Below are 144,179 nucleotides of genomic sequence, written 5' to 3'. Positions count from 1 at the left end.
GATCTGACATCAAATCTCTTTCTCACAACCTCTACATCATCCTGCAGCACTCTGGCTGGCCTCTGCTGGAACGTCTATTGCCAGGGTACATGCTATCTCACAAGGTGGCCCAGTTTCATAGCAGATATCTCTCCACTACAAGGTGTCTTTTTAAGTTGAACTGAATATGCCTTCTTGAAACTTTGTGCAAAAGAGCACTGATTCCATCTCCTCCCCCACTCCCAACCCCGTGACTCTGGTGTCCCACAGAACCAAGCATCTCCCTCTTCCCCAAGGCAGCCCTTGAGGGATTAAACTGATCACCCTGACGCTTGTCTTCTCCAGGATAAAAACAATCTCTCATCTCTGCCCTTGCCCCTCATTTAGAAAGTCCTCCAGACCCTTCCTATCTCTATCACCTTCTTCAGGACATGCTCAGGTTTAACAGTGAGACTCCCAGAGAACTGAACCCAGATATCTAAGTGTATCCAAAGACATCTCCTCCTTCATTGTAGGCTTGCTACTTCTGTTAATACACTCTAAGAGCCCAGTATCTATCTTGGTAGCCAGGTCACACAATGACTTCCAATGTGCTTGCTCTCAGAAAACTAAGACCTCTTTAAGTATTTTTCAAAGTGGCTTCTCTAGCCAGTGTGTAATTCAGCTCTACTGTTAACAATTAGTTGGTTCATAGCTGAATGCAACCAGGCAGAATCCATCGGAAAAAAACCACCAAGGAAACTTCTGTGTTCTGTCCCATTCAAAACTCTTTCTTTGAATGTAGCTAATTATTATCCATTGGTCCAATAGGAATAGACATCCTGTTAACCAACAAAACAATCACCATCACTTATAAGCCCTTAGGTCTCTATTTCATAAAACATTTTCCTGTCAACAACAGAAACTAGTATTTTGAGCACCTATTATTAAATAAGTACCAGGCAAACTGATGGTCATAAACCCTTAAGATAATCCTGCAAGGTGGCGTTATTATTTCCTTTTCTTAAATGAAGAAACTGAGGCACAGGGGAGTTTAGTGACCACTCTAAGGTTTCACAACTACCTCAACACTTTCTCTCCTATAAGGACCAGGTCTGAGATTCAAATCCTGGTCTGGATCCAAAGCTCATACTTTTTCCACCACAGCACAAGGGTTTTTGAGTCACTGGTGCACCAGTGCATTCTGGGCTGCTGAGCTTCTACCTAATTTCTGTTGCCTGAAATAAAAACACACGATGTGAGAGCTATGAGCTTCAGTTTTCTTTGGGGACTTACTAAGGACTATAGCCCAAAAGACAGCCTCTCATGTGGCCCTGAGGGACTGCTCCAAAGAGGAAAGGGGGGTGGTCAGAACAGATGTAATTTTGGAGAAAGGGTATGTGCAATCAAGCACACATCTTGGTAGAAGGCTATTGCTAGTCATAAGAAACTTATTTCAGATGATAAGGTTTTTAGTGCTTTTCTAAGTTTGGGAAGACACAAGAAATTGGGTTCATAAAACTTTTGCTTGAGCTTACCTCAAGAAACAAGAGAAAAATCAAATAAATAATCTAATTTTACACTAAACCAACTAGAAAAAGAAGAGATGAAGAACACCAGGGTTGGTATAAGGAAAGAAATCATAAAAATTAGGGCAGAAATAAATGAAAAAGAAACAAAGGAGAATATAGAAAAAATGAACAAAACTAAATGCTGGTTCTTTGAGAAGATAAATAAAATAGACAAACCATTCGCCAGACTCATCAAGAAAAAAAGAGAGAGAATCAAATCAACAAAATTAGAAATGAAAATGGAGAAATCACAACAGACAACACAGAAATACAAAGGATCATAAGAGATTACTATCAGCAACTATATGACAATAAAATGGACAACTTGGAAGAAATGGAGGAATTCTTAGAGAAGTATAACCTTCCAAAACTGAACCAGGAAGAAATAGAAAATCTTATCAGATCCATCACAAGCACGGAAATTGAAATTGTAATAAAAAATCTTCCAACAAACAAAAGCCCAGGACCAGATGGCTTCACAGGTGAATCCTACCAAAAATTTAGAGAAAAGCTAACATCTATCCTACTCAAACTCTTCCAAAAAATTGCAGAGGAAGGTAAGCTGCCAAACTCATTCTATGAGGACACCATCACCCTAATACCAAAACCAGACAAAGATGCCACAAAAAAAGAAAACTACAGGCCAATAGCACTGATGAACTTGAATGTAAAAATCCTCAACAAAATTCTAACAAACAAAATCCAACAACATATTAAAAAGATCATACATCATAACCAAGTGGGCTTTATCCCAGGGATACAAGGATTCTTCAATACTCACAAATCAATCAATGTGATACACCACATTAACAAATTGAAAGATAAAAAAACTATATGATTATTTCAATAGGTGCAGAAAAAGCCTTTGACAGAATTCAACATCCATTTATGATAAAAATCCTCCAGAAAGCAAGCATAGAAGGAACATACCTCAACATAATAAAAGCCATATATGATAAACTCACACCAAACATTATCCTCGATGGTGAAAAATTGAAAGCATTTCCCCTAAAGTCAGGAACAAGACAAGGGTGTTCACTCTCACCACTATTATTCAACATAGTTTTGTAAGTTTTAGCCACAGCAATCAGAGCAGAAAAAGAAATAAAAGGAATCCAGATTGGAAAAGAAGAAGTAAAACTCTCACTGTTTGCAAATGACATGATCCTCTACATAGAAAACCCTAAAGACACCACCAGAAAATTACTAGGGCTTATCAATGAATATAGTTGTAGGATATAAAATTAACACACAGAAATCCCTTGTATTCCTATACACTAGCAGTGAGAAAACAGAAAGATAAATTAAGGAAACAATTCCATTCACCATTGCAATGAAAAGAATAAAATACTTAGGAATAAATCTACCTAAAGAAACAAAAAACCTATACATAGAAAACTATAAAACACTGATGAAAGAAATCAAAGATGACACAAATAGATGGAGAAATATATCATGTTCATGGATTGGAAGAATCAATATAGTGAAAATGAGTGTGCTACCCAAAGCAATCTATAGATTCAATGCAATCCTTATCAAGCTACCAATGGTATTTTTTCACAGAACTAGATCAAATAGTTTCATAATTTTTATGGAAATACAAAAAACCTCAAATAACCAAAGCGATCTTGAGAAAGAAGAATGGAACTGGAGGAATCAACCTGCCTGACTTCAGACTATACTACAAAGCTACAGTCATCAAGTCAGTATGGTACTGGCACAAAGACAGAAATATAGATCAATGGAACAAAATAGAAAGCCTAGAGATAAATTCACACACCTATGGATACCTTATCTTTGACAAAGGAGGCAAGAATATACAATAGAGAAAAGACAATCTCTTTAATAAGTGGTGCTGAGAAAACTGGTCAACCACTTATAAAAGAATGAAACTAGAACACTTTCTAACACCATACACAAAGACAAACTCAAAATGGATTAAAGACCTAAACCTAAGACCAGAAACGGTAAAACCCCTAGAGGAAAACATAGGGAAAATACTCTCTGACATAAATCACAGCAGGATCCTTCTATGATCCACCTCCCAGATCAATGGAAATAAAAGCAAAAATAAACAAATGGGACCTAATTAAACTTAAAAGCTTTTGCACAACGAAGGAAACTATAAGCAAGGTGAAAAGACAGCCTTCAGAATGGGAGAAAATAATAGCAATCGAAGCAACTGACAAAGAATTTAGTCTCAAAAAATATAAAAGCAGCTCATGCAGCTCAATACCAGAAAAATAAATGACCCAATCAAAAAATGGGCTAAACAGACATTTCTCCAAAGAAGATACACAGATGGCTAACAAACACATGAAAAGATGCTCAACATCACTCATTATCAGAGAAATGCAAATCAAAACCACAATAAGGTACCATCTCACACTGGTCAGATTGGCTGCTATTAAAAAGTCTACAAACAATAAATGCTGGAGAGGGTGCGGAGAGAAGGGAACCCTCTTACACTGTTGGTTGGAATGCAAACTAGTACAGCCACTATGGAGAACAGTGTGGAGATTCCTTAAAAAAAACTGGAAATAGAACTGCCATATGACCCAGAAATCCCACTGTTGGACATACACACCAAGGAAACCAGAATTGAAAGAGACACGTGTACCCCAATGTTCATCACAGCACTGTTTACAATAGCTAGGACATGGAAGCTACCTAGATGTCCATCAGCAGACAAATGGATAAGAAAGCAGTGGTACATATACACAATGGAATATTACTCAGCTATTAAAAAGAACACATTTGAATCAGTTCTAATGAGGTGGATGAAACTAGAGCCTAATATACAGAGTGAAGTAAGTCAGAAAGAAAAACACCAATACAGTATGCTGCTGCTGCTGCTGCTAAGTCATGTCAGTCATGTCTGACTCTGTGCGACCCCATAGACGGCAGCCTACCAGGCTCCCCCATCCCTGGGATTCTCCAGGCAAGAACACTGGAGTGGGTTGCCATTTCCTTCTCCACCAATACAGTATATTAACACATATATATGGAATTTAGAAAGATGGTAATGATGACCCTATATGTGAGAAAGCAAAAGAGACAGATATACAGAACTGACTTTTGGACTCTGTGAGAGAAGGCAAGGGTGAGATGATTTGAGAGAATAGCATTTAAACATGTATATTTTCAAAGGTGAAATAGATCACCAGTCCAGGTTTGATGCACAAGACAAGGTGCTCAGGGCTGGTGCACTGGGATGACCCTGAGGGATGGGATGGGGGATGGAGGTGGGAGGGGGTTTCAGGATGGGGGATACATGTATACCTGTGGCTGATTCATGTCAATTTGTGACAAAAACCACTACAATATTGTAAAATAATTAGCCTCCAATTAAAATAAATAAATAAATTTTTAAAATAAAAAAAAAAAAAAACTTTTGCTAGAAAGTATCTATCTGAAGGTCTGTCTGCCAGTTTTCCCAGAGCACAGAGCACCTCATTCCTGACCTCCTCCCTGAACTCCTTTCAGGGGGTGTTGAACATTAGCAAGTGCAGTGGCCACTGAATGGCGAGTAACATTCATTGATTATCAAAAACATTCTAGAATCCTAAGGAGAGAGAGACCAAGGGACTTGTCCAAGGTCCCAAACACTGGCCATCCTTCTGAATCTTTAGCAGCTAGTATCTCCTCCCCTGATCCTGGATCCAGGCACAGAGGACCCCTTGTCCTGCCTTATAAATCCACACTCTTGTTTCTGGCTGAGGCTCCCAGAGCTCAGAGGACCTCTGCAGGTCAGAAGGTTAGAGTGGGCCAAGTCATATCCCCTGCAGAGAAAACCAATCAATCTCATGTCGACCCACCTGTTCTCCACAAGAGCAGCTGATCAGCCACGGCTGATAAGAAGGAGGTATTTTAAAGGTCAAATGAAGGCTGGATGTCTGTCTGCCTTCTTTCATGACAAATGTGTCTGAGACATGAGCACGGTGAGATGGTGATATTTTAAGATGAGTAGCTTATTGGGAACACTGAATTCACCCAGCCCGTGGCAGTCCCATTTTATCAAGTGCACTGTCCAGGGATTTCAAAAGGCAGAGCAATGGAATGAAAGCAGTGGAGTCCCAGAGGGCAGGGGAAACCCAGGACACAAAATCCTGGCATCAGCTACTGGTCTTTGGACCTTGTTGCTTGGGCCCTTTGAATCTCAATTTGCTCATCTTTTTTTTCTTCATCATTTCCCTTTTTTTATTGAAGTCTAGTTGATTTACAATGTTGTGTTAGTTTCAGGTATACAGCAAACTGATTCATTTATTCACGGGATCGCAAAGAGTCAGACACGACTGAGCGATTGAACTGAACTGATGTATATATTTTTATTTTCCTATATATATTCACATATATTGTTCTTCAGATTATTTTCCCTTATAGATTATTATAAAGTATTGAGTATAGTTCCCTGTGCTGTACTAGGTCCTTGTTGGCTCACTGTTTTATATAGAATGGTTTGTTCATGTTAATCACAAACTCCCAATTTATCTTTCCCCACTTCCCCTCACCCTACTCATCTTTAAAATGAGGTCACTGTTTAAGCTATCATCGTAATAATACTGTGACAAGAACACAGAACTGCCCCCCTGGATTTCTAATCCCATGCTGTAAAGTGCTAGAGTTGCAAGAACCCTTAGAAAGCAACTAGCAGAGCGGGTTATTAGTGGACCCTACTCTCAAAAGGACTCTTGTGTGGAACTCCAAAACACAAAACTGATCAAATCCCAACTTCTGCTCTGGTTGTCACAGAACTGGAGGGCACAGAACAATCACCAGCACCTCTTTGAAACCTGAGTGCACCAAGGAACAGTCCAAAGACCATCCATTCAGGAGCCCATTTTACGAACAAGGAAACTGAAGCCCAGAGGAGTAAAGAAACTCAAAGTGAGTTTAGGGCAGAATCCAGACTAGAGTTCAGGACTCTCAGGTTCTAGTTGAGGGCATTTCCTACTACTACACAGTAGAACGCTCAGTCTTTGCCTCTGTGTAACTAAGCATGCCTGACGTAAAATATACAGTGCCCTAGAAAGTAGCATCTCTTACCTTGGTTTCTACCAAAGCCAGTCTTCACACCTGTTAATAGCATCAGCTAACATTTACTGAGCACTTACTCTCTATCAGGCACGATGCTAAGCATTTTCCTATGCATCATGATCTCATTTAATACTCCCAATGAGCCTGTAAGACAGCTATTATTTTATTCCCATTTTAGACATGAGGAAACTGGCAGTTGGTTGAGTAACTTACTCAAAGCCATACAGCCAGCAAGGAGGTGAGCCAGAGTCAAACCCTCAGGGCCTATACCTAGGGGCAAATACACAGTCACTGGGGTCCTCAGCAAGCCTGAGGAGTTGAGGAAGACCTTTAAGCTGGAGTGTACTGATGAGACTGCTTCTGAAATAGAACCCCACTGCCTTGGCATTTATAGATAGCCTTGGCCTTCCCACCTCAGTGCAATTCTTTTTGAAGAAAGGGACCCTCAGCCACCTGTTATTTTTTTCTGTTTCTTTCCTTTCAGATCGAAAGGCCCCTGCTCTAAAATGGAGAATCAGCTCCTTGGCTTCTTTTCTCCCCAGGCTCCTCACCTTGTGTCTGAGATGGGTGAGTCAGCGAAAGGGTCGACCTTTACCCAGAAAGGAATTGGACAGCTTTTTGCGTGGCCACCAGGTGAGGGTCTCAGCAAACCTGTGTCCTCTGCTGATCTGACACAGACTAGTGACCTGACAGGTCTCCCACGATCACTAAGGCCACCAGCAAGTTCCGTCAGGACTCCTCAGAGCCAAAGCCCACAGTGGTTACTGCAGCTTCCCTCTCTTCCCCCATTTCACCTGTGGCTCAAGTCTGCAGTTCTGCAAGGTGGATGAGACAGCTGCACCCTTGGTGTGCACACAACATCTCTGGAGTCTCATTAGGTCATCATCAAGCCCAACCCCAGCCTCGGCTTTGAAAGAAATTACTTTCCACCGACCAAATTCTGCAACTTTCGTTTGTCCCTGATCTTTTCTGCCTTGACCCCAAAAATGCCAGCTCTGCACAAGGCTGCTGAGACAAAGGCTATATATAAATGCCAGGCATTGGCGTTCCTATTTCAGAAGCAGTCGATACACTCCTGCTTAAAGGTCTCCCTGAACTCCTTAAGATTGCTGGGGATCTGAGTGACTGGGTCTCACTAGAAAGGACCAAAAAGGAAATGAGAGTTAGATACCCTCTTCCCTGAAACACAAGTTAGCACAAATAACTGGGATGGCAGAGCCCACTGCCAACTCAGTCAGTACTTCCCCAACCCCAAAGGAACCCAGGTGTCAGCTGAGTCATTCTACAACCACATAACAAAATACAGTCCCGAGAAGGATAGTACAGGGTGATACTAAATGGCAGGGGAAAATGTTCATGACTGTCAAATGGAAAACCCTCTTCCAAGAAAATAGCACATTTTATTTTTATGCTTTCAAAGCATATATATTTGTTCATGTATAGATAGAATATATACTTAAAAATTAAAATTTTATTGTATGAACTGTTTTCTATCAAGGTCTTTTATTTTTTAAAGTAGAATAAACATCTTTCTGAACATATGTGTGCATGAACAGCATTAGAGTACTAGTGATTTTGTTCTTTCTTATGTCCATACTTTTGGCAAACAGCTATTGATTTTGCACATTCACATTCGACTTCTTTGGGGAAACACCCATCCTGCCCACCCTATTGTGGCAGAACAATCATAGTATTCTCATTCCTGCCTCCATCACTGCCACTCACCCCAGAGACTGGCACGTGACTCAGGCTACCAAGCAAAGTTGTCTATCCCTCTACACAGAGTGGATGGTTCCAGGAGTGCCCTGGCCCAGTCTGAGCCTCTAAGACTTACTATCTGAATGTTGTCAGAGAGAGAGCCTTGCTCTTCCGCTGGAATTTCGAGCTTAAAATATCATAATAAGCTGAGAATTGTTGGGAAACTTATTATGCTACTTCCATTACATACAGGAAATCGTGCCTTAGAATGAAGGCAAGACAGTGTGGAAAACAGAGCCAAAAAAAAAAAAAAAATGGAGAAAAAGCCCAAATGATTGAGATTCTGGATCCAGTCACACCTGAAGCTGAAGTGATTCTGAAATTTTCATGTGATCCAACAGATCTCCCCTTTAAACTCATTGAATTGGATTTCTACAACAGACCTAACACATGTGTTTTCTAAACAACAACTTCAGGTACGTGTGTGTTACTCTTTGTGAACAATGGAAAACAACCTCACTCATTCTTGAAGCTATCAGTGTGTTCCTCAAAGCTCATTTCTCTCACTTTATAGCACCAATTTTCTACTCCATATTCCCACATATTATTAATCGGTTCATTTTTCATATGTCAATTCAATTTAAAAATAGAGAACTAAATACACGTTTCTCCAAAGAAGACATCCACATGTCCAACAAGTACATGAAAAGTTGTTCAACATCACTAATCATCAGAGAAATACAAATTAAAACCATAATGAGATACCACCTCAGACCTGTTACAGTGGCTATCATCAAGAAGATAAAAGATAAGTTTGGGCAAGGATGTGGAAAAAAGCGAACTCTCCTGAGTTGTTACAGGGAATATAAATTGGTGCAGCACTATGGAAAGCAATATGGAGGTGCCTCAAAATATTAAAAATAAATCTACCATGTGATCTAGCAATTCCACTTCTGGATACATACCCAAAGGAAATGACAACAGAATATTAAGAGATCTTAAGCTTTCCCACATCTACTGCAGCATTATTACAACAGCCAAGACATGGAAACAAGCTATGCGTCTGTCAAAGGATCCATGAGTAAAGAAGATGTGGGGTGTGCATATGTCAATATGTGGCTTTTTACGGCTTATTATGATATGTTTAGCTTGAAGTTTCAGAGGAAGGGCAAGGCTGTCTCTCTCTGACAACATTCAGATATTAAGTCTTAGAGGCTCAGACTGGGCTAGGGCTCTCCTGGAACCATACACATATTTATATGCATACACACACCCACACACACTGGGATATTATTCAGTCAGAAGAAAGACAGATGTCTGCCATTTGCAACAACATGGATGAGCCTTGCAGACATTATGTTCATTGAGGTAAGTCAGAGAGAAAGATAAATACTGTATGATACCATATATATGTGAAATTTTTAAAAGCCAAACTCATAAAAACAGAGAGTGAAATGGTGAATACCATTGGCTGGAGGGTGGGGGAATTGGGGAGACGTTGTTTAAGGGTATAAACTTGCAAATAGTCATAAAAAAGTCCTAGAGATTTAATGCACAGTATAGGGAACATAGACAGCAATACTATATTATAATCAAACTTACTAAAGACTAGATCCTAATTATTCCAACCACCAAAAGCAAATGATCATTATGTGATGTGATAAAGGTACAAATTATCGCTGCAATGGAAATCATATTACAACATATAAATGTCCTAAGTCAAAGTCTTGTACACCTTACATTTTCACAATTTTATATGTCTAATGTGTTTCAATTTTTAAATAAAAGAAGCTCCCCAAATAAAAGGTGAACTTCCTTGAAAAAAGGAGTTATGTCTGCCTAACCCCATGATGCCTAGTACCCCAAACATTGTTCAGAGTAGGAACTCAGAAAACCCTGCCTTGCTACTCTCCATCAGCAGCTGTTCAGTTCAGTCACTCAGTCATGTCCGACTCTGCATCCCCATGAATTGCAGCATGCCAGGCCTCGCTGTCCATCACCAACTCCGGGAGTTCACTCAGACCCACGTCCATCGAGTCAGTGATGCCATCCAGCCATCTCATCCTCTGTCGTCCCCTTCTCCTGCCCCCAATCCCTCCCAGCATCAGAGTCTTTTCCAATGAGTCAAATCTTCACATGAGGTAGCCAAAGTACTGGAGTTTCAGCTTTAGCATCAGTCCTTCCAAAGAAATCCCAGGGCTGATCTCCTTTAGAATGGACTGGTTGGATCTCCTTGCAGTCCAAGGGACTCTCAAGAGTCTTCAACACCACAGTTCAAAAGCATCAATTCTTCAGCACTCAGCTTTCTTCACAGTCCAACTCTCACATCCATACCTGACTACTGGAAAAACCATAGCCTTGACTAGACGGACCTTTGTTGGCAAAGTAATGTCTCTGCTTTTGAATATGCTATCTAGGTTGGTCATAACTTTCCTTCCAAGGAGTGCCTTTTAATTTCATAGCTGCAATCACCATCTGCAGTGATTTTGGAGCCCAAAAAAATAAAGTCTGACACTGTTTCCACTGTTTCCCTATCTATTTCCCATGAACTGATGGGACCAGAAGCCATGATCTTAGTTTTCTGAATGTTGAGCTGTAGACATGCATTAAGTTTAGATTTCAACTTGGGGGATAAACTGCCTTACAGCCTTCTCATTCTCATTATGTTCATAAGAAGAGCCCTGCATGGGACTTAAGTCCATGGTCATATATTAATATAGAAGAATCAAACCCAGAATCACTGAATGTTAGAATGCAAAGAAACTTGAGCCATTAGAGGTTTTCAAACCACCTCTACAAAGGCCTAGGACTGCGTGTGGATGTAAATGGGCAGGAGTTTCAAAATCTGATGAGAGAGCCAAGTAGTTATGTTGAATGTGCTAACCCCACACCCCTGTTTCTACTAGAAAAACCCCCATTTAATCTATTTAAAAACTGAGAGTGCAAAAACACTCTTGTGCTTTAAAAAAAATTAGACTGCAGATCCAATCAATGCTCTTATTCTACACAAGGGCAAGGGAGGAGAAGAGCTTGCCCAGGATCCCTCGGGGGTCACTGACAGAACTGGGTTAGAGCTTGGTCTCCCAATATCCAGGTCAGTATGTGCTCCACACTACTGTCTGCTTCTCCAGATGCCTTTGAGTTTCCCATCACCCAAGGCTTTTGAGAGCCCAAGACAGTGACTCTCCAAGGTCCATGACCCTCATACACCAAAATCACACATATGTGCACACACACCCAGTCGCTCAGTCATGTCCAACTCTTTGAACGCCATGGACTTCTGCCCACCAGGCTCCTCCTTCTGTGGAATTTTCCAGGCAAGAATACAGGAGTGGGTTGTCATTTCCCACTTCAGGCGATCCTTCCAACCCAGGGATCAAACCCATGTCCCCTGCATTGGCAGGTGGATTCTTTACCACTGTGCCACCTAGGAAGTCCCCCAAATCATTTGAGAGTTTATTAAAAACCCTAAAGGCTGGGTCCCACCCCTGACCTACTTAGATGTACAGTCAGGTGTGGGGTTCCAGGATGGGGTTTCTAACAACCATGCACTAAGTTCAGGTAGCACAAGTCTAGAGTCCATCCAGAAATGGAGGCTCCTGCCAATCTTCTCTGGAAATCCTACCCATCCCTACCAGTTCCCTGCCTGGCTAACCCCAGCCTCCTGGGGAGTGGTAATTGAATGTCACATGTTGAGAATAATCCTAGAAAATCCTTTGTCATCATGCTCAAGTCCCAACAGCTCAGAGTAATTAGATCTAGACAGGGGAGAGGCACAAAGGAATAGTATATTAATGCAATTTGAAGTTTCTGAGGCTCATGCAATGAGGGAGACCAGGATCAGCAAAGGAAAGCACAGCCATAAATCCCAAGTGAAGGGCAGCATGGGGGCCCACAGTAAACTGGAATATTCCAAGTTCATTTCAGCCTCTGTCACCCTTGCTGTCTGTCCCCAGTCTGGTGTCCCATCAAACAAGGACATGCATACATGGTGGCAAACATGGTCCTTTGCAATGTTAAGCAGTGATGGGTTTAAGAGCTCCGCTCTCCTCAACTGGCTACGTTTCAGCAACTTGGTTTCTAATAAAAACTAAGAGCACTTCTTCCTTCTCCAGATCTATTAAATCAGAAACCCCAGAGTGGAACCCTCAGTTCAGTTCAGTCTCTCAGTCGTGACTGACTCCTTGTGACCCCACGGACTGCAGCATGCCAGGCTTCCCTGTCCATCACCAGCTCCTGGAGCTTACTCAAATTTGTGTCCATTGAGTCAGTGCTGCCATCCAACTATTTCATTCTCTGTCGTCCCCTTCTCCTCCTGCCTTCAATCTTTCCCAGCATCAGGGTCTTTTCCCGTGAATCAGTTTTTTGCATCAGGTGGCCAAAGTATTGGAGTTTCAGCTTCAACACCAGTTCTTCCAATGAATAATCAGGACTGATTTCCTTTAGGATAGACTGGTTGGATCTCCTTGCAGTCCAAGGGACTCTTAAGAGTCTTCTCTAACACCACAGTTCAAAAGCATCAGTTCTTTGGTGCTCATCTTTCTTTACAATCCAACTCTCACATCCATACATGACTACTGGAAAAACCATAGCTTCGACTAGATGAACCCTAAGATCTATATTTTTATAAAGATCCCCACTGATTTTTATGTAGCCAGCCCAACTCCAAACTACTGGGAACCCCCATACAGGTCCACATTTGAAAGCTGCTGGATACTATATAAAAAAAAAAAAAATTAGGGTAGAAAATGCATTAAAAAACAGAGCCTGAAAGGATGAAAGAATTAGAAAGTCACCATCTTTTAACTACTAATGAGAAGATGATCTAGACAAGATCATCAGTGTATGAAACCCACTAGCCATCTATGAGGTCTATGGGGTCGCACAGAGTCGGACACGACTGAAGTGACATAGCAGCAGCAGGTGAAAAGTTGTCATGGTGGGAACCAGGCTGACGTCATGGAGCTTAGGACAACGTGACATTACATGCCTGGAATGTGGTAGAAAAGAAGGAACCCATTCACCATACCTGCCTATAAGGTCATCTAACCTAAAATATTGAGTCTGAATATAATCACATTCTAGACCTAATACCACTTAATAGGAAATACTGGGGCTAAAAGAACAACTTAAATAACAATACGAAGAAGCAATCAACTAAGTTCTTAATACATGATCATCAACAAAAGAACCCAATTTCAAACAGGCTAAGGTGATATCAACAATCAACTATTCGAGGGCAGCTTTGAAACAATCTGTGAAATTTAAATGTGACTGGTTATAGGTGATATTAAGGGGTTATTATAATTACTACTAACCATAATATTTTAAGTCATTATCAGTTAAGCTAGTTAGGAAGAATTTACAGCTAAAATGACATGATTCTGGCATTTACTTTATTTATTTAATGGCATTTACTTTAAAATGCTCCAGCTTTTCAAAAAAGTAGAGGGGTAGTCAGAACAAGATTAGCAAAATGTCAATAACTGCTAAAACTGGGTGTTAAGTTTGTTTATCATTCCTTATTACATGTACTTTTAAACATCTCCAATTAAAAATATATATATATATTCATTCTAGGCACAGTTACTCATCCCTAGTAGGAAAAGGTAAGTGGGTGGATAAGAATGAAAAAATAAACAAGCAAATAAAAATATAATTTACTAAAGCATGAGGGGCTGCTCACTATTGCCCCATATAAATAATGAAAAAACTCTTTAGACACTCATTCATTTTTGCTTCAAACCTTATTTCAGGCCTGATATTTAGATTCTGTAAGGTTAAAAATAACTTGGAGTCAGGGCAGGGGCAGAGAAGGGGTGAAGTTAGCATCTAGTACAGCAACCAAATTCCAAAATTCAGGCAAAATATAAAGTACAGAATAATACTTAAGAAAAGTTAACTACGGTTTCCATCATGATCTAGTGGATAAGAGTCTGTGTGCCAATGCAGGGGACACAGGTTTGATCCATGGTCCAGGAAGATCCCACATGCCCCGGAGCAACTAAGCCTGTGCACCACAACTATTGAAGTCCATGAGCCCTAGAGTCCTTTGTTGCTCGGCAACAAAAGAAGCTGTGACAATGAGAAGCCCCATAGACTACAACCAGAGAGTAGCCCCTGCACAACCTGAGGAAGCCCACACACAGCAACGAAGACCAGCACAGTCAAAATAAATAAATCTTAAAAAAAAAGTTAACTAGATTGACCTTACTCTAGGAACTTAGTATTATCTTATTAAATCTCAAAGCACCTTTAAAGGCAGCTACCATCACCCCAATTTATAAAGAAATTGAGTCTCAGTAAAGTCAGGTAACTCACCTGAAGTCATGCAGGATATGGGGTTGTGGCGGGGGGAAGTTGGGCCATCACAGGGCAAAGGGAGAAAATGTGCTTGGGAAGATGGGATCAGTTCTTACTCGTTCCTCACAAAAACAAGTTTAATGATGGAGAAGTCAATGTTCATGCTCTGAACAACGAGGCAGCCTGAAGGCCCAGGGGGCAAATAGAGGGTTTTATTAGTACTACCAGTTTTCTTTTGTCTCTGGAAGAGGAAGAAAGCCTGCCACATTTAGGAAAGTCGCAACTTCTGCAGAGGCTCAACCCCTGAGACCCTCCTCTGGGATTTGCCTGCCCTTCAAAGTCAGTTCCCACCAGAAGAATCAGTCTTTGGGGATTGAGACCTTGGAGTCAAAGAGACATGGGGCTTGACCTTAGCCCCACCACTTAGCAGCTGGTGACCCAGGAGGGCGTACGGTTCTTTCTAGGCCCATGAGTGAAGTGGGATGACAATTGTCCCTCACTCACAGGGTGATAACAAGGTTTTCACATCACGTGTTTGATGAACGAGTATCAGTTGCTGTTGGGATGATGAAATTTCACATTCCACTGACATTTTTCCTTCTTCCAGACCCCTTGAGCTCACTGGCCAGTGAACTACAACCATAAGACACCAACGCCTGGCACACAGCAGGCAGTCAATAAACATTCATGTCTCTCCCACAGGCTTATAACATTATTGACTTGTGAACATGCTCCTCAACCAGCACACAAGTACAGAAGGTCAGACTGGTCTTTCAGTTCTGTATCCCCCATTGCGTGCAGCAGAGCTTTAGGGATTCAACAAATGCTTCCTGAAAGACCTAAATGAACAGCAAAGGGTTGGCTGTGTCTATGGGACAGAGTAACCAGGGCCCCGGGCACTTCTATAGCACAACCTCCAGTCGAGTCCATTCCTACAAGACATACTGCAAAATCTAACCAGTCCAGTGAGGGTGATTCAAGCCCCAGGTGACCAGAAGCAATTTCTCCCGACTCTGCAACACCCACCTCCTCTCTCCGCTCTGCCAGGCCAGGGGGTGGACACATCCCTTCCGGTGATTTGTGATGCCTCTGCTGGGATGGAGGGAACGCAGCAGCGGTGACAGTGCCTAGCGGGGACGCATGCAGCAGGCTGTCCTGCTGGAGAGATGCAGGCTGGCCACAGAGCCGAGCACAGGCTCCCCCAGGCAGGGCGTGCTGCCGCGCTGACCACAGCAATTCATCATGCTTAAAAACCTGCCCACAGGAGGGGCCCTGCACAGAGGCTGGGGAGCCGAAGCCGCAGGTTCTCAGGGAAATTCAGAGCTGGGATCATTTTTTTGGTTTTTTGTTTTTCTCTTTTTCACCAAGCCTAAAAGAGTGGTGAGAAACATCCAATCTGCAGGATCCTGGGAGGAGCACTCATTGCGGACTAAACAATCAAAACAATGTATGAAAACTCGACCTCGCCCACAAGACAAACTCCCTTTTTCCTGCAAAATATTTCCTCCTGTCCTTCTGCTTTAGACACCGTTTTCTGTGCCAGAAAGAGAGCTCAGTTTTGAGACCCAGGTGGTCTAGCCCAGCAACTGTGTGACCTTGAGCAAATCACTTCTGCCCTCTTGACCTCAGCTTCCTCGTCTCTCAGAAGAAAGGGACAAGCCAGATCAGAGTTCACAAAGTTAAATGATTAAGTGGAAGCACTTTACATCTACATCTGTATCCATATCTATACCTGTGTCTATATTGTTGTTTAGTTGCTTAGTCCTGTCCAAACCTTTGTGACCTCATGGACTATGGCCCACCAAGGCCCTCTGTCCATGGAATTCTCCAGGCAAGAATACTGGAGTGGGCTGTCATTTCCTTCTCCAGGGGATCTTCCTGACCCAGGGATCGAACATGCATCTACTACATTGGCAGGCAGAGTCTTTACTGCTGGGCCACCAGAGAAGCCTATACACACACACACACACACACACACACACAAATATATTTATTCAATGCGTAGGCAGATGGTAATGGTACTAAGCTGTTTACACTGCCACTTGACTAAAACCCTGGAAAGGTATAACAAAATAACACAGCAAAACAAAACTATCACAAGCACATTAATTAGAGAGTTACCGAGGACTATTTCACTTCTGTGGCATTCTCCTTCACTTTCTTTCAGTGGTATCTACAGTTATCTCCCATGGCTCCATCTGCGTGGTGCCCTATCAGAGTTGGCAACAAGGTGCATTCGTGGCAAGTAGCACTGTAGCCCTGCGAGAGATTCCTTCTCCCAAAAAGTGAGTGGAGAGAGGTGAGAAGGAAGGGTGGGGATAGGAGGGAGATTCGTGGGGGGATGGAAAGGGAGAAAAAGGAATCTCCTCCTTTCAATCATTTCTCAGTATCCCTACAAGTCAGAAAAGTGAAACTCAAGGGGGTTACATCATTTAGCCTTAAGTATCTCTGTGCAGAGCAGAGACAGGATTTAAACCCAGGCCTGACTAATTGAGAAGACCCTGCTCTCTTCTTTCTCCCCCTTTCCCCCAAAATGGGGTCAGTGAGAGCCTGGTTCCGACTGAGCCAAACAAAAAAGCACCCACCACACACACATGTGGGATTCAGAGGAGAGAAAAGAAAATACATTCAGCAACTAAGCATTTCAGAGGTAGATGTCTCCCTAATGTACCTTACTCTCTCCAGTACCGTTGGTTTCTAGCACTTGCCTGCATTCTTCCCTTTGCCTAGAAATTCCCCGCCTCTGACTAGGCTCTAAGGACCAGTTAAAGACTTCCTCCTCCAGGAAGTCTTGCTGATTCATCCCTCTCTGCCAGCCCTTGAAGTTTTCGCTTTACACAGTTGACAGCCCACATTACTGGTAATAAAAATATGAATATAAGGCACAGCAGTAGTTTTTATTGAATTCTAACTCTATGTCAAGCTCTGTTCTCAGTGAGTAATAGATGTAAAGTTTAATCCTTACAACAACGCTGTGAGGTGAGTATTTTCAACCTCTTCCTCCAGCAGTAAAGTTAGGTAATTTGTCACAGGGCACAGGTTCAGAAGCCATATGGACCACGTGGACAGGATTCAGACCCAGGCAAGTCCAGCCGTGGGTCATCCCTCACCATCCCCTTGCACTGCCTCATGGTCCCAAGCTTCTTTACAAACAGCCTCCTCATTTTTCACCTCATGTCAGGCTCATAGCAAACTTCAATTATAAAAGGAGAGTAATCTTAAAAGAAAGCAAAAAACCTGTTCAGTTAAGAAACTTGCCAAAGGAACATACTGGGTTCATGATCATTCTGAGAATCCAGATCCAATCTGAGACCCCCACTCCCATGACTGGACTTGTAATTAAGTCTTGCAACCAACACTGAAATGCCTCCCAGAGGTGGCATGGCTGGGACCAAAGATCCAGAGTTATGAGACACTGCTGGGGACCAGGGTTGCGTGACCATGAAATCATGGACAATATTCAAGATCCTGGGAAGAGGAGGCCACAGGTCCTGAGCAGCAAATGCTGACAATTCTGTGCCCTCTGGTAGAAGGTGTGAGGCTGCTGTGCTTAACCCAAGGCTGCATACTGCATGTATCCAATGGAGGATGGAGATTCAGTATGTGTGAGTTTCTCTTTTTCAGGAACTCTATTATCTGTGAAAGTCAGTAGTGTCATCCCCTTCTTAGAGAAAATGAAACTAATTTCAGAGAGAGGAAGGTCTGGACCAAGACAGCAGAATAAATCAGCACAAAGAATGAAACCCAGGGTTTTTCTCCCTTTATTCTCTCTCGACCAGATATGACCCCAGCAGCACCCAGCAGGCCCAGACAGGGGACCATCACTCACTGGAGAGGTGGCAGGGAAACCCCAGCTATCTGGCTTGTTCCTGGGCATGTCTCCAGCCTCTGTAGACAACCACGCCACGTGCAAGAAGGGTAGGGTGCTACCATCTGCACAGAGCCTTACTGAGAGGTCTGGGGTGTCTTGGTCGAGCTGTTAGCTGGTTCCAGCAAGTGAGCACCTTTAGCCTAATCTAATACAGGCCTTTAGCCCCAGCATGGCCTAAAGAAATCACCCTGAACTCCTCTCATCTGCTCTGTAACAAACAGCTTCCTTGGTCAGGGAAATATTTTTTAAAAATCCTGGCAGCAGGAAAAGAATGGAATAAATCCTGTAGGGTTTATGGGTTTGAAAGGAAAACAATCCTGTTTTGGTCTGTCTCCATATAAAACAAGACAGCAAAAGAGACACTGATGTATAGAACAGTCTTATGGACTCTGTGGGAGAGGGAGAGGGTGGGAAGATTTGGGAGAATGGCAATGAAACATGTAAAATATCATGTAGGAAACGAGTTGCCAGTCCAGGTTCGATGCACGATGCTGGATGCTTGGGGCTGGTGCACTAGGATGGCCCAGAGGGATGGTATGGGGAGGGAGGAGGGAGGAGGGTTCGGGATGGGGAACACATGTATACCTGTGGCGGATTCATTTTGATATTTGGCAAAACTAATACAATTATGTAAAGTTTAAAAATAAAATAAAATTGAAAAAAATTGAAAAAAAAAAAAAAAAACAAGATTTCTTAATGTTCAATCTCCTGGGGTCTCCTTGCTGTGGAAGCCAGGGATGGTAACCCAACTGCAAGGGTCTGCGTTGAGATGTCCATGGGCGATAAGGAAGTCACTAAGGAAAGCAGAGGAGAAAGACAATTCTTAAGTCAGTTAAAGCCCACTAACAATTAATGTCCTTTGTCAATGGAATGGGTGGGCTCCACAGGACAAGGAGTCAAAGGGAGGCTGAATTAATCTGTTGGGGACCCTGTAGCAGATCCTTTTGGATAGAATTAAGTAGAGGCCTTCAAGGCCCTTCCAAATCTTGGGTTCCATTCCCATGATTCTTGGAGGGCATCTGTTCAAATAGCATAGATTTCAGAATCAGGACAATGCAGTTCAGTACTTGCTCTGCTATTTAGAGGCTGTATGAACTTGGGGCAAGTGTTCCTGACCTGTGAATCATGGCTGACTTTCCTCTACCTCTTTGGATTATCAGTGGGGTTGACAATGGCAGGGGGAGGGGGGCTGTACCCTGCGAGTACACAGGTCCTCAGAAAATATTAATTCCCTCCCTCCCTCTAAGGGAGCACAAGGAATTCCAAGATCCCCTGATCCTAAGACTCATAGCATTTCTTAAAGTCTGATTACAAATAAAATAGGACAAGCAAAACATTGATATGGAAATCTTCTTTCCTCTCTCTCAAGAGCACTAAGGCGATCTCAACCTTTGAGATGATGCCCGTGTTGATTTTTATTTCCAAGCTTGCAATTTGGCACCCTTCTCTAAGCTTTTTTTTCCCCCTTTTCCTTCAAGTGACAGGCTGAGCAGTTACTTTAGCCAAAAAAAAAAAAAAAACCAGGCTGAAGTCTGCACCCTTCCTTCCAGAAGATAAATTATGTTGGTTTTTGCAGTGAGTGAATTGGGGCAGGAGAGAGATTTCACTAGAATAAAATGTTCTGGCTGAAGAGGTGACTTGAAGTGGATCTGCTTTGTTTGCAGAGGTTTCCAGGCCCCTTGATGTCCTAGGGTTGCCACTCACTTCCAGGCCATCCAGTGTGGCCTGGGGGCAGGGCAGGTGGTAGGGGGAGGTGGCAGTGCCAGAAGACTTTGGAGCACAGATGGCCCTGGGTGAAAGGGTCCCAGCCATTGCTAAGCTTGCCTTTCTCCTCTCCCTTCTCTTGGGGACAAAGCTATAAGTGGAGATAGGAAGGAATAAACCATCCTGTTTCTTTTCAGAAGGAAAACAGCTTTTAGTAGGATTGTCCGAGATATCACACCCGAGGAGAGAGAAGGCTTCCTTTCACTGACTCAGCATTTTCCAATCAGTGCAACACCCGCTTCGTGCGGTACAGGAGATGATTTGGGGTAAGACGCAGACACGACGTTAAATCACATTGAGTCACTTCGTGAAAAAGTTATTTCCTTTCCAACTCTCCTTAAAACCTTCTCATTATGAAGAAGAAAGTCTCCGTTTGGTACCAGTGTGTCTTTCTAACACTCTACTGCCACTTCTTAATCATCCTTTTCAACAAAAAAAAGCAGGCCCTGGCTGAGGTCCCTTAGGCAACAATATCTGCAAGAATGTAATTACTTTTTCTATTTTTGTTATATTTACTTTCACATCGCCTACTTCTTAAAGCAAGTGGTAAAGGCTTCCCATTTATCGTAGTATATAAAGATCCTTTTAAAATAAATATACGTATGCTTTTTAAAGGGAACTGATTTTTTTTAAATATTAAGTAAACAATATAGCTGGTTCCCCGATATGACAGCAATCATAAAGCTAGGATACAAAACACTAAAACTGAAGAAATACTGGATTAGTGGGAAAGAAATACGCTACATGCAACTTTTTTCCTCCTTTCTTAAATTAAATAATATATCTTGTTGCCTTGTTTTTTCCAGTTGAAATGAAAACTGAGGCTCTTTAACTTCCTTTTTCCTTTGTTTTCCCAAGGCTTGCCTAGCAACAGAAGAATCTGCAGCTGAAAAGAAATATGACTGCATCATCTTCCTTTCCCTTAGATTCTAGGTGAATGCTTTCAGCAATATAAATGCTCACTATACTCATTTACTTATTCATCTATTTGATTAACATTTGCAGATGCCCACTCCTTTGAGTCCTTCTCCTGATACAGCAAAGAAGAAAGCCAGGTCCCTGCCTTCCTCAGGCTTCGAGGCTTATTGGGGAGATTGACTCTAACTACACAGGCAGTCATGATGCAATGTCACGAGGACTGGAGTGGGCGAAGCACATGATGCTTGGAGCACCAAGAGAGGCTCAGAGGGAGCTTGCTGGGCAAGGGTAGCTGTACAGTTGACCTTGAATTGCATGGGTCCACTAACATGCAGATTTTTTAATAGGAAATACTACCTGTCTGTCTGTGCTCAGTCATGTCTAACTCTTTCAAGACCCCACAGACTGACCACCAGTCTTCTATGTCCAGGAATTCTCTAGGCAAGAATACTAGAGTGGGTTGCCATTTCCTTCTCCTGGGGATCTTCTAGACCCAGAGATCAAACCCATGTCTCCTGCATTGCAGGCAGATTCTTTACCACTGAGAAGCCCAGGGAGCAAAGTAGAGGGGGAATATTCCCATATCCTGTTAATTCATTCAATAAAGAAATACTGATAGAGATTTTATTATGTGACTTCCAGGCACATTGGAAGATAGTGGATTTAGACTTTGTTCTCCAAGGACTACAACCCTACACAATCCAGGATTGGTTGAATCCACCAATATGGAAAAATATGGAACAGAGGAAACTGGTAGATGATGAGACTTTCCTGGTGACTCAGATGGTAAAGCATCTGCCTACAATGCAGGAGACCCAGGTTCAATCCCTGGGTTGGGAAGATCCTCTGGAGAAGGAAATGGCAACCCACTCCAGTACTCTTGCCTGGATAATCCCACGGACGGAGGAGTGTTGTAGGCTACAGTCCATGGGGTCGCAAAGAGTCGGACACGACTGAGCGACTTCACTTCACTTCACTTCATATAATTTACACAGATTTTCAAACTGTGCAGAGGGTCAGCTCCCCTAACCTTCATGTTCAAGGATTAAATGTATATTGTTACTGTTACGCCTATAAGTTCTAGAGTAATCAGACACAGCTCCCAGTACCATCTCTCTCTTGCTAAGAGACAGTGGGCAAGTGACTTCAACCTCAGTCCCAGTCTATTAAGTAGGGATAATCATGTTATCTTCTCTTAATACTATGGAGAGGATTAAATGAGACAATGACTATAAAATCCTTTAGCATGCACCCAGCACATAGTAAATGCTCAATAAAGGCCAAATAATTTCTTACAGCATCTTTCATCCAAATACTATCTCTTACATACACACATACAAACACACAATTTCATGCAAATATCCCTGCCTGAGCAAATTCTATGTGAAAAGGCAAAGAGAAGTTAAGAATATTCTCAATGACTTCCCTGGCAGTGGCGTCGGTTTGACCCCTGGTTGGGGAACTAAGACCCTGCACGCTACATGGCATAGTCAGAAAAAAAAAAAAGAAAGTGTTCTTAGAGCACTCAGCAGATCTAGGACAATACTAAGGAAAAATACTTTCTTGCTTCAGATCTGATAGTATTTCCTTAAGCACAATTTGGTCTGGAGTCCTGGGTTTGTAGTAGAGTTGATTACCAAGGTCAAGATGAAGAAATTCAAAAGAAAGAGGAAAGAGAGTGCTCCTCAGTTACCAGTAAGAGAGGAGGGGGAAAAAAGCACCTGAAATCATGCTAAATAACCAGATAATAAATGTTAGAAGCAGAAAAATAAGATCAAATACTCCCTCCTTAGCTTAGAAAGACTTCCAGATTCCATTAGAAAGCATGAGGAACTGGAATGGGTATTTATGAATGCACAATGTCTGTGACGAAAGCTAGAACTATTGAGGAAAATCAAAATATCTCTTTTTTATAATGCTTTCATGCTTATGAAGCAGATTCACATGCTTCCAGTCCTCACAATGGTCCTAAGAGGCAGGTAGTATCATTAGCTCCATTCATAATAAATGGAGACCTGAAGCGGGGAGAATGGACTTGGTGTGCCCAAGGTCACCTGGGGGCTAAGTAAAAGTGCAGGGGCCTACACCAGGCCTCCTGAGTCTAGGGGTTTGTGAACTTTTTCTACAAAGGGCCAGACACTAAACACTTCAGGCATGTGGGCTGTGCCATCTTTGTCACAAATGCTCAACTCTGCCCTTGTGGCATGAAAGCAGCCATCAGTTCAGTTCAGTTCAGTCGCTTAGTCGTGTCCAACTCTTTGCGATCCCATGAACCGCAGCACGCCAGGCCTCCCTGTCCATCACCAACTCCCAGAGTTCACTCAGACTCACGTCCATTGAGTCGGTGATGCCATCCAGCCATCTCATCCTCTGTCATCCCCTTCGCCTCCTGCCCCCAATCCCTCCCAGCATCAGGATCTTTTCCAATGAGTCAACTATTCACATGAGGTGGCCAAAGTACTGGAGTTTCAGCTTCAGCATCAGTCCTTCCAATGAACACCCAGGACTGATCTCCTTTAGGATGGACTGGTTGGATCTAAGCAGCCATAGACCTACATAAATAAATGGAAGTAGCTGTATTTACAAAAGAACTTATATTTGAATTTCATATAATTTTCACGTGTCACAAAATATTATTCTTTCAATTGTTTTCAACCTTGGTAAAAAATGTAAGAGCTGTTCCCAGCCGGCAGGCCACACAAAACCAGGCAGTGGAGCAGATCTGACCTACAGAAGGCACCTTGCCAGCTCCTACCTAGGAGACCTCAGAGATGAATGAGACATAACCTCTGCCCTCCAGACCTGAGAGAAGAGGATGCACAATCAATTCTCCTCCTACAGAATTCATTTCAGTTAAATTTTGGTCACTGCGTATGACTTCCACAACACTTGCCTCAGCTGCAGAAAATTTCTATTATTTAATCCTTTTTGTCCATCAACTCATTTTCCTTACTTCCATAGCTTCTTTTTTAATATTATAACATTTTTATAAACAGAAAACCCATATTACTGGCCAAAATCAGAAGATGAACTGAAATAAAAACCATGTAATTAAATGAGTGCTATTAAATTCTAGCTACCTACAACCACTCTGGGCCTGAGGCCTGCTCTGTCCCCTGCCGTTATTTCAAAATGAGAAACTGGTGAGTGGCAAAAAAGTGTGAAGTCATAGCAGCACCAACAGGAGACCTTCTTGGTATAATCAGAAATACTGAAGTGCAAACAATTGCCTTACCACATACTTCATTTCCACATCTTTGTCCATGTAAAACCATATTCCCAGACACCAGACCCACGAAGCCCAAAGTCTGGAAACTGCTCTAACACAAGCCAAGTGCCCTAGGTTCGTACAAGCAAGAGAGAACCACGCAGACGGAGTGCAGGAGAAGCTATAGAGAGGAAGTGGTCTTTTTCAGCAGGACTTTGAATGATGTCTAACATTTCATTAGCCATCAAATTCAGAAAGAACATTTTAGACCGACTGAAAAAAAAAGAGTACAGAAAGATGGAACAAAAGAGATATGACTTCTAAGCTATGAAGGGCCTGGAATAGCATGCCGCAGGCTGTGGATACCAGCCTTCTTGTTTTCTCAGTGTTCCCAAAATCAATGGATGATCGAGGCCATATGTTTAGGGTCTTCTCTGAGAGGGAGATAAGGAGATTGGACCAGGGTTTCTAGAGAAGACCCATAGGATCAGAGAGAAAATGAGGACTGATGGCTCCTGACTTTTGTGCCACTGAAGACCCATTTCTCATTTACCTTTGTGCATTCCTGGCTTCAGAATGTTTCAATGACTTAAGTCCTGAATGATTTAAGTGTCAGTGATTGTCCTTCTGTCTGCTTAACCAATGACATACATTCTTGTTAGTTACCATGACAGATCAGTATTGACCATACTGAGTTGCTCTAGTTCCAGCCAAAGTGAAGGGAAGTAATTGGGGTGGTCTCATTTGGGTGACTCTGTCTGGCTTCAAATTAAGTGCCCTCAGTGCTCAACCCTGCTGCCCTGTACTGAGACCACACCTACCGATGGAGGGCTAGTTCTCCAAGGCCACCAAATGTATTATACGGCACAGAACTGGCCCAGGCCTAGAACAGCACTGATGGTAATTTTTAAAGAGAAAGAAAGAAGAGGGTATCATATGCTCAATTGCTTGCTCTCACTTCCATTTGGAAACCCACACATAAATATGGGAACTGTTCTCCTTTACAGACTGCAATGTAATCACAGAGAAGCAAATGCGGTTTGCGGGAGCTGCCTCCCACCTGCAGTGCTCCCAGAGTGTTCGATAACTCAATAACCTCTCAATTGGTTGGTGGAATAACACTGTAAGGTGGTGTGGCTGCAATGCAGCTGCAGAAAACACCCAGCGGGGCCTCTTCCGGGAGGCCCATGGAAGCAGCAGGACTGGCCCTCAGCAGAATCATCAGAGAGACCCAGCCCATCTTTTGCCCCCTCAGTTATCATCACTATGCAGTGCACACAAGGCTTTGAGGCTTGCAGACAGTTCACCTTATCTCACTGCATGCGCACATTCCCTGGGGCGAGAAGGGGGACAAGAGAGCTGAGACCCTGTGTCTTACATCACAGGACTCCAAACTTCCACTCCCTAAAATGACCTCTCCTGACCCAGCCCACCTACCTGACATTCACAGCTTCCTTTCCAGCATGGAAGATGGTCTCCAAAAAATAAAAAATGGTTCAAATTCATTGTGGCCTTCCCACGCTCTAGCAGATACTTTCTGTGTGTGAGCTCCCACATTTTCAAGTCTGTGTTAATTTCTAACTCAACTTGGCCCAGCTTGCCTTAGCCCTCATTAAGCTGCTCTTGAACATTTGTGCAGTTTGGCCTTCACTTTGCTCTTATGCTTTATTCCTCACTGCTCTCCTCCATACCCTCTGTGGAGACCCACAGGCCATCTCCCAAGGGAGTTCTGCCCCTACTCCTGGCCCCAGGTAAGCTGACTATCTAGCACGCCCTCCTCTCATTGGTCTACCATTCACCTGTCTCCAAAGTCTGAATTCCACCTCCTCTAGGAGCTCAGACAGTAAAGAATCTGACTGCATTGAGGGAGACCCAGGTTTGATCCCTGGATTGGGACGATTTCCCTGGAGAAGGAAACGGCAACCCACTCCAGTATTCCTACCTGGAGAATTCCACGGACAGAGAAGCCTGGCAGGCTACAGTCCACAGGGTTGCAAAGAGTTGGACACGACTATCAGTGGCTATCACTTTCACTTTCCAGAAGCCAACAAATCCCTCTGGAGTGTGCTCACAGCTCTGGTGCTGCTCTGTTCATGGACCTCGTCCTCCCTCCCCGTGTTACTGGAGTCTATTTCCCAACTGATGAATCCTTTTGGGGAGGGACTGTGCCATTTTAGATCCAGCACCTCTCCCAGGAGAAATGTTGTGTGACTGAAGAACTCACTCCTCAAATTAGAGGGTGAACACAGGTTTGGGAGGCAGATACCACCTTGACTATAGTAGTGTGTCATCTTTAGATTACACGTGACCATGAATGACGAACTCTCCAAACCTTAGCTGTTAGAGGCCCAGAATACACTCCTCAGGGGTTGTTGGAGGATTAATTGACATAAGGCACACCAAACTCTTAGCATATTCCTGGAGCAAGAAAAGCATTTAATAGGTGATACCCATTGATATTGAGGTCTTCCCTGGTGGCTCAGTGGTAAAGAACCCACCTACCAATGCAGGAGACAGGAGTTCGATAGCTGGTTCAGGAAGATCCCCTGGAGAAGGAAATGGCAACCTACCCCAGTATTCTCACCTGGGAAATCCCATGGACAAAGGAGGCTGGCGGGCTATGGTCCATGGAATTAGAAAGAGTCAGACACAACTTAGCAATTGAACATGCATGAATGAACCCACAGACACAGACCTAGAACCTCAACTTTCTGCCAGATTCTGAAATAGGCACTGGAGATTCTGCAGTTGTTCAAATAGTGTCTGCTTCATATCTGAATTATTTTATGTAAGTCTTCTCTACCCAATTAATGGTGCTACCATTTATTTAGCATTTACTATAGTAATAAAATAATACATGGGTTATGCTCAACAGTTTATATTAGTTACCTCCTATAATCTTCACAAGGTTACTCTATAAATTGGACACATTTACTACACTGGGAAACAAGGCTAGAAAGATTTAACTAACTTGCCTAAGGTCACACAGCTAATAAGGGACCACACATAATCACACATTATCTGACTCCAAAGACTGATCTCATAACCTCAACATCAAGCTCTCTCCTCGTCTCTAAGAACTTGCTGTTGACTTTTTCCCATTCTTACAGTGACCTCTGTTACACAGGGGTTAACACTTTAGGTTACCATCAACTTAAATGTGTATCTATAAAACCCTTAGGGGTAGGACAGGTACCAGTAAATAGGTTTCAGAAAGATAAAAGGAGTGGGGGGGGGGTGAGGGGTAGGCAGGAGAACTGGTTTTCAGGTCAACTCTTCTTCACCAACTACCTGACATTCAGTGTGTGGACCAAATGAGTGACTAGAAAGAGGAAGCCCAAGGAAGCACTGGACTGGAGACCCTGAGTGGTTAAAAGAAACCTAACAACTCAAGGGATGGGGAAAGTGGGCAAAACAAAAAAAATGAAGCAGAGGAGAACCAGAGCAGAGCCTCACGTATGTGAGAACAGCTGCTTTTAACCTTTCTTGCCCAATCACCCTCTTGTTTGACAAGAGGCAAACCTCCTGACCTCGGGTCTGTCATTACTAAAACAGGGTATTGAGAGTCCACCCTGCCAGGCTTGGTGGATCATAGGGAGACCCCACTAGGATTCCTCAAAGTGCTTTGAAAAAAGTTAAAGAAGGTATATTTTGAGGGTGATTTTTAAAAATTTCTTTCTTGGAGGGCTATAACTGTGATGTGATGTGATATGATGAAAAATGCACCATCTAAATGGTTTAGGTGGTACATTTTGATAGTTCTGTTGGTAGAGTCTGACTGCAATGCAGGAGACCCCAGTTCAATTCCTGGGTTGGGAAGATCCACCTAGAAAAGGAATAGGCTACCCACTCCAGTATTCTTGGGCTTCTCTTGTAGCTCAGTGGGTAAATAATCCACCTGCAATGTGGGAGACCTGGGTTCAATCCCTGGGTTGGGAAGATCCCCTGGAGAAGGGAAAGGCTACCCACTCCAGTATTCTGGCCTGGAGAATTCCATGGACTGTATAGTCCATGGGGTCGCAAAGAGTCAGACACAACTGAGCAACTTTCACTTTCAAAAGGTTTAGGAAGCAGTGTTTTGCATCCTGTTTTGCTTCTTGGGGCTGTTTTACTACTTTGAGTAAACTCCTTCACTTCCTGGAGTCTATTTGTTCCTACTTATAAATCAAGGATATGAACTTTGATGTCTGGGTTGGCCTGAGTCATAAACATGAAGGTGTACACATTAGCCCATTGTACGGATGGGTCATCATATGAGTCTGGGGCTTCTACAACTGTGTTCTGTTCATTTGTTAAATGCATTATATAAATAATAAATAATAATATAAATAATAAATCCTCATTTATAGCCCTCCTAATAGAAGACAGCATGATTCACTTTAAAGTGATCCAAGTTTGGGAGTCAGACTTAGAGTCTCAACTCTATCCCTTACTAGCTGGGTGGGCTGAGTTACTGTGACCTTTTTCCTGTACATTTAAAACAGAAATTAAAACACTACTTCATTCCTCTCCTTTAAAATGGAGATATCGTGTAGATAAAACATTTACTAAGCACCTACTGTATGTAATCATTTCTTATCAAGGAGCTTATATAAAAGAAAAATTATATAAGAGAGTCTTTGAGTCAATTTTTTCCACACTTGTTAAATCTCAAGAGGGCTTCCCTGGTGCCTTAGACAGTAAAGAATCTGCCTATAATGCAGGAGACCCGGGTTCGATCCCTGAGTTGGGAAGATGCCCTGGAGAAGGAAATGGCAACCCACTCCAGTATTCTTGCCTGGAGAATCCCATGGACAGAGGAACCTGGCAGGCTACAGTTCATGGGACTGAAAAGAGTTGGACATGACTTAGCAACTAAATTATTAAATCTCAAATCTCTCAGGACAGAGAATGAGTCTGGGAGCAACCTTGCTCTCAACCAAAGGATTGCCTGGAAACTGGAAATCTCCTCTTGCCCTGTTCTAAATGGCCAAAGGACAAGAATGGATTTTCTGATCCCAGAGTACATGTTTTGTTGATGCACTAATAACCCAAGCACTGGAAATTCAGGTCAGGGATTTGGGGGGAAACTGAAGAAACTGCCAACAGCCTTTTGGGAACCCAATGTTAGACATGAAGCTTTTAAAACAAAAAAGGACCCCTTGCTTCTGAAAATTAGAAGAAAACTGACTTTAATGAGCGGCAGCAACCAGGATCCCAGGAGAGTAGAGAAAGGATATTGTGTTTTTATCTTGCACTGTTGGCTTTGGAAAGTGGCTGGAGGCCTCAAAGGCTCAGATCTCCAATCTCAAAGTCAGCTGTCAGCTAACTGCTCAAAGGCAAACACTGCAGGGACTCTGAGAGCCCTGCCGGGACCTCTGAGATGTTACCAAGAGGAAGGATGGACACAGCCCCCAGGAAGCGCAGATCACACTCAGGCTAGGGATCATGGTGGAAGGGGAAGAGTGGTGGTAATAGCAATTATAATAATAATCCTGCACTTTCTCTGTGCCAGGATATGTTTCTTTTTTGTGTGCATGACTACACACTCTCCCAATGAGGTGGATATTGTTACCATCACCATTTTACAGATCAGGAAACCAAGGTTCAGAGACATTAAGTAACTTTGCCAAGGTCACACATTAGCAAGTAGCAAAGCCAGGATTTAGACGCCGAAGCCCACATTCTTAGTCATTGTGACCACCATCTATGTGGGTATCAACTGAGTAAGATTTACCTTTTGAGTACAAGTTTTTCTCCCTAGAGCATTCCACGACCAACCACAATGAAGATCTCTTGAACCTAGAAGCTTAACCCCTCCTAAGATGCTGGAATGTCCTCTGCACTCATCGTCACCCCAAATCTGCTTTCATGCCTTCAATTACACATATTAACTACCTTATAAGGCAGATCCACCACCTTTCAAGAGCTTTGGTTACAGGAAATCCTACAATGAGCTGAAACATGTTCCTCTGAAATGTCTACCCATTGGGCTTATTTCTGCCTTTTAGGGTCGTGAGAACAAGTTCAATCCTTCTTCCACCTAACGGTCCTCTAGGTACTGAAGAAACAATTCTGGACCCTTGGAATACACCTTACAGGAGTGGTCACCTCCTGCCACTCTTATAAAAAAGAAAAAAATTAAGCATTTATTTACTTGTTCACACTCTCAGTAAACATTCCCCAAATACCCAGCATAGATCAAACACTCTGCTATCTATGTGCTGAGGGGACAAGGGAGCTTAAATTCTCAGAAAGAAGATAAAACTATACACAAATCATTATATACAAGGTAGAAAATGATGAAAGCATAGGAATACCTGGAGGGGTGCCACACAGGTTCTGACAAGAGATCTTTTCCAGCTAGGTCGTGTGTGAAGACAGCCTAGAAGAGACACCATCAGAGCCTGGTCTGGAAGAATAAGAAGTATTACTGACCATCTGCTGTTCCAAAGACCTGGGTGGTCAGAGGGTCCTGTTGCAGTAAGGAAATGAGAGTACTGGTCTTGGAATGGATCTGCTGTCCTGTAGCGCTCTCTCTCTCTCTGAACCTTATTTTCCTCTTCTGTAAATTGGAAGTAGTAACACTTAACCCTGACTACCCCCACATTGCCATAAGGATCAGGTGTCATGGTTTTGAAATAAGATGATAACAAGGGGAAAGTGCCCTGGGTATGCAAGGAACTGATAAATCCTATTTTCCTGTTTGAGGATCCCTCTGACTCTTCTACAGTTTGGTGAGAGCTGGAGGAATCAGAAGTTATGTGCTTTGATGAGAATGCCACTGAAGGGTTTCTATGCCACTGAAGGGAGCAAAAGAAGAAGGAAGAAAACTGAAAGGATGGAGTTTGCCTAAGCATGAGTACGACAACCAAATCACAGCCTCACTTCCTCGGCACCATCTCATTACAGAATAATCCTATAAGGCGTGATCAAAAAAAGGATCAGCAACTCAAACACATTATCAGCCACCTAAGCCTTTAGAGGAGAAGGCCTACTGAGAGATTAAGACACTTAGGACCTGTCTGAGAGGTTTCCCTGCAGTTAGAGTTCCACTAATTGACATCCAAGCATCAGCAGCCATTCCATCTGATTCATCATTACCACCACATGAGAAAGAAGTGCCCGCCCTCACACAGAGTCATGGTCTGAAAGCAGAGAGCAGAGGCAGGTACATGGTGAGATTTTCTTCAAGGCACATAAGACATGCTTCTGCCTCTAGTCAGGCTACAAGGATGCACTCTTGGGTTAGGTACAAGTTGCATGTCCACACGGCCAGTCAACCATCAACAGGCATTTATGGAGAACTACATGAATCAGGGCTCTTTCCAGTGTAAAGGGAAGAGAAATGCAGCTGAAACTGGCTTAAGAACAAAATTAATGGATTGGTCCATTTAACTAAAGGGGACAGAGGAGATCACGGTTTGAGGCTAGCTCAATGCAGGTGCTCAAATAGTATTATTGGGAATCTGGCTTCTCTCCAACTCTCCATTCTGATTTCCTCAGTATTGGCTTCATCTTTTTTTTCCCTTTTAATGGGAGTCGGCGGGTGGGAAGCGGAGTGGGCTCTCCAATTTACATCCTCAAGGCATTAAGTCTAACTCATTATGATTGGATAGATTTGAGTCATATGTTTATTCCTGAGCAAGTTACTGTCCAGGGACTGGAGTAGATTGATTATACAGTCCTGTATCAGGCTCTCCCACTCTTGGATCTTGGGATAACTCCACCCAAACCACCTGGAGTGACAGTGGGTGAAGTGACAGGGTATTCCTCAAGCAAAATTCAGGTACTGATACCAGAAAAGTGAATAGATACTGGCAGGGCAAAAACAACAGACACTTATTCTCAAAACTCCTCCTGGCACAAATCCACACAACACAGCCACATTTTTGTCATCAAGGAAACTATTATCTAGTTGAGAGGAAGTTGCCACATATAAAATTAATAGAAAACCTAATTGATTATAATAAATAACCTGAAGTGTACAATACAGAGCATCAGTCTAAAAAGTGATGGTGGGAGTTTAAAGTGCAGGCTTGGAACCAAACCCCAGTACCACCAGTTACCTGCTATAACTGAACACTTGATCTCTCTGTGCCTTAAACATTATCCCTCTGTAACATGGGGGCAATAATAGAGTATCCTCCACAATGTTATTGTGATAACTTAATGAGAGAGTTTATCAGGAGAATGAGCAGAGTGCATGTTATATAGTAAAGAAATCTTGTAGGATTTCATTCATTCATTTAATGCTTACAATGTGCCAACAGGCATTGGCAATATAGGAGAGAAGAAGAAAGTTCCTATTATTGTGGTGCTTACATTCTAACATGAAAAGGTAAATATGTAAATGAGCAAAAAAAATTTAGATGAGGCTCCAATCCCAAAGAAAGGCAATGCCAAAGAATGCTCAAACTACTGCACAATTGCACTCATCTCACATGCTAGTAAAGTAATGCTCAAAATTCTCCAAGCCAGGCTTCAGCAATATGTGAACAGTGAATTTCCTGATGTTCAAGCTTGTTTTAGAAAAGGCAGAGGAACCAGAGATCAAATTGCCAACATCTGCTGGATCATGGAAAAAGCAAGAGAGTTCCAGAAAAACATCTATTTCTGCTTTATTGACTATGCCAAAGCCTTTGACTGTGTGGATCACAATAAACTGTGGAAAATTCTGAAAGAGATGGGAATACCAGACCATCTGACCTGCCTCTTGAGAAATCTGTATGCAGGTCAGGAAGCAACAGTTAGAACTGGATATGGAACAACAGACTGGTTCCAAATAGGAAAAGGAGTATGCCAAGGCTGTATATTGTCACCCTCCTTATTGAACTTCTATGCAGAGTACATCATGAGAAATGCTGGGCTGGAAGAAGCACAAGCTGGAATCAAGATTGCCAGGAGAAATATCAATCACCACAGATATGCAGATGACACCACCCTTATGGCAGAAAGTGAAGAGGAACTAAAAAGCCTCTTGATGAAGGTGAAAGAGGAGAGTGAAAAAGTTGGCTTAAAGCTCAACATTCAGAAAATGAAGATCATGGCACCTGGTCCCAACACTTCATGGGAAATAGATGGGGAAACAGTGGAAACAGTTTCCCTTTAAATAAATAAATAAATATTTCTCTTTAAATAAAGTCAGACTTTATTTTGGGGGCTCCAAAATCACTGCAGATGGTGACTGCAGCCATGAAATTAAAAGACGCTTACTCCTTGGAAAGTTATGACCAACCTAAATAGCATAGTCAAAAGCAGAGACATTACTTTGCCAACAAAGGTCCATCTAGTCAAGGCTATGGTTTTTCCTGTGGTCATGTATGGATGTGAAAATTGGACTGTGAAGAAGACTGAGCGCCGAAGAATTGATTCTTTTGAACTATGGTGTTGGAGAAGACTCTTGAGAGTCCCTTGGACTGCAAGGAGATCCAACCAGTCCATTCTAAAGGAGATCAGCCCTGGGATTTCTTTGGAAGGAATGATGCTGAAGCTGAAACTCCAGTACTTTGGTCACCTCATGTGAAAAGTTGACTCATTGGAAAAGACTCTGCTGCTGGGAGGGATTGGGGGCAGGAGGAGAAGGGGACGACAGAGGATGAGATGGCTGGATGGCATCACTGACTCGATGGATGTGAGTCTGAGTGAACTCCGGTAGTTGGTGATGGACAGGGAGGCCTAGCGTGCTGCCGATTCATGGGGTCGCAAAGAGTCGGACACGACTGAGCGACTGAACTGAACTGAACTGAAGTATTAGGAAGAAAAAAAAGAGTGATGATGATGGGGGAGAGGGACTTCAGAAAGGATGGTCATGGAAGGCTTTATTGAGAAGGTAACATTTTAACTAAGATATGAATGAGGAAAAAACAAAGCATAGGAAGATCTGAGTTCAAAGACAAGTGGAAAAACATCCGTAGCTTGCTGAGATAAGGGGAGAGAGGCAGGAAATGTGGTCAGTGAGGGAGGTCGGGCTGACCATGATAAGTCCATGGTGAGGAATTGTATTTCATTCTAAGAGCAAATGGAGTTCAATGTGAAGATTTAATATTTTAAAGATTACTCCACTGCTGTGTAAAGAATGAACTATGAGTTGGATGTAAAAGTAGAAATAAGAGCTAGCAAAGAAAAACTGCTTGAGGGAAGAGAAGAAGTAGAAAAGTAACAAAGGCTAATCCCTGAGGAAAGCATCAGGTGAGATAGACAGAAAGATGGAACCAAAAGTTAGCGCATTAAAGAAGCCAGGCACATAACACAGAGTGGTTGTGGGACACTGTCAGCGGCTCCCTATTGCCTCCTGGCTATGAAGAAGTAATTTGTATCTGACAAACCCTCATACTGAGAACAACTATAAAAACTGGATCAAAAATAAAATCAGGAGTTGGAAGGCAATGGGAAACAAGGCAACTGTGTCTTGAAGGGCCAGAGGAAAGGAAACATATTGAAGTGGGTCCTAAATTAGTGCTTCCTCCACTCATTGTATTTTCTGATACTCACTGCAGGACAAAAAAGGCAAAACAGAAAACAGGGGCCTAGCAGTTCCACTGGGCTGAAGGGACAAACAAAAAAAAATAGTTACAGGCAGCCAGAAATTACGGAAGAGCCAATATCCTAGAGAAAAAGGAACCACAGAAAAGTGAGCTGCATATTTTGCAAGCAGTTTCTGTCACTGTTCAGTCACTGAGTCATGTCCAATTCTGTGCGACCCCACGGACTGCAGCACACCAGGCTTCCCTGTCCTTTACCATCTCCCGGAATTTGCTCAAACTCATGTCCATTGGGTCCGTGATGCCATCCAACTATCTCAGCCTCTGTCACCCTCTTCTCCTGACATCAGTCTTTCCCTGCATCAGGGTCTTTTCCAATGACTTGCCTCTTTCAGCCTCATTCCTTCCAATGAGTATATAGGGTTGATTTCCTTTAGGATTGGGTTTCTCCATACATTTGCCAAATTCTCAGATGCACATGTATGTGGTGAGAGTCTGAGGAACCAAGCAAATCTAGCTGATAACCTCCTCTAGGAGGTGAAGCTCATTTTCCAGTCCTTGAGTAAGAGCTGGACTTAATGACAGAGTTGCTTCCAAAGAACAGAAGATGAGAATGGACAAATAGTGGCTCTGCAGTGCAGGAACCTGCCAGACACTACCTTACCCAAATGATCAAGGTTAACATCTACAGTGATAAATCATGGTGATATCATGTACCTGATGATATCAAATGACAAGAAGGGCACTTCACCACTCTGATATTCTTCCAAAAACTCATTACTTCAGTCTAATCATGAGAATAAACTAAAATCATTCAAACTCAAACTGAGTGACATTCTCCAAAATACCTGACCAGGACTCTTCAAACTGCTAAGGTCATGAAAAACAAAGACTGAGAATCTGTCACAATTCTGAGGAGATTAAGGTGATGTGATGACTAAATATGATGTGGTATCCTGGACCCTGAGACAGTAAACAGACTATCAGGGGGAAAAAATGAATTGAAAAAATCCAAATAAATCCTACAGTTTTGTTATTAGTAATGTACCAATATTTATTCCTTAGTCCTGACAAATGTACCGTGATATGTAAAGTATTAACATATTAGGGAAAACTGAGTGAAGGGCATATGGGAATTTTCCATAAATCTAAACATAAAACAAAAAGAATGATAGTGATGGGAGATACCATAGGGAAGATGGTCAGGGAAAGCTTCGTTACAAAATAAAAATAAAAGACTGGTTTTGAAGAAGCACCTGCAAAGAGGTTTAAAAAAAAGTGAAGCAGTGCTTTTAGCAGTCCCATAGATTTGGGGAAACAAAAGTTGGAATTTAGGACCCATCAAAGGGAAGATACAGCTGGTTTTCAGCTGAGACCCTGTAGGCTATACCCAAGGATAAAGGGAATCAGAACAGATGCCCCTCACAAAGCCTGAAACACAGCTTCAGATCACCTCGACCCACAGCTGGATCAAGGTGAGCTGTCCAAAGTCTGTCAGCCACAAGGAAATTCAATCCTTTCTAGAAGATAACATGATTCAAAGCCACTATAATTTTTCATAGACAATTTAAGGTGTTCACTTCAAAAATACCAGGCATGGCAGTATACAGGCACAAATGACCTAAATCCAATTTTTAAATACCAGGCAACAGAAACAAAGTAATAGATAACCCAGATTTTAGAATTATCAGACAGGAACTGTAAAATAATTATGATTAATATCTTCCAGAAAATAGGTGAAAAGATGGAGAATTTCTTCAGAGAAGTGGAATCTATTTTTAAAAAAGAAAAAGAAGTGGAAATGCCAACCTGAATATTAAAACAATTGAAATTAATTTAATAAATAAGTGAAAAACAAGGTTAAACACAGCAATGAGAAGATTAATCAAGAGAGTAGAAAACATCCAGACTGATGTGGAAAGAGGGATATAAAAATGCAGAAATAAGCATGAGCAACATAAGGCATATAATGAAAAAATCTAACATGTGAAACTGGGATTCTAGATGGACAAGAGAAAGTAAAGAAGCAATAATTAAAGAAATACTGAGTATTGATGAAATACATCAAGACACAAATTTAAAAGACTTTGAGCTTCAAGCAGTATACTCAAAAAGAAAATCTAAAGAGATGGAGGAGGAATGGGAAGCCTCCTACACTCTTGGTGGGAATGTAAATTGGTACAGCCACTATGGAGAACAGTAAGGGTATTCTTTAAAAAACTAAAAATAAAGTTTCCATATGATTCCACAGTTCCAATCCAGAGCATATATCCAGAGAAAACTGTAATTCGAAAAGATCCATGCACCGCAGTGTTCATTGCAGCACTGTTCACAATAGCCAAGACATGGAAGCAACCCAGATGTCCATTGACAGATGAATGGATAAAGAAGATGTGGTGCATGTATACAATGGAATATAACTCAGCCATTAAAAAGGAATGAAATAATGCTATTTATAGCAACATGGATAGCCCTAGAGATTACCACACTAAGTGAAGTCAGAAAAAGACAAATCCATGTGATATCATTTATAGGTGGGCTGTAAAATAATGACATATATAAACTTATTTATGAATCAGAAATAGACTCATGGACACAGAAAACAAACTTATGGTTATCAAGGGGGTAAGAAGAGAAAGGAATAAATTAGGAGTTTGGCATTAACAGATACAAACTGCTATATATAAAACAGATAACAAGGTCCTATAGTATAGCTCAGGGAACTATATTCACTATCTCATAATAAACTGTAATGGAAAAGAATATATATAATATGTCTAAATCACTTTGCTGTACACCAAAAACTAACCCAATATTGTAAATCAACTACACTTCAATTTAAAAAAGAAAGAAAGAAACCAATTGTAGGGAGCCACTGCTATGTACGGCAGAAAGAATGAAATGATATCATTGAACAATACACTTCCAAATACCTTAAAGATTTAATATTTTAAACTAGAAAATATTTCGAACTGAATAATATTGAAAATATAACAATTTGTGGGATGTATCTAAAGTAAAAATCAGGAAAGAATACAAAGTTATATATATATATATGTATATTAAATACATTGCATACATACATTATTAGAAAATAAGAAAAGTTAAAACCCAATTATATAAGCATCCATTTCAAAAAGCCAGAAAAACAAGGAAATTAACCCCCTACCAAAAAAATGAATAAGTTGAGAGGGGAAAAAAAATAACAGAAAACAAATTTATAATATAGAAAAAATTAAAGCTGGCTATTTGAAGGGGCTAATAAAATTGCTAATACCCTAGAAAAAGTAATCAAGAAAAAAGAGAGAAAGTACAAACTACCAGTATAACAAACAAAAGACATCACTACAGACTCAACAGACTAAAAAGATAAGAAGATGACAGAATTTTATGCAATTAAATGTGAAATTTTACCTAAAATGGACAAATGCCCAGGGAAAAACACAACTTATTAAAACATGATATGAAGCTTTTGTCCTCTCTCATCCAACCTTCTCTGCTTGTATTTTAGGTCTCTGAGTGAAGGCATTGGGAGCCATGACTTGAGAGGCAGGAGTTTTGAGGTCTAGATTCAACTTTGTGGTGGAACATTAAGCCAGTCACACCACTTTCCTGCCCCCGGGGTGACCAGGCTATAAAGTGGAAGGAAAGCTCTCTCAGTATTTTATGCATCTGCCTCCTGTGAGACCTGTATGCAGGTCAAGAAGCAATAGTTAGAACCGGACATGGAACAATGGACTGGTTCCAAAGTTAGGAAAGGAGTATGTCAAGGCTGTATGTTGTCACCTTGCTTATTTAACTTGTATGAAGAATACATCTTGCAAAATGCTGGGCTGGATGAAGCACAAACTGGAATCAAGATTGCCGGGAGAAATATCAATAACCTCAGATATGCAGATGTCACCACCCTTATGGCAAAAAGTAAAGAGGAGCTAAAGAGCCTCTTATGAAGGTGAAAGAGGAGAGTGAAAAAGCTGACTTAAAACTTAAAACATTCAAAAAACTAAAATCATGGCATCTGGTCCCATCAATTCATCACCAATAGACAGGAAAACAATGGAAAGTAACAAGACTTTATTTTCTTGGGCTCCAAAATCACTGTCAATGGTGACTGAAGCCATGAAATTAAAAGATACTTGCTCCTTGGAAGAAAGGCTATGACTAACTTAGACAGCATATTAAAAAGAAGAGACATTAATTTGCTGACAAAGGTCTATATAGTCAAAGCTATAGTTTTTCCATTAGTCATGTATGGATGTGAGAGTTGGACTACAAAGAAGGCTGAGCACCAAAGAACTGATGCTTTTGAACTGTGGTGTTGGAGAAGACTCTTGGGAGTCCCTTGGACTGCAAGGAGATCAGACCAGTCAATCCTAAAGGAAATCAACCCTGAATATTCATTGGAAGAACTGATGGCTGAAGCTGAAGCTCCAATACTTTGGCCACCTGATGTGAAGATCCAACTCATTAGAAAAGACCCTGATACTGGGAAAAATTACAGGCTGGAGGAGAAAGGAACAACAGCATGAGATGGTTGGATGGCATCACTGACTCAATGGACATGAGTTTAAGCAAGCTCTGGGAGGTGGTGAAGGACAGGGAAGCCTGCCATGGGGTCACAAAGAGTTGGACACAACTGAGCAACAACAACCATTGAGACTTCCTAAATAGCTCTGAGTTCCCTTTTTTAAAGCCCAAAGAACATAGGACTTTCCTGGTGGTCCAGTTGCTAAGATTCCACACTCCCAATGCAGGGGGTCCAGGTTTGATCCCTGGTCAGGGAACTAGATCCTATCTGCTGCAGCTAAGACCTGGCACAGCCAAATAAATAAAAGATCTTTTAAACCACAAAGAACAGACTATTGCTTTGTGACTAAAAATGTTTAAAAGTAGCAAGTGCATTCTCTAAGTTGGGTTAGGAAAGGCTGGCAGCAAGCTGGCAGCTCCTTGGAGGAAAGTCTCTTCCTTAGTCCCATTTTAAGACCCAAATTCATCATAACACTTCAGCACAATTAGGCAAGCTGCTTAGTTGCTCCAAATATCCATCTCTCTTTACAAAGTATCACCAGAGCCTGTCAAAGCAGCACTGAAGTCTCCAGCACTCTCCTCTGTGAATGTCATTCTGGACAGAGGATTGCCATTGTGTTAATTACATTAGCTGGCTCAGGACAACATAATCTCACCTGAATAACACTGTTCCTTCCTCTTCTTTTCCTCCCTCTTCTTTTCCTCCCTTCGGGTTCTCTGCCTGAACATTTTTGTTCTTCTTTCATTCACTCACTCATTTATCCTTGCACGAAATAGTTACTGAGCATTTCCTATATGCCAGGCACTGTGCCAAGTGCTAGGTATACATCAGTAACAAGCCTGGTAAAGCTCTTCCCTTGTAGATTTCCTTAACCTTTATCTTAGTTGGAATTAAAAAGAAAAAAAAAAAAAAACAGTGGAAAGATCCTTTAGCCAAAATTAGGGTACCTGTATTCTTATCCCAACTCTGTTAATTTTCCTCTTCAATATATAAAAGAGTGGAATAGGAACAGTCTCTAAGAATCTTACATGGATTTTTTTTTGCAGTAGCTCCTAACTAGTCTGAAGCTTTCATTTTGCCTCTCTCCTCCCTGCACATTTATTCTAAACACAGCAGCCAAACTAACCTTGTTAAAATGTTGTCAGATATTGTTACTGCTTTGCTCAAAACCTTCCAGTGGGTCTCACTGAAAATACAACTCAAAGTCCTTACTATGCCTTGGAGGTAGAATACAATCTAGTCCCTAACTACTTTCTAAACTCTTTTCAGGCACCCTCTCCTTCACTCACTCCACCCAGGCACACTGGCCTCCTTGCTGTTTCTTGCACACTCTAAGCATACTCCCCCCTCAGGGCCTTTGAATTTGCCTTTCTGATGCCTGGAAAGCTCTTTCTCCCCTCCCTGAAGTTCACAGGGCTCATTTCCTCACTTTCTTCAGTCATTTTTTCAAAGATCTCCTTTTCAGAAGGCAGTCCCTGATCTGCCATGCCACAGTTGCAGTCCTCCAACGCTGCTGCTAGTCGCTCAAGTTGTGTTCAACTTTCTGCAGCCACATGCACTGTAGCCCGTCAGGTTCCTCTGTCCATGGAATTTCCCAGGCAAGAATATTGGAATGGGTTGCCATTTCCTTCTCCGGAGGATCTTGGCAATCCAGGGATCAAATCGACGTCTCCTACTTTGCAGGCAGATTCTTTACTAGTGTTACCTGGGAAACGTGATCTGACTACCCTATGTAAAAGACCATCTCAGAGTTGGTCTCTGACCCTTTACCCTGCTTTTTCCTTTTTAATCCTTATTATTGCCTAATACATCATAATTTACTTATTTATCTTCTGTCTCCATCTGCTAGAAGATATTCTCCAATGGAAGAGGGATATTTACCTGTTTTATTCTGTGCTGTATACCCAGTGTCTAGAGCAGTGCCTGACATGAAGTAAATGTTCAATAAGTGTTTGTTGAGTTAATGAAAGAATGTGTCTCCTCTAGTAATAAAATAAGGTCTCAGTGCATGTCATAATTTAGTCATATTTGGAGGAGTTCAAATCTGGCTACTGGGGCCTATAAGGGACCAATAAAGTACTGGACTTAGGCTACAAAGGATGTTCACCAATAGCAAAAGACCATCAACTGAAGCCAATCCATCCCACTCCATTAAGAGTTCTGTTTCAGAGTATGGTGGTCACCCTAGATTAGACTTGAATGCCATTGCTTCTATGCAGCTTCTTATTGGGAGAGGAGTGGGCATGACTATCTTTGTTTGACTTAGGCCAGAGAGGTTTGGTCATTTATCCAATGTCATCCAGGCTTTTTAAAGCTGAGAGAAAATAAGAACAAAAATCCCTGACCATGGAGGTCATGGTTTTTATTTGCAAAAGTGACATACACAAGACAGGAAGATCTGGGTATACTGTTTAAGGCATAAGAAATATGTGAGGTATGAAGTAAAAATGAGAAACTTTTACCATTGTAAATCTGAAGTGACCATATGTCCCAGAGGTACAAAGTACTAGTTATCTTATGTATTATTACATCCCCAATGCTTGGCACATATTCAGGTTATGTGTGCTAGTTAAATAAAAGTAGAAGCCTCACATTAAACAGAAGCCTACTAGAAAACAGGCAATAATTACTCTCATCTCCTGCAGAGGCCACAGTCTTAGAGCCATTCACACCCATAAACAGCAACACCACACACACACACACACACACACACACACACACAGCATCTCCTAAAAGAAAAGAAAAACTAACTGTACACACAGCATCCCTACCTGCCTGCAGCTTCCTAGCCAGGTCAGGAGCAAAAACAAAGTTGCCAGCTCACAGTTTACTTCAGTACCTCCACGGGCACAGCAATGACACAGATGGATACAAACATATACGTCTATGTGGACAGAAACCTATTCACAAACCCAAGTGTACAAATACACATATACATTTCACATTCACTTCAGAATTAGGCAGGTGGGATAGGCCAGTTTATATCCACAGAAATATGTGTGCTTGTCTTTTCCAAGCAAACTCAAGGTGGGCACATAAAGAAGTATAGAAACACATTCACAAAGATAATATTTATTTCAAGGTATGACTGTAAGAAGTAAATGAGATTATGTGAAGTGCACAACAGTGCCTGGTGCACTGAAGGCATACTAACCAAGGTTACTGATAGATAGATAGATAGGAGTAGATAGATAACAGACTGACAATATAAATTTGTATCAGACTCATGTGAATATTCACCTTCAAAGCAAAATTTCCTACTCAGTCACTAGTCAGAATTTCATGGGAGTTCTAAACAACTCATCACTGTTCTGGTGTGAGGGAGCCAATAGAAAAGGAAGTAATGAAGGGTGTGCTGTAACAGCGTGGAAAGTAGGGGGCGAATCCCTGCTGATAGGAGACTGGTGGACAAAGTTTTCCAGACTTCTTTGCTCAGAGAAAGCCTGAGCTTGGAGAGAAATAAGCTGTTAAGAACTATTCTAGGGAGAATTTTTGAGGCTATTTTGGAGGCTATTCAGCCTCCAAAAACTCAAAAGAAGGAATTCCTAAAGCTACTAGGTAAGAAGGAGGGGTTACCTCCTTTCAGTAGGCTGGGAGAGAGAGAGACCCCAGTGTCCCAGCCAGTTCAAATCAGCCAGAAAATCCTGCAGAGGCTATTAATCCACTAAAGTCCGATAGCTTGGAGAAAATCTGATTAACTCCACCTCCCCAGCTGGGCTCTAGAGTGAAATGTATAGCTGGTTTCTGAGATTCAAATAAGCTGGGGAAACAGAAGCAGGAGGAAGAAGGAAAAAACAGAGAATGGGAGCAGTAAGTACTGGATACCTGTATGTACAACTTGGCACTACTATTATTTTGTAGCAAGCCGCAGCTCTCTGAGGCTCTGTTCCCCAAGCTTATGAATGTAAATAAAACTGTCTCCTGCCCAGTAGAAAGAGGACATATCTTGCAGTGAGGCCAGGACTGCTCCCTCTCGGCTGTGTAAACCGCTCAAGGAATTTGTCCTGTCTTTTCCTGCTGCAGTGGTCCTGAGGAGAGAGGGAGTGGGGAATCTTCCTTTATGGATCAGACTTCTTTCTGAAACCTCTCCTCCCTTCTCCTTTTTTTTCTTTTCTTTTTTTTTTTTTTTTTTTGGTGGAGCCAAACCACACTACTTCAGAGCTCTAAAGAAACTCAGAGATCAAGTTCAATTCTTCCCTTTCAAGATGATAAACTGAGCCCAAAGTCACGTCTGAACTGGGACCCGTGGTGTTTGCTTCACTAACGTACAACTACAGTCTTTAAAAATAAAGGCAATATTTTGAAAGACCTCGAGAGATTAACTCCATAACCTCCCCCACTCCACCACCAGCCTGCAATGGAGAGGGGAGACACGAATCTCATTCAGCACTCTAAGCGTTAAACTCAATCCAGAGTCTAACACGCAATTGGCCAAACACTGGGAAAAGATCTGGTTTTCGCAGCCACGGGCCAATGAGCGCTTCGAGTGGGAGGGTTTGAAGATACTAAGGAGTTTTTCCCCCCTTTTTTTCTCTCCACCCCCTCCCGTCAGCCATCTCCCGCCACCCCCCTACCACCAATCCCCCACGCCGCCAGTTTGTTAAATTAATGCAGTAAGAAAGTCTGAAGACCTGAAGGAGTCCTGGCCTGAGGAAGATGGGCGAGCTCAGAAAGCCGAGATGCATCTGAAGCCTTGCGCTCCTGAGCCCCGCGGGGTCGCCATGGACCCCGGCAGCCCCTGAAACTTGCCCTGAGCTCTCTCACGTCTGCAGCCCCAAGCAATGGGACACCTCTTCTGCAGCGATCATAACTTATTCGGCGGGGACCAGAGAACAGGGATCGCAAGGCGACAGCAGACGGGTACGCAGGCAGGGTAACGAGATTCCGGGACTCGGTGGTGATGCACCAGCCTGGCACATTCTCCGGGATTTAACTGAAGGCTTCCCCTAGCCCCTAACCCCCTCAGGCCAGCCCAGGGGCATAAAGCCCTGATCTCCCTACCCAGGATGCTCGCCCAATCTAACGGTCCGAGGCCAGCGCTCTGATCTCCATAGATTTTTTTTTTTTTTTCCTTTCACGGGGCTGGCCGTTTAAACAGAAAAACAGGGGTAAAAAAGAAAATATACCCACCCCCAAACGTGCCTCCCAAGCGCCGCAGGGAGCCAACAGACACGCTGGAGTTTAACAAACAGCAATACTCTTCGCGCTCCTGAAAAGCAGGGCTGGACGCTCTCCGTGGTGCTGAAACGCTTAGAGGCTGCCTCTGTCCGTGGTACCTAGAGCCCCGTTGCTCCGATTTCCCCTGGGGCTCTCCCTCCGCGCCCCTGTTCCCCACCTCCCCTTAGGATTTGGATTATTTTCTTCAGCAGCGCTCGCAGGTTTTGTAAGTGCCAATTTGAAACATTTTTGCCCCCATAACTCGTGGACTACAAAGCACAAGGACCTGAAAAATGTACAGCTTCAATACTCTTCGACTCTACCTTTGGGAGACCATTGTATTCTTCAGGTATGCAATTTTTTACTGACCACATCGCTCTGATGGAAATGGGGGAAAGGAGCATGGAGGCTGACTCTGTCCGTGATCCCCTCATTCGGGGGGGAGGAGGGTGCTGTATACCGCGGCAATCGGGTCCTTCCATCCCCCGCTCCGTCCCTCCACCCCCCCTCCAACCGCCCGCAGGGTGTCTGGCTTGTGCGTGGAGGTCTGAGACAGTGGCCGCCCTGGCAGCTGTTTCTTGCGATTTGTTTGTCCTTCTGCCTTTTACACTCCCTGCCCCATCACTCTCCCCCAAACCCCCTGCATATTGACTCTCACTCGGCTGAGGACTTTAAGGGGAAGCTTTAGGAGTTACTCAGTTTAATTAGGACTGCATTCTCTCTAACCGCAGTGCCGAAAATCTCAGCTCTCCCGTCTGGGAGCCAAGTGACAACTAGCGGTGACGGGGAAGGTTGCACTCGAACCCACTGGACATAGAACATATTATTTTCTCTCCTTTTTTGTTGTTGTTTTCTTTTTCTGCGGTGTGGGGGTGGGGGGTTGTTGCTGAGGCTCAGTGATTGGAAACAATAGCGTTATGACCTCAGGTTGTAAAGCTCTGAACGTGGGTGCAGAGGGGAATCTACTCAGGAACAGACTCCGGAACACATTTCTCTTTTGAAACTTTGACTCCCTCCTATCTCCCATTCATCTTTCCAAACTCTGCTTGCTAGCTGCAGATCCTGAACTGAGGGACAAGTCTCATTTGTTTTGTTTTTTTAATTTCTGTCTATCTCCAACTCAGAAATGAGTTCCCCCAGCCACCATCTCCTAGGTTAAAATTTTCTGCCCATAGGCTTAGCATTCTTAAATTAGCACAAGTGAAAAGTGAAAAATCACCTCTTCAGGAAGCATTGAAATGTACAGTCTTTTCGTAAGTGGGTGAATCATGCCATCTTCAGAGATGGTTATGATAAATTCCATTTACATGAATTGAAAAAAATTAGTCTTCTCCCATGACCTGCAGGGATCATTAATCTTCTTCATTTTAGACGTCTGCCTCTCATGTTTTACCATCACATTGGATTAACAGTCACTTGAAAAATCCACTCTAGGTTATTTTTAAAAATAAGTAAACCAACACATATTAGTCTCTCCCATCATAAATCTACAGCAAATATTTCTTGTTGGATTTTTTTTCATTTTTACATTATAGTGAACTCTGCATATGAATTGTTGGTTTGATTAATCCAGTGGTTGGTTTATTAAATTAATGACACCTCTCTCCAGATTGTAAGGGTCTACACGTGATCCTCTCTTCATATATTTCTCTTGGGATGAAGAAAAGACCTCTCTCCTTCTCTGAGATACCCAACGCTAAAGCTTCTAATCTCCAGTTCAAATAATTATTTGATAGGCCATAGTCCTGCCCATAGCTCAGAATACAAATACTCAAGGAATCAAATTTAAAAAGTGCAACAATCCAGGGCCTTGTGAAATGTAGCTACTTTATGGGCTAAAGGGCAGGAAGTATGCTCTGAACAATACCAAATTCTTTCTCTTCTACATACATAGTAGAAGTGGAAAATGCTGTGGAGGTGGGATACTTGGTAACATTTGTATGCAAATTGATTCTGTTTGGCTTTCTGAGACAGAATTGAACCAGAGAGATTAAAGTGCAAATTAATAGGACCAAGCACATCCTTCCTTCCAACTCCTTTTTTTCTTGCTGAACAGTATGTAATGCTTGATTTTTCTTCTCTCAGACATTGTCTTTCACAATAGGGAGACAGTCTGAAAGGTTGGCACTGTAATCATTTAGATAAGGTTAGGAATCCACTGTGTTAATTTTTTAAATTATGGGTGGTGGCTTATCAGGACACATAACTCCACATCTCCATCCCCTACCTGCGACAAGGCAGACAGGAGCTACAATGAATATGGGATATAATGCCATGTGTTTATAAGGAAAGAAGAGTCATGACTATGGAGAGCTGGGAAGGGAACGGTGCTGTTGCACTTTCAAAATACAGAAATGGCTACATTATTTGGGGAATAAAGGTTGTTTTAGAACATGAAACATAAAATAGGAAATATAAGAATTGAACTAGGGAAATACCCTCAGCAATTTTTCAGAGAGATGAGAAAAATAAAAAGGTCACAAGGAGAGAAAGTACTGTCTATGTCTAATTGGCATTTTCATTACTCTCTCATTTTTTAAAGTTTAGGTGAAAATACAGAAGCATTAAAACCTGGGGGCTCAAGAGAATGTATGTAGAGGTAATTGGAGACTGGTTCCCTAGCAGATTCCATGTGAATAACACCTTCTCCCCCAGGGGACAGGTACCATGTTGCAATGAGCCAATCCAATCATCTCAGGCACCCAGGTAGTCCTTAGATTAAATGAAGGCCAGCTGCTCACCTTGCTGGGGAAATCTGGGGGCTAGGAAAGGAAAGGCTCTTGATGACAGAAGTGCTGCTGCATCCACACACAACCAGCAAAATGACAACAATGACAGCAAAACAAACAAAACAACATGCAAAGTGAGTTTGCATGCCAACAAAGAGAAGGAATTGAAGCCTTAGAAAAAACTGAGGGGGAAGAATAAGAGGATACAGGGGGACAAACAGCATTGCAGTCCTTACAACTGTGTCCCTGTAAGTAAAATGAAGTGAGTTGGCTGAAGTTCTTGTCCTGATATTTTAAAAAACCTGCGGTTCTAAAATTCTATGAGTGATATTCAAGTATTCAATAAACTAAATGCTGTCTCTTTGTTTTTAGTTTGGGATGGGGCTTTATATCCAGACTGGTCAAAAGCAATAAGCAAAGATATGTTTTTGTTTTTGTTTTTAATGGGAGCATATTCCTTTCCAACCTCTTTTTAAGTAGAAGGAAACTTGATTTGATTCCCAGAGCCCTTACACTGGCTTATGGCTGGGAAAGGGCCCAGGGTGAGCCCCATATTTTCTCATCTTCTGAGTAACTCAATAGATCCATGGTATATAATCATGTTTCTCGATCTTGGCACTACTGACATTTTGAACATTTTGGAAAATTCTGTGATATGAGGGCTGAACTATGCATTTTAAGATGTTTAACAGTATCTTTGGCATCAATAACCCTCTCTCCCTTAGTCATGACAATCAAAAATGTCTCCAGAAGTCTGGGATGGGAGGAGGGCACAAAATTGCCCACAGTTGGGAACCACTGGTAAAGAATGATCAAATATTTAACCTAAGACTCTGATGAACCAATTGTAATGAGGAGGAAAGTCTTTTCTTTAAGAAAATGCCCCCCTGGAACACAAAAGGCACAAGAGTGAAGCAAACAAAGACCTAGCTTGTGCTTGAGACCAGAATAAAGGCAGAGGAGATAAACCACATCTAACCCATGGGTGGTTTTCCCAAAAGATGATCAGCTTTCCTTTATTATCACTTCTGTCTGCCAACCCATAGGTGTTTCCTTGCACAGAGTTTTGTACTGAATATGGTACTCTCTGGCTAAGAAAGGTCATGGAAACCTTGAAGGAAAGCTGTCTCTACCTCACTGAGGTCCAAAGGAGCATGGTAAACAGATTGCTTCATATCTCAGTCCTGAAAAACCACCCAGCTGAAAGGTAAATGAGCTTTCTTCTGAGGTAGCTCTTCTGGCTTCCCGTTCTCCAAGCTTGCCAAGAGGAGCAAATGACAACCTGGATCTTTCCCTCCTGGTAGCATAGTTGTATTCCTTCTCAAATCTTACCTGCTGCATTTTGGGCACTGCGGAAAGTGTCTAGGAGCTTCTGGAGCAGGCCAAGGACTTTTTCCCCAGGAAAGATGCCCCTTGGGCAACTTTGCCTTAGGGCCAATCAAAATGTCAGTCTACCCTCTTTGGGGGCTCAGGAAGCTTGAGAAAGAGAAAATCTCATGTTTTTCATTCCTGAGGGACATTTTGGACAAGAACGTCAACCTGGTAAATGGAGTCATGAATCAGCACATAACTTCTGCATACTTACAAAACTGGGAATGACCTATCAGGGGAAATGGAGGGAATTTATTTTTGAGACCACCTTATGAAAGAGGCTGCGACCATGCGGTGCCGTGGAAAGCCGATTTGAGAGCCTTACTTGGAGAGTTTGGCTTTTCTCTTATCCTGCAGCATGGCTCTGATGAATCCCTTTCCTTCATAGGGACTCAGTTCTCTTACCAATCCACTCAATTAACTCCGACACCTCTAATATCCCTCCCAACTCACATAAGGTCTTCATAAAAGACAGAGGCCCATTCCCACAAAGGCTCAAGCTGAATTTACCTCAGTGACGATACTGCCTTCTTTCCTACACCAGGCATTTATTTGTGTTAACGTGCCCAGTCCAAAACTAGGCACTCTGCAGGGGAGACAGAGCTAATAGATGCCACAGTCCCTGTCCTTGCAGAAAGGGGAGACACTGGTCCTTTTAAAGCTCCATTAAATACCTTTTTCCTTCGTCAGAGGGCCCGCAGAGCTCCCCTTCAGACAGTCTGTGCACGCGGCCTGCGACAGCATCACATTTATGTGGGCATCATTAACTTTATTTCCTTCATCAGCTGGCAGAAGCCAGAATGATTTTTAAGATGGATGGCACTGTCTCCTGCCTGGCCATCTTGACACTATTCTGCAGGTTCTCTGCTCCTTTAGGCAAAGTGGCCTTGGCCTCAAGGGTAGAAGACCCAGGATCCAGAATTTAGCTAGTGGCATGCCCTTGAGAGGGTTTCCTGACCTTTCCAGCCTCACTTTCCCCAGCTATAAAATAAAGAGAATTGACAAATCACTGTCTCTAAAATTAATTTTCCCTGTGCCAGTCAAGGATTATCACCTCCCAATCTCCTTCACAATAGAGCAGTTTTGGTAGCAGGGTATTTCAATTATTATAAGAATTATATTCACGTTCAAAGGTCTAAAAGAATTGAGGACCATAATAAATAATCTCACTTCCTGGAAAGCTATCCCAATCTAGACATGATTATTGACAGATTCCATAAATATGTCAGTTTCCCCAGAAAATGCTTTGTATGATGAGAAAATATGACGTCTGATCATTATCCTCAGAGATCTGAAGAGAGGCCTGAGAAAGAGACCAAAGGCGTCTATACTCTTGTCAGTGATTCTGTTTAGGTTTTTCCCTCCCCTATAAGGCTAAGTTTTAAAAAATTTGTTTACCAAATCCCATCCATTGTTAACTTGTTTTCCCCATCTTTACTAACCAAAGATAAACTGCCAGAAATACTGAACATCATGTGATAAGCAATGCCACCACAATGAGTTAACCTAAGAAAATACAAAAGAAAAGGTGTGATGCTTTCTTGTTAGTCTATAGAGCCTTGTCAGAAGTAAATATGCAATTTGATAATCTCTGAAATGTTTAAAATGGATTCTGAGTCCTCATTACTATTTAATAAACCCTCTAGGTACTCAGGGACCCCATTTGGGAAATATTAGATTTGAATTATTCTATATGGCTCTGAGAGAAGAACTGGAATTAATAGATTAAATATATTTTTAATGCACACACACAAATTCTGTTTTAATGTAATTCAGAACCTTCTGACAGATCAGTCAACTGTGTACCGGCTGCCTCAGTTGTAGTGAGGGTCCCTGTCAGTGGAGGTATGCAAGCAGAGACTGGAAATCCACCTCCCAGGAGGGATGTAGAAGGAATTCAAGCTACTTTTGTGAATTGGGATTTGTAATTTGCTGCAGAAAAGTAAATGAAATGCAGGTCAGAGACAAGTCTTCCCCCGGCTCCTGATCTCCAAATTATCATCTGATCTCTGTAAATTTTCCAAGTCATGCCATAAATACACATCCACTCCTGCCTTTTCCTTCTCTGAAATGGCTTGGATAATAAATTGGGCGATGAACACGCACATACACACACAAACTCATATGCGACCAAGGATTATTAAAAGGAAATCACCTTGGTTATGTAAGACTCTGGCTTTAAGAAATGAGAAGGACCTCAGAAATAAGACAATGTCAGAGCCAGAAAGACCACCAGAAAATTCACTGGTTCACAGACCAGTCCTCAGGCACAGATGGTGTTCACAGGACTGAATGGATGAAGGCCTCGCAGCCCTAAACTCCAGCTGTCTCTCCTGAACCAACTCCCTGTTCAGCCTCCCACAAATGAAAACACCATCAGGCCAGCCAGGAAATTCATTCAGAAAGCACATTGGAAGGGAACAATGCCCTGAGATGCTGGGGAGAGGGGCTTCTATGCACAGTGCTTATGCTTTGTAGTGCAAGCCCTTATGAGGGGTGCTGAAGCCCTGACGCTTTTGAAACTCCTTATAAAGGATCCCTTTGTGGTTTTCTGAAGTTGATATTGTCCGAGTCCCCCGAGGCTAATTCAGTGCAATTAGATTACCACTCTCTGCTTTTGAATTCGGCTGTTTTTCAGTGTCTGTTGCTAAATGAGTTTACCATCTTAACAGGGAGCTGCTGACAGTCATTATCCCAGCCGTGAAATGGGCAGCGTTCTCTCTTGCCTCGTATACTGGGCAACCCCAGGCCCCTAGAGAACAAGGCTCTGCTCCCTCGCTCGCGAAGTCCAGTCTCCATCTCCCACCCATTCACGCCCAGAGAATATTTTGCTAGAATCATGGAGACTTGGGGCAGTTCTGTAATTCAACAGCTCTCACATCTAGCTATGAGGGGCTTGTCAAGCATACAGTTTCCCACCATCATACTAAACTAACTAAAACAGCATCTCTGAGGATGGGGACCCAGAAATCTCTAAAGGTAACACGAAGTCACTAAGTCAGAGCTTCTCAAACTTCAATGTGTGTGGATCCCCTGAGGATCTCATTAAGATGCTGATTCAGACTCAGGAGGTCTGGGGTGGAGCCTGAGAGCCTGCATTTCTAGCAGCCCCCAGATGATGCTTCTGCTTCTGTGGACCACAGGTTTGAATAACAAGGCTCTAAACCATTCTGACCAGGGACTCTGGACATGGACCAATCCATTTATCTTGCAGATGGGGAGAGAACAAATGACTTCCTCAAAAGTGAATGCCAGCCCACCCAAGGCCCTACACAAATGTGCTCATCCCCCAAACTTATTCTTCCACAACACGTTGTGCCCCGGACTCTGCTGCTGTGCTTTGCTTCCTTTGACCCTTTCACTTGCTGTGCTCCCTCATAAACACAAACATGCACCTTAAGAAGGGTTCCTCAGGGAGCTATTTGTATCTCCAAACTAGGGGGGTAATCCTAGTGCACCAAATAGTCTCATTCACACAGCTGGGAAGTACAATTGTGTGATGGGTGGATGAAGAGAAGGGGCACCTGAGGAACTGGCTTTGAATGCTGGCACCAAGGGGCCCTGGAGCACAGCAGTGAGTCTATAGGGACTGATGGGAGAGGCAGATCAAAGGTGATCAGAAGGAGGGAATCTGTGCTTTCTTTCTCCAAGGATGATCTCGCTGACAAGTCTTCCTGTGGACATTGTACTATTAACTCTGCATAACTGGAGGCTTATTTAGGACTCCCCAGATGTTCAGAGACTGCCGTCCCTTCTGTCATCTGTCTGATATCAGAACGATGTCCTTCCTTCCTTCCTCTCTAGCCCTTTAACCCGTCATCCTTTCCAAAAAGCATATTAGTATCTTACACATCTAATAGAGTGACTGTCAAGATCTTCAGCCTTTGAGAGCTGCGTGTTTACTGCTCTGCGCTCAGTTCTGCAACGTTCCCCAGCTCCAGAGGAATGCGGCAAGGCTGCTGCAACCCTGGCTGCCAGAAGACTTGCTGGGTTCTCTTACAAGAGCACTCCACAGTCTATAGAGTGTTTCGCACCTGCATTCCCATATGAGCTTTCCAACCACCTTAAAAAAATAGATATAAGGCAGTTGCTACTATCCCCATTTTAGAGTCAAGAAAACCGAGACTTAGAAAAGTGACTTCCTTAAGACACACTGTTAATCTCAGGGTTATGTCAGATTCAAATACAAACTTCCTTCCTCCTAGCTCACCACATTGCCTCTTTCTTCTTAAAGTTGGTGTGTGTGTGTATATATATATATATCCCTAACCTACAGCTGGACTATCTACATCCCTAACATGTATATACACTGCCCTCCTTAATAGGTACCCCTCTTTATATATTCCTCTCAAAGTTGCAGCCCCTGTGAACTGATATGGCTATCAGGCTAATAGCCTCCACCCTCGACCAGGGGGCCACAGGGGTTATGAGCTGGAAATTTCCCATCAGGGTTTTGATTTGATAGTCATTGTCTTCGGATTCTTAGCCAGATAGGTATTTCTTTCTCTCTTCTTAACCTTTTTAAATTGTACTATATATATATATATGTTCTATTTTTTAAAAATGCTAATATTAGACTTAAACCTAAAATCCCCTTTGATGATGATCTCCAGGTCCCTCCCAGCTTTTATTTCTTCAAGAGGTAACCTACTTGATAACTTTTATTCATATATGTATATATTATATATGCACACACATATATATAAATATACACACACAAAGTGATAGTATATATAGTTCAATAGTTATACATACATATGTTTAAATATATATTGAAATCTATTGAACTATATATACTATCTATTAAGTTGTATATACTATTCATTGAAATATATATACTATCATTTCATGGAATCAAATTGCCCATATGATTCTACAACTTACTCTGTTCACATATCAGCATGTCTTGGAAAGCTTTATCTGTTGAGGTGAACATCTCCACCTCATTCTTTTAGCTACTGCAGAACATATGTTATGGATATCCCACTGTTTTCCAGCCACTTCCGTATTGATGTACATTTCTACTTTTTTCCAATTTTTCCACTGAAATCAGTGCTGCAATAATCACAGTGAACCTACATCTTTGTGAATGAACACAGGACATTTTTCCAGGCAGATAACAAGAACAGAAATGGAATCGCTGGGGCACAGAGCTAGCATATCATTTACGTTAACAGATACTGCAGGCGGGTATCCCTTCCTTCCTTCCTTTACGATGCTCCATCTCAGCCTTGACTGCAACCACTCAATACCAATCGTTACTATTTATCAAGTGTTCATTGAATGCTAGATACTGTGCTAACAACATCATGTGCCTCATGTCACAAATCCTTAGACCTAAGTATTATGATATTCCCATATTACAGGTGACAAAACTGAGGCATAAATAGGTTATGTAGTTTACCCAAGGTAAGGCAACTCGTAAGAAGCAGAGCTAGGATTCAAAGATAAGTCTGACTGCACAAAACATTCTTTTAACCATTGTATTGCCACTGTTATTCCAAGAATGAACCTGGGAGGAAAAGCAGGGAGGAGACTGAACTGGAAGAAGATGGAGGCAAAAAAGAGATGAGTTTGCTTCTTCAAATAATCAAAAGCTCATCTCCTGCAGGTGGTTCTAGATATAAAGTTAACATACATCCATAAATGGATGTGAGTGTTTAATCTCCACCCTTCACAGAGGAGGAATATTACACTACTTTCCACCCTGGGCAGAGAGCATGTGGTTAGAGCTCTGTCTCAGGGTAGAGACGGGTCCCTGCAGTACAGCCTTTCTTTGTCCCCTAATCACTCCACTGAAAGAGCTATCGGGGATGACAGGAGAGAATGACTGAGCAGGAAGGCAAGGAAAAAAGGCAGCATAATCTCAGGCTCATCTTTTTCTTTTTTAACTGCCAGTCCCTGGAATTCAGACCAAAGACCTTTTCAAGCCTCATGCTCTAACCTCCAAACACACAGGATTGAGGATACCCAGTTTCCCTTCACCTTCTGTACATAAGATTGGAGAGGCACCCCAATATCCAGCATCGGAGACCTCACCACAAACTCGGGACCTGCCGCTCCCAAAGCAGACCCCGAGGGTTTCTCAGAACACCTCTAGGCCAGGAAAACATACCCAGATGAGGGCAGGGAGCAGAACGGGGAGAGGCAGCAAGGACCAAGCTAGCTCTCCTTTACAAGCAGGAGCATCACTCTAGACAAGGCCTGTGGGAAACCCAAACAATGCGTCTCAGACACCTATTCCCAGCAGCCATCTGAGGGACACCAGAGACAATTCTGAATGTGTCACTAGCAGGCCTGTTGCCAGTAGGAGAAAAAAACACAATAGAAATAAAGTCTTCTCATCTCAACCTCCTAATGTTAACTTTTGAAATAAACTTGCTGTTTTGTCTGTTTACATTATAAACATTATACATGTTTGCCATAAAATATTTAAACCACAAAGGGAGATATGCTTAAAGCTAAAAGACACAGAAGTCCTACTCCCTAAGGTAAATCACTTAACAATTCAATATTCATCTTTCCAGATAATCTTAATAACATGATAATGACAAGAAGCCTTTCTAAAATTTGAATATGCATTAACTCATGTAACCTTCAGAACAATCCTGTAAGGATATACTATTATTCATCCCATGGTATAGATGAAGTTACAGATGAGGAAACAGAGAAGTTTAGTGATTTTCCTAGGGCCGCCCAGCTTAGAAATGGCAGTGCCAGACTGAAATCCAAGCCGTGCGACTCAGAGTCTTTAACAGCTGTGCTCAATCCTGAGCTGTTGCTGTTTTACAAAAATAGGGCTATACTAAATGCTATGCTCTGCAACTTGCCTTTTTTCACCCAGCAATACCTTGTCAGTACACATACAGATGGATCTCATTCATCTGCGCATTTATGCTGCCCTTCGCTGAGAACACCAGGCTCGAGTATGACCCCACTCTCAGCTTGCCACAAAACAGCCACCACTTCCATTTCCAGCTCCTTCACTTCACACAAACCAAATTCTACCTCAATTGAATTTCTCATTGGTCTGTTACATGCCCATTGTTCTCATCTCTGTACTTTTCTCCCACTGGTCCCTAACGTTCCTTAAATCTAGGAAGATCCCTCCCTCATTTTCGCCCTGAAAGGCACACCCACCAATTCTGGATTCAAGTTCATTTGATTTTTGAAACCTGTCTCTGTCACTTCCTAGCTGTATTATCTTGGCAGTTTGCTCAACCCTTCTGAGCCTCAAGTTCCTCATCTTAAAAAATGGAGAAAACTTTGCCAATAGACAAATGCAGTCACCTTTAAGCACTTTTTCTGAGCAGAGCACAAGCCCTTAGTGAATTCCCTCTCCACTTCTCTCCGATCCTATCCACACCTCACAAGCCACCTCTAACAACACTTCCTCCATGAAGCAACCCCAGACTGCCACCATCCCTACCCAGAACTGGGCATGGATTCTCCTTCCTAAATCTCCTCGGAAATGTAGGCATTACCTTCAGCACTCAGTTCGCACACTGTGGCCTTACAAACATTTGGGTGCCCTTCTACTTGTTCAGTTGGACGATAAGCCCTTCAAAGACTAGGGACTTAATGGGTTTCTTGGTTCATGTGAAAGGCCAACATGAAGAAAAGGTGCTCACCAGGGTTTTCAGCTTGCTCCATTCCCCTCATTGACAGTATTATCCCAGTGGCTCATGTATGTTAGATATTCAGATCTTGTTGAATTGAATTATTTTGTCCCCATATACCTGCTCCCATCCTTCTCTTATTGGCTCTGCTGAAGCCCAGGACCAGAAGGCTTCCAACCAGCCAATGCAATGCACTGCTATGTCTCACAGTGACACCTTTTTGCTCCAAGAAATGAGTCACAGTGAGAGTGAGCTAGACATACAGCTCAGCCCTGGCTCGAGAGCTATTGAAGAGAGTTGTTTAGCCTTATCCTTGCTGTCTAGCCAAGGATGTCCAAACTCTGGGCTTCTCAAAACATCTGTGCCATTGCACATATGGCTGCCTCCCACTGGGGCCTGGGTCCGCAGAGAGGCCCCTTTCCATAAGACAAGGCAAACTTTTGAAAATGGCTTTCAGTTGTGCAGGAAACACAGACCTCACTGGAGCCAGTTTTTGTGATGTGACCAAAAACATCTAGTAGAAGAGAAAAACTCTTGACAGGAGCCAAGAAAAGACTGCATCATGCCCAAAGGGAAGGGTCTTGGAGGAATTCACTGAAAATGCCTTGGGATATGAAAAACTATACCTCCTGACAAAGAGGGTGACAAGGTTCAGTAAAAGAGTCAACCTCCACACCACCTCGATTGGACAGCCTAGAGAATAGAGCAGAATTTTCCTCCCTCTGAAAGCCCTGCTCTGACTTTGTAACTGAGTCTCAGTTTCTCTATCCCTAAAATAAGATTGGACTTCATAAAAATCCAACTGTCATTGCATAATTCTTAAGTTGACCCCAGCAGTTAAAAACTCTGGCTTGCCATCAGTCAAATATGTTCCGGAATCCTTGTTAAACCACTTGTGATGGTATGAAAGAAAAGATAGTGAAGTCACTCAGTCGTGTCTGACTCTTTGCAACCCAGTGGACTGTAGCCTACCAGGCTCCTCCATCCATGGGATTTTCCAGGCAAGAATACTGGGGTGGGTTGCCATTTCCTCCTCCAGGGGATCTTCCCAACACAGGGATTGAACCCAGGTCTCCCTCATTGTAGGCAGATGCTTTACTATCTGAGCCACCAGGGAAGTCAAAACGCGATGGTATACCACTCTATGACTTGCAGCAAGATTGTTTTTAAGATGTCTAAGCCTCAGTTTTCTTCATCTGTAAAATGGCAATGATAATTATCCTTCCCTGCCAAATCACCCTAAGAATTCAACAGGAAAAGACATGTAGAGTGATAGCAATGCACATGCAAAGCATTGTGGGATCATAAAGAAGAATCTGACTAACCCTGCCTAGGGGCTTCCTCGGTGGCTTACATGGTAAAGAATCTGCCTGCAATGCAGGAGACCCAGGTTCAATCCCTGGGTCAGGAATTGAAGATCCCCTGGAGAAGGAAATGGCAACCCACTCCAGTATTCTTGCCTGGAAAATCCCATGGACAAGGAGCCTGGCAGGCTATGGTCCATGGGATCGCAGAGTTGGACATGACTGAGCAACTAATGCACACATAACTCTGCCTGGGGTTGGGGGGTGGGGGGCAGGTGTGGTGCAGTACAAAGTTGAAGACAATTTTAATAGGAATCAAGGCACTTAAACTGGGCCATAAAGAATGACTAGGTGACACCTAGTGACACCAGGTGACAAAGAGGGCCAAGAGAGGATGATATAGACAGAGGAAAAGGGCTTACAGAAAGGGGAAACGGGAGGATGGGGAGTTCAGGAACACTGGATGGGCCAGCTATCTCCTGTGACCTAAGACTCAGCCCAGTCCTGCTCTGCCTATGGGCCTTTCATCATTCGGAAGCAAGGCTGAGCAGGGATAATTTCTTCATTATCTAAAAAATATTTATTGACTTTATACCATAAACTAGTAATCTTCCTACATTTGGGGGACAGATTCGGTGATGAGCAGAAGAGATGCGGTCTTTGCTCTCACACAGCTTAACTTCTAGAGGTGGTACAAACAAAGAAACAACCCGGGAAATCAGAATTTCAGGTCATGGTCAGTGCTCCAAACCCAGTCAAACAGGAGAACAGGACAGAGGAGGGTTCACTGGAGGCCACCGCAGGGTGCCTACACTTTCACATGCTCTCTCCCTTAAAGCTTACATCACAGCGAAGTGGGAAGGGGCTGTTTCCTTTTACCGATGAGGAAACTGAAACCCTGAGCCGAAGAGTGATTCATCTACAGTCTCACAGTCAGTAAGTGCCAAAGGCAGATGACCTCATTCCATGCAAAAAAGTCAAAAATACTGAGGAAAAAAGATTCAATAGGGGGGAAAGCAAGAAGCAAACAGTATATATATTGTAGGATCCCATTTTTATTTTTTTAAATGTTTCATTGTTCTCACATGGGAAAAAAGTCTAGAGAAATGGACCCAAAACTGTTCATAGTTGTTATTATCTATTGAGAATGAGACTATTGGGTGCTTTTACTTCTTACATTAAATATTTTAGTAATGCTTGGATGTTTTAAAATAATATTTATTACTTTTGAAAGCTGGAAAGTTGTTTTTTTTTTTTAAGAAAGAAAGAGGATATCAGAAAGCATGGGCACAAAAATAAACTTGGACCTCACCTTAATAAAAAGACAACCTATACCAGGTAGGGAAAAAAGACACTTGGAGAAAGGTGAACCCAGGCCCAGTTGCTTGGTATCTTCCAAGTAAAATCAAGCGTAGGGGCTGAGACAGTTTGGGGTTTCTGAAGGACTTTCTCAAGCAAATGGAAGTTGCTTTTCCCACTGAAGTCATTGTGCTGGAAGCAAAATGTCATTGGAAAATGGAAGCCAGAGTTACATTAGAGAGTTGGGTTTTTACAACAAGTGATGGTTGGAATATATTTTCATCAGAGTGACTAGAGCCCTGCACAATTCTGTATGTAATTTCATAGCATCCTCTAGGTCATTAAAAAAAAAAAAAACTTAGGGAAAGAATTTTCTGACCCCATTCCTTCAATTCCCAGGGGGAAACTGAGGCCAGAGGGAAAAGTCAACCATGAATTAATGTCCAGCCCAGACAAAGATGAAGACCTCTAATTCTCTTCACATCAGGATGATTTTTCCTAAAATTTCATGATTGTCCCACTGATAGTATGTAACATAGATTTCAGTGGTTCAGGATAATTTTGTTATACTTTATCATGAATTTTATTTTCCTAGGTACTAGAATTATCAATTTCATTATAATCAGTCAGTTAGTTCAGTCACTCAGCCATGTCTGACTCTTTGCAACCCCATGAATTGCAGCACACCAGGCCTCCCTGTCCATCACCATCTCCCAGAGTTCACTCAAACTCACGGACATCGAGTCGGTGATGCCATCCAGCCATCTCATCCTCTGTTGTCCCCTTTTCCTCCTGCCCCCAATCCCTCCTAGCATCAGAGTCTTTTCCAATGAGTCAACTCTTCACATTATAATACTGAGAGTTTATTTTAAACAACAACAACAACAAAATCAAATTAAAAAGCAATTAAATCACAGTATATGAATTGGACAAAACCTGTCAGATGATATGCAACTGATTTGGGCTTGGGGAGTACTGTATCCTTTCATTCTACCTTGGACAGTGCTATTGTTTTAACTGGAAAACGCCAGTAAGACTTCTGAGATTGGGTAGGTTCTGAGCAAGGCTTAACTTGAAGTCCTAAACAGCTTCTCAGAGTGAATCATAGACATGAGCTGCTATCTGAATTCAAATGGTTGGGAAAAGATGGCACATTTGGGTAAAAAGTAGGCATATTCGCCTGGCAGAGCACAGTGGGGATGAGGTCACCAACAAGCGTCTACTGAAGCTACTTTCACAGGTTTCCATCCCCTTCTTATGTAAGAATGACATCTGTGACTCCCAACCCTGTGCCTGACAGACAGGAATTCCTCTAAATAATATCTATAATTAATAATTTTATACAAAGCACGCATTAAGAACCTACGATATGCCAGGAACTTCTCTAAACGCTCCACATACGTTAACTAATATTTACAGCAGTCCTCTGAAGTAAGTACTAGTTTCATCCCCTTTTGTGGATGAGGAAACTGAGGCAGGGAATCTTCCCAAGCTGGATGCCTGTAGGCCAGCCACCCTGCCAATCCAATACAAAGTCTTCCTAAGACATTGTACAAACCTCTCCAAAGATGTGGTGGGGCAGGGGGGAAGGAACAGAGCCTCTGAGGCAGAAAACTGAGAGGCTTTCTCCAAACACAGCCTTTGCCAGTGAGGAAGGGAGGTGAGGAGGAGCTGACAACACCCTTCCCCTCAGATCTGCTGCTCAAAGCCCTGATTTCCTTTCCGTCTATCACCATGGGGTTTACGAAAAGATGGAAAAAAAAATAAAGAATAGTACTGGGCAAGGAATAAAAGGCGGGGACAAGAAGAGAGAGAAAAAGAAAGAGAGAAGAAGAAGAAAGAAGAAAGAGCACTTATCTTGGGTCTACTCTGGGTGAGTTTGGCCAAGAACTCACATGGGAGTCTCTTTCCCTCCCGGGACCACAGTATTCTAAACTGTAAAATGGATGGAGGGACTGGACGCAGTTCCAGTTCAGTTGCTCAGTCGTCTCTGACTCTTTGAGACCCCATGAATCACAGCACGCCAGGCCTCCCTGTCCATTACCAACTCCCGGAGTTCACTGAGACTCACGTCCATCGAGTCAGTGATGCCATCCAGCCATCTCATCCTCTGTCGTCCCCTTCTTCTCATGCCCCCAATCCCTCCCAGCATCAGAGTCTTTTCCAATGAGTCAACTCTTCGCATGAGGTGGCCAAACTACTGGAGTTTCAGCTTTAGCATCATTCCTTCCAAAGAAATCCCAGGGCTGATCTCCTTCAGGATGGACTGGTTGGATCTCCTTGCAGTCCAAGGGACTCTCAAGAGTCTTCTCCAACACCACAATTCAAAAGCATCAATTCTTCAGCGCTCAGCCTTCTTCACAGTCCAACTCTCACATCCATACATGACCACAGGAAAAACCATAGCCATGACTAGATGAACCTTTGTTGGCAAAGTAATGTCTCTGCTTTTGAATATGCTATCTAGGTTGGTCATAACTTTCCTTCCAAGGAGTAAGCGTCTTTTAATTTCATGGCTGCAGTCACCATCTGCAGTGATTTTGGAGCCCCAAAAATAAAGTCTGACACTGTTTCCACTGTTTCCCCATCTATTTCCCATGAAGTGATCAGACGAGATGCCATGATCTTCGTTTTCTGAATGTTGAGCTTTAAGCCAACTTTTTCACTCTCCACTTTCACTTTCATCAAGAGGCTTTTTAGTTCCTCTTCACTTTCTGCCATAAGGGTGGTGTCATCTGCATATCTGAGGTTATTGATATTTCTCCTGGCAATCTTGATTCCAGCTTGTGCTTCTTCCAGTCCAGCGTTTCTCATGATGTACTCTGCATATAAGTTAAATAAGCAGGGTGACAATATACAGCCTTGACGTACTCCTTTTCCTATTTGGAATCTATTTGGAACCAGTCTGTTTTTCCATGTCCAATTCTAACTGTTGCTTTCTGACCTGCATATAGGTTTCTCAAGAGGCAGATCAGGTGGTCTGGTATTCCCATCTCTTTCAGAATTTTCCACAGTTTATTGTGATCCACACAGTCAAAGGCTTTGGCGTAGTCAATAATGTCTCTCTCAGCTCTATCATTCTAGGATTTAGAAACAAATGAAGGGAAAGGAAAACCTAGAAGACCAGGAGGGGAAAGGAATGTTGGTGGGAAGAAGCAAATGCTAAGGAGAATAATAAAAGGAGGAGGAAATAAGAGGAGGAGAAAGGAAGGCATTTCCCAAAGCAGGTGACATCTGCTTATTTTGTTGAAAGAGGAGAAGGAAGAACTTTCACAAAAAGAATTACAATAAAAGCTTTATTCTCAGCAGCCAACTCATGTCTCCCACCAGTGAGTCATGCTGATGTTGTGGGGAGCCGTGGCTGATGTTAGTGAGAGGTATGGCTGGTGTTGGTGGAAGGCATGGTTGATATTGGTGAGAGGCATGGCTGGTGTTGGTGAGGGGCATGGTTGCTGTTGGGAGCCATGGCTGATGTTGGTGGGGGCCATGGCTGGTGTTGGTGAGAGATATGGCTGGTGTTGGGAGCCATGGCTGATGTTGGTGGGAGGCATGGCTGGTGTTGGTAAAAGGCATGGTTGATGTTGGTGAGAGGCATGACCGGTGTTGGTGAGGGGCATGGTTGGTGTTGGGGGCCATGGCTGATGTGCGGGGGGGTGGGGGGGGCATGACTAATGTTGGTGGGAGCCATGGTTGATGTTGGTGAGGGCCATGGCTGATATTGGTGAGGGCCATAGCTGATGCTGTTGGGGGCCATAGCTGATGTGGGTGAAAGGCACAGCTGATGTTGGTGAAAGGTATGGTTGATGTTGATGAGAGGCATGGCTGATGTTGGTGAGAGGCATGGACAATGCTGGTGAGGGGCATCACTGATGTCTGAAAAACAGGGGCCTAAAAGGAGCCCTGAAAGGAGGAAGGATTGGCTTGTTCTCTGTGTCTAAGAAGGACAGCCCTTCCTTAGCAATGAGCAACAATGATCAGTATACTCCCAGGTTCTAGGAGACGTCTTAGGGAAATGACTAGAGAATACGCCCAAGGGAGCTACAACTGCAACATTACCACATAGTGCCTATGAGGATGCAATCCTGAGAACCACTGAACAGAGGAAATCCCAGGCCAGAAAGAAATCTTCCTAGATCATTTTTTCCAACCTCCTGCCTCTAAGCATCCCTTCCCTAACTGCCCTGTGCCAAAGGACTCAGCACAGAATGACATTCAGTCCTATTCTTTCATCTTTTCATAGCTGTCTGAGCCAACCCATGCACTGAGGTCCTTGAAGACAAAGAGAGTGCCCCAACTGATTGGATATATGCTTAATCCACATGGAAGGTGCTGGGCACACAGTGGGCCCTTCACACCCATCTGATAGTTGATCAACAGGGTAAAATGCTTCTAGTCTCTCTCAATAACATCTATATTGTTGCTTAGGATTACAGTCTAAACATACTTCATTTCATGCACTCCACTATCTACCCCTGTTCCAAAGTCCAATCTGTCATTTGCTTGAGAGGACACCTAGGTACCTGCCTCTGCAGAAGTGAGCTAGCGTACCTACTCTGCAGGTAACATCTCCAAATCTGGAAGTGACCTCCAGGAAGAAATGAACAGATAGGCTCACTCTATAAAACGAGAAGCACAGGTGCAGATAAATTTTTTAAAAACCATAGATAATTGTTCACTTAACATATAATGAACAGATTCCTGGCTAAGCAATTTATCTGAATGTTTTACTTTTCCAACAAACCTAAAATTAGAATTAAGTATTCCTAGTTTCCAAAGGAAGAAACTGAGGGTCAGAGAAGATAAGCAACTTTCAAGGTCATACAATAAGTAGTAAACTCGACTCTAGCCTACTCCCTGACTGCTTCATCCTTACAGTACGATACTAAGAGTTCAGCCTGTGTGTGAACACTTCCAGAAGCAAGAAACTCACCATCTCCTTAGGGAGTCTCTTCCATTACCTGATAGCTCGAATGGTTAAAATATTCTTTCCTCACATTGGGCAGCCACTTCCCACTCCGAAAGTCCCATCTGCCTTCCCTAGTCAGTTGGAACAAGTCAATAGCCTACAGAAGGTACCTAAACTGTGGAACCAGAAGGGTCAGGTTGTATTCCTACCCTACCACCTACTAGCCATGTAACTTTCAACCAAGTCATTTCTGCCATCTGTGCCTTGGTTGCTTCATGTGGATGACAGGAACACAAATACATACCTCATGTAGTGCTCTGGAAAAGAAGACATAAACAATATCTGCAGAGGGCTTGGTTTAGTGCCTGGCAAACAGTAAATATCCAAGAATATTATTTTACTAAGTTGAGTCTCTCTTCCCCATGACAGCCCTTCAGAGATTTGTTAAAAAATGATCTCTCTGTCTATGTTTTCTCTGAGCCAAACACCCACAGAGTCTTTAATTATTCCTTACAGGTCAATTCCAAGTTTGTTTACCAGCCCAGTTGTTCCTTTCTGGACCTGCTCCAACCTGTTAATGTCCCTCTTAAGATGCAGGACCTGTGATGGAAAATAATAAATTAGCCAAGATGTGAAGTACAGTCCACATCCAGTATTTCTTGCCATATCAGCTTCTTTTATCTCTAGGTTTTTCTGAATTTCTTCAGAATTGTCAGGTGTAATCTAGACTACATAAGATTTTAATGAAGAATATTTGAGTCTTACCAACAAAGACTTTTATTTTTATTTGTAATAATGGCTAAGATACTAAGTAGTTTTTATCTAGCACGATATCAACACCTGATTTTCTCCTTTAATTACAACAATGCTAGGAGCACTATTATTAATGCTATTTTACTGACAAAAAATTTAAAAAACAGATTTGAAGAGGTTAAGTAACTTGCCCAAGATCATACAGCTACACGGTAGAACCAGATTTGAGTTCGCCATGATATCCTACTCCCCATTGCAAGTGTTTATGGTATGCTCATTATATATAAATATTTTCAGGGATAAAAATGGAATATGACATAGGCAAAAAAAACATAAGCAGGGCAGTTTAATAGCAAATGAAATGCACTGCACCAAACTACGCTGAATTGCCAAACTCCACTGTCACCAAGATCTCTCCTTCTCCCCTCCAGCACATTCCAGTGTCTAGGGCTTCTTGGGTAATAAGCATTAAAACAGAAAAAGGAAAAAGAAGTGGTCACCTCTCTTCTTCAGCTTCCACTTACTCACCATTGCCTTCAGCGCTGGCCACTAGCAGACTTCCCCTTGTGAGGAATTCATCTTCAGTGAGGAGCCAAGCTGCTGGTCCTGGAGTAGGGAGGGGTCCCTTGACATTGCTAGAGGCTTTCTGCCTTAGAAACATTCATACCCTTTGACTCAGCAATTTTGCTTCCAGGCCATGAACACAGGTTTGTGAGCACGGGGGCTTTTCATGGCATAAATTATAATAGTTCAAAATTGGAAATAATATAAATGGCCATCAAAGACGGACAGCTAAATGAATGCTGATATAGTCACACACTGGTTCATGCAGTCACTCACAATTATCTTTCTAAAGGTTTAATAACAAGAAGAAATAAAATTCTCATTTAGAACCTTCAGTAAAAAAGCAGGAAACAAAACTGATTATAATCTATAAAGAAAAAAAAAAAACCTAGAGGAAATTTACTAATATGTTAACAGTAGGTATCTAGATAATAGGATTTCCAGGTAGGTTTTACTTTTTCTTTGAACCTTGTTGTATTTTTCTAATATGCATTCATGGCTTTTATCATCAGAGGAAAATGTTATTTTTCTAAAGGATGGAAAGAATCTGGTCTGAGGGCTGCCAGCCAGCTTGTGAAGAACAGTTTTTGCCACTGGACAGTTTCCATCTGTGCAGCAGCAATTACTACTCCGTTACCATCAGATCATCTTAATCCTATTGATTGAAATGCCAAAGTAATTCTATTAATTTACTACTTAAGAGATAAATTACTAAGAACAGAGCAGAAGAATTACCAGAGAATGCTGTTGTATTCCTCTAGGTGTGAATGTGGGTGGTCTTTGTAGATTCAAGTGTAAAATGCAAAGAAGCCTCTAGAAGTTCATATATTCATTCCCTATCATACAGCCTAGAGCAACCAATGAAAATTGAAATCAATAAAAACTGTCTTGAACATTTACAATGTTCCAGGTACCAAAGTAAGCACTGCAGAAGAACTATTTCATCTCTGTCACAACTCTGTGAGTGACAACAACGATACCCGTTTTACAGATGCAGAAACAAAGATGATAAGTAACTTGTCTGAGGCCACACAGGTCGTAAACAGAAGAGCATGAATGCCCAGGGATCAAACCCACCCCCCCTGCAGTGGAAGCCTGGATTCTTAGCTACTGGACCACTGGTAGTGATCTGTAAGTTAGGACAGGAAGGATCGACACTCTATGGATGAGGAAAGTGATGCTTCAGTACAACAAAGGATGCATTCATGATCACGGAAGAAAGAAGAGAAATGAGTAGTAGTCAAACTTAGGACTTCTGATCCTACACCCAGTTTGTTCCATTTGCCTCAGAGCCATGCAACAAGCAGCAGAGGGCCGTGGAATTTGGATCCCTATTTGGTCCTCCTATGGAGCACAGGGAGGTGACCCCGCTAGAGGATCCTGAAGGTATAGGGTGAAAAGGGAGGAAACCCTCAAAAGGAAAAGACAGTCTCAGCAATGACTCTTGCCACCCTTTCACCACCAGCCCTCCTTCCTCCTAAAACCAGGAAGGGACACTAGCCGTCTAGCATCATCATCCATCTACCTTGTTTTCAGCTCATTGGGTCCCTCAGGCTTCACTGACATGTCTTCTGAATACTCCTCAGTAAATACTACTTGCAGAAGCTGGTACTAAGCTGCAGAGGAGCAGGAACTTAAAACAATGCATATTCAAGTTGAGTGAGCTATATTAGCACATTTGAACAGCTGCTCCAAAACATATGGCAAAATTCCACCTCAATTAGAGTCACATATCAACTCAGCCACCAAATTACCTTGATTACGTCATTTAACCTTTCCAAGTCTCCATTTCCTCAAGTGAAAACTAGAGAAGAAAATGGTACCCACCTCACCGAGTGGTTGAGTGGATTAGAAAGCATGTATGGGAAACTTCTTAACAAGGTGGGCAGCAATTAGAAAATGTTTGATCATTGGTAGCCATTGCGATTCTTGTTAGTTAATCTCTTTAGTCAATTTCCTTGTCTATAAATGGAGATGACATTCCTTCTGAATGTCATCTAAATCATTAATTTATATAAGGTGCTCAAAAAATATCTTTTTTTTAACGCACAAGATGTCCCAGTTCCATAATTCTATGACTCTTCTACCCACTTCTTCCCCAAGACGTTAGAACCTGCTAAGTAAGACAAAGAAGTTCCACTCCACTAAGCATAGCTGCAGCTCTCTGTCTTAGAGGATTCAGGGGAATCAAGGAGGGCTATTTAGAGCCTTATTAGAGATTGGGAGCATCAATAAAACTCTGTATTTACACACAAATACCCACTTCAACTAAATCCTCTCAACTCACAGTTAAGTGTGCTCTTTCTGAAGACCATTCACTCAGTTTATTAATGGCAGATGCAGATTTGAATCCAAGTTGCTTTTTCTACAGTTTAAGGTCATTTCTTCCCCACTGCCCACTGAAGACTGTTTACTATTTTCTCAGCACCCTCCTTTGAATCATAGTCTCTTGGATGCCTGAAGACCACACACATCTAAGATTCACTCTTAGGAAAGAAAACCTGTTTTCTCTGGAACAAATAGACCTATTTTGCCAGTACATTTCCTAGGGGTTCATTGCAACTTGGCTTATTTTCCACACTAGGTCTGAACCAGCACAGATCTGGGAGGGGAAAGTAATATGGTTTTCTAATAGGTTCAGACATCCAAGCACTAATTGGTCTTCACACAGGTTTCCCTCAATTAATTTGGGAGTTCTTTGAATACAAGAGCTATAGCATATCTATTATTAAGATATTTAAAAGAGAAGTCTCTGGATTTTGTTGTTCAGTAGCTTAGTCGTGTCCAACGATTTGGGACCCCATGGACTGCAGCATGCCAGGCCTCCCTGTCCTTCACCAACTCCTGGAGATTGCTCAAATTCATGTCCATTGAGTCAGTGATGCCATCCAATCATCTCAGCCTCTGTCATCCCCTTCTCCTTCTGCCTTCTATCTTTCCCAGCATCAGGGTCTTTGCCAGTGAGTTAGCTCTTTGCATCAGGTGGCCAAAGTATTGGAGCTTCAGCATCAGTCCTTCCAATGAATATTCAGGACTGATTTCCTTTAGGATGGACTGGTTGGATCTCTTTGCAGTCCAAGGGACTCTCAAGAGTCTTCTTCAACATCACAGTTCAAAAGCATCAATTCTTCGGCACTCACCTTTCTTTATAGTCCAACTCTCACATCCACATATGACTACTGGAAAAACCATAGCCTTGACTAGACAGACCTTTGTTGACAAAGTAATGTCTCTGCTTTTTAATATACTGTCTAGATTTGTCATAGCTTTTCTTCCAAGGAGCAAGTGTCTTTTAATTTCACGACTGAAGTCACTATCTGCAGTGATTTTGGAGCCCACGAAAATAAAGTTGGTCACTGTTTCCACTGTTTCCCCATCCATATGCCATGAAGTAATGGGACTGGATGCCATGATCTTAGTTTTTTGAAAGTTGAGTTTTAAGCCAACTTTTTCACTCTCCTCTTTCACTCTCATCAAGAGGCTTTTTAGTTCCTCTTCACTTTCTGCCATAAGGGTGGTGTTATCTGCATATCTGAGGTTATTGATATTTCTCCCGGCAATCTTGATTCCAGCTTGTGATTCATTTAGCTCAGAATTTAGCATGATGTATTCTGCATATAAGTTAAATAAACAGGGTGACAACATACAGCCTTGATGTACTCCTTTCCCAGTTTGGAACCAGTCTGTTGTTTCACGTTTGGCTCTAACTGTTGCTTCTTGACCTGCATAGAGGTTTCTCAGGAGGAAGGTCAGGTGGTCTGGTATTCCCATCTCTTTAAGAATTTTCCACAGTTTGTTGTGATCCACACACAACAAACTCTGGGGTTAGCTGTACCTAAATAGGGCTTCCCAGGTGCTGCTAGTGGTAAAGAACCTGCCTGCCAATGCAGGAGACAAGAGATGAGGATTAGATCCCTAGGTTGGAAAGATCCTTTGGAGGAGGGCACGTCAACCCCCTCCAGTATTCTTGCCTGGAGAATCCCATGGACAGAAGAGCCTGGCAGGCTGCGGTCCAAAGTATGGCAAAGAATCAAACCCAACTGCAATGACTTAGCACAAATAACATTTAACCTCTACAAATCTCAGTTTCCTCATAAGTAAAATGGGGGTAATTAATCCAACCCAAAGGATTATTACTGAACTGACTGACTGAAAGGATTAGATTCAGGATTCAGTACCATAAATAAAGCTCTTTGTGTAAGGCCTGGTCCTTTATAACCACTCAATAAGGGCTGTTATATTTTTATTATTTATATTCTGCTCAGTCACCTAGTACAACCTTTGACATACAGTAGGCACTTCATAATTATTTCAGATAAATAAGTAAATAAGTGAAGCAATAAATTAATGCCATCTCAAATGAGATGATAATGATCTCAAAGTACTTAGTGAATGCAAAAAGTTGACTGACCTAAGAAAGCAATTTATTGCTACAGCATCTTTAAGCATCATGCCCTTTACCACTCTAAAGTTGATAAAGGAAGGTGGTATTTCAAAGATGGGTGAACTGAGACAGAGAAAATAAAATGAAAGACAAGTTGACTACAGAGAAATTCTGAGTGACAATTTAATAAATAGTCAAGAAGGATTTATTCACTCCCTTCCTGTCTGTTGGGTCTGGCCAAATAGTCAAGCAGAAGATGCCCCAGACCCTGGTCACGTTAGGGCTCTGCCATCTGAGATGCTGAGATGAGATCTTAACCTTTTAGTTGATCCTCAGTGTCATCAGCTGTACCTGGAGATGCTGTCATGCAGGTGGCAGGAAGATCAAATGAATTGGAAGTGCCAAGTATACCAAAAGTGTTATTTGTGTGAAAGTGATCGTCAGATTCTTCTCAACCCATAATTTCCAATTCTCAGAGCTCCATGAATTCTCACTCACAGTTCCAAAGAGTCATACAAACATTTCTACTATAAACCAGAGCAGCACCTCAGAGGGACTCTGGAAATCTCTATCACTTGGGATAGTCAATAAAACAGTGTGGGCTTTAGATACCAACAACTGACTATTGATTATAAGTGGGGTCTGCCACTTACAAGCTATATGACCTCTGCTAAATTTCAGAAAATGCAAGCATCAGTTTCCCCATCTAAAAAATGAAGGTAATGCTGTCATCATCATAGGATTGAAAGAAAGTGCTCAGCACATAGTAAGTACTCAGTGAATAGTAGCTATTACTATCATTAGCTAATAACACATCTTTCTGTTTTTATCATATTACTATTAATATTTCTCAATATTCATACTCCCAGAACTTTGCCACATCAAATGACAATTCCCTGCTGATCAATGCAGTCTTTTTTTCCCAAAACTTTTTGTATAGAATCCCTGAGCTGCATTCTCTACAAAGACATACTTTTCCAGTGGAATTTATCTGATTAAAAAGAAAACTGCATTGAAGGTAATGAGAGCCATTTGCTCTCCTGTCCAACTCGTGGGATGCATGCTAATTACACAGGGCCTGCTAAGAGCTTTGACTCCAGCAGAGTAACCCCCATAGGCCTGTTCAGCAACCAAGCCTCTGAAGAATAGCCCCCCACCCGAATTCCTAACATTGTGACTCATCTAGGGGGTTACTTGAAGCTAACAGGCTTAAGCCAATAATTCTTTGTGGAACCAGACCACTGAATGACACTGAAGATCAGAGGCACAGGAAAACTTCCTGAAGTGAGATACACAGGGACAGTCAGGGCAAAGTGAGACGATGGTTGCAGAATTATATTTAGTGACCTAGGAGGGGGAAATGAAAGGCATAGGTTTGACCTAGGACATTAATCTCAGTCATTCTGTAGGATGGCTATACATGCTCCTGAAAGAAAAAGATGGCTTCTCCTTTTATTTTCCTGCCTTGGACTTTCCCAGAGGACATCAGGTATTTTCCCCCAAAGACTGATTAAAGCTATCAGGGCCAGAATTCAGGGCTTTTTGACTCCAGTCAAATCACATCATTGATGCTAAGTACCTGCACAGCTAAATTCTGCTTCCTCTGAAGTACCAGGCGTATACAAGTATACAATTAACAAATTCCTCTGAAGTACCAGGCGTATACAAGTATACAATTAACAAATACCTATTGAGCCCTGACCAGGTGCCAGGCTTTGCACTTCATGAAAACCATATGGAAGAAGTTTGCCAAAGTCATGTTTTTGGGGTCTTGTCTACATAACATATAACTGTCCCAATTTGGGGAAAAGAAAGGTTGCAGACATGAAGGTTGAACTTGAACCAGAAAACATCAAGGACTGCCATGATTCTGGTCCTGAAACAAGCACATGAGGTAAGAAGAAGGGAGATGAGAAGAAAGAAAACATTGGCACGGTTTAAGCAAATGCAGTGTGGTATGCCAGAGTTAGACAATCAAGCCACAAGCTCCTTAAGCCTTAATTTTCTTACTTTAAAATGGGGGCAGACATCCCTTCCTCTCAGGTTGTTTAAAGGATAAACTGTGATAAAATATTTAATGTTAGGGGATTTTTTGCCAGCAAACAATAAAAATTAAAATGAAGCTTTCTGAAAATTAAATGAGATGCTGTGAGAGGCAGACATCCATCTTTAGGTGACCACACTTGATTATCCACAGGAAACTCTACCTTTGATCGACTGGGTTTGAGGACCTAGGATGCTCTAGGAGGACAAGGACTGGGGTAAAGCAAGTGAAGGCACAAACTTTAAGGAGGCGCTCACTTTCAGGGCTCTGCACGTGCAGGGTTGGTACCTACACAGATCTCAAAGTAAGAGCCTCTTTGAATTTTGACAGGCGCCTCATTCTTCTCACCCTACTTCATGAGGATACTTAAATAAAAGCAACAGAAGAATTAATGGAGGGAAAGCTATCTAGAAGAACAGACTGGAAGCAATGCTAAGGAATGTGAGATATCCCAAGAGAATCTGACTTCCCTAAGGGCAGGGGAAGAACCAGATAGAACCTCAAGGTTCCTTTCAGCCTCAAGGATCCAAGGTTTGTTTTGTTTCTTTAACTCTTTGGCTGCACCCCTGAAGCACATGAGACCTTAGTTTCCTGACCAGTGATTGAACCCCCATCCCTTGCGTTGGAAGGCAGAGTCTCAACCACTGGGCCACTAGGTATGCCCCCAAGATTTCATCTCACTGCAGACAAGAACCCTGTTCAAATACTTGCACTTCTTATCCAGATAATGGTTCCTTATAAGAGGCAGATCTAGCTGCAGAAGGTAAGACAGAAAAGGGAAGGGAGTCTTGCTTCATAAGACCTGGAGAAGCAGGCTCAGGGCATGCCAACTGTGCCATTCTGCTCCCTAAGGGGTGCTTAGCAGATCATGAAGTGAAACTAATAACATGTCAGGCACTCCAGGCCAACCTAAGCCCCTTACTGCAATCAAATAAAACCGGAATTGCACAGCTGGCCAAAGCCAGCCAGCTGTTGAACTGAGGGTGCAGCCCAGGCAAAGCTGACAGTGACCAGCAAGGCCCACACTGTGCAACAACCCCCCGAGTCCCTGGTGTCAGAGTAACAGACAGGAAACTGGTTCAGTCCACAAGGTCAGAGAGTGCCAGCCTTACTCAGCCTCATCCCTTCCTAGGACCTAGGATACCTACCCCTCACACCATCCCTCCATTCCTTTCTAAGGACAGCCCCACAGGCAGAAGAAAGCTTTCTCCCCAGAAATATACAACACGGACATCAACAAATGTCAGGTCTTCCCAAACGTGTACAGAGGCAAAAGTTCACAAAACTCAGAAAAATTCTGATTTCTGTCCCCATCTGCCTCCAAATACTGCCTTCCTCCTCTGAACCACCAGAGCACTCCAGTTATGCTCCTTAGGCTGAGGGCAACCTCTTATGGTTGTTTATATGTACCTACTCTAGTCTATCTGCTGAACTATAAACAATAAGTGGGCAAAAGCTACTCATCGACAAATGATCATTGGAAATTCCCTGGCAGTCCAGTAGTTAGGACTCTGTGCTTTCATGGCTGAGGGCTGGGTTCAATCCCTGGTCAGGGAACTAAAATCCCACAAGCTGTGTGGTGTGGACAAGAAAAAAAAAGAAAAGAAAAGATCATTGAGTGCTACTACCTGTCAGGCACTGTAGACAAACACCAACTCAGTCCACACAGAAGGCTTCTTCTGTAGACAGCAACATATTTATCCGCCTCTCCTCCACAGCGCCTTATCCATGTAGTAGGTGCATAATAAATTAGAAGGATCAGAGGACTGTAGAGCAAGAGAACCCATAAAAATCAGACAAGCCCCCACTCAATAATCTAGTCTCTTGACAGTGACTGATAATCCACCCTGTTCCCCTTTCCTGCTGGGTCAGGCTCCAGACCCATCTTCCAAGCAGCTGCTCAAAGTAAAGTGTTTACCACGGCTGACCTAATCCAAAACTTCCATTTCCCAGATGGAGAAACTGGGGACCATCTGAGAAAAAGAATTAGCCCAAGAATTAGACCAAGAAAAATTTAGACACAGAGCCAAAACTACATCTCAGTTTCCCAGCCCCACCTTCATATTTCTCCCTCTATTCCACAATGACTTTTATAATTGTGTATGAAGTAAAGGGAAAACGTGGAAACAGTGTCAGATTTCATTTTCTTGGGCTCCAAAATCAATGCAGGTGGTGACTGCAGCCACAAAATAAAAAGATGCTTGTTCCTTGGAAGAATAGCTATGACAAACCTAGACAGTGTATTGAAAAGTGGAGACATCACTTTGTTGACAAAGGTCCATGTAGTCAAACTATGGTTTTTCCAGCAGTCATGTATGGATAAGAGAGTTGGACCATAAAGAAGGTTGAGTGCCAAAGAATTGATGCTTTCAAAATGTGGAGATGGAGAAGACTCTTGGAGTCCCTTGGACAGCAAAGAGATCAAACTAGTCAATCCTAAAGGAAATCAACCCTGAATATTCACTGAAAGGATGAAGCTGACGCTCCAATACTTTGGCCACCTGATGTGAAGAGCTGACTCATTGGAAAAGACCCTGATGCTGGGAAAGATTGAGAGGGCAAGAGAAGAAGGGGGTGACAGAGAATGAGATGGTTGGATGGTATCACTGAGTCAACGGACATGAGTTTGAGCAAACTCTGGGAGACAGTGAAAAACAAGGAAGTCTGGCATGCTGCAATTCCTGGGGTCGCAAAGAGTCTGATATGACTTAGTGACTGATCAAAAACAACAACAGGAAGCAAATGCTCCTGGAAACATAGACAGACCTTCTGTCAACACCTGACTAAGTTGACCTGGTACTTTCTATAAGGAATAAACACCAGTTCATTAGATTACCTCCCTACCAAGGCAAAGGGGATGTCCTGGCCCAAGTCAGAGGACACATCTGCCTGGAAACCAAATTGGACACCCACCATTTGGAGGGGTCTTTTGGAGAGTGCATTTCCCAACCTTGGCCAGGCTACAATTTAATTTAACAGCTGAGAAATCCAGATGGATTATTTGTACTAACAAGGCATCAAGGAGGGACAATCTTCCTTAACTTCCAAACCCACCACAAGGACACAGAACAGGGGGTGCATTCCTGGCTACTCCCAACCTTGAAGACTCAGTGCTCCATTCTCAATTCTTCATCCTTTCCCTTTTTCTGTGTCCCTCCCACTCTCTCTCTCTCTCCCCCCTTCATTTCCCTCCTTCACTCCCACACATGCTCACTAAACTTCTCTTTAATTCTCCAAGTCCTCTCTCACCTCTAGACTTTACACATGCTGTTCCTTCTACCCCAAACACTCTCCTTCTCTGTTTCTTCCAGGTCAATTCCATACTCAACCTTCACGTTTTACTGTAAAAAACACTATCTCCACAAAGCCTCTTGGAAGCCACCTCCTCTCCCCGGGTGCAGTTGGTACACACCCTCTGTGCTCACTGACTTCCTCGTTTGTAGCACTGGCCACGCCACAGACACCTCCACTTTCCTCTTCCTCTCTCTCCCACCCCCACTTCTCTTCTTACTCTGTGTCTCCAGCTTCCTCCTCCAGCTCTCTGCATCCCTCCCTTGGCTGTCCTCAGCCTCTGAATCACTCTTCTGCCCCTCATTTTGCCCTCCCTCCCTTTTCCCCCCAATCCCTGACCTCCTGACTTCCCTGCCCATGGTGAACTCAGGACATGGAATCTGTTGGCGTCAAGATGGAGGGACCCCCCCACTGCTACCCCCACCCACCGTGGTCCTTGGGCATGTGGTACCATGAAGGGTCTAATTGAAATAGTTTCTCCCCAGGCTAACTGCCAAGCCCAACTCATTTGAAATTCAGATTGACAACTGCACATTGATTCCCTATTTCCAATTGATGCTGCAACTAGGGAATGAGAATCTGAGCATTGATCGGGCCTGGCTTCCAACAAATCCCTGAGAAATGAGCTGTTCCACTGAAGAAAAATGAGGGGACTGAATGGGAAGGCAGCAAGACACACACACACTCATCCTCCCCTGAGGGCTCCAGATAAATTCAGGTCCCAAGACCAGATGAGTAAAGAAGAAAATTTTAAAAAGAGGGAATATTATAGATTACTAAAATGATGGTTTAGAACCAGAAGGACTCTTAGAGATTATTCTAATCCCCTCATTTTATAGCTTGGGAAACTGAAAGCTCAAAAGGGAAGTGATTCATCAAAGGTCACAAAGCCCCCTCTTTACTCTGTCACCCTCCTTCCAATGCCACTGTAGAACAGACTCCTGGACTTTTGCTTAATCTCTGTCATTAGGAGTCAAAACTGAGGCCCTTTAAGTACCAAAGTTTCCTAACGCGACAAATGCCCTAAGAGGCACTAGACAGTTCAAGGCTCTGTCCAGTCAGTGCAGCTATCGCCATAAGCCTTCTCAACGAGGGACAGAACCCTTAGTCCCAGGAGACCTTACGGACATTCTGAAAATGACTATTAATCAAATCTGTCTAAATCAAGTCTGATTCACCACATTACATCTCAGTAATCCCTGAAACAATTTGCATCATTTCCAAATACTTTCATAGGGTCAGCAAATCCTAACAATCAAGTATTTCATTTCTCGTACTCACTCCCAGCCTCTGCGTCCAGTCCCTCACTATCTACAAGCAAAGGCTTAAGCTCACCAGAGGCAGTGGCTGCAAACGTGCATGAAGGGCCCCTGGGCGCCTATTTTCTCCGCACAGAGGCGCAAAGCACAGATTTACTTGAGGGGGCCCTAGAAATAATTCTGTGCAAAACGTGCTGTCTAAATATAGCCAGAAATGTACAATGATCATCAAGTGGAAAGGCATGGCTATTTGACATTCAAATGGAGGATGTATCAGAAAAAGAATTAGAGAAATTTTGGACAAGGGCAGTAAGGGATGGGAGGCGATTTTAGGTGGTTCAAAACATAATAATAACCTAGAATCATCATTTCAGTCATTTGCATTATCCCAGGAAGAAAGTCTCCATTGGGTGTTACCGTGTCTCTAACACCTTTCCAGCACTCGCTGATCTTCTTTTGGAACTGAAGGCAGATCTCAGGTTCGGGATGTCAGCCAGCAACAGAATTTAACTAGGATTTTAAACTCTTCTCTTTCTGTTTTGTTTTCATTGTATTCACTGCTGTGGTTGTCCTCTATTACGGCAAGTAATACTGGTTTTTCATTTGTGAAGAGTGAAATACAAAGTTACCTTTCTTTTTAAAGAAGTGAGATAATTCAAGGAGAACTTTTTTCCCTAAATAACAAATATTTAAAACATATCACCTCCATATCCACTTTTAAATAAGTATAAATATTTCAACATCTGACATTACTGTGACCGAAACTATGAATTTTCAAGATGATTAGAAATATACACAGAAAACAAGATAAAGCCTTCAAAACGTACATGTCAATGCAATGAAAACTTTAAAGTGACTAATAGTAGAAATGATTAAAAAAAAAAAAAACTCGGAAAAAACTGTCAGTGTTCCAAGAAACCATGATACATGGGAGGGGCTAGACTAGAGAATCTCAAAATTTCCAAGAATTCTACTGTGAGCCACCTAACAAAACAGAGACGCATTTATTTGCTAAGTCACACTACTTCTTCCCCAGTTTCAAGGGTGGTAAATTCAGAGTGTGTACGGGGATTGCCAGGGGTCAGACACAGGTTTTGATTTTCTTGGCTGTAACAATACAACAGAGCTTCAAAACAAGTAGTAACACCACCTACTATCATGATTTATATTCTTCGTAGTTTACAAAAATTTTTCCTATACGTCATAGCATTTGGAAGAAGCAGGGCTTGAAAATGTGAGTTCTAATCTTTTCCCTTACTCAAGGGCTGTGTGATGTGAGGCCAGTTAATTTCTCAGAGTCTCAGTTCCCACCAGTTCAGTTCACCATACAAGGACTGTTGGTGAGTCAAAGGCCAGGTGACCAGACTGTAAGTGCCTTGCTGCAGACGTATGAGCTAGGATAATCAGAAGATGCTGCAGCTTGGGGAGGATTCAGATATTAAATGGCATATTTTGCTAACAGCAAATGGTAGGGAATATTTTGGGGCAAATTCATTTTCTCACTGTACTGCCTAATGGGATTCAGGATTATGAAAGAGGCCTGAGGGCAAAAGAAGTCTTATGCTATAGTAACAGCTAGGAGAGAGGACCACGTTCCCAAACCTTATTATCTGAGGGGAGGGGCTGAGAGAGGATAGGAGCTTATGAAAGCTTCATAACTGCCACTCCTGGAGTGGTTCGAGAAGTGAATCATAGCAGCAGTGAAGTCATAAATCACCGGTTATGTGCCCGTGGTTCCCTTTGTCACACCAGAGTCACACAGAAGCCATGGGTCTGGTGCTGAATGGAGAAAAAGCTGGGACTATGGTAAAGTAAGGCCACGGAAGGCGTTTGGCAGGACTTCCAAGTCATGCAGGGGCTACAGTGCAGCTGAAAGCAGCAGTGAGACCAGGAGAAACTCCAGACTGACTCTCAACTGCCACATGCACACACACACACACACACACACACACACGGTAATGGAAGAGCAAGACAGTACTGAGTGCTGGCTTTGAACCAAGAACCATCTTTGACATTTTTTATCTGTGCTACCTCAGTGACTCCTTGTGCAGCACTTCTTTTGGTGTATCAGGCAACTGCAGTTTAGAGACGTTAGGTAATGTTCCCATGGTCACACAGCCAGTAAATGACTGAGACAGGATTGATTCCAAATTATCTGTTCTTTTCACTCTTTATGAACCATTCTATATTACATGTGACAGTATAATTCAGTAACACACACATATAATATATATAGCACACACGTACAGCCACAAAGGCATTTGACATTTTCACACCCTGTACCCCATGTCTACATACATGCCATGAAAGTGAAAGTTAAGTCGCTCAGTCGTGTCTAACTCTTTGCAACCCCATGGGCTATAGACCACCAGGCTCCTCCATCCATGGGATTCTCCAGGCAAGAATACTAGAGTGGGTTGCTATATGTACACACAAAAACACCCATACTAAATATCACTCTTAACAACACACTTTGACAGGAACACAGGTCTTCATATTTTTGTATATCCAAATATATGTAACACAGTTCACTTCAGTTCAGTTGCTCAGTCGTGTCCAACTCTTTACGACCCCATAGACTGCAGCATGCCAGGCCTCCCTGTCCATCACCAACTCCCGGAATTTACTCAAACTCATGTCCATTGAGTCAGTGATGCCATCCAACCATCTCATCCTCTGTCATTCCCTTCTCCTCCTTCCTTCAATCATTCCCAGCATCAGGGTCTTTTCCAGTGAGTCAGTTCTTCACACCAGGTGGCCAAAGTATTGGAGTTTCAGCTTCAACATCAGTCCTTCCAATGAATATTCAGGACTGATTTCCTTTAGGGTGGACTGGTTTGATCTCCTTGCAATCCAAGGGATTCTTAAGAGTCTTCTCCAAAACCCAACACCACAATTCAAAATCATCAATTCTTTGGTGCTCAACCTTCTTTATAGTCCAACTCTCACATCTATACATGACTACTGGAAAAACCATAGCCTTGACTAGATGGACCTTTGTAGGCAAAGTAATGTTTCTGCTTTTAAATATGCTGTCAAGGTTGGTCATAACTTTCCTTCCAAGGAGTAAGCATCTTTTAATTTTGTGGCTGCAATCACCATCTGCAGTGATTTTGGAGCCCCCCCCCAATAAAGTCTCTCACTGTTTTCACTTTATCCCAATCTATCTGCCATGAAATGATGGGACTGGATGCCATGATCTTCGTTTTCTGAATGTTGAGCTTTAAGCCAACTTATTCACTCCCCTCTTTCACTTTCATCAAGAGGCTCTTTAGTTCTTCTTCGCTTTCTGCCATAAGGGTGGTGTCATCTGTATATCTGAGGTTATTGATATTTCTCCCAGCAATCTTCATTCCAGCTTGTGTTTCATCCAGCCCAGTGTTTCTCCGTACAGAGTTTCTATGTAACACAATCCCTCATACACACCCAAGTCCCCACACATCCACCCACATCCATCCATTTATAAACAAAACATGCATATTCATCACACCTAGAAACCTGCCCACATCACACAAACTCACAAACATCTATACTCACACTTGTAAAAACAGTATAATGCATTGTCCCTTATTCTTTCCATCAAAACAAGCCCTTTACAGCCTAGATGTACATCAACAGATGAATGGATAAAGAAGCTGTGGTACACATATACAATGGAATACTCAGCTCAGTTCAGTCACTCAGTCATGTCTGACTCTTTGCAACCCCATGACCTGCAGCACTCCAGGCCTCCCTGTCTATCACCAATTCCCGGAGTTCACCCAAACCCATGTCCATTGAGTTGGTAATGCCATCCAACCATCTCATCCTCTATCATCCCCTTCACCTCCTGCCCTCAATCTTTCCCAGCATCAGGGTCTTTTCCAATGAGCCAGCTCTTCGCATCAGGTGGCCAAAGTATTGGAGTTTCAGCTTCAATATCAGTCCTACCAATGAACACTCAGGACTGACCTCCTTTAGGATGGACTGGTTGGATCTTATACTCAGCCATAAAAAGGAAAGCATTTGAATCCATTCTAATGAGGTAGAAGAAGCTAGAGCATATTAAACGGAGAGAAGTAAGTCAGAAATAGAAATGTAAATATCGTATACTGACCCATATATATGGAATCTAAAGAGATGGCACTGATGAATTTATTTTCAGGGCAGCAATGGAGAATCAGACATAGAGAACAGACTTATGTACATGGCGGGAGGAGAGGAGGGAGAAGGGGATATGTACGGAGAGAGTAACATAGAAATTTACAATACCATATATAAAATAGATAGCCAATGAGAATTTGCTGTGTGACTCAGGGAACTCAAACAGGGGCTCTGTGACAGGCTGAATAGTGGGATGGGAAGGGAGATGGGAGGGAGGCCCTGGAGGGAGGGGACATGGGTGTACCTATGGCTGATTCTTGCTGATGTATGACAGAAAACCACAAAATTCTGTAAAGCAATTATTCTTCAATTAAGAAATCTTTTAAAAAGAGCCCTTTAGGATATGAATAAGGAATCTTCAGATTACTAAGCATGAGTGCAACCATCCTAGAAAATTTTCTGAAACTTCAAAGGAATAACTGATTATTTTCACTATTTTTCATTAGTGAGTATAATAGTCTACTTATTCTAAAATTGCTAATCCATACATGAATACTTCTGAATACTTCCTACTAACCAAGATATCTGACTAATTAATTAAAATATTGTTTCATTCATTCAGCCATTATTGAGCACCAAGTAAGTGTGAGACATACCATGGTAGACACAGTAGAAGATTAAATAAACAGACAATGAAGGCACCCCACCACAATTGCTGGTCTCGGAACACAAACACGAGTAACTCCCAAAAAGATAGCACAGTCATGACACCTGCATGGCTGGAAAGGCCCCAGTGAGTGAGGGGACGTGGCAGGGGAAGGGACACAGAGACAAGATGATCCTAAAGCATCTGGTCCTAGAGAACGGGAAGACGTCAGTGCCACCAGGGCAACTTTGGGAAGGAAGCTTGGGAAGGAAGCTGCAGCATCTGGTTTGGAATGCACTTGAGGCATGGCTTGGCAGGACATCCAGATGGACGTGCGCCCCAGGTGTCTGCAAATGAAGAAAGGGGGCCTGTGGGAAAAGACAAGGTGGAGACAGGGCTATGAGGGCCATCCATTAGAGGGGACCACTTAGACAGCGACAACGCTGACACCAGAAAAGGATCCACGGCAAAGAACACAAGAGGCAGCGCAAATCCTTGGGGAACACCACATCCAGCTTGGCCAGGTGACAGAAGCTCTCGTTTTTTGAGACACACACGTGCATCTCTACACATGCACCTCCGCCAGCATACAAGCCCCAGAGCACACACAGTGGGGCTGCACCAGCTTCCAGCTATCTCCTGGATATAATCATTTCAATCAGCTCAGTCACCCAAAGCAACAGAAATAATTGATCGTGAACCCTTCAGCTTCCAATCTTGACTGTTCTAGACATGTGCATGCCTCAGAGAGTATGGCAGGGGAAGGGCCCCTGTTCCTAGACCTCAGTCATTTGTACTACGTACTACAGTACAAAGGAACACCTAAAACTACTTTGCTGTGGGGGCAGAGTGACAGAAACAATGTGAAGCATCCCCAGTTTGATTTCAAATCCCCCAGTTCTGGCTACATCCAGGCAAGTGACCCCTGATTTACCTGGAACCTACATCTCCTTCACTAGCTGTGTCTCAGTTTTTTGAAAGTGTTTTGAAACTTTTTTGAGAGTGTTTTTGAGAAAGCATTTTTGAAAGTGTTTTGAGAGAGTCCCATAAGTATAAGCATCTAAGTTTGTCAAAGGTTCTGAGAAGACCCAAGGTAAAGATGCCTGGTTCTATTTGTGTTCCCAAATGCATTTGACTTGGGCATCTTCTTTAAAAAAAAAAAAAAATTAGCAGCTCATTCTGAAGAGAAACTTTGGGGAAAGACTGGACTGTTGTTGTTTAGTCACTCAGTCGTGCCTGACTCTTACAGCCCCATGGACTGTAACCTGCCAGGCTCCTCCGTCCATGGGATTTCCCAGGCAAGAATACTGGAGTGGGTAGCCATTTCCTCTTCCAGGGGATATTCCTGATCCAGGGATCGAACCCACATCTCCTGCATTGGCAGGAGGATCCTTTACCACCGAGCAGCTAGGGAAGCCCAAAAAGGCTGGACTACTTGATCTCTAAGATTTTTTCTGGCTGCACTGTTCCATGGACCTCTGAAAGTACAGGCTCCCAAAACACAGGGCTGGGCCTCGTGGGAAGTTATCCCTTCAGTCTCCTCTCCCAGGGAAACCAGCAGTCAAGGGTGATTGCCCAAAACCTTAGAGATGCAGCCTTAAAAGAATCAGCAGTTACTTAGCATCAATCAGACACTCTCAGCCACCTGCCAGGATCCCATGCAGGCTGATACCTGGGCTGGATAAACAAGGTAGCCTGGGCCTTACCTCATTAAGGACCCATATTACCTACTTCTCCAGTGGTTCCTAGAACTGGGCTGAGCAAGGCTGGGATCTGATCTCAGTGTGAGAAAAGCCCTCATTAACCATCTGCCTCCTCTTTCCTTTCTTAGTCTTGCTGCTTCCAAGGAGGCTGAAGCTGCTCGGTCTGCTTCCAAGCCCATGTCACCGTCCGATTTCCTGGATAAACTCATGGGGAGGACTTCTGGATACGACGCCAGGATCAGGCCCAATTTCAAAGGTAGATAATCTTGCCTTTCAGAGCCCCAGGGATCTGCTTTCCCAGATTGTGGCAGCAAGCCCACTGAATTGTATGCAGATGGTATGAATTCCATGACTCTTTTCTCTACCCCTAAGGCAGATACTATTAGTCAATTCACCAAGGCCAAACAAAGCCTCGGAGAGTACAACTCAACAGGATCTCTGGATGCCTGTGTCAGTATGGGAACTAAACCCACTTGCTAGCTTTACTAATGGACAAGCAATGAACGCAGAATGTAGAGAAATGAGTTCAGGTTTCGCTTCGGGTACAAACTTATTCTCTGAGCTTAGATAAGCCCCTTCCTTTTTCCCGGTTTCAGTCTCCTGGCCTGGGCAGGGATGAAGCAGGCTATCTCTGTGGTTTTTACACTGTGCCTCATGGAGTCCTGGCGCTTCTTCCCTGTGTCCCAAAAGAGAGAAACAGAAGACACGAGCAAGTCCCCCACCTTGCTTCTCCCCCAAGCAGCTGTACTTTTATTTGTCTTAGATGAGAAGCTTCTAACTACAGTTCATCCACTGAAAGCTTCCCCTGGAATAACAAATAATTTTGGAACTCTCTCACTTAATAAGAGCCACAATTTCAAGTGCCTAGTAAGACAATATGGGGTGGTAGAAATATGCAAAAAAATAGTGCTGCAGGTCCCTGGAAAGTAGGCAGCCCTTCCGTCCCCCCAGTCCCTCGTTACCCTACAGGACTGCGGGTCTTGTGCTGCCTGACCATCCAAAAGTCCAAGAAAAGCCACAAATCAAGATTTAGGAGAAACTTCCTGAAACCTAACACATGTAAATACAAGCAAAACATGTTTGGGAGCCAGATATGCCCTTATGGGTAGCCCATTTATTAACCACAAATGAAGTGATCTGAGAAGCTTCTTCTGGCTCACAGTCCTCTGAGCTCTTATGTCTTACAACAAGAGGGGCCAGTTCCTGTCATCCACTGATGCCTCAGGAAACTGTAACCATCCACCTCTAACTGCTGGGCAGGTTTCTGCATGCGCAGACTTGAGGACCTCCTTGGGAGCCTGTGCACCCTGACCTTCCTCCCAGCACCCCTGCAAAAATCTTATTTCAAAGACCCACAGCCAACCCTCTGATCAATCCTTGATTCCAGATGCCCTTCCTTGCTGTTCCTTTTGGCTCAAATCCAAGACCGAACAAGAGATGTGACAGCTGTTAACAGCTTCCTAGTATCGGCTCCCTCAACCCCCCACCCTCCAAGTCCCCTTCTCAGAGCGCTCTGCAAATGGAAAACAGGCTGGGAAGTGCACTGAGGCTTGTGTGGGGGCCCAGTTCCCACACCTGTTGATGTCGAGGTGCTCTTGCTCCCCAGCACCTCACTCCTGAGGCCATTCTCTTCCAGGATTGAACATCACCTTTCTTCCCTCAAAGACAGTGAGTCGGCATAGAAGCCCTTCACCAGAGTCACAGTCTCAAACACCCAGAGGGGCCCAGCGGGTATGGCGCACAACTGAAATAGGATGGGGGTAAGCAGAGAGAACCAGAAAGTACACGCTCTGCTAAGGGCAGCCAGGTTCCCGCCAGGTAGGAAGCAGGCCCTGGGTGGCGTGCCTTCCCAGATGAGACTTAAGTCAGGGGGTTATGTGAAATCTTCCAAGTTGGCAGCTAAACCATATCGTTGGGAAACACCATTGGCCAAATCAAACACATCAGAGAAAACTGACCACCAGTTTGCATCTGCAGCTTCGCAGTTTTCAGCAATTCCGTCCCCCAGCGCCCCCTCGTGGGCTCCTTCAGAACTCCAGGCTGAGTAGAAGTGCCTTGGTCTTGTCCACCTGCTGAACATAGGGGCCTCCGAGTTTCATGTGCTAGTTATCCTTTGTGCGTATCGCTGTACTTGGCACATAGAAGGCCCACAGTAAACCCATCATAAATGAACGCATGAGCAAATGACCCTAAAAATATGCTGCTGCTGCTGCTAAGTCGCTTTAGTCATGTTCGACTCTCTGCAACCCCATAGACGGCAGCCCACTAGGCAAGAACACTGCAGTGGGTTGCCATTTCCTTCTCCAATGCATGAAAGTGAAAAGTGAAAGTGAAGTCGCTCAGTCGTGTCTGACGACTCTAGCAACCCCATGGACTGCAGCCTACCAGGCTCCTCCATCCATGGGATTTTCCAAGCAAAAGTACTGGAGTGGGGTGCTATTGCCTTCTCCGAAAAATAGGCTATGTAGAATAATTAAGTGACTTACCCAAGTCATGCTGCCAAGACTGGGGACTTTAACCCAGCTAGCTGCTCTGACTCAATTCTGTCTAATGCTAGTGATTTATTTAGTTGCTTACTGCCTGATTCATTTATTTATTTACTTACTTACATAGCGGTGGACATAACCATTGAATCAGGGCCCTTTCCCTCCCCACCCTGAAAACATTATTCCAAACACTCGGACCCAAAACGTACCGGACAAGACAATCCCTTGGGCCTTTCCCAACCCTACACTATCTCAACCCCCTATAATCTCCTCTGACTTGGGCTCTGCGCAAAGCACATCTTCTTGGAACCCCACCCCAGGTGAAGAGGAGTAAGATCTCTACTTTCCCTTGTGGTGAGGGCTGAAACATTGATTGCAGGGTACCTCCTGCTTCTGAGCCCCACGGCCCCTTTCACATGTCCCAAAAGCCCCCCACAGACCACAGAGCTCCTGTAAAGGCCAGGCAGAGTAGGCCCCTATGACCCCAAGACAACAGGAAGGGGCCTGCCTTGTTTGAGGACCCCACAGAGTGATGAATCACTCAACAGTTTCGTCTGAAGATATGCGTGCTGGGGAGAGTGGGCTCTGCAGAACACAGTGGCAGTGAAAATCCTAACACTGAAGTAGAGCGCTCAAAAACTGGATTCTAACCCTCTTACTAGTTACCTGATGTCTGTGACCCCCAGTAAATCACTTGACGCTTCTGGGCCTCTGTTTCTGCATCTGTGAAATGATCCAGGAGAACCAGGCCCTGCCAGCTTTGATATGCTGTATCTTCGCTAAGACTCTGTGTATCACAATGGCTCCCGGGATCGAGGGCACGGCCCAATGCAAACATACACACAAGACCAAAATTAAACTTTAATATTTAATGAAATATATACATTACACTGCTGCCAAAGGCAGCCAGATTGTAATTTTCTTGAGGATAATTTAATTTAAGATTTATTTCAATGAACCACACCTCCCCATGAGGTCCTTTTGGCTGGCGCCCTCTCGCACACATAAATCAGGATCTAATTTATATGGGAGTCATAGCACCAGATACTGGCAGGGCCTGGGTGGGAACTCTGTGCACGTCATTTCAAGGCACAGGCAGTAACTCTTTGGGGCATCTTAATGGTATGAGGCTAAATGAAAAGAGAAACCTGTATCTGAGTCTAAATGAGGAGCTGGGGGGGAACCCTAATGAGCCTTTGTTCTGGTGAAAGTGACCAAGAAGGCAGATTTCTGCTCAGCATAAGGAAAAAATTTTTAGCAGGCAGAGCTATCCAACTATGGAAAGTGCTGCTTGAGATGAAATGAGTTCCCCACTGCTAGAGGTGATCAAGCGCTCAGCCCTGAATGAGTACCAGTGGTTCCTAAACCCAGCTCTGCATGAGGATCACTCAGGCCACTCATTAAACAATAAACTCTGGGCTAAATCCCTACAGATTTGGGTTCACTGGGTCTGGGGTTGGGCTGAGGAGTCTCTAGTTTAACAAGTTCCCCAGGTGATTCTACGTCTGCACCTCAGTTTGAGAAACGGTTGGTTAAGTGATCCTTCAGAAACACTCCAGCCCTGCAATCCTATACAGTAACCTTGTAATTCAACTGAGAGCTTCCATAAGGGAATTCCAAACCCATGGAGCTGAGAATGACTGCCCAGATCAAGATCTACTCTCCCAAGTCGATGGGGAAATTGCATTCCAGAAAAGGGAAGGGGCATGCCTCAGAGAAAAGAGCCAGTGAGAGTCTGGGGCTGTGTCTCAAACACAGGGATCCTGGCAAGCCCTTGGAAGGAAAGCCTGGATCCTCACAGCAGGATTGAGTCCCTTTCTATACCCTAGGATTTCTGAAAATAAAAGAATCTTGGCTGAGTTTGGGTGAAATGCTTGGGCTAATTTTTCAAGATGAACAGAGTGGAGTGGGTATAAGAAAACTTGGATTCAAGTCCTGGCTCCACCACTTGCTGGGTACAGAAGCCCAGGTGAGCTACTAAAGTTCTCTGCTGTATTATGAAGCTGGGAATCTCATTGCTAGAGGGACCTAGTAACAATAATTTTGCCCTGCCTACCTCAGGACCTCATGGGGATCAACCAGAAAGTGGACCTGGAAAAAATTCACAAATGGCATGTTGCCATTTTCAAGTGAAGGATCATAACCTATTATCCAAGTCTGAACCCCCTTCAAAATCAGCTCAAGGTCATCATCACCTTCACAAGGGCTTCCCTAATGCCTCGCTCTTCAGAACCTCTCTCACACCTGGACTCTTAGTGTTTATATAACTTTTACCCACGGCCTCACATTCTTTCCTGGTTATTTTATACTGGCCCTCTTGCCAGCATGAGTGGAAACGCAGTGCTTAAAATCCTGGATTTTGCCACATTATGATCTTGAGCATGCCCCTTCCTTTCTCTGAACCTCTCTCCAAAAGTATAGTCATTAAAACCACTAGCTTCAGAATTAGACCAATCTGAACTCAGGCTTGACCATTTACTAGCTGTGTGGCTGTGGACAAACAGCCTCTCTGAGCCCGCTTCCACGTCTGTAAAATAATGGGAATAACCGTGTCTTCTCATGGAGCTACTGAGAGGATACAATGAGATAACATTAGTAACACTCTCAGTGCAACAGAAAACCCTGCTCAGTTAATGGTAACTAATTGTACAAAATGAAGAGACTGGGCTTCAATTGGACAGAGGTCCTGCTAGCAATGAGATTCCAAAGGGCAAATAATCCTCCTCTTCTTTCCTACCCTTGCAGTAGGATTCAAAAAGCTTGCTTGGAAAGTATTTACCAAAGACTTATGGACTTCCCTTGAGGTTCCCTCTGGATTCCTCAGCTGGTAATTCCCATCAACGCCCTTTCAGACAATCATCCTTGGTTCAGAAGTTCAAGGCAAGGAACTTGCTGTTTCTTGCAATTCCCAAGATGGCCTCCAAATGTTGTAGCTGTAAATACATTTCGGCCACAAATTAGAAGGCAGCCAGTGGGGTTTGGGGAAGGCATTTCAACCATATGGCAGGATGATGAATCATCTCGTGTTAATGAAAGTACATCTCAGCCTCTGGTGTTCTGTACCTGGTGCTCACTTGGGGACCTGGGAATCTGGCATAATGATGTGGCTACGAGTCCCTGCTGCCTAAGAGTGGGGTGGAGGACAAGTCAGGGTCTCCTCCGCCAAAGGGGATCTATCCCTAAATTCAGCATTTCATGAATGGGTCTCGTCTGGGGGATTTTTTTCATGGCCATGGAGCTAAGCAAGAATCTCTTTTAATTGGCAGGTCCCCCAGTGAATGTCAGCTGCAACATTTTCATCAACAGCTTCGGTTCCATTGCTGAGACAACTATGGTGAGTGAGTCAGAACACAGGCTGCTACTTACTGCCCGGGAGATCTCTCCCCCTGAAATATTTACCCTCTGTACTGGTCTTGCTCAAAGAAGTGGGAAATCTGGTGTTTTTCAGGGCTTCATGGGATTTGGACATTTTTACTGTCCTGTTCAATGTTTTGAGTGAAGACATATATCTGAAAATGACCAAGGAGCTAGGGGGCTAGCACATGCTAAACACTCAGGATTACAAAAGCAAAATTCTATCAAGAGGTGAAAGTTTTAGATTAAAAGAAAATATAAAGACCTGCTTGTAAGTGTAAAATTCAGCTGTAGAATAGCAAAAGACGGGTTATACAAGCTGAGATGCGTATACTTGGTTGATTCTTCTATGTTTGTATATATTTAAAAATTCCCACAGTTAAAATTTTAAAATATATCTGTTAGAGTAGAAAAAATTCTAGAAGGAAAAACAACCAAAATGTTAATAGCAGTTATCCCTGAATCATCGTCTTATGGAGGATTTCATATCCTTCAGTACTTTTATATTTTTTCTAATTTCTGCAAGGAGTAAATCTTATGTTAATAATTATAAATAAATGTAATCTACTTTAAAATATTTTTCTCAATGCTTGAAAACAAAAATTCAATTGTACTTGTTTTGAAGGGTGCAATAAAGCTTGTGAGAAAACAATTAAAGCGGCCTCAAATCAACTCTTTATGAGCAGAGTGAGAAGCAGTCAGTCAATCACCAAGTCCTATAGATGTTACTGCCTTCAAATCCTCTAAACCATCCATCCCTGGATGCCCACCTGCCTCTAGTCTAGCTCAGGGTGCCATGGTGCCTTGCTCACATTACTGCAAAGTGTCCCCAACTTGCCTCCTGCCCCCTCCAGTCTATTCTTCCTCACACTGTGGTCTTTCTAAGATACATACCTAACCACACTGGTCCCCTGCTTTAACACCTCCCCCAGAGCCCCCTCACCTTCAGCATCAAGCTTGCAAGGCCCCTCTGATTCTGGTTGGCTGCATCTCTTCCCTCTCACTTCCCATTCTGGATGAATGGAATTGCTCAGCCTTCTCCACCCGGGAGGTGCTTGCTCTCTGGTTTCCAGCCTTCTCTTGATGCTGCGGAGGCCTCCGCCCAGGGCCCCCACTCCAGCTTCCTTTCCATTGCCAACCCTCAGATTCTCTTAACTCCCTGCTTAGGATGACCGCCACAGGAAGCCTTCACACTCTTAACACGCATGTACATGTGTGTAAGTTCATATGTGCGCTGACCTAATGCTAGGATGGGTTCCTTCTACCCGTTCTCATGACTTGTGCTGCAATCCCCATTGAATGCGCTGGCCGTGCATTCTCACACTCTCACCATCTACCCGTGTGTGCCTCCTCTCACTGGAATGTAGTTCAGTTCTTTGGGGGCCAGAATCTTGTCTCATTTCCTGTGGTAACCTCAGCACCTGGCACAGTGATTTAATAACAGGTATTCAGTAATTTTTTTTAAATAAGTAAGCCAAATCTGATATATTGTCTGTTGATTCAAACCATTATTTGGTCTGAAATATTTATACCAATTAGATCTAACTTTTTAGTCCCAGATTGGCAAAAATTGCTGAGTTCTATATGTCATGGGGCAAATGATCCAAAATCTATCCTTTTGCAGAGAGGTCTGTTTTAATATGGTCAAATCAAGCAATCGAAGTCCCTAAAACTAACAGGCCTTTAATCTCCATGTGGAGATTGTCCCGCCTATCGACTAGAACAAGCATGGCTGCTTTTCACTGGACCTCCAGGTCCAAAAGCCAAGTCGTTCCACCCTGTGAATGGATGCCTTCTCAGAGCTCCTAGTGAAGCCCTCTGCTGTTCTTCTCCCTCCAGACCAGACATGCACGGACATCTGCATCATTCATAGTGCGTGTGGCAAATGTTGAAACTTCCACTCTTCTTCCAAAATGGTAAAGAGTTATCAAACCAAGTAACGGTTTACATATGACCCCGTTACGTAAGGAACTTGGTTATTTGAGACAGGTGTACGCATCTGCACTCCAAGCCCACCCCTGCTTTCCTATAACAGTCGCATGGAAATCTATTTCCTTATTACAGATTACTAATGGAGTGGTGGTTTGCTCTTGTTTTGCATGGTGGTTAAAAGCTGAGGCTCTGAAGGAAACCTGGATGCACTCACTTTATGTAAGAGGCTGAGTTGCTTTGTTATCTTTAAGCCTCAACTTCGTTGTCTGTAAAATCCCAGGGGTGATTAATGTCATACTACTTCACCCAGTTAATTTCTTTTGCCTCCTGAAGTTATTATGGATGGAAATTATAAACAGGAAAGCATTTCTCAGAGTAGATGCTTTGTAAGTGCTCAAACTGTTTCCAATGACGATGATGAGAATGATGGGGGCAATGATGGGGGCTCTGGGCACTGAAGCCCCAAAGTCACCCCAGATTAGTTGTGTGATCCTGAGCAATTCCTTGAGTTCTCTGAGCCTTAGTTTTCCCTTCTCCAGTATATCCTGTCTACCTCTTCAGACTTTATTCCTGCTACATATGCTTTCTACAGAGACAGTATAGCAATCAGGACATAGTCTTTCGTGCCCGGACGAAATCTGAGACTCAGCTCTGTGGACACGCACAAGGTAGCCTACGTCAGCCTCCTCCTTCGTAGAGCAGGGGACCAAGAGCATCCACCTGGGACTGTGTGAGGACTGGCAGATGAGGCATGGAAGCGCTGAGCACAGGGTCAGACACAAAGGACACACACAACGGATGGTAGTTCTTATTTCAGATGCCACTTGTCATTTTCAACAGCTTTCACATTCGTTCTCTCACTTCATTCCTTCACCAAACACTTGCTCTGAAAACCACTCTATAAAGCAGACTTGGCAGACACAATGCTCCCCAGTGTACAGCTGAGGAAATGGAGATTTGGAGACACCCCCATCCCAGAACTAGTTAGTGACCAAGCAGGAAATAGGGTCCAATTCTCACAACTGCAAGGAAACCATCCCCAAGAAAAAGACATGTAAAAAGACAGCATGGTTGAAGAGCACAGACATGGGAAACTGAGGGACCCCAGGCCCACAAACACACTTAAGCAGCAACCTAAGTGTTATTCAAAGTGGAAACCCAACCTCAAATCATGCCAGGCTCAGCATGGCTCAGGAGAAAATAGTACTGAAAATGGAGGTAACCAACGAGGGGAGGAGCCCAGAGAGATGGCTGCCTGGGGCAGAGATAAATAATGTTTAGACAGAACATGAAGGACTGGCAGTGAGGTACTTCTTTGGGAATGGGCCACAGCTGACACAGTTTTGTCTTTATTAACTAAAGTTAATCCAAAGTAGAGTTGTCATTTTCTGGCTTCCACATTCAGTAATACAGTGATTTTTTTTTTCCTATGGGGTTCTTAATTATCAATATGTGTTTAACACACATTGCAGATAATTCAGGAGAAAACCTAAAATCTCAAAGGTAGAAAAACTGCTAAGAAACTAAGTCAGTCTTTATTTTACTGAAAGGGAGTCCAATGTCTAGAGTGGTGACACTGACTGAGCAAGGTCACACAGCACGCACTGGGTGCCACAGAAGCCCAGGTCCAGGCCGCCTTGCAATGGCCAAGAGCTCCACTCCCCTGCAGCTTCTTTCTCCCCTAGATCTCACCAACCAAACCCTCTGGATCACTTTCCCATTCAAGCCTATTTCCTTGTCACTCAGAATATGCTTAGAAAACAAGATTGCATTCAAAAGCAAGACTACAGACTTGTATTAATATGGAACACAAAAAAGGGCAACAACCACACGTTAAATGCTACTGTGTGTCAGGCATTATGCAGAGCACTCCATGTGTATCATCTTATTTACACCTCACAACAACCCCCATGAGGCAGGACATGTTATCTCCATTTGTGTTGTTTAGTCACTAAGTCATGTCCAGCTCTGTGATCTCATAGTCTGTAGCACACCAGGCTACTCTGTCCTCCACTATCTCCTGGAGTTTGTGCAAATTCATGTCCATTGAGTTGGCCATGCTATCTAACCATCTGATATTCTGCTGCCCCCTTTTCCTCCTGCCCTCAATCTTTCCCAGCATTAGGGTCTTTTCCAATGGGTCAGCTCTTCACATCAGGTGGCCAAATTATTGGCGCTTCAGCATCAATCCTTTCAATAAATATTCAGGGTTGATTTCCTTAGGATTGACTGGTTTGATCTTCTTGCAGTCCAAGGGACTCTCCAGAGTCTTCTCCAGCACCACAACTCAAAAGCATCAATTCTTTGGCACTCAGCCTTCTTTATGGTTCGACTGTCACATCCATATATGAGTACTGGAAAAATTATAGCTTTGACTCTATGGACCTTTGTTGACAAAGTGATGTCTCTGCTTTGCAACATGCTGTCTAGGTTTGCCAGTTTTCTTTCCAGAGCAAGTATTTTTTAATTTAATGACTGCAGTCAACCATCTGCAGTGATTCTGGAGCCCAACAAAATAAAATCTGTCACTGCTTCTACTTTTTCCCCTTCTATTTGCCATAAAGTGATGGCACCAGATGCTATGATCCTAGTTTTTTGAATTTTGAGTTTTGAGCCAGCTTTTTAACTCTCATCTTTCACCTTCATCAAGATGCTCTTTAGTTCCTCTTCACTTTATGCCATTAGAGTGGTATCATCTGCGTATCTGAAAATGTTCATCGCTCAGTTGTGCCTGACTCTTTGCAACCCAGTGGACTGTAGCCTGCCAGGGAAGAATACTGGAGTGGGTAGCCATTTCTTTCTCTAGGGGATCTTCCCAACCCAGGGATCAAACCCAGGTCTCCTGCATTGCAGGTAGATTCTTTACCACTTGAGCCACTGGGGAAGCCCATATCTACATAGCTGAGGTTGTTGATATTTCTCCCACCAATCTTGATTCCAGCTTGGGATTCATCCAGCCTGGCATTTCACATGATGTACTTGGCACAGAAGTCAAATAAGTAGGGTGACAATATATAGCCGTGACATACCCCTTTCCCAATTTTGAACCAGTCTGTTGTTCCATGTCTGGTTCTACAGATTTCTCAGGAGGCAGATAAGGTTGTCTGGTATTCCCATCTCTTTAAGAATTTTTCACAGTTTGTTGTGATCCACACAATCAAAGGCTTTAGTGTAATCAATAAAGCAGATGTTTTTCTGGAATTCCCTTATTTTCTCTACGAGCCAACAAATGTTGGAAATTTGATCTCTGGTTCCTCTGCCTTTTCTAAATCCACTTGTATATCTGGAATTTCTCAGTTCATGTATTGCTGAAGACTAGCTGGAAGGATTTTGAGCATAACCTTGCTAGCATGTGAAATGAGTGCAATTGTGCGGTAGTTTGAACATTCTTTGACATTGCCCTTCTTTGGGATTAGAGTGAAAATTGACCTTTTCCAGTCCTGTAGCCACTGCTGAGTTTTACAGATAAGAAAACTTAGGCTCACAAAGGTTAGGTCCCTTGCGTAAGGACACACAGCTAATCGGTGGCAGAAGTAGGAATTGAAGTCAGATATCACCCCAAACCCCATGTTCTCCTGAGCCAAATGTAAACACTTAATGTCCAGATATTTGGGATTATCCAGCCCTTGCTTTTTTTTTTTTTTTTTTCATCATAAGGAAGTCAGAGTTGAAAGGGAACTTCACTGAACAGACATACCCAGGCCCCCATACTTCCAGCCCAGGGCTCGGTCTCACCACCCATACAATGAGCTGGTCGTGTACCCTGGGTCTGTGGTAATATGGTCACAGTCCAATGTCAGAAACTTTCCAGGCTGTGTCTGTTCTCTAAGAGCAGCAGGAGTGCAGAGCAGCTCTATAACCAGCTGGAGTCCCTAGGCCTGACTGTCTGCCTCCCAGGGCTCAGCTTTATTCACCAGAGCTGAGAGTAGGCAGGCAGCCAGCAAAGCAACAGGGGTCTCCATCCATTCCTGATGGGGCTAGCGCTGAGGCTAGCTGACCTTCATTCAACCTTTGGAGTGATTCTGAATCTGTGCAAAAAGACGAAAGTAGAAGTTGGGACAGGAAAGTAGGAAGGAGAAAGGGAAGGAGGACTGCTGGTCTACAGCAGCACCTCCAGCACTCCATAAGACAAAAATGTGGACCTAGGACCTCAACGGGACTACACATGCTTACATGGGCGCATCAGTGTGTGCTCTGCAGCATCTATATGTCATTGGAGGATGTGCACGCATGTGTATATTGTGGGGCCATATGTTTGTGCAAATGCACACATAGGCCTGTGTACCTGTGCACACTAGTTTGAATATATTTAGACAGGTAGTGTTAGTCCCTCAGTCGTGTCTCTTTTCGACACCATGGACTGTAGCCTGCCAGGCTCCTCTGTTGATAGAATTCTCCAGGTAAGAATACTGGAGTGGGTTGCCATTTCTTTCTCCAGGGGATCTTCCTGACCCAGGGATCGAACCCACGTCTCCTGCATTACAGGTAGATTCTTTACTGTCTGAGCCACCAAGAAAGCCCATATAGACAGGTAACCTCAGAGAGAAAAGTGTCTGATCATGTATGGATATGAACATAAGTAGGTATACTTCTATGGTTATAATCACACATGTGAACATGTGTAATGGGGATGTGCATGTATCTGCATGTACATTTAAGAATATGTGAACATGGTTAAGAGTTAAAACACATGAAGGGTATTATTTTCAGTTATGTAACTGTGTGTGGATATTTGTGAATATTGATGCATGCATTTAAGTATGTATCAGCATTTGAGCCATCCCTCAAATATGAATTCTGTGTGCATGCATGTGAGAATGTATGTCCATACAAAAAGATATGAATACATGAAAGAATATTTAAATGTGTATCAGCATGTGGGTATGCCTATACAGTGTGCAGGTGTACATGTGAGTGTGCACACATGGGGACACACAGACAGCTGGAATTTATGTGGAACTCAATGTCAACAGATGTGAGAGAGAGACAGAATGTGCGAGTGTGGCTAATGACATCCTTTGGGCACGAATCCCGGCATTTCCACGATAAGCACGTGTGCTCCAGCCTCTCTTGCCAAGGGTTGGGCTAGCCTGGCATAGAGACAGGCACACTGTGGCCAGGACCCCTGGTGATGGGTGACAACCGAGCCAACTAGAGCCCACGTCCCTGGCCTTATTTGTAGATATTAGGGGAGAATTGGACAGAGCCCTGAACCAGGAAACAAGAGACGAGTGTTTGAGCTCTAGCTCTGCCACTGTCTAATACCACTGAGACTCACTTCTCCCTTGGCACCTGGCTCTAGGAATGGAGTGTAGGAATACACAAGAAATGGGTATGAGAGTCCTTTATGAATGCTACAGAAATGTAACAGGTTATTAACTACTAAAATAATCAGCCACAGTCACCAATACATAAGCCTAAGTGGTTTTTTCCCCCTTCTGTTCCCTATTTATTCATTGTTTCCACCCCCATTTTTAAGGTCCTATACTGAATGTCGGAGAAGGCAATGGCACCCCACTCCAGTACTCTTGCCTGGAAAATCCCATGGACGGAGGGGCCTAGTGGGCTGCAGTCCATGGGGTCGCTAGGAGTCGGACACGACTGAGTGACTTCACTTTATTTTTTCACTTTCATGCATTGGAGAAGGAAATGGCAACACACTCCAGTGTTCTTGCCTGGAGAATCCCAGGGACGGGGGAGCCTGGTGGACTGCCATCTATGGGGTCGGACACGACTGAAGCGACTTAGCAGCAGCAGCAGCATACTGAATGTACTGAAGGCAGCATTACATAGGCTCAAGGGATATAGATCAGCTTTACTCACATTACGCTAGGCTTTCCTGTACCAACAACCACCACCCAAACCCTAGAGTCTTAAAATCACAAAGACTGATATATCCCTCTTCTAAAGTCTGCCACAGATCTGGGGGACCCTCCAGGACTACTGTCCTCCACATCATGGCTGAGCCTTGCATTTCCACATTGACACATGGTTGCACACTTGCTGTGCAAAGAAGGCATTAAACAGTAGCACACTGGCAAGTTAATGCTTTCCACCCAGCAGTGACATCTACCACCTCTGCTTACGTTTCATTAACCGAGGAAAGCCTCGTGGCCCTATCTGAAAACGACTGTAATCCTCCCATAAGGAAAGAGACACCAGACATTTGTGACTAGTAGGGCCTTTCTTTTAAGGAGTCTCCTAGAGAAAGGAAACCAGAGACAAGACCACAGTGTGATGGGTGAGATTACAGAGGTGTGCACAGGACACCGCCAGAACACAGAGAATGGCCGCACCAGCAGCAAAGTTAGGGCATGCTCACTGAACAGGCACGACGTGCCAGATGCTGTGAAATGCTGTGTTGTGGTTTTGAGTAGCTTTTTTTTTTGGAGTAAAAGTCTGATCATGGTTCTCTCCATGTTAAAACCTTCCAGGAGAGAATGGCTTAGTGGAATAACCCAAACAGAAGGGGTTTAAAAACCGGTGTGTGTGTTCCACGGTGTTAAAAGAGGAGCCATGTCAACTAAGAAAAGAGAACTGTATTCAGTGGATTTGGCAATGGGATGTGAGAGGAGGGAAGCATGTATGAAGGTGGGGAATGTAATTCAGGGACATGAAGAAAGCAAAAGACAAAAATATGAGAAGACATTGGGAAGATAATTCTTTCACAAAGCTTGCTGTGGAAAAAGATGAGGTGGTGGTGGTGGTCATTTATTGAGCATTTTTCTAAAAATCAGGCATTGGTAGTTAGCAAATTATGGAGATTATTTCATATAACCTAATAATTCCATTTTATAGATGAGGAAACTAAAGCTCAGAGAGGCTTAATTCACCCAAGCTTTTCCAGCCAAGAAACATCCTCACTAGTTATCGGATAAGAGGAGAGGCTACTGTGCCAAAGGGAGGCAGGGTCATGGAAATACAACCTTGTCCTGGTCTTCTGCACTCAGATTTGGATAACAAGTAGGATTTGTGCAATTCTACAGAACGGGTATCTCAAAAGGCCTTGGCCACCCATCCTTGTGGATATTTGGAAATGAGAGTTCAAGATGTATGAAAACAGCTTCCATGTAAGGAGATTAAATGTCCTTATGTCTAACCATAAAAGTTAACACATTGTTTAGGAAGCAGTCACTTCTCAATGCCAACCTACTTCTGGGATCGATTGACTAAATTGAATCAACTGATTGAATTGAACTGGGATCAGTTGACTGAATGAATTGATTTTGAATCATACAAGATAAAACTTAGGTCCATCCACTTCTTTCCAACTCTGCTGCTGTCAGGTCTAGCTCAGCCTGGCACCATCTCTCTCCTGCTTGACTAAAACGGCCTCTTAACTGGCCTCCCTGCCTCCTTTCCTCCCATCCTCACCACTTCCCATAGCGCCAAGAGGAAGCCTTTTAAACCCTAAATCAGATCACAGCACTCTGCTTCAAATTCTATGACAGTTTCTTAATCCTTTTACTACGTTCTGCTCCTTCTGTCCAGAAAAATATTTGCATGAATGACTCTCATTCTTTCAGGTCTCAGCTATCTTTTCAGAGGTCCTTCCCAACTCCCTATCTAAAAATGTCCCCCATTCCAGTCACTGTCGCTTCATGTTCTATTATCTTCAGTTATATCTAAAAAGTAATGGTTTGCTTGTTAGTTTGTGATTTTGTTTGCTTTCTTATTGAGAGTGGGGACCCTGTCTCTCTCAATCATCCCTCTATTTCCAGTACCGAACACGTTGCCTGAACCAGAGGAGCTCAGTCAATATTTGGGGAGAGAATTAACCTTGAAGGTTCTCCAGTTGAACCCCCACCTGTTCTCAGAATCTCTGCCACAAACATTGTGGTTTTGGCTTGCACACGCCCAGTGATGGGAACCCCTGCACCTCCCAAGGCAGCCCGTTTCATCTTGGGACACCTCTTACATCTCCGTTTGCCCAGGGCTTTCATTCTGATGCTGGGGCCACAGAGAACCAACCTATGCACCTGACAGCCCTTCCAAAAACTGTGGTCAGTCCCCTCACTCCCTCCCCACACCTGGCTCCCTCGGTCATTCTCCCTGGTTCTGTCTCTTTGCCTCCGGGGTGCTCTCCCAGTACAGCCAGCATGTCAATGTCCATCTTGAGCCAAAAGGCCAAGAAGTGAACCCAGGCCCCGAGGAGTGCTCAGAGTGGAGTGCACTGGGACCAAGCCCTCCACACTCTGGGTTAGTGGGCCTCAAAGCATTGTTTTTAACAGCAGCTACATACCACAGTTCATCTTTAAGCTGAATCTTTTTTCCCCACGTCTTTTTATTTTTTGAAGTATATAATTGTTTACAGTGTTGTGTTAGTTTCTTCTGTATACCATGCACACATGTATTCCCTCCCTCTTGAGTCTCCCTCTCACCCCCCACCCATTCCACCCCTGCAGGCCATCACGAAACACTGGGCTGAGCTACACAGCAGCCTCCCATTAGGTCTCTGTTTCACACATGGTAGTGTATACATGTCAATACCACTCTCTCGATTTGTCCCACCCTCTCCTTTCCCTGCCATGTTTGCAAGTCCATTCTGTAGTCTGAGTCTCTGTTCCTGCCCTGCAAATAGCTTCATCAGTACTATTTTTCTAGATTCTACATATATGTGTTAATATACAATATTAGTTTTTCTCTTTCTGACTTACTTCACTCTGTGTGACAGACTCTAGGTTCATCCAGATCGCTACAAATGACCAAATTCCATTCCTTTCTATGGCTGAGTAGTAGTCCATTGTATATATGTATCACATCTTTATCTATTCATCTGTCGATGGACATTTAGGTTCCTTCCATGTTCTGCCTGCTGTAAATAGTGCTGCAATGAACATTGAAGAGAACCATATGGTGCAGTGGTAAAGAATCCACCTGCAATGCAGGAGACCTGGCTTCTACCCTGGGTCAGAAAGATCCCCTGGAGGAGGAAATGGCAATTTACTCCAATATTCTTGCCTGGAGAATCCCATGGACAGAGGAGCCTGTGGGCCACAGTTCATGGGGTCACAAAGAGTCAGACATGATTGAGCAAAGTCGCCTCTCTTATGTCTCCTGCATTGGCAGGAAGCCCACCTATAGACCTACCTCATTCTTAATGCTCTACCCACCCTTAAATTTAGAAACATTACAATGGTTTATTATTATTACATTCAACACATTACAAAATGATTTTAATCAGTATTTCCAGACTCGCAGCCTACCTATAAAATTCCACGGTCTGGACATAACATCTTTCCATGGTATTTAACCACTCCTCTCTGAGCTTATGAAGCTTTCACTACTACAAACAAGTGTCACCATGAATAGTCTTGGATGACTCTTTGCATGTTTCCTTAGGATATATCACTGAGATGGAATTACTTTATCAAGGGACCTGCACTATTGTGACAAATATTATTGCCCAAATCACTTCCAAACAAGCTTCAATAATTGACTGTCCCCACAACAGTGTTTTTATCCTTGCCAACTCAAGATATTACCAAGCTTTTAAATTTTACCAAATGAGATTTAATGGTATTTCGTTGTCATTTTTAATTTTCACTCTAGATTCTTAGTGAATTTGAGTATCTTTGCCTTTTTGTTTGCCTGTTTTTACATACTGGGCTTCCCAGTTGGCTCAGTGGAAAAGAATCCACCTGCCAATGCAGAAGACATAGGAGACACAGGTTCAATCCCTGGGTTGGGAAGATCAGTCCCTGGAGAAGTGAATGGCAACCACTCCAGTATTCTTGCCTGAAGAATCCCATGGACAGAGGAGCCTAGTGGGCTACAGTCCATGGGGTCACAAAGAGTTGGACATGACTGAGCAACTGAGCACGTATGCACAATTTGAATAATATCATAAGTTCCCTCTTTTATATGTACCTCCATAACCCATTTGGAGTTTAGTTTGCTGTAAAGTAGTTGATGATGGTTTAACTCTATTTTTCTCTGATTAGATAATTTTCCAGCATTATTCTTAGTAGCCATTATTTCTCCACTGATTAGACATGCTGTCTTTAAATGCCATTTCCTCCTCCAGGGGATCTTCCTGACCCAGGGATCAAACCCTCACCTCCTGTGTCTCCTGCACTGCAGGTGGATTCTTTACCCACGGAGCCAACTGGGAAGCCTATATATATGGTGGGCTACGAAACAGCTGTGTGTATGGATAGTCTCAGTTTATTGTCCCCTTGCTCTGTTTTCTATGTCCAGGAGAAAAAAATCCTCTGTTATTCCTCCTTTATAAGGTTTTATTGTCATTTCTAGTCTATTTTCTTTTTCATATGAACTGTAGAATCAGTTTGTTTATCCTATGAAAATTGCCTGAGTTTAATTGGGATTGCAATGAATGCATAGATTCATTTGCAGACAGCTGACGTCTTAACAATACTGTATGAATGTGGTATGTCTCTCCATTTATAGAGATATTCCGTTATGCCTCTCAGTAAGGTTTTAGAATAACTTTTTCACATATATATATATGTATAACTTCTATATATATACACACAAGTCACACATTTCTTGTCAGGTTAGTTCTGAATATTGTGTGACGTTGGTTAGCACTGTGGATAAGATCCTTGTTTGTTGCTTTTTCCATCACACTTTCAGCCTGTCTACACAGCTAAGGCTAGGTCGCTTACACTCTGGAGTCGAGGAAATCCAAGAAAAAGTCTAGTAAATGTCATCCAGTTAGACATAGCTCAACACTCCACAAAACCTTGGTAAACTGATGACTGAGAGGAAGCCAAGAAGAGAGGCCTCACATTTGCTTTTAGAGTCTGTTCGAGGCAGAAAACAGATCATAGCTAGCCTTGGCACGGTCTGCTGGATGGCCCTCTCCAGGACTCCACCAAGGGAGGCATCACAGTCTTGAATTTACGGCAGCACAGGGTTGGCACTCCATCAGGTCAGATTCAGGAGGGCTGACTAATGACAACCAAACCCAGGAAAAACTGAAGTGGGTAAAGAAGACCACCAAGTCATTTTAATTCATAATGGGACTTCCCATTCCAATAATAGCATGCACGTGTCCTCCATGAAAGCACTCTCTTACCCCTCTCCCGGTACCAAGAAAGCACATGAAAAGTATGCTTTTGACATACCAAACTGGAGGAAAAGAAGGTTTTGAGGAAATTTCATGTGGGCCAGAGACAGGTCTAAGATGCCATCCTTGTCTCACTGCATAGAAACCCGCTTTTCAGGGACTTCCCTGGTGGTCCAGTGGTTAAGAACCTGCCTTTCAATGCAGGGGACATGGGTTTGATCCCTGGTCAGGGAACTGAGATCCCACATGCCTTGGGGCAACCAAGCCTGCACACCACAACTACCGAGTCCCCATGCCACAGCTAGAGAGAAGCCCGTGCACGGTAACAAAGGAGTCCACATTCCGCAACTAACACCTGACACAGCCAAACAAATAAAAAAAGATTTCTTAAAAAAAAAAAAAAACTTTTTGGTGATGAAAAAATTGGTGCTCCCCCAAGCAGGGTGACCCCGCCCTCCAGATGCTAATTTACCAATCACCAAATCCCTGATCCTCAAAGGGCCCTTTCTTGTACCACTGAATGAATGTCTTCAATATGTTTATATAATAGTTCTCTAAATAAGACATGATACAATAAGTTAGGGTTCCACTGATTAAATTACAAGCAGAGGCCTGTTATAAATCACTGCGATTACACATGGGTCATTGTGATGGTGCTGAGCCTTGCCGAAGTTCTCTGCTGCATGTTCATCTCTGCTGTTAGTTTAACTCTCAGAGGTCAACCTTATTTCCTATATTTCCAAGTTTTCTAGTGGCTCAGCTCACTTTTATGCCCTGTACTGCCAATATTGGGCTTCCCTGGTGGCTCAGTGGTAAAGACTCTCCCTGTCAATGCAGGAGACGCAGGTTCGATCTCTGGGTCAGAAAGATTCCTTGGAAAAGGAAATGGCAACCCACTACAGTATTCTTGCCTAGGAAATGCCATGGACAAAGGAGCCTGGTGTGCTGGCGTCCATGAGGTCACAAAGAGTCGGACACAACTTAGCGACTAAACAACAACTGCAATATTGTCCTCTTTCCTCTTTTCAAGTGAATAGTCACCCTTCAATCTACATCCTTTGGTAACCAGTTACGAATCCACCTCAGCTTGTATTACAATCCAAAGTTCTCCACCTGATACTGACCATGAGGATATGTCTGAGCCAACCTGTCACAGGGGCCCAGTGAGGTCCCAGTACACTATGTCCACTATATTTCTTTCACCTCCCTATCTAGGAACTTGGTTTTCAAAAAAAAGAAAAGAAAAGAAAATAGAGAGGCAGCATGTAATTGTCAAAGAATATGAAATTGGGAGCCAGACATTCCTGGATTCATATTCCTGCTCTAGCACCTACAAGCTATGGGACTCTAGGCAAGTCACTTAACCTCTGTTTAACCTCTCTGAATTTCAGTTTCCTCCCCTGTGAAATGAGTATAATAATATACAGTGTTCTAGGTTGATAAAAAGTGTAGAAACACAATGCATATAAAGTTCTAGGAAATGTTAGACACCCAATAAAAGTAGCTGCTATTAGCATTTTTATGTAATTATTAAACTCATGCTGGGCTTTAGTGATCCCCTAAAGACAGACAAAGAGGCTCCGCTCCACTGGTCCAAACCACCTACAGCTCCTCACAACAAATGCAGTCCTGATTGTGTGTTATCCAAATGAGAATTCTCCGGCGGGGTAGTGACTTAGAAGAGGGAGGAGTAGGCACCTGGAGCCCAAGAGGCAATGTCAGGCGTAGGGACTCCGCCAGCTCTGAACCTGAGTGTAGAGCAGACAAAGGGTTAAGTCCAAGGGGCAAGCCAGGAACAAGGCAGGAGTGCTCGCCCGCTGGACCTGGGGCAGAAGCGTTTAGACCTTTGCCCTTTTTCAATACTTTCTGCTAGCTGCAGGTCTCTACAAACCCACAGGTACATAACAACAGCCAGAGGCAGTTGCTGATGGCACCGAGGTATCACAGAACTGTGGCTCAGTACAAAACTGGGAGATCCTGGGTGGTATAGTCTATATGCTCAGGCTCTGGCATTAACATCCTGGGTTCAAATTTCAGCTTTGCCACTTACTAGCTGTGTGATGTCAGGAAAAGCACTTTAATCTCTATGTGCCTTCATTTGTCGTTTGGTCACTCAGTCGTGTCTGACTCTTTTGTGACCCCAAGGACTGTAGCCTGCCAGGCTCCTTAGTCCATGAGATTTCCCAGGCAAGAATACTGGAGTGGGTTGCCATTTTCTTCTCCAGGGAATCTTCCCAACCAGAGATCGAACTCACATCTCCTGCATTGGCAGGCAGATTCTTTACCACTGAGCTACCAGAGAAGCCTGTCACTAACTTTAGACAAAGCGTTAAGAATTCTCAGGCTCAATTTATCCATAAAACAGTGTCCCTGTGAGAAGCTGGGGAAAGGGTTCATTCAAGCACTTAGCACTGTGCCTAGCACTCAGTCGGGACTCAGTAAACTCTGCATGTGCTGGTGAGTCAGCTCCACACTCTCGCAGGACTGTGAAGAGACTGGGGCTGACTTTCCTCACATTTGGGGGCAACATCTACGACTTCAGTTCCACAATGCATCTCGAAGGTCTGGAAAGCTTGAAAAGCAGCAGCAGCTCATGAATGAGGCCTGGACCCTTTTTCTCTCAATGCCCCTGTTCCCCAGCTCTCAGCAGACAGGTCCAGCTCTCAGGCATCTTATCCCAAACCCAGTCAGAGCTGTCTCAGAGTTTCTCTAAGAGATCAGAGCCTACCTGATGGCAGATTCACCTTAGTTCTCCTCCTCCTGCCCTCAAAGTTCTACAAGTGATTAGGAAAAGCAATAGAGTAGGGCAAGATTTCTGTATAAAAGTACCACACTGGATTGCTGTGTGGCCTAGGAAAAGTCTCCTTTCCCTCTCTGGACAATCTGTAAAATGACGGAGCTGAGACAGAAGTCTACATGTAATATTTGAGGAAGAAGATGACAGTGATGACAGAGAGCAATGATTCCTGTGTCCCACTCCCGATCCCTACTACCTTAGTTTAGCTCCTCCTCCTCTTTCACTGCACTGTCACAGTGGCCTCAAAGCAGGTCTCCCTGGACCTGTTTTCTCTCACTTCAACACTTCACGGTCACGCCTGCCACACTGATCTTTCTGAAGTCATACTGTGCTATTGCTCCGCTGCTTAAAACCTCAGTAGTACCTAACCGGCTACAAAATAAGATCCAAATACTTTGGTTTGGTAGTTAAGGATACCCACAGTCTCAAATCAATCCTTTCTACAGCCTCAACACAGCAGAGTGATTGAGAGAATGTGCTTTATATAATCAGACAAACCAGATTTCAACCTCACTATTTGCTATGTGTTTTTTGGACGAAATACTTAATCTTCCTGAGCCTTCATCTATAAAATTAAGGTGAAAATACCTATAGTCATAGGAATGTTTTAAAGATAAAATGAGGTGCAATTTATGGCATGCTTAGCAAAATGCCTAGTACATAGCAGGTCCTCAATAAGGGAGACGTTTTATTACTTATGCAGCTGATGGTTGAGCTAAACTGAACTGTGTGAATGCCCCTGCCTACAACCTTGCTTATGCTATTCCTTCCACATGAAATTCCTCTGACGCTCCAACTCTACAAACCATATCCTATATACACCAAGACTGCAGCCCTCAGTCCCTCACATCCAGTCATGCTTTATGTCTGTATTCCTCAGCCCTGTCCTTCTTCCTCACACATTACTGGCCTCCTTTCCAGCAGAAATTAAGTATTGCTCTTATTTCAGAACAATATCAGATCTAAAGATGCTAACTTCAGGAGGATGAAACAACCTGATAGGGGCCATTTCAAATGCTACCTTCTCCCCAAAATCACTTCCAGATTCACCTGGAAGTAATCTTAACAACCTAAAAGCAGTATCTAACAGCTGCTTAGCTAATAGCAGCAATATCTAATAGAACCTTTTCTGACCATTATCACATTCACTTTTGTACATTAGGTTTGTGTCCATTCCTTTCCTGGATGGCTAGGTAATCTGAGCTCCATGAGGGTAGAAGCCTGAGCCTCCACGCTCATTGTTTTCCTACTGGGCCTCATAAGTGTTTACTGAGTTGCATCTCATTTAGAGAAGAGACATTCCTTTGAGAGCAGGAAGACATAAGAATCTGGTTCTTCATTCTCCTCTTGGGTAATGTCTCTGGGTTCTGACTGCAGTGGGCGCATACCTTGCCCTCCATGTCCCCTTCCCACCAACACTCTCACCAGGCTTTTAGCGCTTTCCCACTAAAGTACCTCATGCTTCCCATTTCACCACAATTTACAGTTTTAGAGGAGGTTACTGGGAGAGGTTAGAGTGGGAAATTAGACATAACAGGAGTGGGGAGAGGGGTGGCACACAGGAAGCCTTCAATAAATGTTTGTTGAATGAAAGAACAGATGAATGAATGCTCTCCCTCGGTCTCACAAGCATGCAAGCTGCCCAGTTTCCAGAAATCAGGCCATCAGGGACTCTCAGAGGTGAGACTGGAGGGTGGATACTAGAGCCTGCTGAGCCAGAGCTCTGGCAGCCCTGCCCCCTCGGACTTAGAAGATGGGCCACCTTGACGGTCTGAGGACTAGAAGCCAACTACAGGAGGTAGGACCTGAGATTCTCGGGTGGAGAACCCCAATGCTGCTCCTCCTGCCCATGAACTTGAACATGGACGCCCAACGTGTTGAATACCAACCAACGTTGAGTGTACGGCCAAGTAAGCGAGACAGCATTTAGCTCTCAGTCGATTACAGCAATTATATTGATTCCTTCTGAATGGCATTTCCCACTGCTGTTTACCAACCAGGGACAATAAAATCAATCGAAGCAGAGGGGAGGAGCCAGGCCACTGGGAGGAGGAGACAAGTTGCCTGTGGGTGTCAGACACAGTCTCCACATCTCTTACCCTCACTACTTATGAAGCATTTCATAATAAAACCCTACAGTTTTTATTTTGTTTTTCTTCTTTTAGGTAATGTATGTTTCTATTTTTTATAATCAACATGCATTACTTCTGTAATAAGAAAACTGAAAGTATTTTTAAATATCAGTAATAAAATGCAACTATAATAATGTCCTTCCCTACTTGGAATTCTCTGAAGACTCCACTCACTGAGTGCCTCATCCCACTCCTGCCCTGATTCATTCACTCGCTGTTCTTTCCAAGGCATGTGCTCTTGCTTTGCTTCCAGGCCATCACAGGGGCAGTTCCAACTGCCCTAAATGCTTTTCCTTTTCGACTCTGCCATACTTGGTTTCACATTAAATATTGCATCTTCCTGGCACCTTCCCTGACCCCCACATCCAAATCCAGATGGAGATCCTGAATTCTGTATCTCCCAGTGACCTGTTTTAAGCCTCAGCAGAGCCCTGTCTCTGTGTGGTGTAAGCACCATACAGTAGGCTCTGGGACACCATAAACATGTCTTTCTTGTTCTCAGTGGATTTTCCAGTTCCTAGAACAGTGCCTGGCACTTAGACACTCAGCTAAATGTCACTGGAAAAAATAAAAGTAATAATCATTACCTATGAGATTTGGAAGGATCTCCCCCGGTGGCTCCTAGATGGGTAAAGAATCAGAGGGTAAAGAATCTGCCTACAATGCAGGAGACCTGGGTTCGTTCCTTGGGTCAGGAAGATCCCCTGAAGGAGGAAATGGCAACCCAGTCCTGTATTCTTGCCTGAAGATTTCCATAGACAGAGGAGCCTGGTGGGCTACAGTCCATGGGGTCACACAACTGAGTGACCTTCATTCACTCACTCACTTAGAGACCATCTAGCCTAACTTTTTTTATGAGTGGCTGCATCACCCAGCTTGAGAAACCTTAGTTTCTCAACCAGGGATTGAACCCAGGCCACAGTAGTGAGAGTGTAGAATCTAAACCACTGGACTTCCAGGAAATCCCCTCCTAACTCCTTCTTTTAACAGTGGGGCCCGGAGAAGTAAATCCAGATTCTAATCCCAGGTCTTCTGTGAACTGTTGTGTGACCTTAGAAAAGAGTCTCAGTCTCCCCAGCCATAAAACGGGGAAAGCTCTTTGTACTCCAGCTTTTCCTGGCTATGTTCCTCCTCCTCCCCTGCCAGGTACACAGACTGGGTAGGTAGGCAGGAGAGTACAAGAGAACTACAAGGTCAGGTCCATTGCCTCTAATTGTTTCCCATCAAGTTAAGGAGATAAGACATGGGGAGGAAGTGCTAAATTAAACATTTCTGGTGAAACCAAATTTGGTAAAACCAAATCAGAAAAGGAAGCAATCAGGAAAGCCTGTGGGCATTAAGGCCCCTACCAGAGATACGGCTTAGGCTGAGCAGGCTGTAGGGATGAGAGAAAACAGTCCCCACAAACAACTGGCCATCCACTGCCAGGGGACATAATCAACAAGTTCTCACTAGGAGGTTGGGCTGATGTGGATTCAGACTCCAGCTCTGCCACTTACTGGGCTTCCCTGGTGACTCAGACAGTAAAAAAAAAAAATCTGCCTGCAGTGCAGGAAATGTGGGTTTGATCCCTAGGTTGGGAAGATCTCCTGGAGAAGGGCATGGCTATCCACTCCAGTATTCTTGCCTGGAGAATCCCATGGACATTGGAGCCTGGAGTGCTATAGTCCATGGGGTTGCAAAGAGTCGGACACGACTGAGCAACTGACACTTTCACTTTCACACTTTCTGCTGCTTGCTAGCTCTGGGCCTTGGACAAGCCTCTCAACCTTTCCAACCCTCGGTTTCCTTAAGGTCACTGTGAGAATACGAACGTCTAGCTTGCAGGGGTTTTGTAAGGATTAAATGTATGTGACGGTATCTAGAAGAGTGCCTGGTGCCTAACAGGCCATTTTAGATGCCACTTTATTTTCCTCCTTCCAGACACATAAACCATTTGACATGTCACTGGCAAGAACATCAGAAGTGCAGCTGGGGTTTGGGGACTGGAAGGCTTTTTCTGTCCAACCATTCATAGTCTGTTTACTCTGACATGAATTGCCCAATGCCTCATCTCTCTCTCTCTCTCTATCACACATACACACACACACACACACTTCATGTAAAATCCACAGGACAAAAAGAGGCCATTTCTAATCCCTGATCAGATGGAACCAGATTGGCAGCTATCCATTACCGTCAGTAGGAAAAACAAAGCATCAACTTCCAGTCTGGTCTGAAGTTTTCCCTCCACCCTGGGACTTATAAGATATGAAGTTATGAGACCAAATGCCATTTTCTATGGGCCTGGAGGGAGAGGCTTCAATTAAATTATAGAACAATCCTATAAAATACCTTGGAACATTTTATGAAGCTGTTGATATTTCTATAGGAGAACAGAATGAGGCATGAGCTGAGGGGGAAAGTGGTGGGGTGAAGGTGAGGGCGGGGAGAAGGGCTGTTTGTTTCAGTTCGTTTGTGCTGATGACAGACCAAGAGTGATTAGGATTTAGAGGCAGCCCCCCAAAGAAAGCAGAGCACAACCTCCCTTATCCTGCCAGAGAAAAAGCAATAGCAGGTGCTTACGAGTAGAGATTATTACTTGAAGGAGAACATTTAATGTTGGACTTGAACTGAGGTTATAATATTCTAGGGAACTATAAACCCTCTTAGGAATCCAACAGAGAGAGCTAGACCCTTCTTCATAGGACAACACAAATACACCCCAATTTCTACTTGCAGTGAAATATTCATGGGCCGCAAGTTAACAATGCTTCTCTAACAAAATTTAAAACTTTCCTTAATGGAAATATTTCTTAACTTCATCACCCAATTTCCCACCATGGAGACCTACCCATGCCATGAATTGCTTCTCAGGATGTGAATACAAACTAAATGGATTCTTTAAGTTCCTCTAGGATCCAACGAACAAATCCTCAGCTAGTAGTCAAGGCACCCAGGCTCCAAAATGGGCTCTGCTTTGCCTTTTCAGAGATACACTGGCAAGTCTCAATTATTTTTTGATTTCAGTTTCCCCATCTGGAGAAAAATAAAAATGGAGAAGCGGATAGTTTTTGGCTAGGAAAGCAGTTTCTAACCTACATTCTGTAGAAGACAAGTAGCCTGCACAAAATAAGAGTTCTATGGCCAAAATGAACCAGGGGAATACTGAATAGTCTAGTCCCTTCTTGGAGATACACACAACTCCTTAGTATATTAAGGTCTCTGAGAAGTCCTGCAATAAAGAAATCTGATATATTTGGTTTAATCAAACATTTCCCTACTTGGTTTGATCATAATCTTTTTTCAGTGGAGTAACTACACTACAATCCCATCAGAGAGCATTTTACTTGGCACTGGGTTTAAAACTCAGTAAGGTGTGTCATCTATTAATCCTCCCCAAACAAACAAGAGGTAATAGGAGGCAGGTACTAAAACAGAGTGGTATGAATTCTAAGACCAGCAGAACACTATAAAATCCCTCCACCCAACCTTCCTTCACTTCTTGGGAACTGGGCGAAATAGTATGACTGCTCAGGCATTAGCTTTTAGTCTTTCTGTTCTTTCAATCTGTCTAGAATAGTGACTCTCAAAGCTTAATGGTCAAGAGAATTACTGCCCTGACGGGGTTGATAATCAAAGGGGGACTTTATCTGTGATGGATTATTTCTCTTATCTAATAAAAACTGATGCAAACATGACAAAATGTTAACAGGATGAAAACAGGTTAGGGTTACTATGGACTTCCTTTTTTTTTTTTCGTTTTTCAAAAGAAAAACATCTAAATAATATCAGTTCAGAGTTGAATATGCTTAATAGGGCATCCAGAGAATTTTCAGGGATAATTATGACTCCCCTGATTATTGCCTGAGCACAGACTTGACGGCTCACCCCCACATGAGATGCAGCCACACTCTGATAACATCCTCCAGAATGGGCTTTGGGGAACGCTGACCGGAAGCACCCAGGCCCTCCACCACGTGACAGTCCAGGGCCTAACACTGAGTCCACCTCCTTGTCTCCTGGCTGTAGGACTACAGGGTCAACATCTTCCTGCGGCAGCAGTGGAATGACCCCCGGCTGGCCTACAATGAATACCCCGATGACTCGCTGGACTTGGACCCATCCATGTTGGACTCCATCTGGAAACCTGACCTGTTCTTTGCCAATGAGAAGGGGGCCCACTTCCATGAGATCACCACAGACAACAAACTGCTGAGGATCTCCCGGAACGGGAATGTCCTCTACAGCATTAGGTGAGTCCTGTCAGGCTCATCACCCGCTGAATCCTCAGAACACGCCTTCTGGGAGGAGACACCAAGAGGAGGGCCAAGCAAAGGTGAACAGGCCCTGGCAACCCAATGCCTTTGCAGAACAGGCAGAGCCTGCTCTGCCGCTTACAATCAGCAAGAAAGAATCAAACACCATGGGAGCTTCTACAAGTCCATGGTTCATTATAACCAGGGAGACTAAGGAAGCAGCCTAGAGAGGGAGGGTTAAAACTAGGCCCCCAAGCTTCCCCAGCATTTCAGTAAAACAAGATGGGAAAAGAGTATTCGAAGTCAATGCCCACCGCAGGAATGTTTGGTTACTCAAGATAAATAAGTTCCAGAGAGCTGCTGTATATCAGTGTGCCTAGTAATACTGGACAGTACACTAAAACATGCATTAAGAGGGTAGATCTCATGTTACATTTTTTTACATAATTAAAAAAAAATAGCAGGAGCAAAGGCACAAAGTCTGAAAAATCACAGCAACTTCAACATAAATGGCCTGCCGGGTGGACAGTGCTGCTCACAAGTATAAACCAGGGATGCTCTGTCCTGATTATAAAACCTTTCTATCCTCTATTCCTTGCACTGACTTTAAGAACCTGAGACCCTCTTTCCAGGTTGGGAGGTATCCTGCAGACACTAGCTGGGGTCAAACCTTCAGAATTTTCTGCCACACTCTGCACCCCCCATCCCACGTAATTCCCAGTCTCCTGCAAGGCATGGAGGGAAGAACCAGTGTCCATGTAATATTCTTACTATGCATCATTCCCTGAGAATTTACCCACTAGGCTGGGACTTACCACGTATGATTTCTAATCCTCCCAACAACTCTATGAAGCAGGTTTTGTTATGCCTATTTTACAGATTAGACAAGTGAAGATCTGAAAGTTTAAGCAACTTGCCAGAGTTCCCACAGCTATTTAGTAGCAGAACCTAGATTCTACTATGTTAGTGTGGATCTAATGCCCACTCTGAGCCTAGAACATTCAACAGGCACTCAAATATTAGATGAACATATTTCTATTTCAAAGAGCTTAAAGGGGCACTGGTCCTAAATGGCTCCCTGTCTCCACCAGTTCCTCAGGGGAATATCTTTTGAATTCTATCAGGAGATGAGCTTTAAGTGTCCAGGCCCATAGGAGAAGCCGTACAGGCCCTAATCCCCAAGTGTGACTTGACTCAGACAGGGTAGGAGGGGGACTCAAGGACCTCAGGAGAGAAAGGAGGCACTGCGGGAGGGCAGGCTGGGAGGAATCAGGGGCCCACATGGCCTTGCTCACTTGCTGCCCACCCCACCCCATGCACATCCAGACTGGAAGAGTGACAGGCTCAGGACGGCCACCAAGGCCTTGCTGGCTAGGGATTTGCTGCAGCCAGGCTAGTTTCACATCTCCGGGAAGCTAAGCCCCAGTGCAGCGTGACAGAAGGACAAATCAGCAGAAAGTGATGTTCCAAGGTCATTCAACTTCAGGAAATTAACCCAGTGTGACAGTTGCCCCACTTTAGAGCTTTTATCTGCAGAAATTCAACAATGTGCCCTTTCCCTTCCCCCTCCTCCTCCCACTCCCTCTTTTCCCTCCTTTCCCTCCTTTCCCTCCCTCGCTTCCGCCTTGTACTTAAAGGGCCCACATCCACAGCCGTGGGTAAAAGCTGGAGGGGGGCGTTCACCCAGGGCTGTGTGCCTCACCATGTGGGGCCAAGGTGCTGGCAGCTAAGCCCCACATGACTACCAGTTAGGGGTCTTTGGACATTGAGGTTGGCTTTTCAGGACAGCAGTGCTAGAAAGCCCGTCAGCAAATACATGAGTTCAAGATCCAGAGGCCAGGAGCAACAGCTTTGAGTCGTGGCTGAGCCATCAGCTTGCTGTGAACTGACATGCGCCCCTCCCTGGCCTCCTCTACACCCTGGTTTTCTCACCTGTCAAATGCGGGAGTTGGCCTGTCGACTGAAGTCTCTTTGGCCTCCACTGGTCTTTCTTCTCCACTCCCTGCAGCAGGGGCCTGGGACTTGGCAGAGCCCTTCAAGCTGAAGCCTTGCATCTCAGCTGAGCTGCAGACCTCGGATTGTGCTAAGGGGACTCCCTCTGCTTGAGACTGCAGCCTCTGCCAGGGTTGAACAACCCAAAATCAACAGCTAGCCCAAAAGCCTGGGGAAACCACTGCTTCCCAGCTGAGCCCAACAGGAGCCCACAGATGGGAATCAGCTGTGTTTGGACACTGAGAAGGCAGGGGGCCTCTTGGAAATCACCTTTGATGAGCGTGTGAAGGGAGGAGCCAAGAACCACCTACACACCTGCTCCAGATGCACCTGGGGATGCCTAAGGCCTGGTCGCGCTCAGTTTAAAAGTCAGGCTCTGTCCGTACCCAAGAGCTCCGCAGAAGAGTAAGGATGCGGGCCTCCAGGCCTCAGGCACTTGCTAAAGGCAGGTTTCTAGAAGCCAGACAGACACCAAAGAAGCCCAGAAGTTCCACAGACTCTGTGTAACTAGAGGCAACCTCCTTTCTCTCTCTCATATGGAAACGTGCATATATTACTTCAATAAACGCTTAGTTCCCTGACCTCCTTGCCCTCTCCTAGATAACTAATTCACTGGTAGTAACTAGCATGGAGGCACAACTTCCCTGGTCTGTGGATCCAGCATCATTCAACTCCTTTCTCTTCCCAGGATCACCCTGACATTGGCCTGCCCCATGGACTTGAAGAATTTCCCCATGGATGTCCAGACGTGCATTATGCAACTGGAAAGCTGTGAGTCCCTTGCATGAGGCCTCCATTTTAAAAAAATCAGATCCTCCTTTACCCATGGGACCAGCAGAAATCCCCACACAGCTGCTCCTAACCCCTGGACCCCAGGAGATTACTGTGCTGTGTGCTGTGTTTAGTTGCTCAGTTGTGTCCAGCTCTTTGCAACCCCATGGACTGTAGCCCACCAGGCCCCTCTGCCCATGGAGATTCTCCAGGCAAGAATACTGGAGTCGGTTGCCATACTGTAACAGTCCAAAATACCAGATGAGGGGCTTTGCTCTTGGAAAGTGCATCAGAAATGTAACTTCCCTTACACGGTCTGACTCAGGTCCAGCTCTAGAGCCAGCAGCATTCTCCAAAGAGGCACTATTCCATGTCCTCTGTGAACATGCTCACCAGGAATAGAGAAGTAATAGCTTACATAAGTCAGAGTCCTTAAACTCCCAGAGTTGCCTATTCCAGCAGGGGAGAGAGATGTCTGTCCACACAAATAATTCTAACGCAGAGCAGCAAGTGGTTAGATGTACAAAATGCTGTGGCCTCAAGGCAGAAAGGGCACTTCCTTCTGATTGGGAAGGAGACAGGATACAGAGAAGGCTTTATGGAGGAGATCACAGGTGAACCAAGATTTTAACCAATGGGGTAGCTCACTTACTTGATTGGAAACATAGAAACCAATCTGACGAATTTGAAGACTGGAATTAAGTGGAAGGGCACAGGGGTTCAAACTCCTCACAGATTTGAAGGAGAAGCTAAAGTACAAGAACCAGGGCAGAGCATTTAGGCAACAGGAACTAACAGACCATTCCCTGGAGTAGCACCTCCAAGGAGAGCCAGCTCCCAACCTGCTATCACTTTATTCAGGCTGGGAGCAATCAGGGGCCCACATGGCCTTGCTCGCTTGCTGCCCACCCCACCCTATGCACATCCAGACTGGAAGAGTGACAGGCTCAGGACGGCCTAAATGAGTCACCATCTCAGACCTTGTGCCCCAACTGACAGCCCCACCATGACAGCAATCCATACAGTTATTCCCCGGGGGTTGGGGAGAGATGTGCTTGCAAGGATGGTGCACAGGCCAAAAACAGCAGAGGTCAGCTGAACTTGACAACAGAACTGAGAGCTGGGATGCTCAGGTGGGATGCTGGGAGGAGTGAGAGAGGTAACAGGGTTGTGAAGTAAACACAAGCAATTAAGCCAGCTTTAACCTCCCATGGGAGGAGGAGGGTGGGAAATAAAGCAATGTAGTCTCATGAGTTCCACTGAGGGTCCGATGCCTCCTCACCTCTAAGCCTAAACACCCCTGACATGCTTCAAATAAGAGCTTCCAGGTGGTGACTTCTCCTCCTTCTGATCCCATCCCAGTTGGATACACCATGAACGACCTCATCTTTGAGTGGCAGGAGCAGGGGGCTGTGCAGGTGGCAGACGGACTAACTCTACCCCAGTTTATCCTGAAAGAGGAGAAGGACTTGAGATACTGCACCAAGCATTACAACACAGGTAGGCGCAAGGGGCCACCCTCCTGGGGTCCCATCCTGCTGCAGCCAGGGCCAGAGGTCACTGCAAACCTTCGTGCCATCACCATTTCAGTGGGTCTTATGAGGCACCCATGGTGGATCTAATCTGCATTTATTACCCAGGGGTTAAGGGAACATCTCTTGAAACCAAAAGTATTCCCACCATTTCCTCCTGAAGTCCTGGGGCAAGTAACTTGAGCTTGGACCATGGCTCATGACAAGGGGAACTGGGAGACACAGTCTTTCTTCCAGGTAGCAGTGTGCTCAGCTCAGGGTAGAACCTAAGGCAGAAGGGAGAGCTGGCAGTGGGAGGACATCTAGCAGTGTCACAGAGCGGCTGGCACTTCTCAGAGGGCAAGAGCAGATGATGTTCCCACTAGATCTCAGGAGGGAGCTTCGAGCCAGCACTGAGGATTAGTAAGCAGTGAAGTTGGAAAGGGTCCCCTAGAGTGTGAGCTATGAGGGGAGAAGGGAAAAGCCCACTCTCTATCTCAGCTCTCTACCTCCCATGCCTAGCCCAGGCTTTGCTAGAAGAATGAACACAGGAATGAACTGGGGCAGGACCAAGACTGGCTTCGCCTGCCGTGTTTCAGGCAGGGAAGGAGCTTATGGAACACTGCAGACAAAAGGCAGGCCAGTCAGTATGCCAGCTGCGTGTGGGGGGCAGGGAGGCTGCTGTCTGAACGCAGCCCAGTGAAGTGGAGGCACATGACAGGCTGTGACAGGGGCCAAGGAGAGGAGGAGGTGAGGGCGAGGAGTTGAGGGAAACCACTGTGCGTTCTGATGCAAGTGGAAGGCCCAGAAGAGCAGGCAGCCTGGGTTCTGCTCTGTTTAGGACAGGTGTCCCTTTCCAGTGACCTCGGAGATAGATATCCTAGAAACTTCAAAACTACTCTCTTCATCCCTGGGAAGCTGAGACTCAGAGAGAGAGCAGACCAGTCATCCCTCAGTCTCCAAAGGAACTGGGTTCCAGGCCCCCCAAATTACCAATATCCGGGGATGCTCAAGGCCATGGTCAGCCCTCCTCACTGGAGGATGCAGGGCCCATGGGTCCGGAGAGCCAGTGAGTCCCCAGGTATCAAATAATTACAGCCGGCTCTCATACACCACAGCGTTTTTCTCATTCATTATCTCAATGGCCCTTCATTACCCACATTTAAGTAAGAGCTGAGTTCCGGGCTAGTTCTGTGGATTCAATGAGAAAAGACTGGCAAGGCCCTGACCACATGGAAGGTGCAGTCCAGGGAACTGTACAAAAATCCCCTGGCAACTGTGTGTCAGTGGACTGGAGCCAAGACCCCACCAGGGGACGGCCCGGCCCAGCTCAAGGGACACACAGACTGGGAGATGCGTTGTCCACAGCCTGGTGCAGAAGACAGAGAAAGAGAAAGAGAGGTCGACTTGCCTACTCAGTGTACTACACCTTAAAGGATCCAATGCTCACGTGAACAGAGCTGAAGGGACATGGGGAAAAAAGAAGCGCCCTGCCTGGGGGAGATGTCACCATTAAACAGGAGAGGCAGGATTCCTTGGCGGGTTGTGGGGTGGAAGAAGGGCATTCCGGGCAGAGGGATTATCAGGCTCAAAAACTCAGAAGTGTGAAAGTACAGAGGATATTCAAGGCAAGGGCTGGAGTGTAGGGGTCATGGGTGAGGTGAAGAAAAGGGAAGTGGAGTGGAAACAGGCTGCACTGTGAAGGGCAGACCACAGAGGCTGACCTTCTCCCTGTAGGTATCAAATAATCACATGATGAGGCTGATGGTGAATGACATTCTGAGCACTAATGGTTTGTGAGGGCTGTGCTAAGTTCTTTACTCATTTTACCATCTCATTTGCCATCGCAGTAAACACGAGTAGCCATGTGAGGTTGGTGTCATTATTATTTACTATCATCGTCATCATCCCCAATTTACCACAGATGAGGAAACTGAGGCACAGAAAGATTCAAACGCTCACCCAAGGACACGGCTAGTGTGAGGCTGGACCAGGATTCCAGCCAAGACTGTTCTGACCTCAGCACCTTGTTCCTATCCACTAGGCCACTTTGCCTTCCCACTCTAATTTCCTGCAGGCAAATTCACCTGCATCGAGGCCCGGTTCCACCTGGAGCGACAGATGGGCTACTACCTGATCCAGATGTACATCCCCAGCCTGCTCATTGTCATCCTCTCGTGGATCTCCTTCTGGATCAACATGGATGCTGCCCCCGCCCGTGTGGGCCTGGGCATCACCACTGTGCTCACCATGACCACCCAGAGCTCCGGCTCTCGAGCATCCCTGCCCAAGGTAAGTCCCACCGCCCAAGAGCACAGAACACCCGGACAGACATGGAGGACACACGTCTCCCTTTCCCGCCTGAGATCAGGCCTGCACAAGGAATTAGGCATTATTTCTTGATCCTCTAAACTCAGCAGGATCCAGCATTCAGATCCACAGAAACCCTTCCTCCAGAACATTTCCTGTATAGAACATCATGTTCTGTAGAGTTGCCAGATAACCACATTTTGTTCCATTCTCTACCAACACTAGACACATATTCTGCTTCATCTGCTATTAACACTCAACTCCACTTCCTCCAGCCGCTTCACAGCAGCGCTAAGGACAACATTCCACTCCTTTCACCATCAATGGCACTTTGTGTCTGGGGTCTTCAAGACCACACCATATACAAAGATTCAAAGGACTCAGAGACTCAACAAATTGTTGAACTCACAGCTAAGATTCCTTAGAGTGATTAGGATACACATTATCCTTAATCCATAGATTAAGGATACACAGCTAGTTGATAAGAGAAAAAGACACAGGCAGAGTCTAGAGGGATCCGTGTGCAAGCTTCCTCACTCTCTCCATCCCATGAGGGACCACACAGAGCTCACTCTCACCCCAGCAACAAAAATACAGCTATATGTGTGACAAGTTTCCACCCAGAGAAAGAGAGAAATTGTTCTGAGATTTAAGATTCAATATCAAAGGTTTTTATTAGGTGCTGGTTACACAAGTACCCTCTGCCCACCACATCCCCAAATTCCAGACTCCAAAGAGGAAAGCAGGTGTTAGGCTTAAACCACACTGTTTATACCAGTGGTCAAAACATGGACGGGCATGCTTATCAATTAGGGAAAGTGGGAAGATGCCCAAAATCCAAGTTCTAGATGTCAACCAAGGGCCACCCTGGCCAGCAGGTCCTTCGTAAGACAGCAGTCCGGTGCCTGCTCTGTTATACTCTTTTCTGCAGTACCTCAGTCTGATTCTGACATTTCTAATGTTAAACACCACCTTCTGTCACATTCACTATTAACTCTTGAACCATGTTCTGCTCTGTTCACTATTAACACTCAGCACATTTCACTCCACACACTGCTAATGCCAGATACACATTCTGCTCCATGCACTCCGTGCTAGACCCAGCATTCTGTTCCATTCTTCTCACACCAGACGCAGCATCCCACTGCATTGGTACCAACGCCAGACGCTAATCCTCCTCCAGTCAATTTGATGATGAAAGCAGCACTGTTCCTTTCACCGTTAACACTAGACCTCACATTCTGTTTAATTCACATTTAACACTAGACGGAATGTTCTGCTTCATTTACTATTAATGCCAGACACCACGCGCTCCTCCACTCACCCACACTTGAGGTAACAACACGGCTCCATTCACTATGAGCGCGTGATGCCTCAATCGGCTTTACTCTCCTGTATCGAGTGCTAGGCGCTGTTTTCCACTGCGTTCGCCACAGTCGTTGGAACCACTTTCCACATTCCTCAACACCAGGTCCAACATGTGTGTGTTAAGTTGCTCAGTCATGTCCATCTCTTTGTGACCCCATGGACTGTAGCCTCCAGGCTTCTCTGTCCATGGGATTCTCCAGAGAAGAATACTGGAGTGGATTGCCATTCCCTTTTCCAGAGGATCTTCCAGAACCAGGTCTGGTCTCCTGCACTGAAGGCAGATTCTTTACCATTTGAGCTACAGGGAAGACCCAACATGGTGCTCTGCCATTAATGCCAGACACCAACCATACTCTGCCCCCTTCAGCCTTATGCTAAATGCAACATTCTGCACCATGGGCAATGAATACGGCACTTCACGTTCTGTTCTGGTGCAGAAAAGTTGGAAGAATAAGCAACGAATACCTAGTAGCCTTCACCTCAACTCTAGTTATCATTTTCCACATTGTCTTTATCTTTCTCTCTAGGTAAGCAGGTAGATAGATGCAATTTTTACTGAAGCATTTGAAGGTTACAGACAGCATGACAATTCACCTTTAAATAAGGACAATGATCACATGATATTATCACAACTAAAAAATTAACATTAATACAATAATATCACTGAATTAGAAATAATTCCATAATTTCACCAAAATTTAAAGAACCTTTACGTTTTCTCAATGGTCCAAAAACTGTCATCAGTGGACATGGTGAGGGATCCAATCAAAGATCCAATAAACATACACATTGCATACGGTTTACTCTTTTAATCTAGAAGAGTCTCCCCACTGTTTTCTTTCATGACACTGACTATTCCATTAACTTTTAATGTGAGACATGACATTCTACTTCAATTGTCATCTATGCTAGACACCACTCTCTCCTCTATCCATCCTCACAAGAAAACTCAACAATGTGCCCCTTGTACCATTAAGGCTAGACTTTGCATTCTGCTACATTTACTATAAAAGCTTGAAACCAAACTCTCTGTTTACGGTTACCAGCTGACAGCACATTCTGCTCTGTTCATTTGCAACAGCAGGAGGAATATCTTGCTTTCTGTTCCTTATGTTAAGCTCAACATGCTGCTCCTCGCTCTATGAATAGTCTACGCCACAGTCCCCTTCACTTATAATTGACTCTAGACTCAACATTCTGTTCCACCCATTGTTAACACTGGCCTTGAGAGTGGGCTCCATTTGCTAATAACACTCAACCTGACAGTCTTGCCTCTTTCAAAGCATAAAATTCAGTGGCATTTAGTATATTTACAAAGTTGTGTACCCTCGGCAGTGTCTAATTCCAGAACATTTTCATCACCCCACAGAGAATCCCCATCTTCATCAACAGCCACTCCTTGTTCTCTCTGAATTTGCCTATCCTAGATGTCTCACTTAAGAGGAATCACACAATATGTGCACTTTTATGACTGGCTTCTTTCATTTAGCATAATATTTTCAAGGTTTACATATGTTGTAGAATGTATCGCTACTTCATCTCTTTTTATGGCTGTATAATATTCTGTTGCATGTATAGATCACAATTCGTTTACCTATTTATTAGTTGATGGGCATTTGGGTTATTTCCATGATTGCCTGTTTTAAATAATGCTGCTGTGAACAAGCATTTCCTGTGTATAAGTTTTTGTGTGGACATATATTTTCAACTTTTAAATATATATTATTATATTGTACATTATAGTCATTATATTAATATATACTATATATTATATATAAGTTATAGGTATATTATATACTCAACTTTTCTAGGAATGCCAAATTATTTTCCAAAGTGGCTATACCACTTTATAATACTGCCAAGGTTCCACTTTCTCCACATCCTCATTAATGTTTGTTATTCTACCTCTTTGATTATAAATATCTCAATAGATGTGAAGTGCTATCTCATCATAGTTTTGATTTGAATTTTCCTAATAACTAATAATGTTTAGCATCTTTTCATGTGTTTATTGACCATTTTTATATCTTCTATGGAGAATCAATTCAAATCTTTTACCCTTTTTTTAATTGGGGCATTTCTCTTTATTGTTGTAATAGTTCTTTGTGTATTATCGATTTTAAACTCTTAAGAACATGATTTGCACATATTTCTCCCATTCTACAGGTTTTCACTTGATTGAAAATGTTCCTTATGCACAAAAGTTTGTAACTTTAAGGAAATTAATTTAAATTTTCTATTGTTGTTTGTAATTTTCGTATCATTCTTAAGAAACTAGTGCCTAATCCAAGATCATAAAGATTTACACGTACATTTTTTCTAAGAATTTCATGCACTGTGCTTAGCCGCTCAGTCCATGTCCAACTCTTTGCAACCCCATGGACTGTAGTCTGCTAGGAAGCTCCTCTGTCCATGGAATTCTCCAGGCAAGAATACTGGAGTGGGATGCCATGCCCTCCTCCGGGGGAATCTTCCCAACCCAGGAATCGAACCCAGGTCTCCCACATTGCAGGCAGATTCTTTACCATCTGAGAGTTACATAGGTTAGCTCTAAATATAGGGTTTCAATCTATTTTGTTTATTTTTGCATATGAAATGAGGGAGAGATATCATTCTTTTGTTGGTGATATCCAGTTATCCCAGCACTGTTTGTTAAAAAGATTATTCTTTCCATCCATTGAATTCATATCCTTCTCAAAAGTCAATTGGCCATAGGCTTTGACTAAGTAAATCCCAAAATATGGGTTTACTTCTGGACTCTCAATTCTATCCCATTGATATATACACACACACACACACACACACACACACACACACAAATTTATCTTATGTCAGCATCACACTCTTGAGTATCATAGCTTTATAGTAAGTTTAGAAGTTGAAGAGTGTGAGTCCTCCACCTTTGTTCTTTTTAAAGATTGTTTTGCCCATTCTGGCTCCTTAGCATTTCCATATGAACACGAATATAAATTTTAAGATCAGCTTGTCAATTTCTGCAGCAACAATAAAAACAAATTTTAATTTTAAATGTATTGAGTCTGTACAGGAACTTGGGGAGTATTGACATCTTAACAATATTAGGTCTTCCAATCCATGAACACAGAATATCTTCCCACTTATTTAGATCATCTTTAGTTTCATCCCACTGCTTTCTAGACCCCGTGGTTTCTAACGAGAAATCAGCTGTTAATCTTACTGAGTATACCATGTACATGATGAATTATTTCTCTTTCTGCTCTTAAGATTCTTTTTTTTTTTTTTGGCTTTAGACAGTTTGATTATGGTGTGTCTAGGTGTGGAACTCTTTGCGTTTATCTTACTTGGGGTACATTTAGCTTCTTTGATGAGTACATTAGTGTTTTTCATCAAATTTGGGGAAATATCGGCCATTATTTGTTCAGATATTCTTTCTGCCTTTTTCTGTCTCTTCTTCAGAAATACCCATCAAACACAGGTTAGTCCACTTGATGATTCCCCCACACGTTTCTGAGGCTCTGTTCATTGTTCTTCATTCTGTTCCTGGGACAGGATAACCTCAAGTTCACTGATTCTTTCTTCTGTCCACTCAGACATGTTCTTAATTCTCTCCAGTGAAAGTTTCAGTTCAATTATTTTACTTTTTAACTCTAGAATTTCTATTTAGTTCTTTTTCGTAGCTTTTCATGCTCTACTTAGTGAGACTTTGTTCCCACACTTTTCTGTAGCTGGGTAGCTAAGGTTTTTTTGGTTCTTTGAACATATTAAAAATATAACTGATTTAAAGTCTTTGTGTATTAAGGCCAATATCTGGGCACAACTATTTTTGACTGTGTTTTCTCCTTTGTATGGGCCTGACTTAATAAATCCAGGCTTCTATAACAAAGTACCATAAGCTGGGTGGCTTATAAATAGCGTAAGTTTGCCTCACAGTTCTGGAGGCTGGAAATCTGAGACCAGGGGGCCAGGGTAGTCTGGTTCTGGTGAGGATTGTCTTCCAGTTACAAACTGCTGACTTACTGTTGTATCCTCACAGGGCAGAAAGACAGCAAGCTAGCTCTCTGGACTCTTTCTATAAAGGCACTACTCCCATTCATGAAGGCTCCACTCTCGTGACCTAATTACTTCCCAGTGATGTCATCTCCAAATACCATCATATTGGGATGAGATTTCAACATACGACTTTTGGGAGGACATAAACATTCAGTACATTGCATTCACCATACTTTATTATTTTTTGTATATCTTAAATATTTTTGATAAAAATTATACATTTACATGGAGAAAGCAATGGCAACCCACTCCAGTACTCTTGCCTGGAAAATCCCATGGACAGAGGAGCCTGGTGGGCTGCTGTCTATGCGGTCGCACAGAGTCGGACATGACTGAAGCGACTTAGCAGCAACAGCATACATTTACATAATATAATGTGGCATATCACTGAGCCAAGCAGTTTAAAACTTTGCTGTAGCCTTTACTTTCTGCTTATTCAGAGTTGACAGCTAAGAGCCTTGTCAAGTCACCCCGGACATGCACATAGGCCTAAAAATGCACATTGGTTCCCAGGAATATCTCATAGCTTTATGGACAACTCATTCCCCAAGTTTTCCTTTTATTCTTTTTGATCAACCAATTGTTTGCCTCAACTGTTACCAACTGCCTGAGGCTGATGTAATGTTCAACACTTGCCAATGATTGTTTTCAACAAATGCCCTCAAGGAAAAAGCTGCTCTCTTTGGGACAGCTCCAAGTCAGGTCAAATAAAGACAGTCTTGTGAGTGGTCTCTTTCCGAGAACCATAAGACAGGTCAAATAACAATTCCCTGAGAACACAGCTTTAAAGAAGCTCCTACTCCCTTCTGCCCCATCCAGTGGCTGTCAGGATACTGGTGTTCACTGTGCCTGCAGGCTGTTGCTTTACAAGACTAGCACAGAGCCACACACGAGGCGATGGGAACAGGGCAACTTAAAACATCACAAAGGAAATAAAAACATACATCCACAGAAAAACCTAAGTTCACAGCAGCATTATTCCTAATAAGAGCCAAAAGGTAGAAGCAATCCAGATGTCCTTAACTGATGAATGGATCAATGATATGTGTTATACCCAGAGTACTATTATTTGGCCATAAAAAATAAAATACTGACATATGCTATGATATAGATGAATATTGAAAACATTATGCTAAGTGAAAGGCCACATATTGTATGATTCCATTCACATAAAATGTCCATGATTGGAGGAAGAGAATTGGGGGAATAAGGAAATGATAGATAAAAGATAGTAGGTTCCTTTTGGAGGTGATGAAAATGTTCTAAAATTGACTATGATGATGACTGTATATAATTGTGAAGATATAAAATCATTGATTTCTATACTGTAAATGTGTATGATACATGAATCATATCTCAATAAAGCTGGGTTATTTCTAATGCCATGAAGCCTGCTGTTCTTACTAGGATTCAACTGATTTTCCCAAATAAATGTTTACAGGATTGCTGTTAGACTTTAATTCATTAACAGAGTTTGGAGAAAAGCTGGTTCTGACCATTTTTTATAGAGTCCTCACTGCTTTTTTGCAGGGGGAGAGCTTTTGAAGATCTTGCTCTGCCATTCTCACTGATATCCTCCACTTACTTTTACCATTAGGTAACAATTCTCCTATCACCTTCAGTCTGAACACCACATTCTATTCCATCAATGACAGAATGATGGACACACCATCCCCCTTCTCTTGAGGGCTCTTCTAGGCACCATGTTCTTTTCTCTCAATATTCTGTACAGTCTTCTTGATTAATTTCTCATCTGTTTCCTTCAGTAACCTCCATCCTAATATTCCAGCTGAGAGGAAACAACAGAAAATGATGGGGAAGGGGGTTTCTAAGGAGCAGAAAACATTCCTCCACACTCAATATTTCACTCTGTTCTCTCCTCATCTGTGTTCTTCCCCCCACCTCTGCCCCAGGTATCGTATGTGAAGGCCATCGACATTTGGATGGCCGTGTGCCTGCTCTTTGTGTTCTCAGCCCTGCTTGAGTACGCCGCCGTCAACTTTGTGTCTCGGCAGCACAAAGAGCTGCTCCGATTCAGGAGGAAGCGAAGACATCACAAGGTAGGCCTTTGGCTCAATGCTGGTGGTAAACAGAAGCGTTCTGGGCAACCTTGTCTTATGATACTTGTTTTCCTGTATCATTCTTCTCAGTGGATAAAGCATGCATAAAATACGGATCAAAGTTCCACAAGTCCTAGTTTCTCCTCCCATAAATAAAGCCCTGATTGGGTTTATGGGCACTCATTCTTCTAACACTAATAACACTAATTATCAGGTTACACTTGAAGACAGAATTGATGGAGCAAACACTGATGGGGCCAAGATAGCAACTAGCTATAAACCCAAAGCATGGAAGGCTGCATGATGTTTGCTGGTGTTTTCTATGAGCGGGCTGCACTGTTTCAATGGGCCTGATTCCAGAAGCGATTGGTATCACAGAACATGAGATCTTAGAGTAGAATGTCCAGTTTCCGGGCCTTTGTTTCCTACCTTCAAGAAGAGGCATGCTGTATGGTCTTCCCCTGGAGTGAATTCTCTTTCCTTATGAGAGACAGAATAAAGAAATGCTTTGAAATTAAATATTAAAGTAGGCATTTAAAATATGCAAATAATACCAAATTTATCTTGTCATTGCTGCTGCTGCTTCTAAGTCACTTCAGTCGTGTCCAACTCTGTGCGACCCCATAGACAACAGCCCACCAGGCTCCTCTGTCCCTGGGATTCTCCAGGCAAGAACACTGAAGTGGGTTGCCATTTCCTTCTCCGTATCTTGTCATTAGGGTTATGAAAAGAAAATAGTACATTACTGTATACTTGAAAAGTTTGAGTCCTAATGAAGAAAGGCATTTAAAAAACAAAAGGAAAAGAAATACTTGGCAGGGACTTCCTTGGCAGTCCAGTGGCCAAGACTCCATACTTCTATTGCAGGGGGCTGGGGTTCAATACCCAGTCAGGGAACTAAGATCCCATACGCGTAAGATTCTGCCAGCCATGTGGTGAAGCAAAAAACAAAACAAACAAACCTGGCAGCCCACCTCTGAAAAGTCACCAGCCTCTGTTAACTCTGTGGGAGCAAAGTGGCTACATACCTAAGTCTGTAACCACTCCCCCAGGAGACCTTTCTCCTAGGGATCAGAGGACTTGCTTTTCTCTCCAGTCTCATCTTCACGTCACTTTCCCCCTTGCTCTCTGAGCACCATCCACACTGGCTTTTTTCATAGTTCCTCAAACACACACACAGGACTTCAGGTGTCTTGTTCTCTCCACCCAGGCTGCTCTTCCAGTAGACTGGTTGCTCTTCTAGTGCACTTTGCTTGGTATGAACCTACTCATTTTCCCAGTTCTCAGCTATGGCACCTTTCCCTGATACCCTAGTCAAGGTGCAGGCCCTGTACTGAGGTGCTGATGCCAGGCTGTTAAGTGTGATCATGCAGGTTGTATCCAAGGGCCCCCAGCCAAGGAAGCTCTCTTCTCTTAGGTCCTGCCCTGGCGTGGACTGTATCAGCCAGAGGAAGTGATCCCAATTCAGACACCCAGAGCAGGGGAGTACCGCTAGTCTGATACGCACAAAGACACTTTATTGTCAGCCAAGACGATACTCAGTTTCTTTCCTTCTAGACACGAGTTATAATTACAATTCAATCAGGAGTTTGTTTCATGCGCACCACCCACTGAATGGTAAGTTCCATCAGGTCAGAGACCACATCTACTCTAGCTCAGTACTACTGATACAGCCCTGGTGTTTACCACAAGGCCTGATAGATAGTGAACATGGAATAGGAATTTGCTGCACAAATGCACAAAGGGATAAAAAAAAAAAAAAAAAAAACCACTAATGGAATAAAAAAAAGGAGACCCTGCAGACGGAGAGGCTGCCTGGGAGCTTTTCCAGCTATAGATGAGGGCAACCAAGAACTCAAACACTGGCCACACCACACACCTAGGCCCTATCTACCTTAGACTGACCTACTGAAAGCAGCTGTCTACCCAGCCACAAGAATTGGGACAAAGGACTCTGCCTCTTGAGTTCTCTTTGCTATGTGATTTTCAGCTAGCCTCTTCTAGGGACCAGCATCCACATCTGTAAAATGGGCACAATGGGGGACTGGTGAAAGATGAAATCAGATCCCATTTAAGTTATATTCCTGCCACACAAGTACCAGGAATTAAAATGATCCAAAGGCACACATTTCCCTCAGTATGTTTCTTAAACATCAGCAATCTGATTCAATTAACTTCTAGCAGATTACCGCAGGCAGCAGGCAGACGTTCCGAGACAGAGGCTGTCCACGAGAGTTAGGATAAAAGCTGCACTGGAAGAGGGACGCAAACATCTTGGGTGCAGCTGGCCAGACAGGACTTCTTGAAAGATCCTGGTTTTAGTCTTTCCATTACTGTCCATCAGATACCTAGCCTCCGATTCTTAACACAATCTAAGCAAGGAACTGACCAAACACAACTGTCTCTGAGATTTACTTCTATTTTCCCTTTTCCCCGACCAGGGGCTAGCAGCTTTATGCATTCCCTCTGCAAAAAGAATGTCAATAATTTATCACAGAGATGCTTACATGGGAAGACTATGTTCAAAATACTTGACTGGTACCAGGTCACTAGACTGTGCCCTGCATAGCTCCAGCAGGCATTCTGTGCATGGACTAAAATATAAATGGAGCCCCTTGCAGATACGTAACGTTGTGGGACCTATAGTGTTTGCAAAGGTTGCCTCCACCCTTGCCAAATGCCTACCAGTTTTACGTATTCGAGGAAAACAAAAGCTTTGTCTCTGGCCAGGTAAAATGTGAATAAGGCCACTGTGCAGATTTGATCAGAGTCCTCTGCTGGGTCCCTTCCTCATTCTCTCACAGCATGTTGGTTCTGGAAGAGCTCTCAGAGAGGGTCCCATCCAGTCCTCCCGTGCAGATGAGGACAAAGAGGAGGGGAAAGTGACCAGGATCTTGGAGGCACTGATGGGAAACACACAGAGGCCTTCCAAGACCCACGGCTGATCTCAGAAAACACTGACCACACACCACCAGCTGCTTATCTGTTCATCAGCGTCTCCATCCTGAAGCAGATAAAAATAGCCCTGCATTTATTAGATCTTAAGTAGGAACGAAGATTTACCCCAAGGCAGAGGCCAAAAACTAGTAGCTAGAAGGTCAGATTTGCCATGCAAATATCTTTAAGTTCACCAGCAGTATCTTAAAAATCTGGAATGAAGTGCCAGCATTCAATGAAGTGCCAGTGATTACTCTTCCAGCTTCACTCAAAATATCACAGCCTCTGGTCCCTCTGGATTCACATCCCACATGGTATAGGCTCACTGCAAATGCCTTTAGGTAAGGAACGCAGTCCACGGCCCCAGTTCCCTTCATCACTGTCTCTCCTGCCTGGCCCCTGGTGTGCATCGGAATTAGTGTGACCTTGTGCCCACAGGCTCTGAACTTGGCACAGATGTCAGAAACTGAAGGCGCAGAATCAGGCTCACCATAAAAAACAGCTTCCTTTGGAATAAGGCCCTGTGGATGTGGCTTGCAGGCTGGCCGTACATTAGCTTGGGCTGCAGAAACCTCCCTTTAGCAGAAAGTTTGCAGAGGGGGTTTTAAGCCCCAGATGGTGAGTGAAGAGGAACTAGCCACATGCCTGATTTTCTCTGAGCCCATGATCTTGGCCAGGCTCCTCGACTCCCACCACCCTCCCATGTTACCTCATTTGCTGGGCAGAAACCATCTGGTCCTCGAATTCCCCAGCCAGCCTCATTAGTCAGATTATTAGGAAACCTCTGTGAGCCCGACTGGGCAGGCACACTACCAACCTCCCTGGCTTCGATCGGATTTCCCCTGTTCCAGTCCCGCGCAGCTCCAGATACAGTTGGGCATTCGTTGGCTGCCATCTGCTGGCTCAAATAGGAATAGCAGGCTTTGTCCAGTTATCTCTAGGGAATTTCCTTTCTCCTGGATACAATGTAAAATTGATCACCTTCTAACCAGATGAGGCCTCCACACATCCATCCCCTCCCCTCTCATGTTTAACTGATGAAGAAGGCAGAAAATAATTTGCCCAAAGCAATACAGAAAGTTAATTTTGAGTGTCCGCCTGCATAACTAGAGCCCAGCGAAAAAACATTTTCAAGCACACCCTCCTCTCACCCGCCGCCCCCCCCCCCCCCCCCCCCCCCCCGGTATTGCTACAGTGAGCGATAAATGAGATTGTCAGACCCAGCCCCGCTCCCAGGCACAGGGTCCAGTCACTTGGCCAGCTTCCCCCAGTCCTCTCCTCAGTGCTGGCACAAGCCCTCTACTGTTGTCCTTCCCACAGAAAAATACTGGTTGAGCACCCATCTGCCAGGTGCTGGAGCCCACCTTCTTACCCTCACTTCCTGCAATGAGGGTGTTGGACCAGATTCACTGGTTTGTGAAAGATGTCTTGAGCATTCATATGTCAAATCCTCCAGGTGCTAGGAATACAACACCATTTTAATTTAAATTAATTTAAAAAAAAAAAAAGGAAGCTGGGACAGACTGGATATGCAAGGTAACCATTTGGTCAACAAACATTTGCAGAGTTTTGAGCTCCTTCTCAGGAAATATATTCATATGTCTAGTGTTGAAGGTGCGGTAAGCATGATGTGCTTTGCCTTCGCCTTCATAGAGCTTACACTCTAATGAGAGAGACAGATGTTAATCAAGGAAAACAATGCGATAAGAGATTTAAAATAAAAAAGGAAAAGCCGAGAATCCTGATGTATGGATCACACATCAGGGACATTGAGCCTAACCTCAGGCTCAGGGAAGGCATCTGAGTAGGAATTAGTTCAGAAAAGAAGGGGCTGGAAGCAGGGGCGGGGTTGGGAGAGACAGACTCAGCAGAGAGAACCACCTGAGCAGAGTGCAAGAGGAGTGTGGCACTTCCCAATAGATGGAAACACCACAGGGCACAGAAAGTCAAACGGAGCATCCACAGACGGGCAATCCAGGTCATCATGTAAAGCTTTTAATTATCCTCAAGTCAGTGGCAGCCTATTAAGAAAGTTTTAAGCAAAGGATGATGGATAAGATCCATGTCATAACAACCCAGAGGGGTGGCAGGGCTGGGGGAGATGGGAGGCCGAAGGGAAACGGGGCTGGAGGTCATCACAAGCCCAGATGAAGGCCCAGGCTGGGGTGGCACAGGCAGAGCTGGACAGACACCAGGGCCCCCAGACTGCCCTGCACAGGAACAAGCAGAAGACAGAGCAGCTGCCCACAAAGCGCTCACTCTCAAGTCGGCAGTGTGAGCCGATAAAGCCCCCCAGAGTCACACACTGAATCAGCAGCTCAGCGAGACTCTGAGGACCACGTCAGAGCTCACAAGGAAGGACCACAAAGCCACATGTGATGCGAGCAGGCAAGAGTGTCTCCTCGATCCAGACGAGGAGAGGGGGAAATGAAGCAGGTCAGGCAGCAGGCGCTTGGGTAGTGAGCATGCAGCCAGGAGGTGGGAACGCACGAGGGATGGCTGAGAACGTGCAACGCAACAGGCAGGTGTGCAGAGCACAGGCAGGGGAGGCGGGGAGCCTGGAAAGGTAAGTTGGAGCCAAATGATGAAGGGCTTGAGAAACTCCAGATGAAAATCTTGATAAAAATCCAGAGCCTGTCTGAGGTCACACCTGCCAGGGATACGGGACCATGGAGGTAAGAGGCAGCTGTGGTCCCTGGGCTTGCAGCCCTTGCTTGCTCCTGATCCATTCACTCCCTCCCCAAACCCACACACAGAAGCCTGGGGGATGGGGTAGGGGAGAGGGCAAGGAGGCAACAGAGGCAAAGCAGGGGATCTTTCCAAATCGTCCTCTGGGTTTCTAACAAAACGGCATTCAGAGTATCTGCTCAGCTACAACTTCTGATGATCGAAAAGCATCTTAAAGGAGTGGGGTGAATCTTATCCCCACTTAAATAAAAAAATTTAAATTAAAAACCCTGAGAGTCACAGGAGGAAGTGACTCTGAGGAAGAGTCTTCTGAGGAAGTGACCTGCCCAAGGTCATACAGCCACAAGTGACTGAGCCAAGGTCATTGCACAGGTCTCAGACTCCACACCACACACCTATCCCCTGGTTTGCATCTGTTTCGGCATTTGATGGCGCCCCTCTATAAGGCATAACTCCCCAGCCAGCCACAGAGCCTTCAGGGGCCTAGAGTGGTGCCATCTGGGAGGCAGGGCGAGCCAGATGGGCACGGCCTGGCCCCCAGGGGAGTGCCTGCAGGGAGGGTGCCCAGCCCCTGTCTTATTTTAAGTAGAGCCCCATGTTGAATCTGTTCCAGGAGGATGAGGCTGGAGAGGGCCGCTTCAACTTCTCGGCCTACGGCATGGGCCCAGCCTGCCTTCAGGCCAAGGATGGCATCTCTGTCAAGGGCGCCAACAACAGCAACACGACCAACCCTCCTCCGGCACCATCCAAGTCCCCGGAGGAGATGCGAAAACTCTTCATCCAGCGGGCCAAGAAGATCGACAAGATCTCCCGCATCGGCTTCCCCATGGCCTTCCTCATCTTCAACATGTTCTACTGGATCATCTACAAAATCGTCCGCAGGGAGGACGTCCACAACCAGTGACGGGTCTGGGCTGGGGGTTGCTGGGAGTGGGCAGAGTGGGAGGGGCACAGGAATCTGAGGGCCGGAGGAGGAGGAGGAGGGGAAGCGAGGTGCGTGCGCGCCATCTCTCAAATGCAGCGATGCATGGCTCAGAATGTGGCACTATCTATTCAACATTGGGTAGGGGTGGCAGGGGGAGGGAGGGGTTTTTCTAATACGGGAAGTGAGAGGCAGGGAGGAAGGGGAGGATTCGGGGTGGGCGCAGCGGTGGGGAGTGGTAAAAACCACTTTCAAAAATTTGAGTCCGTGGGCTGTGCAGTTTTCCTGTTTGGAAGGAGAATACAGTCTGCCCCAGAGCAGCAGCAAAGCCATGTAATATATATGATATATATTCATGCTTAATATGAATGCAAAACCACAAGAACAAAAGACTTGTTTCTTAACCTATCAGCCTAGTAACTGCTTAAATTTTTAAAAGTCACAGAAGTGATGGACAATTTTTTCCAGAGTGGAAAACAGTCACAAATCAGCTTGCTCTGGTGTGTCCCACATCACACCCCTCCCAGCGCCATCCCTGTCTTCAAACTGGCCCAGGTGGACTCATGACAAAAAGCCATTTCGCCTCTGCTTCAAGGGGGCCGTGCGGCCCAGGCACGGGTGGTGGAAATGGGGGAAGGTGGAGAGAGGAGAAGGGGAGTGACTAAAGAGATGGGACGATGCAGAGGACCAAGGATGGAGAGTCATCTTCACCCCTCCAGGCTGGGGACCTCTCTCTCTGCTGCTCCTCTCTAGGCCCTCTCATTTCTGTGCTTCTCCACCCACCCCACCTACCATCCACCGCCCAGAAATGGCCCCCATGGTTTTTCTCATCATATTGCTAATATGCAATCTTTTTTATGGTTAAAAAAAAAGTAATAATCTCAAGAAATAATATGCAGATAGACTGAGTATAAACAGATGCACTTTTTCAGATGTCTATTTTTTTGGAGAGTGTCTTTGGAATTGCAAGGAGGGGTATGTTTGGGAAGGTGGGGTTTCAGGATGAAACAGATGTATTATATTGTGGCTCTACGGAGTGGAGTTTTATGAGGTAAAAGGGCAGTCGTAGGCTGCTGCCGCTTAGATACATGGATACGGGTGGAAAGAAACAGTGATGTTTATAAAGTCTGTTCATTATATTCTGACATTTCATATACCACAAAGAACATGGGGAGCTTGGCGGGGGGGGGAAGAGCCCATTATATTTTTGTAAATCTTTTTTTGTTTTTCTTTTTGGTGCTTTGTTTAGCTTTAACATTTAGGAAAGTTAGACAAATTCTCTTTCCTTCTAACTCTGAAGTGCCAGAACTATCCCAAGATAGCTAGGGTACTCCGGGGGAAAAGAAGAGGGACTAGGCAGTGGACCGCAGGAGTGGGGGAGCCTGCTCCAGGACACGGATGTTGACAGGTAGGAGGTCTGCAAGGCGGGCCGTGGGATCAGAAGGGAGCTGTGTCTGGCAGCTGGCACACCACTGCACCGGGGGCGACAGCACTATTACTTGCGGCATCCTCCCTGCTATGGCCTACAACCAGGATACTGGGATTGCATTTCTTTCTTTGCACTTTTGTGGATCAGAGTGGTAGGCAGTTGACAATCAGTCTGTACTGTGACTTCGGGTTCACTTGGGTCTTTGGAGCATCCCTAACTTAGGGCAGGACAGAAGTGAGACACTGGGAACCTAACCCCACCCTAAAGCACCTTCCCCAGGGGAAATGTCTCCCATTCCCCATGGTGCAATAGCTAATTCCCACAGAGGCCCAAAGAAGTGGGTCAAGATAAGGACCCAGAAGTGATTCAGGTCAAGAAAATGCACTATGCAGCCAAAAAAGGATTTGGCTTTGTGGCTTTAACGAAAAAGTTGTTTGCAACCAAGTTCCAAGGTCAATAAATCATTGCCTTCCTTTCTTTTGGCCTGTGTAGAGCAGAAAATGAAGCTGTTTTCTAGCTTTGCAGGGTGTGGGATGGATCCTGGAATCACTTTTTCTAAGAAGCACTGAGGGATGGGAGCCAAGTGAGTAGGAGTTTGAGTAGGAAATGAGAGTAAGACTGCTCATTTCCCTACCATTAACAGGTGTCTGGGAGAAGGCAATGGCACCCCACTCCAGTACTCTTGCCTGGAAAATCCCATGGATGGAGGAGCCTGGTGGGCTACAGTCCATGGAGTCGCTAGGAGTCGGACATGACTGAAGCGACTTAGCAGCAACAGGTGTCTGAGGAGGTGAAAGTTAAATAGAGGGATGTGAACAATCACTACCAATTAAAAACTAGAATATCAGATGTTGGACTGCTATTAGCACCTTTCATGAGCACTACATTCACTTTATTTAAGGGAGGCGGTGGGGAAAAACTTAATTTCCAAGTGGTACATAGGTCTCTGGAGAGGCCATCGGTCCCTTTCACTAGCACTTTATTCTCTTTATTTAAGGGGAAATCATTTTAAATTAAAAAAAAAACAAAAACACTAAAGAACCCCTTCTCTCTACTTGACTCATTATTAGACTAAATTCAGCATGTCTGAAGTCTAGGTGAATCAGGCAAAGGCACTAGGCCACTATCAGCAACTAAGACAGCACCAATCACTCTAAGACATTCTGCTTCTGCACTAAGACAGCACCAGTCACTCCAAGACATTCTGCTTCTGCTCGAATAGCAGAATCACACTGGTCTCCTTACATGAGGAGGTGTCCAGAATCTCTTTGAGACGTGGAAATCACTGGGCCATCTGCCCAACCTCTGCTGGATCCTTGAACTTCTGACACAATAGTGAATTTGTGTGCCCGCTGGGTGCTGCCAGGTCTAGCTGACAGTATCCACCAGACAACAGAATTATTTCAAACACAGAGGAGACGAAATCTTTTCTCAGGCTATTCTAAACATGGTATCCCTCACAGAAAATAAATGTGAGGTGATGCACGATAGCAATGAAAACAAGAATGCGAATTTTAGGCTTGCCACTAATATGCTTGGGTGACCTTGGGTAAATCACTAAGCTTTGGTTTCTTAAACTATACAATGGGGAGAGTGTCACAGGTGATTTCTAATTCCCTCCTAGCACTGACTGTTCTATGTGTTTGAACTGGTCTGTAGGAATTTCACACATCAGAAAGTTTAATATCATTTTGATTTCTGAACTCTCCAGGTGGCCAAGAACATACATATGCACATGTATATAGACATACAATTCTTGTTGTCCTTCATCTTTGGACAATTGGCAGATTTGTTTTTTCCTTTTGCTCTACTTTATCGAAGGTAAACAGTGGTGATGGAAAAGACAGCAATCATTATAATGTCAAAAATCCCATCATGAATTAGGAATGGAGCATGCTCAAGGAGAAGACATTATCATTAATGTATAATGTAGTAAGGATTTAGCAATTAATTATATGGATCTCATCATTATAGAAAATCAAAGTAGGCAATTTAGGCCATTTTTTTTTTTAGATGGCTCTAATAAACGGGCAATATTTTTGTAATTTCCTTTCAATTTGCTCACAAAGGACATCATGCCCTGGGACTATGCATGCCAAGTGCTAACGTCAAACTGATTTAGGTGTAACAAGTGGTTTACTGGTTTTCAAACCCTTTACATGTATAGACCAGTACTGATGCACGGAGGAGAATCGATACTGCCATAGACCAGTGGGTGATTTCACCCACCTCCAAAACTGCAGCTATTCCTAGGAGTCGAATTTAGGAGATGTCAATTAAGCAGATAATACCGACAACTTCTCACCTATTTGTTTACAACAGATCTCATTTGTTTCAAGAGCAGCCAAAATAAATGGCTCAGCTCTGCCATCCTCTGGTCCTTTGAAGTATTCAAGAGTCCATTCTTGACAAATGCTATAGGGAGTGACCAAGGATAGACACAATTGAAAGGAAAATGTGTCTATTAGAGAGATACCTTGAACTTAACTCTATTTTTATTTTGTCTTCAAAAACAAAAGGTAATTTGATCCAAATTACTTCTTTTTCTAAGCGGTCATTAAATTAAAAAAAAAGGGGGACTCCTCTAGGAAGTTCACCAGTATCTTTCATAGGCTATTTTTTCAAACTAGGGAGAAAATAAATATGACAGGAGACAGTTCTTTTCATTAGAAGTATGCACTTTTATGAGCATCATTAAAAAGAGATGAGATGGTGTTTTGTGAGGCTTCATATTAGATTGCAGAAGAGATCGGTGGCCCAGCTAAGCCAGTACCATCACTGGTAAGAGCCATGAAAATTAGATTTCTTAGTTAACTGCAACACTGAAATTGAAGGGAGCTGAGTTATCAGCATGTCTGCAGTAACTGAAGTTGGAGAGCCGCGGGTACAATCTGTATCAGCTTTGGGACTGGGCTGGAGATCTGAGATGTCCAGATATCCCCCCCATCTGGCTGGAAGCCCAGCCCAGGGACAATCAACACCACTGTGAAAGCTACCAGACTTATTCAATGAGCACCTTCTACACATTTAAAAGGCTGCCCTCCAAGCCAGCTCTGAAGAGCCAGGCAAGTATCAGGTTTCCTCTGTGAGCTATGATTCTCAGATTGACTGCAAGGCTTGCACTTTGAGGGGCTGGTAAGGTCTGTTGAGAAAGGATGAGTGGATCACTACCCCCTGATTAATAAAACCAACCAGACCAAAAATTCTAGAAGCAGGATATTCTTAAAATATAACTTTTCTTCTTCCACTAAGACCCTTCTCTCAGAAACCAATTCCTGAAATATGAATGAAGAACCCTCCTATTTCCCTACAGCTCTAGGAACCAGAAGCTTATCCTGACCAGAGGAAGGAGTAAAAGAATACACTTTGTTTTGATTGAGCTGGGCTGCTCTTAATTACTTGTAACACTGTAAGGAAAAGCATATGTTGCAAAGGCTTCAGTCTCAGAGTATGATGAAATCCCTATAGACAGGAGGAACTTCTGTAGACAGGTTGAAATCCCTATAATAATGAGGAATTAAAAAAAAAAAAAAAGAAAAGAAAAAAATTCTGCCCTTCCCATCCTAGTCCATGGGGTAAGAGAATGAAAGTGATGACTACTTTCTGGCTGTCCCAGTTAAAGATCTCAGGATGTCCAGGAGGACAAGGGCAAGCTACCAACCTCTCTCCCATCCTTGAGGTATCTAGAATCTTGAGGGCCCAGACTAGACGATGCCTCTACCAAGTTATTATCCTGTTGCTTCCTTAAGATTTGGGAGAATGGCATTGAAACATGTGAAATGTCATGTATGAAACGAGATGCCAGTCCAGGTTCAATGCACGATGCTGGATGCTTGGGGCTGGTGCACTGGGACAACCCAGAGGGATGGTATGGGGAGGGAGGAGGGAGGAGGGTCCAGGATGGGGAACACATGAGAAATAAAGGAATAAAAAAAAAAAAAGAACATTAGTGAGGGATAGTGAGTAGATGATAAAAAAAAAAAAAAGGATTTCTTAGGCTGTAAACAGCAATGGCAGGAGATGTTTGCTCATATGTGGGTGCTATTTCATGCTGTTTTGATGGAGCCGTGTGGTTCTTTAAAGCAATAATTAAGGTGCTTCATCATTCTTTGAAACAATGAGATGAGTTCCGAAGTAGAAATTATTGCCCAATAATTTTTAGGATCATTAAGGCTTCTTTAGCTAGGATCCAGACCATTACTTCTCCCTCTTCTCTCTCCATCCCACGTCTGCCTCCTTCCACTGTCTCCCTCCACCTCCTCTGTTTCATCAGTTTGTTCACCTTGTTTTTGAAACCCAAGTCTGCCAGAAGATGTGGATGTATTTCTGAGGGGGTGGGGAATGGGGTATTCGCGTGGGGACTAGAATGGATTAGTAGCTCCTGTCTCATTTGCTTTAAGGCTGTGATTTCTATTCTTCCTCTAGCTCTTGCATTTTGAAAAATTCAATGCTCTGGGAAATGTTCATTGGAACACTGAGTCAGTAAGTTAGACTATAGAGAATGGCAAGCCAAAAATATACCCTTCAGAGAGCACAGTGACAAAAATTATACTCTACGTAAGGCTATTAACCAGCTTTAGGGCAGAACCAGGTCACTAACCTGGGGGGTGAAAGATGCTGACTGGTGACAAGATTCCAAGCACGATGGGTCAGTCGCCCTGCTTCCCACTTCCTCAACATTGCCTTGGTTTAGGCCTGCCTTTCTTCAGACTCAACTGTGTTCTCGTGCAACTCCAGAAACCCAGTGCTCTATGTAAACACACCTGTTTCCTGAAGTGGACAGAGGTCAGTGGGAAGTGGGTCCTCATTCTGGCACTACCTCAGGCTCACCAAGGAAATATAGGTAAGCTAGCTACTCCACCTTTCTTGGCCCAAACACCCCCTGTAAACAGAGGGCGTTGAAGGAAATTTATCAAAGCCAAATTCTGGATACTTTGATGGGCTGATCAAGAGTATACTGTGTGTTCTAAAAAGGTTCCGTTGCTTCCCCATTTCAGTGTCAGGCTTGGAATCCCACCCCAGCCCTTCAGTGGGCAGGTAGGGAGAAATTAAGAAAGTGGAGCATATTGGTCCTCAAAGAGATTATCATCTTAATTTTCTGGCCATGAAAGTCTCAGGTATTTCACAGGACGGATAAAACTAACTTCTCACCTGCGAATCCCATCCAACATCAGGACAACATTCTGCTCTTGTAGTTTAGCATGTATGTCCTGTAAAGGCTGTACCCCACTTCCCAGGGCAGTTGTTTGAATTCTCTATGCCAGAGACTCTGGAAGAATCAACGAGAAATGTGTCAGAGCTGAACTTTTGAAATACCCCTGTGGAAATAACTGCAGCAACTCCAAGTTCCCCCTAGCTTGTCACCACACATCGTTTCATGGGCAAGACTTAGAAATATTTTCCTCTGTCCCTCTCTCTCTAGCTGCAGTTGAAGGCAGAAAATAAAAGGGGAGGGGAGATGCTTCATACCATTGGGAAGGTTCATCTAAATTCATACCACTAGCTAGGTTATACTAATAAAGAGAAGAACTATTATAGCAAGTATGGTGCAGTAGAGCCAGCTGTCTGCAAACCCTCCCCTCCCCCAAACAAACCTCATCCTTGCAATGATGTTCCTGAAATCATTTCTGTAGCTCCAACAAACACTGCTTATAATCAGAAAACACTGCTCCTGCCTTTCCCACCAGGGATGTATTTATGCTTTGTAGCAATAGAATCTCTTCAAAATGCTTACAGGATGACATGACAAATAATCTTCACTCCCTTCATCTGGCCCTAAAATTAATGGGAATAGTGCAGACTGAACTCTTTTCTGGTTCCAAATTTTTAAAAATTAATAGACTTTTAAATGATAATGCTTCCATTAGGAAACCAACTGCTTCCTATCCCAGCTCCCCATCACCGTATAACCACTTCCTCCTTTGTCCCCAGAAGATTCAAGCTAGGCATATTTTAAAAGACCTCTAGAATGGATAGATGTGTGATAAAACATATATAGTGAAATAGTAGTTGTATCGTCACTGTAAAGTTCTATTTTCCCCTCAGTTTCCCTGTCTCTAAAACAGGAGTATTGAATTAGTTGAGCATGAAGTTTTCCTAGCTGTAAAGCTTGTTGATTTTTTTTTTTTAAGGCCACTAAAGGTACAGTTGTCCTTTAGTTGCAGAGAAAAAATAAGGACTTCCCCAGACTCTGTGATGGTCTTACTCTTCCTCTTCTCCTCTCAACTTTCCTCTCTAAACCCACTCATGATTTTCCTAGTACAGTGGAAAAGACACGAGCTCTGAGTTAGAAGGCTGACAACCAAGTAGGTGAGTGATCTTGAGCCAGACCATCACCCCTCTGACTCTCAATTTCTTTCTGTATCTGGGGATAATACCCACATCACAAACCCACTGTGTCAATAAAATGATATAATGTTAACTCCATCCCCTTGTTGTAAACTGTAGAGCATTTTCATCATCTCAGCCACTCTGAAACTCCTTCTTACTTCTTCCTGTTTGCCAGAAGAGGTCACCAAAAAGCTTTCTTTCACAACTGAGGCTGGTACCCAGAGGGCCAAAACCCACGCACCCTCCAGAGCAGCTGATTCATGCTGGGAAATTTCATGCCTAGGGAAAATTCAAGCGCCAAGCATTCTCTCACTGGTGAATGAGCTCACTTCAGAGGCTGTACACATTCCAAGAAACCTAAATTCTAGTACCGATTCCACTTAACAAGCACTGCGTCCCTTTTTCCACAGACACCATTTGAGTACTACCTAAATAGAAGCACCGTATTTAGTAAACTCTGTGAATAGTGCTCAGTCACACGTAGACTATTAAGATTACTGTATGTCAGTCTATAACTTAATTCCCACAATGGCCCTCATCCTATTTCTTCTTTTATAGATGAGGAAACTGAGGCTCAGAAACATTATGTTACTATTACTAGCCCAAGTCCCAGCCTTGCCCAAGTTTGACATCATTATAGACAATGGGAAGCCAAGTTTTGAAACAGGCATGACATTTTTACCTCTTCCACTCATCTGTTTTTGACTTCAACAAATTATTTCACTGTGACCTTAGTCACCTGCTTGTAAAAACCTCTTATCTTCCCAAATTGTTGAGTATAAAGTCAAGCAATTGATGTGGTAGTTTACTTTGTCATTAAAAAACAGTATATCTAAGATACAATAGTTTAACTCAAAATATTATCTTCTATCTTCTGATAACACACACGGTTCCTTTTGCCTAGGTACATCCCAATATACATAAATGTAACCTCCTGTAACGTTACATGCCAAGGCATACCATTTTGTACTAGACTGGAAATCAAGCATCGTGTAAATCAAGAACCAAAATAATCCTTGGCCTCCCTCTTGGTAATAAACAATACAAACCAGCCCACCTTTAAAGACTGACAGCCTACTAATCCAGTGTTTAGTACATGAAGGATTTGGAAGTGATATGGGGCCATTTTCTGGCTATAGAACTGTGGAAGCAAGCAAAATCAGTTGACAACAGGGCAGAGTGGGAATAAACAGCATTTGGAGGACAATGAGAACACCTTGTGTGTAGTCCTGTAGGAGGGGTCACTGTGACCTGGAATGGCTTGGATTTGGCTGGACTCAAGGGCAAGAACTAGACCTTTTCTGGAAGTCTTACTTAGGTCCCTCTAAACACTCACCCAAGAACCTACTACAAACAGTACACGGCACAGGAACCAAGAGTAATTACAGAACTTAATTTATGAAGTGAAATGTGATATGGATATGAGTAACTAAGCCAAAAGATATGTAACAGATGAGACAGAAATCAGGAGAGGTCTCTTGGAGGATGGCTATCTGGGCTCAGACTTTTAACAAGAAAGCAGTTTCCTTTTTAAGTCACCTTTCAAAGTGTTAAACCCAAGATCACCACTTCCTTCAAGTAGCTGCGGAGGTAAAAAGGGAGCAACTCTTTATAATCTATGAACGTAACCCACTGCCACTCCCAAAATTTTTTAATAAGCTACTACTTGTCTCCTTATGTTTCTGACTAAACAATCACCTAGGTAACTTGATGTGTACAAACTAGTCAGACCAGTTCATGGGAGTAGGCTTCTTACATTTCTGAGGTCCCCTTTGGCCTCATCCATGACTCTTCAGTTGCACCCACAAGTCTGGCCTTTGGCATAACAGGACCATGAGCTATAAGCAGCAATGCCAGGCAAATCTTGGCTCCTGCTCTGAGGGCCAGAGCCGTATTCTGTGTAGCTCTGTCTGGATGCTGGTGAGCAAAAATGGCACTCTGAATGAACCCTACCTAGTGACCACAAGTCAGGTTCAGCAGGTCTCCAGGCAACTGTTGAGTGCTTGCCTTTAGGTGATTTTTCAAAATGTCTCAGCCTAGAGAAAGCCGTTTAGGCCTTCAAGGTTTGAGCTGGAAGCTCAAGGGGGAGGTTTCAAAAGAAAGTGTTATAGCCAGGACTAGAGTTTACATATTCTTTCCAGTTTTCCTATCAGCTTTGTTTTTAACCTCCCTACACCTGCCTGTCTTCATCTACCAGCTATTCTACTGCATCAAGGCAGTTTACCATGAAAGCAGGGTATCAGAATATAACAGAGCTTCTTTTCTTACAACACAGGAAGGGATAATAGAAGTTCTGAAGTAATTACTAGTGTGGAATGCGGGAAATATGTGACAGAGAAAGGAGGGTGCCATGGACTGAACGTTTCATGGCTGACAGGCCATTTGAGAAGTAGGAACCTTAAAAAACATGTGAGATTTTGACAGATGGGAGAAGAGTATTCTGGCAGAAGGAACATGACTAAAAATAAGGAGGTAAATAACAAAGGGCACAATATAAGGCACTGTGATTATCCATTTGGCTGAAGTCTAATGAATGGTAGGCATGTTTGGAAAGACAGATTTGGAGTACATCAGGACTACCTTAAAAGTAGAAAAAACCAAAAGGGTATCCCTTTCATGGTTTGTAAAGTAGTTCATTCCATCCCCTCACCATTAGCTGATATTAATACTTCCAACCCAATTCAAACTTACCGGTACTTTCTTGCAGGAAACTCAACTTTATCTTAGCAGCAGATATAGTAAGTACCCACTAGAAATTCACATCGTCAAGGACACCAATTCAAGCCAAGTATTAAGCATTTAGTTTGTGATAGGTAGGCACTAGAAAGAAGACAATAAAGGCACATTCAGCTCGCTATTCTACAGTGATTCTGAGAAAGTTACTCTTAGAGTTTTATCTTTTGTCAAATATCATGCCAAGCCAATCTTAGTACAAGGCAGGTATTTGTAAAGGAGAGACTGTGCTCCTAATATTATTACATTTTGTTGATCTGAAATATTAAACAGAGATGACCTAAAAGACAAGTACAGTTTAGCACACCCCTTTTTTTTCTCAGCTTTAAAATAATTCTCCCAACCCAGAGACCATCTCTCCATTCAAAGCACGAAATCATGACTATAAAGTAAAAAGTGTATGGAGGGGGAAAAAGTCAAATATGAACAGGAAAAAATAAAATAAGACAAAAGTAACTGGGTTTTAGTAAGTCATTGCCTATGGAAGTATATAAAAAGAATAGTTTCTTTCTGAATGATTTACCTTTCTTCAGAAAGAATATTTTTGGGAAAGAGAAGGTTAGTATTACCTATCCTAGTAAATGAAAGACTGCCCCAAGTCTTTTTTAGAAGTGGTGCTTATGTATCAAATAATCACTTTGCTAAACTCAGTTTTTCCCACATTAGATATATTTCTACCTCATTTAAAGTGTACCATGCTCAACACGTCATTTAGCCAGACTACGTAAGGGACAGAAAAAAAAAATGGACATACCACAGTGCATTTCAGAGCAGTTTTTAAATCCAGACTATTTCGTATTTTGATGGTTCGATCTTCCCATATTGGATCCATTATATTTTCAGCACTAACAACAGTTACAATGAGATGAGTAAATTAAACCCCAAAGTGTGCATCTTTGCTACTTAGTATATTGGACCCAGATAAAATACCTACCCAATGTGATTTCTGCACACATTAAACAAAAGTACAATGTTCTTAAAAAAAAATTTTTTTTTTTCAAAGCAAGTTAAATAGCCAAGTTCTACTTTCAAGACAAACACGCCAACTGACTTGAGCAGCCTGCAAATAAGTTTGAAAAACGATGCAATACACACCTTCACTGTTGGAATTAGACTCGACATGTACAACATGAACCACAAAGAGTCTAAGACAAAACCCTGAATGATTTTACGCCTGGAAGTAAGGCTGTCGAAGTGGATCCCTGTCTCATTGTCTGGATCAGTCCAAACTCAGTTTACCTAGAATGTTTCAAATCACTGCAAGCAATGTAAATTAACTAGTGTCATTCTGGGTGAAGTACACTTGGAAAGTACAGTGACTGCTCACTTTCTAAGTGTTCAGACATACTAAAGTGCTTCCAAACCACACATTATCTGGTCCTCTCCCAGGACAAGCCATTTCCAGAGACCTCATTCTCAAAATTGACTGACCCAGGGAACATGGGACATGACGAATTACCTTGCAACCAAAGTTGTGAATGCCCTAAGGCCCTGCTTGGAAACTGGCCCATAGACAACTGGGGATGAACAGGACTATTTGATATCCAATTCATAGCTAAGTCAACATTAATGAAAAAGCAGTTAGATTAATCTACAACATTCCAAAATGAGTGATAACATTATCAAATAAATGCTCAGTCACTGTACCCTATTTACATAATTTATCTTAGACTTTCTTTTTGGGGGGGGGTGGGAGGGGACAAGATTCATTCACTGAGATGGGCCAATCTCAAGATTTCCCCTCAACCTTGCCAAAGTAAATGACTTCTGCATCACTGGAAGTCAGCTCCAAAGGACTTGCCCTTCAAGCTTTCCCCATTTAACTCATGTAGATATTTGCACAAAAGATCTGCCCTTTGTCTTAAAAGTTGCCTGACTTGATGTTTAGGCAGAAGAGCAAATCCCATGTATGATACTTCTGCAAGTAATTTTACATTTCCTTTTTTCCGAAAAGGTACTGCCAACTTACATGTGTGATACAGTGGAGATAAAAGTTTATTACTAAGGGACCTTCCCTGGGAGGTGTCCAGTGATCAAGACTCTGCTTCCATTGCAGGTGGCATGGGCTTGATCCCTGGTCGGGAACTGAGTTTCTGCATGCCTTGTGGCACCGCCAATAAAAACAAAGTTATTAACTTTCAGTGACTCTAGGGGTTGTTACCTGAAACCTCACACTCTGGTCATTACACTTTATTCAAAAAGTTCTCTTTTAACTCCAAAGAATAGAAAGGCACTGTGTAGTTCTTAGGTCACAATGCCAACACTGACTGTAGAGTCTGTTACAGGTAAGACAAATGCAAATTACAATTCTGACTGTAATTACAGTACTTTTTGGGAGATGTAAAAATTATGCTGGATTGGGCAGTGTGAGCTAAGCTGCTAAATGCTTCATCATCCATGATGGAAGAGGTTCAAAATAATTCATAGTTCCCTGTAGGAGACTGCAAAAATCACAAGCCCACACAGCAGTAACTGACAACTAGCCAAAGTAGAAGACATTTCTCAGTAGCCTGGGGACATCTTAAACAATGAACGGGCCTGGAAAACTGGGTCAGGATTACTCACAAAGCTCCTCATCCTTTCCTGGAAGAAAATGTGATAGTATGTCTTTTATATGGAAATTTCTTTGTATATATGTATAAACTTGGTATGGCCTTAATGCTGCAGTTAAGGATTTGTTTGGCTACCACCTTAAGC

The 144,179-nt window shown here is 43.5% G+C and overlaps 1 protein-coding gene across 1 annotated transcript; it reads left to right on the top strand.

Annotated features, from left to right (window-relative positions):
• Positions 1-44,541: 44,541 nt before the first annotated feature.
• Positions 44,542-131,114, top strand: GLRA1 (glycine receptor alpha 1). The gene is given in 9 exon segments (NM_174321.2): positions 44,542-44,825; positions 82,560-82,687; positions 88,184-88,251; positions 110,176-110,399; positions 113,083-113,165; positions 114,528-114,665; positions 116,754-116,968; positions 124,297-124,443; positions 130,658-131,114. Coding segments are annotated over 9 exon segments (1,374 nt in total). The 5' UTR covers positions 44,542-44,769; the 3' UTR covers positions 130,973-131,114.
• Positions 131,115-144,179: the final 13,065 nt, after the last annotated feature.

Source organism: Bos taurus, chromosome 7 (assembly GCF_002263795.3).
Source record: "Bos taurus isolate L1 Dominette 01449 registration number 42190680 breed Hereford chromosome 7, ARS-UCD2.0, whole genome shotgun sequence".
Classification (NCBI taxonomy): Eukaryota; Metazoa; Chordata; class Mammalia; order Artiodactyla; family Bovidae; genus Bos; species Bos taurus.
Note: the sequence above shows the minus strand (reverse complement) of the source record. Positions and strands in the feature narration are given on the sequence as shown.